Raw genomic sequence first — 135,177 nt, 5'->3', positions numbered from 1 at the left:
TCCCCGATCCAACCACGGTGGTAAGGACGTCATTCGGGGTCGTGTGAACCACGTGACGGCCGAGGACGTGCTGACAACTCTAGACGTCATCGTTGGTACGTTCCTCATTCATTCCATCCCTGCTACCATTTTGTTCGACTCTGGAGCTTCCCACTCATTTATATCTGTGCCATTCGTGGGGAGAAATCAGTTGGGGGTAGAAAGGCTTAGGAACCCTCTGCTCATCACCACCCCTGGAGGGGTTATGACAGCAAAGTATTATAGTCCTGCCGTCCCTATAGAAATTCAGGGGATTCCTTTTCCCTCGGATCTGATTCTGCTAGACACCAAGAACTTGGATGTGATCCTTGGGATGAATTATTTGGCTCAATTCCAAGGAGTAGTGGATTGCGCGAGACGCACTGTCACTCTGTACCGAGGGCCGGAACAACCGGTTGTTTTCTTTGCACCCCCAACCTCCGTCAGTAGTTCAGAACTTCATCAGATAGGACTGTCAGAAATCCCCATCGTCAGAGAGTTCGGAGACGTGTTTCCGGAAGAACTACCTGGTATGCCGCCCAAGCGAGAGATTGAGTTCCGGATAGACCTTGCTCCAGGAATGTCACGACCGGAAATCACCCAACAGGCGTTCCTGACGTGCGTGTATTATTCCTTGTCCCAGGAGGCAAGGTACACCAAAAGTTGATACAATTCAGAGTTTAACAAGCGGAAGCGTAAATATAATTATTACACGGGCAACAACGGCCCAGCACACAAAGACAACGAAAAACAGCGGAAGACTAGGGCGACGACCACAGGCACTTGACGGCAGGCACGAGCTAGACACCAAAGCCTTTATCTTCAAGGAGCTCCTCTTTTGGACTTGGGAAAAATTGAGCAAGACTGAGTACAACCACCGTACTCAACAAGACACACCCACAAATGCGGAATAAATGCAAGGGAGTACAAGGGAATAATAATATAGGGATTAAGTTTTGCAGTAAACAGCATTTAAAAGACATTTAGTTGCTCAGGGCTATTTTGTAAACACGATCTTAGAACTACACAATATTATTAATCAAGGCCGTGAACCCTCACGAACCTGCCTTAACCCAAGGCCTACGATGATTCGGACCGAACTGGCAACCCGACCTGGGTTCCAGCTCGTCCCAAGCCAACCCAGGCCAACCATTCCATATTTTAGTTGTTGAGCAAATTTTAAGAATTAAAACACTGACTTGGGTACATTGCTAGGCTTGCCCATATCCGAGGGCTCGGCTATTCGAATAGATTTACTCTGATCAGAGGTGTACATCTTTACCCACAAGACACATCTTCCTCACGTGTTACCACGCGCCACATACCACCACGGTATACAGACGGAAGACGTGACATAGTTTCCAACCCATCCTAGCCATAAACAAGAGTACCGACCCAATCCTGCCTACGGCCGGGATACCCGGGACAGGCAGGCAGAACTGAGCCCCTAGCATTGGGCACCAACCCTCCGCCGTATGACATCTCGACTACCGGGCCGCAGCTCGTGTAGCCTTCATTTGCCCTGGAGAATGTCCATCGACGCCCGACTTCATCCATCTCCAATCCGTGTACTTTTGTTTAAGACTAGACTGAGCCACAAACTAAGCCTTACCCATTAGACATGTGGAAGTACGGTAGTGCTTTGCAACAGAGGCCCGAGCTTAATCCTTATAGTGGCCGGGGTGCTACTTCCCACAACTGGCATGCACCCAAACCCCACCGAAAACAGGTTTTAGGGGTTTTGAAAGAGGAAGAGAGGTGTGTGTCCAATTCCACCATAAACCAACAATTCCAAAGTGTCCAAATGATATGAGAATTCCCAAAGTCTAAAGTTGTAAAACCTCCTAATGTTACCTAATTAAATTGCGAAGCATCTACCTAGAATTAAACTAGTGGTGTCATGAGTAGAGTGTCCACTAGTTGGGGTTTTGTTTGATCTAGGGTGAACAAGGTAATAATAATAACAATGACAATAATCATATGGTCATAACAAAGGTAAATAGGCATGGCTAAGTAAAACAGTGATAACGCGGGAATTTAAATAAAGCGATAATGCAATAATTTAAATCAACATAATTTTATAAAATGGGATTCAATATGATCAAGATGATGTGTCTTGCCTTGCTCGTTTTCCCAATCGACGGCTTCGACTTCCACGAAGAGCGGATCTTCCGAAGCTGCAGCGTCTACACGACCAACGGAAAAGAAAAAGGCTTTAACACTAAATAACTCCACATAACAGCAGAAACAAAGCACAAAAATGGGTTCTTTACATCTTAAGGAAAAATTAGAGACTTGAACGGTCCAATTCCGAGTTCAAATGGCCAAGATATGGCCATTTGAAGTTTTTATGCTCTTTAAATGGATATTTGCGAATTTCTTCATTTATTTTTCAATTAAAAAAAATCCTATTTATTGCGTCAGCCGAGGGGCGGGCGCGCGGACCGGGTCCACGGGAAGGGGGGGCCCACGCGTCAGCCGCTCGGTCCACGGTGGACCGGGCGCACGCGGCTGGCGGCGGTCGGCGCCGTGGGTCCCGCGCGTCAGCCGCACCCACGGGCGTGGGCGGCTGACGGCCGGGCCCACTTGGCAGCCGCGAGGGCGCGCCCGAGGGCGGCCTCGCCGGCACGGCCGACGGGAGCGGCGCGCACCCGCGCCCCGATGGTCACCGCCGGCGACCACCGGCGCGGCGGAGCGGCGCCCGAGAGAGAGGAGGGAAGGGGGAAGGCGAACGGCGGTCTTCGGCTCACCCCGGGACAACGACGACGACGAGAACGGCGGCCGGAGTGGAGGGAAGCGGCGGCGCGGTTCGGGATGACGATGACGAAGGTGCTCCGGCGGTCGGCGGGCGAAGCGGAGCGGCGGACGGGGTCGGCAACCACTCGGCGAAGCGGACGGAGGTGTCGCCGAGTAAGGAGGAAGTCCGGAGCGGCGGCGGCGGCGGAACGGAGCTCGGCGGCGACGGCGGAGAGAGAGGAGCACGGCGCGAGCACGATTCCGACGGCGAGAGCGAGCGGCGAGCGGCGGAAACGGAAGAGCGGAGCTCGGGGAGCAATTATATAGCAACGGGAGGGAGAGAGAGCGGCCGGAGAGAGAGGAAACGGGCGCGGAGATCTCGGCTCCATTGAATACGCCGGCGAGGTTTGCGGGATTGATTCCGAGCGAATCCGAGGGAGAGAGGGGAAAGAGGGGGAATCGGGAGAGGGGATTGCGGGGAATAATTCCCCCCTCTTGATTGCACGCGGGGCGGACGGGAGCGGCGGGATTCGCGGCGGCGGCGGCGCTAGGGCACGGGCGCGGCGGCGGCGGGAGGAGGGCAATGACAGGTGGGCCCCACCCGTCAGCGAGAGTGGCGGGCGGGCCCGCCTGTCAGCGGCGCGCGCGCGCGGGGAGGCCGATGGGCCGCGGGAGAGGAGAGAGAGAGGGAGAGGGAAGTGGGCCGAGCCGGCCCAAGAGGGAAGGGGGGGGGAAAAGAACTTCTTTTAGGATTTTCTTTTTATAAAACCTTTTTAACTTTGTTTATTTCTTTTCAATTATTATTTGTGCTCTGAAAATTCCACTAAAATTTATTTAAGCATTTTAGGCTTTTAGGAAATATACAAAAATCCTCCAAGCCTCATTTGACTTTTATCTTTGCACATTTTAATTGTTGAAGGCTTTCACATTGAATTTTACTTATTCTTTTGCACAATTTTGAGGATAGATTTTAGAGTCGATTTGGGACGCGACAAACCTACCCCCCTTAAACGGAATCTCGACCCCGAGATTCGGAAGAACTGGCGAAGAGATCGGGATGGGCTGCCTTCAGCTCGTCTTCGCGCTCCCAAGTAGCTTCTTCTTCGGCGTGGTTGCTCCACTGGACCTTGCAAAAACGGATTACTCGGTTCCTGGTCCTGCGCTCCATGGCGTCCAGGATTTTCACTGGCTTCTCCACATAGGTCAAGTCTTCGCGAACTTCAATTTGCTCTGAGTCGGCCTGCTCGGATGGCACTCGAAGACATTTCTTGAGTTGCGACACATGGAACACATCATGCACGTTGCCCAAGGAGGCGGGCAACTCCAGCTGGTAGGCGACTTCTCCGCGTCGAGCAGTGATACGGATGGGACCCACATACCGAGGTGCGAGCTTCCCTTTTGTCTGAAACCTGTGCACACCTCGCAATGGCGTGACCCGAAGATACACAAAGTCATACACTGCGAATTCCAGATCACGGCGACGGTTATCTGCATAACTTTTCTGCCGAGACTGTGCCACCTTTAGATTATCCCGAATGATTCTGACTTTAGCTTCAGCTTCTCTCAGGATATCAGTCCCGAACACTTGGCTTTCTCCGACTTGGTCCCACAATAGCGGTGTCCGGCATTTGCGCCCGTACAACGCTTCATAGGGTGCCCTTTGTATGCTGGCTTGGTAGCTGTTATTGTAGGAGAACTCGGCATAGGGGAGACTCTTATCCCAAGTCTTCCCGAAGTCCAGGACACATGCGCGGAGCATATCTTCTAGGATCTGATTTAGACGCTCGGTCTGTCCATCTGTCTGCGGGTGATATGCGGTGCTGAAATTCAATCGAGTACCCAGCTCTTCTTGGAGCTTCTTCCAAAAGTGAGAGGTGAATTGGCTTCCCCTATCAGATACGATTTTCTTGGGAACGCCATGGAGACTCACGATCCTAGCGAAGTAGAGCTCCGCTAGTTTATTCCCTCCATAGGTGGTCTTCACAGGAATAAATCGAGCTACCTTGGTTAATCGATCCACTATTACCCATATAGAATCATACCCACCTTGGGTTTTTGGAAGGCCGGTGATGAAATCCATCCCAATTTCATCCCATTTCCATTCTGGCACTTGGAGAGGTTGGAGAAGTCCGGCCGGTCGTTGGTGTTCTGCCTTGACACGCTGGCACACATCACATAGAGCCACAAACTCTGCAATTTCCCGCTTCATGCTGACCCACCAGTATTTCTCCTTCAAATCTAAGTACATCTTGGTACTGCCCGGGTGAATGGAATAAGGACTTTCGTGAGCTTCCTGAAGTATCAGCTGTTTAAGTTCTCTGCTATCTGGAACGCATACCCGCTTTCCGTTCCATAAGGTTCCGTGTTCATCCTCTGTGAAACCAGCGGCTTTACCCTGTTTCATATTCTTGAGGAGTCCATGCATGTCCGGATCATTCTTCTGAGCCTCGCGGATTTGATCGAGCAAGGTGGGCTGGGCTTCTAGCGCGGCCAAAAATCCACGACCAACTATGTTTAGGTTCAGGGCTTCCATCTGTTGATTAAGCTCGGGTGGAATGCCTCGGACGTTGAGAGTATTGCAATGGCTCTTCCGACTTAGAGCGTCGGCAACCACGTTAGCCTTACCAGGGTGATAGTGAATTCCCACATCATAATCCTTGATGAGTTCTAACCATCTCCTTTGCCGAAGATTCAGATCCGACTGGGTGAAGATGTATTTCAAACTCTTATGATCAGTATATATTTCACAGCGGTTCCCAATGAGATAGTGCCGCCAGATTTTTAAAGCATGAACCACCGCTGCTAACTCCAAGTCATGTGTAGGGTAGTTGCCTTCATGAGGTCGTAGCTGGCGTGAGGCATAGGCTACCACATGACCGTCCTGCATGAGCACGCACCCCAATCCTTGGCGCGAAGCATCACAGTACACCATGAAATCCTTGCGAGTATCCGGCAAGATTAACACTGGCGAGGAAACCAGCTTTTCTTTGAGAGTTTGGAACGCCTTCTCGCATTGCGGGCTCCACACAAACTTCTCTTCTTTCTTCAACAACTGTGTCATGGGTCGAGCGATTTTGGAGAAGTTCTCGATGAACCTCCGGTAGTATCCTGCCAAACCCAAGAAACTGCGAATCTGAGTGACTGTCTTGGGTTGCTTCCAATCGGTGACGGCGGTCACTGTTTCGGGGTCCACAGCAACTCCTTTAGCAGATATCACGTGTCCTAAGAATTTGACTTCGGACAACCAGAACTCACACTTGCTAAGCTTGGCATACAATTGATGTTCCCGCAACTTTCCCAACACCAGACGGAGATGGTGCTGATGGTCTTCCTCTGATTGTGAGTATATCAGAATGTCATCGATGAAAACCACAACAAACTTGTCCAAGTATTCCATGAACACTTTGTTCATTAAGTTCATGAAGAAGGCAGGAGCATTGGTCAAGCCGAACGACATCACCGTGAATTCATACAGCCCGTATCGCGTAGTGAATGCGGTCTTCGGAATATCTTCTTCACGAATACGTAATTGGTGATATCCGGAACGAAGATCAATCTTGGAGAATACAGTGGCACCTTTAAGCTGATCGAACAGATCATCGATCCGGGGAAGAGGGTACTTGTTTTTGATGGTGACTTCATTGAGAGCTCTGTAGTCAACGCACATCCTCTTCGTCTTGTCTTTCTTCTCTACAAAGATCACAGGAGCACCCCATGGGGAAGTACTCGGACGTATGTACCCCTCTTCTTTCAATTCTTCCAACTGTGTCTTTACTTCGGCTAGTTCATTTGCTGCCATACGGTAGGGTCGCTTGTGCAGAGGAGTGGTTCCTGGAGCAAGATCTATCCGGAACTCAATCTCTCGCTTGGGCGGCATACCAGGTAGTTCTTCCGGAAACACGTCTCCGAACTCTCTGACTATGGGGATTTCTGACAGACCTATCTGATGCAGTTCTGAACTTCTGACAGAGGTTGGAGGTGCAAAGAAAACAACCGGTTGCTCTGGTCCTCGGTACAGAGTGACAGTGCGTCTCGCGCAATCCACTACCCCTTGGAATTGGGCCAACCAATTCATCCCAAGAATCACATCCAAATTCTTGGTGTCTAGCAGAATCAGATCCGAGGGAAAAGGAATCCCCTGAATTTCTATAGGGACGGCAGGGCTATAGTACTTTGCTGTCATAACCCCTCCAGGGGTGGTGATGAGCAGAGGGTTTCTAAGCCTTTCTACCCCCAACTGACTTTTCCCCACGAATGGCACAGATATAAACGAGTGGGAAGCTCCAGAGTCGAACAAAATGGTAGCAGGGATGGAATGAACGAGGAACGTACCAACGATGACGTCTGGAGTTGTCAGCACGTCCTCGGCCGTCACGTGATTCACACGGCCCCGAAGGACATCCTTCCCGCCGTTGTTGGAGCGGGGAGGCGCTTGGCCTTGCTGACGCCTTGGCTTCGGGCATTTATCCGCAAAGTGCCCGGGCTCGAAGCAGTTGAAGCACAGACGCTGCTGACCTTGAGCGTCCCTGCGGCCTTGAACGGGCTGCACAGTTGGCGTAGGAGGACGGGGCGCACGAGTCCCCTGCTGATTCTGCTGCTGTTGCTGCTGTGGGACGCGCACCACGAATTGAGGTCGAGGCGCGGAGCGAGGTTGCTGCTGCTGCTGCTGCTGTGAGGAGGATCCCCCTGGGTAGGGATTGGTGTAGCGGACCCTCTGGTTAGCACCCTGCTGATTGCGGAAATTCGCCAAGCGGCGCTTGTGCGATTCCAGCTCCTTGTGCTTGGCTTCCAAGCGGATGCTCTTGTCCACCAGTCGTTGAAAATCAGGATAGTCCCAAGAGACTAGACGAACGGACAGCTCAGGGTCCATTCCTGCCAAGAACTTCTCTTGCTTCTCCTCATCTTCCCGCACATCCTCCGGGGCATAACGGGCTAGATTGTGGAACTCATGCAAATACTCCATCACGGAGCGGTTGCCTTGCTTCAACTCCCGAAATTCCCTTTTCTTAAGAGCCACGACTCCGGCGGGCACATGGGTTCTCCGGAAAGCGGCGGTGAAGCGAGTCCAAGTAATAGGTTGCCCTTCTGGCTGCGTGGCCTGGAAATGGTCCCACCATAGAGATGCGGGCCCCTGCAGCTGATGGGCGGCGAAGATGACTTTCTCTTCGTCACTGCACTGCACAGTGTCTAACTTCTTCCCCACGGCATGCAACCAATCCAACGCATCCACGGGGTTGTTGGAGCTAGAGAAGGTGGGTGGGCGGATACGGAGGAATTCGGCGAGTTTGGAGTGTTGGGGAGGGGGTGGTGGAGCATTGTGTTGTGGCGGGTTTTGGAGGTGGTGGAGGAAAGCATTCATCAGGTTAGCTTGCTGGGCGAGGATTTGGGTGAGAATGGCGTTGGTGTCTGGTGGTGGTGGTGGAGGCGGAGGTGGAGGTGGATTGCCTTGGTGGTTGGGGTTGCTGCCCTCGGGTTGGTTGCCTTCACCGGTGTTAACATTTCTCCTGGTCGTCACCATCTGAAAACCCCTCACAGAACCAGCAAACAGAGAAGGAGAGCTGACGATTAAAACTAACCACCCACGACTACTATTATTCTTAAATTTATCACTGCTATTAAATTGGTTCATTAAGGTTCAAGTTGCTTAGGCAAACAAATAAAGACAGGCTCCGACATAGTTATGCCACACACCGGCATAACCATGCCCCACACAACTCAAAAAGACAAACGAGGAAAAACACACGCGCAAGCCTACTAACTGCTCGTCTAACGCTGCGACGGGCCAGGACGGAAGGTGAGCAACAGCGCACCCTCCGAGCTACCAACGCCGGAGGCTTCCCCCTCCTGGGGAACCACGGGCGCAGGCTCGGCACGAGGGGTCTCGACGAAGCAGGTCCACGCCAGGGACTGACGAACAAGCTCGGGCCTGGAGGTGCTCTTGCGGGCGGTGATCTTCTGGCTGCGGCAGACGCGGCGACGCTTGGGACGGCTGTCCTCTCCCTGGGCGATCTTGAGCTGATGCAGCTGCGCCTCCAACGCGTCGAGGTCCTTCTTGAGCTGCAGATTCTCTTGGCGCAGCTCCAGGATCTTCATGTTGTTCTCCACCATGCCACGGCGCACCATCTGATGGAAGTCGATACGAGCCGCGTCGTACGCCTCCACCATGCGTGCCAGATGCACGACGGTAGCGTCATCCTCCGAGCTGGCGTCTCGGAAGGTGGCGTAGTCGCGGGCTCCTCCGCGACGAGGGTGGTAGCGGTAGGGCGAGTGCTGCAACTCGTCCGGGTAGCGCTGGTGAAGGGTGCCGATGGCGAGGAGAGCGGCGTTCTGGCAAGCGGCGGGGAAGGAATCCCCACCCGCGGTGACTGCCAGCGAAGTCCGCTCGGGAGAGCCGGAGAGAATCACTGCAGTGACCTCCCAACCAGCGTGAGGCTCTGCATCCTCACCCTCTTGCTCCGGGAGCGGCCTGGCCTGGTAATCCACTCCATGTGGATACCCCAAGACCACGCACATGCCCCGCAGCTCCAAGACGAAGCCAGTCATGTGCAAACCACGACGGGTAACGCTGCCGGCCATCTACAAACAAAAAGAAAAGCAACATTTTAAAGGCCAGATTTTGACGATAAATGAAGCAGCAAGACAAGAGAGAATAGCGGGTTTTCACAAATAATAAAGGATTTTTATTTTTTTGAAAATATAGCTAAGGCTTGGGATCTACGGCTCGTCCTAGGGTCAAGGGTGGCTCTGATACCAACTTGTCACGACCGGAAATCACCCAACAGGCGTTCCTGACGTGCGTGTATTATTCCTTGTCCCAGGAGGCAAGGTACACCAAAAGTTGATACAATTCAGAGTTTAACAAGCGGAAGCGTAAATATAATTATTACACGGGCAACAACGGCCCAGCACACAAAGACAACGAAAAACAGCGGAAGACTAGGGCGACGACCACAGGCACTTGACGGCAGGCACGAGCTAGACACCAAAGCCTTTATCTTCAAGGAGCTCCTCTTCTGGACTTGGGAAAAATTGAGCAAGACTGAGTACAACCACCGTACTCAACAAGACACACCCACAAATGCGGAATAAATGCAAGGGAGTACAAGGGAATAATAATATAGGGATTAAGTTTTGCAGTAAACAGCATTTAAAAGACATTTAGTTGCTCAGGGCTATTTTGTAAACACGATCTTAGAACTACACAATATTATTAATCAAGGCCGTGAACCCTCACGAACCTGCCTTAACCCAAGGCCTACGATGATTCGGACCGAACTGGCAACCCGACCTGGGTTCCAGCTCGTCCCAAGCCAACCCAGGCCAACCATTCCATATTTTAGTTGTTGAGCAAATTTTAAGAATTAAAACACTGACTTGGGTACATTGCTAGGCTTGCCCATATCCGAGGGCTCGGCTATTCGAATAGATTTACTCTGATCAGAGGTGTACATCTTTACCCACAAGACACATCTTCCTCACGTGTTACCACGCGCCACATACCACCACGGTATACAGACGGAAGACGTGACATAGTTTCCAACCCATCCTAGCCATAAACAAGAGTACCGACCCAATCCTGCCTACGGCCGGGATACCCGGGACAGGCAGGCAGAACTGAGCCCCTAGCATTGGGCACCAACCCTCCGCCGTATGACATCTCGACTACCGGGCCGCAGCTCGTGTAGCCTTCATTTGCCCTGGAGAATGTCCATCGACGCCCGACTTCATCCATCTCCAATCCGTGTACTTTTGTTTAAGACTAGACTGAGCCACAAACTAAGCCTTACCCATTAGACATGTGGAAGTACGGTAGTGCTTTGCAACAGAGGCCCGAGCTTAATCCTTATAGTGGCCGGGGTGCTACTTCCCACAACTGGCATGCACCCAAACCCCACCGAAAACAGGTTTTAGGGGTTTTGAAAGAGGAAGAGAGGTGTGTGTCCAATTCCACCATAAACCAACAATTCCAAAGTGTCCAAATGATATGAGAATTCCCAAAGTCTAAAGTTGTAAAACCTCCTAATGTTACCTAATTAAATTGCGAAGCATCTACCTAGAATTAAACTAGTGGTGTCATGAGTAGAGTGTCCACTAGTTGGGGTTTTGTTTGATCTAGGGTGAACAAGGTAATAATAATAACAATGACAATAATCATATGGTCATAACAAAGGTAAATAGGCATGGCTAAGTAAAACAGTGATAACGCGGGAATTTAAATAAAGCGATAATGCAATAATTTAAATCAACATAATTTTATAAAATGGGATTCAATATGATCAAGATGATGTGTCTTGCCTTGCTCGTTTTCCCAATCGACGGCTTCGACTTCCACGAAGAGCGGATCTTCCGAAGCTGCAGCGTCTACACGACCAACGGAAAAGAAAAAGGCTTTAACACTAAATAACTCCACATAACAGCAGAAACAAAGCACAAAAATGGGTTCTTTACATCTTAAGGAAAAATTAGAGACTTGAACGGTCCAATTCCGAGTTCAAATGGCCAAGATATGGCCATTTGAAGTTTTTATGCTCTTTAAATGGATATTTGCGAATTTCTTCATTTATTTTTCAATTAAAAAAAATCCTATTTATTGCGTCAGCCGAGGGGCGGGCGCGCGGACCGGGTCCACGGGAAGGGGGGGCCCACGCGTCAGCCGCTCGGTCCACGGTGGACCGGGCGCACGCGGCTGGCGGCGGTCGGCGCCGTGGGTCCCGCGCGTCAGCCGCACCCACGGGCGTGGGCGGCTGACGGCCGGGCCCACTTGGCAGCCGCGAGGGCGCGCCCGAGGGCGGCCTCGCCGGCACGGCCGACGGGAGCGGCGCGCACCCGCGCCCCGATGGTCACCGCCGGCGACCACCGGCGCGGCGGAGCGGCGCCCGAGAGAGAGGAGGGAAGGGGGAAGGCGAACGGCGGTCTTCGGCTCACCCCGGGACAACGACGACGACGAGAACGGCGGCCGGAGTGGAGGGAAGCGGCGGCGCGGTTCGGGATGACGATGACGAAGGTGCTCCGGCGGTCGGCGGGCGAAGCGGAGCGGCGGACGGGGTCGGCAACCACTCGGCGAAGCGGACGGAGGTGTCGCCGAGTAAGGAGGAAGTCCGGAGCGGCGGCGGCGGCGGAACGGAGCTCGGCGGCGACGGCGGAGAGAGAGGAGCACGGCGCGAGCACGATTCCGACGGCGAGAGCGAGCGGCGAGCGGCGGAAACGGAAGAGCGGAGCTCGGGGAGCAATTATATAGCAACGGGAGGGAGAGAGAGCGGCCGGAGAGAGAGGAAACGGGCGCGGAGATCTCGGCTCCATTGAATACGCCGGCGAGGTTTGCGGGATTGATTCCGAGCGAATCCGAGGGAGAGAGAGAGGGGAAAGAGGGGGAATCGGGAGAGGGGATTGCGGGGAATAATTCCCCCCTCTTGATTGCACGCGGGGCGGACGGGAGCGGCGGGATTCGCGGCGGCGGCGGCGCTAGGGCACGGGCGCGGCGGCGGCGGGAGGAGGGCGATGACAGGTGGGCCCCACCCGTCAGCGAGAGTGGCGGGCGGGCCCGCCTGTCAGCGGCGCGCGCGCGCGGGGAGGCCGATGGGCCGCGGGAGAGGAGAGAGAGAGGGAGAGGGAAGTGGGCCGAGCCGGCCCAAGAGGGAAGGGGGGGGGGGGAAAAGAACTTCTTTTAGGATTTTCTTTTTATAAAACCTTTTTAACTTTGTTTATTTCTTTTCAATTATTATTTGTGCTCTGAAAATTCCACTAAAATTTATTTAAGCATTTTAGGCTTTTAGGAAATATACAAAAATCCTCCAAGCCTCATTTGACTTTTATCTTTGCACATTTTAATTGTTGAAGGCTTTCACATTGAATTTTACTTATTCTTTTGCACAATTTTGAGGATAGATTTTAGAGTCGATTTGGGACGCGACAAGGAACCACTCCTCTGTACAAACGACCCTACTGTATGGCAGCAAATGAATTGACCGAAGTCAAGAAACAGTTGGAAGAGTTGAAAGAAAAGGGGTATATACGTCCGAGTACTTCCCCCTGGGGTGCTCCTGTGATTTTTGTGGAGAAGAAAGACAAGACGAAGAGGATGTGCGTTGACTACAGAGCTCTCAATGAAGTCACCATCAAAAACAAGTACCCTCTTCCCCGGATCGATGATCTGTTCGATCAGCTTAAAGGTGCCACTGTATTCTCCAAGATTGATCTTCGTTCCGGATATCACCAATTACGTATTCGTGAAGAAGATATTCCTAAGACCACATTCACCACGCGATACGGACTGTATGAATTCACGGTGATGTCGTTCGGTTTAACCAATGCACCTGCCTTCTTCATGAACTTAATGAACAAAGTGTTCATGGAATACTTGGATAAGTTTGTTATGGTGTTCATTGATGACATTCTGGTGTACTCACAATCAGAGGAAGACCATCAGCACCATCTCCGTCTGGTGTTGGGAAAGTTGCATGAACATCAATTGTATGCCAAACTTAGCAAGTGTGAGTTCTGGTTGTCCGAAGTCAAATTCTTAGGGCACGTGATATCTGCTAAAGGAGTCGCTGTGGACCCCGAAACAGTGACCGCCGTCACCGATTGGAAGCAACCCAAGACAGTCACTCAAATTCGCAGTTTCTTAGGTTTGGCAGGATACTACCGGAGGTTCATCGAGAACTTCTCCAAAATCGCTCGACCCATGACACAGTTGTTGAAGAAAGAAGAGAAATTTGTGTGGAGCCCGCAATGCGAGAAGGCGTTTCAAACTCTCAAAGAAAAGCTGGTTTCCTCGCCAGTGTTAATCTTGCCGGATACTCGCAAGGACTTCATGGTGTATTGTGATGCTTCGCGCCAAGGATTGGGGTGCGTGCTCATGCAGGATGGTCATGTGGTGGCCTATGCCTCACGCCAGCTACGGCCTCATGAAGGCAACTACCCTACCCATGATTTGGAGTTAGCCGCGGTGGTTCATGCTCTAAAAATCTGGCGGCACTATCTCATTGGGAATCGCTGTGAAATATATACTGATCATAAGAGTTTGAAATACATCTTCACTCAGTCGGACCTGAATCTTCAGCAGAGGAGATGGTTAGAACTCATCAAGGATTATGATGTGGGAATTCACTATCATCCTGGTAAGGCCAACGTGGTCGCCGACGCTCTAAGTCGAAAGAGCCATTGCAACACTCTTAACGTCCGTGGCATTCCACCCGAACTTAACCAACAGATGGAAGCCCTGAATCTAAGCATAGTGGGTCGTGGATTCTTGGCTGCGTTGGAAGCCAAGCCCACCTTGCTCGATCAAATCCGCGAGGCTCAGAAGAACGACCCGGACATGCATGGACTCCTCAAGAATATGAAACAGGGTAAAGCCGCTGGTTTCACAGAGGATGAACACGGAACCCTATGGAACGGAAATCGGGTATGCGTTCCAGATAACAGAGGACTTAAACAGCTGATACTTCAGGAAGCTCACGAAAGTCCTTATTCCATCCACCCTGGCAGTACGAAGATGTACTTAGACTTGAAGGAGAAATACTGGTGGGTTAGTATGAAGCGAGAAATTGCAGAGTTCGTGGCCCTTTGTGTTGTGTGCCAGCGTGTCAAGGCAGAGCACCAACGACCGGCCGGACTCCTCCAACCTCTCCAAGTACCAGAATGGAAATGGGATGAAATTGGGATGGATTTCATCACCGGACTTCCAAAAACCCAAGGTGGATATGATTCTATATGGGTAGTTGTGGATCGCTTAACCAAGGTAGCTCGATTTATTCCTGTGAAGACCACCTATGGAGGGAACAAACTAGCCGAGCTCTACTTCGCTAGGATCGTGAATCTCCATGGCGTTCCCAAGAAAATCGTATCTGATAGGGGAAGCCAATTCACCTCTCACTTTTGGAAGAAGCTCCAAGAAGAGCTGGGTACCCGATTAAATTTCAGCACCGCGTATCACCCGCAGACAGATGGACAGACCGAGCGTCTAAATCAGATCCTAGAAGATATGCTTCGCGCATGTGTCCTAGATTTCGGGAAGACCTGGGATAAGAGTCTCCCCTATGCCGAGTTCTCCTATAATAACAGCTATCAAGCCAGCATACAAATGGCACCTTATGAAGCGTTGTATGGGCGCAAATGCCGGACACCGCTCTTGTGGGACCAAGTTGGGGAAAGCCAAGTGTTCGGGACTGATATCCTGAGAGAAGCTGAAGCAAAGGTCAGAACCATTCGGGATAATCTAAAGGTGGCACAGTCCCGGCAGAAAAGTTATGTAGATAACCGTCGCCGTGACCTGGAATTCGCAGTGGATGACTTTGTGTATCTTCGGGTCACGCCATTGCGAGGTGTACACAGGTTTCAGACAAAAGGGAAGCTCGCACCTCGGTTTGTGGGTCCTTTCCGTATCATTGCTCGGCGCGGAGAAGTCGCTTACCAGTTGGAGCTGCCCGCCTCCTTGGGCAACGTGCATGATGTGTTCCATGTGTCGCAACTCAAGAAATGTCTTCGAGTGCCATCCGAGCAGGCCGACTCAGAGCAAATTGAAGTTCGCGAAGACTTGACCTACGTGGAAAGGCCAGTGAAAATCCTGGACACCATGGAGCGCAGGACCAGGAACTGGGTAATCCGTTTTTGCAAGGTCCAGTGGAGCAACCACGCCGAGGAAGAAGCTACTTGGGAGCGTGAAGACGAGCTGAAGGCAGCCCATCCTGATCTCTTCGCCAGTTCCTCCGAATCTCGGGGTCGAGATTCCGTTTAAGGGGGGTAGGTTTGTCGCGTCCCAAAACGACTCTAAAATACATCCTCGAAATTATGCCTAGAATAATTAAAATCCATGTGAAAGCCTCCAACAATTAAAATGTGCAAAGTTAAAAGTCAAATAAGGCTTGGAGTATTTTTGTATATTTCCTAAAAGCCTAAAATGCGTAAATAAATTTTAGTGGAATTTTCAGAGCACAAATAATAATTAAGAAGAAATAAACAAAGTTAAAATGGTTTTATAAAAAGAAAAACCCTAAAAAGTTCCCTTTCCCTCCCCCTCTCCCTCTTGGGCCGGCTCGGCCCATCCCTTTCCCTCTCTCCCCTCTTCCCCGCGGCCCATTCGGCCTCCTCCCCGCGCGCGTGCCGCTGACGGGCGGGCCCGCCCGCCACCCTCGCTGACGGGTGGGGCCCACCCGTCATCCCCTTCCTCCCGCCGCTCCCGCCGCCTCGCCCGTGCCCTAGCGCCGCCGCCGCCGCGAATCCCGCCGCTCCCGTCCGTCCCGCGTGCAATCAAGAGGGGGGAAATATTCCCCGTGATTCCCTCCCTCTTTCCCCCCATTTTTCCCTCCCTTTCTCCCTCGGATTCGTTCGGAAACTTTCCCCCTAACCTCGCCGGCGCATCAATGGCGGCCGGATCTTCCGCGCCCGTTTCCCCCTCATCCGGCCGCTCTCTCCCCCTCCCAACCCTATATAAACACTCCCCGTGCCTCCCTCCGCCGTTTCCGCCACTCGCCGCTCTCTCTCTCTCCGCCGGAATCGAGCTCGCGCCGTCGCTCTCTCTCTCCGCCGTCACCGCCGAGCTCCGGTCCGCCGCCGACGTCGCCCCGGACCATCTCCCGCTTCGGCGTCGCCTTCTTCGGGTTCGCCGCAACCTCGCCGACCTCGTCCACCTCTCCGTTTCGGTCGCCGATCGCCGGAACGCCGCCGTCCCCGTCGACCCGAGCCGCGCCGCCGCCTCTCTCCGCTCCGGTCGCCGTTCCCGTCGTCGCCGTCGACCCGGGGTGAGCCGTGGACCGCCGATTCGTTTCCCCCTTTCCTCCCCTCTCTCGGGCGCCGCTCCGCCGCGCCGGTGGTCGCCGGCGGCGACCATCGGGGCACGAGCGCGCCGCCTCCCGTTGGCTGTGCCGGCGTGGCCGCCTTCGGGCGCGTCCCGCGGCTGCCATGTGGGGCCCGGCTGTCAGCCGCCCGCGCCCTCAGGTGCGGCTGACGCATGGGACCCACGGCGCCGGCCGGTGTGAGCCGGGTGCACCCGGTCCACCGTGGACCGTGAGGCTGCCGCGTGGGCCCCACTCCCGTGGACCCGGTCCGCGCGCCCCTCCCCTCGGCTGACGCAGTAAATCCAATTTTAAATTAAAATTTAAATGAAGAAATTCGCAAATATTCATTTAAAGAGCATATAACCTTCAAATGGCCATAACTTGGCCATTTGAACTCGGAATTGGACCGCTCAAGTCTCTAATTTTTCCTTAAGAAGTCAAGAACCCATTTTTGTGCTTTGTTCCTGCTTGTTATATGGAGTTTATTAGAGTAAAAGCCTTTTCTTTTCCGTTGGTCGTGTAGACGCTGCAGCTTCGGAAGATCCGCTCTTCGTGGAAGTTGAAGCCGACGTTTGGGAAAGCGAGCAGGGCAAGTCACATCATCCTTGAACATATTGAATCCCAGTTTATAAAATTATGTCGCTTTAAATTATTGCATTATCGCTTTATTTAAATTCCCGCGTTATCACTGTTTTATCTAGCCATGCCTATTTACCTTTGTTATGACCTTATTATTATTGTTATTGTTATTATTTCCTTGTTCACCCTAGAGTAAACAAAACCCCAACTAGTGGACACTCTACTCATGGTACCACTAGTATGATTTTAGGTAGATGCTTTGCTATTTAATTAGGTAACATTAGGTGGTTTTTCAACTCTAGACTTTGGGAATATTCATATCACCTGGACACTATGGAATGGTTTGGTTATTGTGGAATTGGCTTCACACCGCTCCTTCTATTCAAAATCCCCAAAATGGTTTTAGGCTGGCTCGGGGTGCATGGTTTTGATAGTAGCACCTCGGCCATATAAGGACCGGTCTTCGGGCCTCTGTTGCAAAGCACTACCGTACTTCCACATGTCTAGTGGGTAAGGCTTAGTTTGTGGCTCAGTCTGGTTATAAACAAAAGTACACGGATGGAGATGGACGAAGTCGGGGGTCGATGGACATCTCCAGGGCAAATGAAGGCTACACGAGCTGCGGCCCGGTAGTCGAGATGTCATGGCACAGGGCCGGTGTCCTGTTGCTAGGGGCTCAGTCCTGCCTACCTGTCCCGGGGGTTCCGGCCGTAGGTGGGATTGGGTCGGTACTCTTGTCTATGGCTAGGATGGGTTGGAAACTATGTCACGTCTTCCGTCTGTATACCGTGGTGGTATGTGGCACGTGGTTGCACGTGAGGAAGATGTGTCTTGTGGGTAAAGATGTACACCTCTGATCAGAGTATAATCTATTCGAATAGCCGCGCCCTCGGTTATGGGCAAGCCGAGCAATGTACCCAAGTTAGTGTTTTAATTCTTAAAACCTGCTAAACAACTAAAAGGAGGAATGGTTGGCCTGGGTTGGCTTGGGACGAGCTGGGACCCAGGGTCGGGTTGCCAGTTCGGTCTGAATCATCGTAGGCCTTGGGTTAAGGCAGGTTCGTGTGGGTTCACGGCCTTGATAAATAATATTGTATAGTTCTAGAATCGTGTTTACAAAATAGTTTTGAGCAACTAAATATCTTTAAATGCTGTTTACTGCAACTCTAACCCTTTATATTATAACTCCTTTGTATTCCCTCGCATTTATTCTGCACTTGTGGGTGTGTCTTGTTGAGTACGGTGGTTGTACTCAGTCTTGCTCAATTTTTCCCAAACCCAGAAGAGGAGCCCCTAGAAGATGAAGGCTTTGGTGTCTAGCTCGTGCCTGCCGTCAAGTGCCTGTGGTCGTCGCCCTAGTCTTCCGCTGTTTCCCGTTTGTCTTTGTGTGTGCTGGGCCTTCGCTGCCCATGTAATAAATTAACTATTTACGCTTCCGCTTGTTAAACTCTGAATTGTATCAACTTTTGGTGTACCTTGCCTCCTGGGACAAGGAATAATACACGCACGTAAGGAACGCCCGTTGGGTTATTTCTGGTCGTGACAGTCTGACCGGTGTTGAATCTCCGGTCTGACCGCCGAAGTCGCCTGCCGTGCCTGTCGCCGCCGCCGGTCTGACCGCCGCTTGCCGCCGGTCTGACCGCCGGTAGATCGCCGGTTAGACCGCCGAAACCCGGTGAAACACAAATCAAAGAACTCTTAAAGTAGATGACGACTTTATTGATTCTCTCTGTGTTTACAAAGTGCACCAACAGCATTCCTTACAAAAATTTCGACTAAACTCGAAACCCTAACTCAAAACTCAACTCAATTGCTCTCAAAAGCGATACCGGGAAGCCTCACGCTCCCCCTTTATTTATACCCGAGGTAGGCAGCCTAAAGCCACGAACCAAACTCATACCAAGAGTCCTAAACACCTTAGGAAACCCTCTAGTACAAGAAAGAAACTTTACATAACCAATCATATCAAATTTGGACTCCTTCCAAATTCGACTGCGCATCCCATACGCACATAATACCTCCATCGTATGCCATATGGAATCTCCATCAACCACGTGCATCAACTCTAGCTTTAGTATCCCGTATGATCTCTGACCACCACGGACGTCGTCTTATCCCCAAGCCGACTCCTGGAATCACCGCAAATACTCTCCCAAGGCATCGAGTCACCTACACATGAAATAAACAAAGAAACCATATTCCGAGACCAAGCTATCTCCAACTTGACTCATTAGTAGCAAACAACAGTATTACATACATATAGTATCCATCTAGAAGTCATAATCATGAAATAATCACGGATATCCAAACAAACAACCCGAAACCGAAACCGACACAGCGTCGGCCGGTCAGACCGCGGGCTAGCCGGTCCGACCGCTCGATCACCGCTGGTCTGACCGGCACACACTGCCCGGTCTGACCGGTCACATGAAATAACAAATCCTGCGATCACTTGTGAAATCCAATCATCTTCAAAACCACTTTGTGAATAAATTCCAAATAACAAAACCAATAATCTCCAATGCCCGATTGTTCATCACAGAATAATAATCAAAAACACCTTTGATTTTACAATCTCCCCCTTGATGAACACATTGGCAAACCAATAAAAATGTTTTGGTGTTTGGAAAAATAAAAACAAAAGTGGAAAAAAGCACACTTCGCACAAACGTACACATCGTGCTCGAAAATCCAAAAGAAAACTTCTCCCCCTTTTTGAAAGAAAGAAATTCCCAATTGAACCAAAAACATGCTCTTCTCAACAACTCTCCAAAAAATCACCTTGCTTCTCCCAAAAATCCAAAAATTTTCACATTACTTCTCCCCCTTTTTACAATGATTTCTTCAAGCATATGAATTATGTGCAGTAATGTTCAAGAGCTTAGCATACATATAGCATATCAAGTCATGTGTTGCAATAAAAAGAAGATAAACCCATCTATAAGATAACAAGCATGCATTAAAGTATAACCATGAACCAAAGATTTTACAATTAACCTTGAATCAAGAATCAAAATTCATGATTTCATACGATTTATAATGCAATATCTTAACAAGCACATATGTTGAAGAATAAACACTAAATACATATACCTATTGCATTTATAACTCTTTCCCAAATAAACTTTAGCACAAAATAACTAAGAGAATTTTTTTGAACCTTTTCTTTTCTTGAGCCTTTTTTCTTATATTTTTCTCTTTTATTCCGGGTACGTCCCTGTCGTCAAGACTGTTTCCAGGGATTCCGCATCCATTATTTTGCTCACATCGAATACGTCCTTAACGTCAAGACTGTTTCCAAGGATTCGGTATTAATTTTTTTATATTTTTATTCTCTTTTTCACAATGAGCAATTAAAGCTATTTGAGGAATGTCACGCCCAGAAATTTCTGAATAGAATTCCAAGTAGAATGTCCATTAAAATCCCCGTCCAGGACCGGCCGGGGTACACAAACGACAAAGTTGACATACAGATCCACGTCTTACAAACATTATCAAAGCCTTACATAAATGCAGCGGAAAAATAAAAGATAACTGGAGCTAAGCCTTGACTTGATCTGCAGCGGAAACACCACTCCACAGGCATCCTCGACGGCACGGACGAAGCTTACTCCTCGGAGAAACCGCCATCTGACGCATACTCAAATTCTGGGGTTTTGAGAAAAATATAGCAAGACTGAGTACTACCCACTGTACTCAGCAAGTCATACCGGAATAGGGGTATGATGCAGGAAATTATCAAGGGGTAGCTATAATGGTTCATTTGCATAAAACGGGCATTTATAAACAGAAGTTGAGAGCAGTAAAATAGTTGTAACAATTAATCAATATTAATCATCCACTGTCCAACGCTATACCACGTTGCAACAGGCCCAACCATCCACCTATACTATCCAATTTCATTAGACTAAACTAGGGTGAGACTAATCACGGTGAATCTGGTTGACCGCCCATAACCGCGGGCACGGCTATTCGAATAGTTTTACTCTGATCAGAGATGTACAACTGTACCCACAAGACACAGCCCCACGACACGTTTCCGTGCGCCGGCATGCCACCACGACATACCGGAAAGAGGCCGTGACAGGACCCTTCGCATAACCCCCTCTAACCAAGCACACCACACCTCAGGTTTCACCCCCACTCCTCGCAAGGCAGCGGGCAGTCCCTTCTCGTGCCTAGGTGAATCCGGAAGCCGCATAGGCCATCGCAGGGCCCATCCAAACTCCATCACGCTCACCCTCGCCTGGATGCGTCAGCTAGAGGAAAGCTACACTACAAGCCCAGCCGTTGCCCACGCTGGCTTGTGGTAAGTACGATAAGTTCTTCCAGGGCATCCCGCGAACCGGTCCTTAACTGCCATGGGCGCGACCAACAAAACCATGCACCCACAGCCCACCATGTGATTTATTTTAATTAACCAACACCGAAGCGGTGGCACTAATCCAACATTACCATTAGAACCTACAGTCTATACATTAATAGGATTTTCCCCATTGTGTGCTAGTTGAACTAAGCATGGCTAAGCAATCCCCAGTCCAATGTCTAGTCATGTTATAACCCAAGCTAACAAAGGAGCATGGTACCAAAATAGCATGGCTGTAACAGTAGGTAAACATCCCATTGTATTATTGTAAAACAATGCAGTATTTGAAGGAAAACATTAGAACATTTGTAATATAGGATCAACATGTTCAAGTAACAGGCATGACTTGCCTTGCTCTGCTGCTGGAGGAACCTCGGCGACTATCTCGAAGTACACCGGAGCGTCGGAAGAACCGGAATCTAAGCGATATACAAAGCAAACAATACAAACAGGCTATAAGACTATTGAAACAGAGAACAAAACCATTTTTAATGGATTCTACACATTTTTCTTGATTTACTGAGACTTGAATGGGCTTAAACGGAGCTCGGATGAATTAGTTATGAATTTTAGAAGATTCACTGTGTTTTTACTATAAACAGAAAAAATCCTTAATTGAATTATTGCGCAATAAATGCCTAGGGCTGACGTCATCAAAGGGAGCGGGCGGCGCCGACATGCGGGGCCCGCATGTCAGTTGCGCAAGGGGAGAGGGAGGGGGCGCCGGCACGTGGGCCCCATGGGTCAGCGGCACAAAGCGGCCGGTCCACCGTGGACCGGGACCACGCGGGTGGTCCACCGCCGGTCCACAGGACCGACGGTCCGGATCGGCCTCGGGCCGATCGGACGGCGCAGGGAGTAGCCGCCGGGCTCGGCTCAGCTTCAAAGCCGGCCGGCCGGCCATGGCTAGAGGCGGCGGCGGACGGCACGAAGGCGGAGGCGCACAGACGGAGCAGCGGCGCGGCCAAAACCGACGGTGCACGCGGGATGGGGAAGGAAAGGAAGGGGGAGGGAGTCCTCACCGGAGGGGGCGGCGACGACCGGCGGCGGAAAACGAGGGAGGCGGCGAAGACTGGCGATGCCGAGGTGCGGACGCGCGACGGCGACACCTATGGAAGGAGAGGAGAGGAATTAGGGCGGAGGAAATACCCCACGGCGGCCATCCATGCCGGCCGGAGTCGGAGGGGAGAGGGAACTCACCGGCGACGCGAGGGAAAAGGGGTCTCGGTTGGATTCTGGCGACGCAAGGCGGCGGCCGGGAAAGATCTTGCGGCGGCGAAGCTAGTGGTGGCGGCGGCTTAGCGTGGCGGCGGCACGCGGCCGGAGTGCGGTGGCAAGCGGCGGCGCGGGCGGCGAGCGGCGCGAGCTCGGTAAGAAGCATGGGAGGGAGCGGCGAGAGCGGAAAACGAGAGAGAAGGGCACGGGGAACATTTTATAGGCGGAGGGGGAGGCGGATGTGGCCGGGAGGGCCTCCGATTCCGCCGGCGACGTGGGGAGGAGAGAGAGAGAAAATGGGGGGATTCAAAATGCGAATCCCGCCCCTTTCGAGCGCACGCGCGGGCCGGGAGACGCGGGGAGAGGGCGGCGATGTGGGGAGGACGCGTGGGCGACGCCGCGTGGGCGCGGGAGGAGCGGCGGAGGTGGGCGCGGCGGTTTCGGCGGCGGTTGCCGACGTGGGGCGGGCGGCCGGAGGAAGGGGACGACCTCAACAGGTGGGGCCCACCTATCGGCGTCCTGGGGGGAGAGGGAGGGGCGGCTTGGGCCGGCCCACAAGGAGGAGGGCGCGCGCGGCGGCGGGGTGGACTGGGCCGACGGCCCAAGAAGAGGAAAAGGAGGGAAAAGAAAAAGAAAAGGAGGAAAAGATTTTCCCTTTGATTTAAAATTGCATGTGCTCAATTTTAATTGGTTAAAATTATTTCGAGAGCTCTGAAAATTCCACTAAAAATCTTGTTAGCGAATTTCGACATGTAGAACTCAAGAAAAATTCCACATGCCAATTCTGATTATTATTTGCATTAATTTATTAAGGTTTAGTCTTGCTTTGCACTGGTATTTTCTTGAGACCATTTATAACTTCAATTTAGGCTTGGGAAAGAACTTCAGGGTGTGACAAACCTACCCCCCTTAAACGGAATCTCGACCCCGAGATTCGGAAGAGCTGGCGAAGAGGTGCGTATGGGCGGCCTTCAACTCATCTTCCCTTTCCCAGGTTGCTTCCTCCTCTGAATGGTGGCTCCACTGAACCCGGCAAAACCTGGTGACCTTGTTTCTAGTCCTCCTTTCGCTGGTCTCAAGGATGCGAACTGGCTTCTCCATGTAGGTCAGATCCTCCTGGATATCGATGTGCTCCGAATCGGCCTGTTCTTCGGGTACCCTCAAGCACTTCTTTAATTGGGACACGTGGAACACGTCTTGGATACCGATCATATTGGATGGAAGCTCTAGCTGATAAGCAACTTCTCCTCTTCGTTCCAAGATTTTTTATGGTCCCACGAAGCGTGGTGCCAACTTGCCTTTGGTTTGAAAACGGTGTACTCCCCGGAGCGGAGTAACACGAAGGTACACGTTATCCCCTGCTTCAAAAGTGAGCTCCCTTCGGCGGTTGTCCGCGTAGCTCTTCTGTCGAGACTGGGCAATTCTCAACCTTTCTCTGATGGTTCTGACTTTCTCTTCTGCTTCCGTTAACACCTCTGTTCCGAACAGTTGACGTTCGCCTGTCTGATCCCAGAAGAGAGGTGTGCGGCACTTCCAGCCGTATAATGCTTCGAACGGTGCCATTTGAAGACTAGCCTGGTAACTGTGGTTGTAAGAGAACTCCGCATACGGCAAGCTTTTGTCCCAAGCTCCACCAAAATCAAGTGCACAAGCCCTTAACATGTCCTCCAATATTTGATTGACTCGCTCGGTCTGACCATCGGTCTGCGGATGGTAGGCTGTACTGAAATTCAACCGGGTTCCCAATTCCTCTTGCAATTTCTGCCAGAACTTTGAAGTGAATTGGCTCCCTTGATCAGATACTATCTTTTTGGGTACTCCATGTAGACACATGATTCGCGAGAGGTAGAGCTCTGCCAACCTTTTGCCCGTATAAGTAGTGTGCACTGGGATGAAATGAGCGGCTTTGGTAAGCCGATCCACAACTACCCATATCGAATCGTGGCCAGATGATGTCCTGGGCAGACCTGTTATGAAATCCATTCCAATTTCTTCCCATTTCCATTCCAGGATTTGAAGAGGTTGGAGTAAATCTGCTGGCCTTTGGTGCTCTGCCTTCACTCGTTGGCAAACGTCGCAGAGTGTGACGAATTCAGCTATTTCCCTTCTCATGCTGACCCACCAAAACTTTTCTTTGAGGTCTTGATACATTTTGGTGCTGCCTGGATGAATGGAGTACTGAGTCTGATGAGCCTCGGTGAGTATCATATCCTTCAGTTCCTTGTCGTCAGGTACACACAATCTTTCTTCCAACCAGATTGTGCCATGTTCATCTTCGTGGAAATCCCGGGCTTTTCCGACCCTCATGTTCTTTTTCAGCTCTGTTATTTCAGGATCATTTACTTGAGCTGCTCTGACTTGATCCACGAGCGTAGGTCGTGCCTCTAGGGCAGCCATGTACCCATATTCCACAAGCCCCAAGTTGAGGTGTTCAAGCTTCTGCTGCAATTCCTTACACATGCCTTCGGTGCATAAAGCATTGCAGTAGCTTTTCCTGCTTAATGCATCTGCCACCACATTGGCTTTTCCTGGATGGTAATGAATGCTCATGTCATAATCTTTGATTAGCTCCAACCATCTTCGCTGTTGGAGATTTAGATCCGGTTGGGTAAAGATGTATTTCAGACTCTTGTGGTCCGTATACACTTCGCAGCGGTTGCCAATCAGATAGTGCCTCCAGATCTTCAAGGCATGAACCACTGCTGCCAATTCCAGGTCATGAGTTGGATAATTCCCTTCATGTGGACGCAACTGCCGCGAGGCATACGCGACCACTCTGCCCTCTTGCATTAGAACACATCCAAACCCGTGGCGGGATGCGTTGCAATAGACTTGGAAGTCTTTCATCTGGTCGGGCAGAATCAGAACTGGGGCGGATACTAATTTCTTCTTGAGCTCCTCAAAACTCTTGTCACACTCAGCTGTCCATTTAAACTTCTCATCTTTCTTAAGCAACTGAGTCATGGGTCGGGCGATCCTGGAGAAGTTTTCAATGAATCGGCGGTAATAACCTGCAAGTCCAAGAAAACTCCGAATTTGCGACACGGTGTTAGGTGGTGTCCACTTGGTAACTGATTCCACATTCGATGGATCAACTGCCACGTCTTGAGCTGTAATAACGTGACCCAGAAATTTGACTTCAGACAACCAGAAGTCACACTTGCTGAACTTGGCGTATAACTGGTGCTCCTTCAACTTCTTGAGTACCAGACGGAGATGTTGCTCATGTTCTTCTTCGGACTTTGAATAGATAGGTATGTCATCGATGAATACCACAACAAACTTGTCCAGAAATTCCATGAACACTTTGTTCATCAGATTCATGAAGAATGCGGGTGCGTTGGTAAGTCCGAAAGACATAACCGTGCACTCATACAACCCATACCGAGTGGTGAAGGCTGTCTTTGGAATATCCTCTTCCTGAATTCTCAACTGGTGGTAGCCTGATCGCAGGTCTATCTTAGAAAACACTTTAGCTCCTTTCAGCTGATCAAACAAATCATCGATCCGCGGTAAAGGATATTTGTTCTTGATTGTGACCTCATTGAGTGCGCGATAGTCGACACACATTCTCTTCGTCTTGTCCTTCTTCTCCACAAAAATGACCGGAGCACCCCAAGGTGAAGTACTTGGTCGAATGTACCCTTTCTGCAGCTGCTCATCAACCTGCTTCTTGACCTCTGCTAGCTCGTTGGCTGCCATCCTATACGGTGTCTTGTAAATTGGAGCGGTTCCCGGTGCCAAATCAATCCGGAATTCAATCTCTCTCTTGGGTGGCATGGTAGTGAGGTCTTCGGGAAACACTTTTGGGTACTCGCAGACTATGGGGATATCTTCCAATTTCCTCGAACTCTTCCCCTCGGTGACCACTGGGATTTCCACCTCAATCTGATTCAAGGAGACCCCTTGCTTTGGTGAGACTAGTGATTTGTACACTACCGTTTCTCCCTTCTTGTTGGTCAAGGTGACTGTGCAATTTGCAAATCAATGACTCCCTTGAACTTGGTTAGCCAATCCATCCCAAGAATGACATCTAGGTCTTTAGATTCAAGAAGGATGAGGTTGGCTAGAAATGGTGATCCTTGAATTCCTATTAGCACTGAAGGGCTATAACTGACCGAGGTTGAACTATTTCCCGGGGTATGAACCCTCATTGGTGTACTAAGCTCTTCTTTTCTTAACCCATATGTATTCCCACAAATTTCTTTGAAATGAAAGAATGCGTTGCACCAGAATCAAAAAGTACTATAGCAGGGACTGAGTTGACACAAAACGTACCCAGTACGACCTCTGGTGCTGCTTGCGCCTCCTCTGCGGACGCGTGGTTGACACGAGCCTGGATGAACCTTGGCCCGGCACGCCTAGGCTTCGGACATTTGTCAGCGAAGTGGCCAAGCTCGCCACAGTTGAAGCAGGACCCTGGCTTTGTTCCAGTCTCCTTCTTGGCTTGCGCGGACGGAGCTGACTGTACTGGTGCCATTGGTGGGCGCGGAGCTGCACTGTGGTTGGGCTGACCTCCATGGTGGTTCTGGCTGCCACTGGCGCCCTGGTGGAAGCTGCTTGAGTTGAAAGGGCGGTGCTGGCGGACGATCATGGTGGTAGGTCCACCCTGCTGTCCTGGAGTGAAGCGCGGTCGCTGGTGGCTTCCTTGGTTGGACCGGAACTGCGCCGCCTTTCTCTTCCTGTCCATTTTGGTGCGCTGATCCTCCTGACGGATTGCCTTGTCAACCAGCCTCTCAAAGTCGGCGTAGTCCCCAGAGATTAACTGGTTGGTTAGCTCGTCATCCAGGCCTGCTAGGAACTTCTCCTGCTTCTCCGCGTTAGTGTGGACATCCTCCGGTGCATATCGCGCTAAGCGATTGAACTCATGGAGATACTCAGTCACTGTCCTGTTGCCCTGGTGGAGTGCCCGGAATTCTCTCTTCTTTTGTGCCACGACCCCGTCTGGCACCTGCGCCTTCCTAAAACTGCGACAGAACTCTGCCCAAGTGACTTCAGTGCCTGGCGGGCGGGTGGCCATGAGATTGTCCCACCAAGCTGACGCGGGACCTTGGAGCTGGTGTGTGGCGAAGGCGACCTTCTCCTGATCATTGCACTGCAGGAGATTTAGCTTCTTCTCTATGGCATTTAGCCAGTCATTCGCCTCCATGGGGTTGGTGGTGCTGGAGAAGGTGGGTGGCCTAACGCGTAGAAACTCCGGCAGTTTGGACTGAGGGGGAGGGGGACCAAACTGCTGCTGATGCTGCTCGGCTTGCTGCTGCATCCTTTGGTGCATCTGCTGGTGCTGCTGCTGCATCATGGCTGCCATCATCTGAGTCTGATGAGCCATTACTTGGGCCAGAGTCGGATTCTCGGGGAGTGGTGGCGGACCATTGCCGGAATCGCTGTTGGGATGCACCCCGTCAGTGCGTTCTTCGCCATTGCTGCCCTCGCCTGTTGTGCGGCTACCATTCCTGGTGTAGACCATCTGGAGGAAAAGCAGACGGGGGGGAAAAGAAGAAAAACAGATGCTCAAGAACTAAGCTTTATTATATAGGAATTTAAACTGCAATTGTTCTGATCTAAATTAAAACACTTAAAACAGCAAGCAAAAATCTTTATTAAGACAGCCATATTATAGGCACATGATATCGACCGTCAACTGACCCACAAGCGAGCAGACCTAAACACACAAACTAACAGGCAAATGCTAAATAGTCGATAAACTAATGGAAAGCGAGCCTAATGCTCGGAACGGCTCCTGCGGTCGGTGGAGTCGAAGGCGTCCTCCTGCTCGTCACCAGGTCCCTCTGAGCGGCTCCTGGAATCTGGCAGATACGTCTCGCATCTGCCTGGCTCGGTGCCACTGGAACTGCTGCTGCTGTGGTCACGGCTGCCACTGGGAGTAGCAGGCAACCAACCTCCGTTGCCACTGGCTGGGCCCCTGACGGCTGATGCTGGAGTGAAGGAGAGAGCGGACGCGGGAGCTGACACTGGAACAGGAGCTGGAACTGGCGCTGGAGCTGCGGGAACTGCGGGCGGAGCTGGAGGAGCTGCGGGAGCTGCAGGCGGAGGTGGGTTCCTGGGCGCAAGTTGAATGCGCACGGGTGCCGTTGTTGACTTGCGGGGCGTGGTGCGGATCCGGACTCCTCCTGGCGCTAGGAGACCCTTCAACTGAGCATTCTTCTTCTTCAGGCGCGCTATCTCATCCTTCAGAGCTATGATCCTCACGAGATTCCCATCATTCAAGGCCTTGGATGCCTTGTGCAGATCCGAGTACATCCTGTCCATTCCCCTCATCATGGCGCACATGTGGCCGAAGGTGGTGTCGTTCTCGCCGGCTATCGGGCGGAAGGTGCTGATATCATAGCCACTTGCTCGACGAGGGTGGAAGCGGTACGCCGTGTTGCAGAAGGTGTAGCTGTGCCGATCACGAAGCCTGGCCATCATCAGATATGCTGCCTCCTGACAGGCGTGGTCTGCGGTGCCTCCGGATGCCTCAACCACCATGTTAGCGAGGCGTGGTCTGCGGTGCCTCCGGATGCCTCAACCACCATGTTAGCGAGGCAGGTACCCACATAGCCATGGACCTCTAAGCGAACACGGTGAGGAAACTCGCCACTGAGCGGTGGAACAGTCGAGTATTCTGGCGCGTTGGGGTAGCCCACCACCAGTGTCATGCGAGCCAATTCTGTCACAAAATCATCCATGCCTTCTCCGTGGTGGTTGGGGGGGTGCTCAGCCATCTAGAGAAGACAAAGGGGTAGGATCAATGCATGCTCAAATCCAAATTTAAATAAAGCAGAAAAGGACTCAAATAAGAGAAGCGAATAAAAACGGAATTTTATGCATAGATCATTTTGCATGAGAGCGAATAAATAAGACAGACTTACATAGCGGTAAAATAGTGAGAAAATTAGATACATACTAATAATAACAACAAAAGCATAAACACCTTGCAACCCATATTCCTGAGCTAGGACCTAATGCATTTCACCCATCAAATCCCATTGACTGTCGAATATATCTCAAATAATTTTACTAAAACCCTAGACCGACTTGTTTCGACAAATCTCACTTAAACGAGCGACCAAAATTTTTCCCTTGAACCACAAGAACGGATCCAAATTTTTCCCGGAACAAATCCAATGGCAAAGAACATATGCAATGAAAAGGATTCAGAGGGCTTTTAGGTTTTCCATTTGGCTTGTCCTACGGTCAAGGTCGGCTCTGATACCAACTTGTCACGCCCAGAAATTCCCGAATAGAATTCCAAGCAGAATGTGCATTAAAATCCTCGTCCAGGACCGGCCGGGATACACAAACGACAAAGTTGACATATAGATCCACGTCTTACAAACATTATCAAAGTCTTACATAAATGCAACAGAAAAACAAAAGATAACTGGAGCTAAGCCTTGACTTGATCTGCAGCGGAAACACCACTCCACAGGCATCCTCGACGGCACGGACGAAGCCTACTCCTCGGAGAAACCGCCATCTGACGCATACTCAAATTCTAGGGTTTTGGGGAAAACAGAGTAAGACTGAGTACTACCCACTGTACTCAGCAAGTCATACTGGAATAGGGGTATGATGCAGGGAATTATCAAGGGGTAGCTATAATGGTTTATTTGCATAAAACGGGCATTTATAAACAGAAGTTGAGAAGAGTAAAACAGTTGTAACAATTAATCAATATTAATCATCCACTGTCCAACGCTATACCACGTTGCAACAGGCCCAACCATCCACCTATACTATCCAATTTCATTAGACTAAACTAGGGTGAGACTAATCACGGTGAATCTGGTTGACCACCCATAACCGCGGGCACGGCTATTCGAATAGTTTTACTCTGATCAGAGATGTACAACTGTACCCACAAGACACAGCCCCACGACACGTTTCCGTGCGCCGGCATGCCACCACGACATACCGGAAAGAGGCCGTGACAGGACCCTTCGCATAACCCCCTCTAACCAAGCACACCACACCTCAGGTTTCCCCCCCACTCCTCGCAAGGCAGCGGGCAGTCCCTTCTCGTGCCTAGGTGAATCTGGAAGCCGCATAGGCCATCGCAGGGCCCATCCAAACTCCATCACGCTCACCCTCGCCTGGATGCGTCAGCTAGAGGAAAGCTACACTACAAGCCCAGCCGTTGCCCACGCTGGCTTGTGATAAGTACGATAAGTTCTTCCAGGGCATCCCGCGAACCGGTCCTTAACTACCATGGGCGCGACCAACAAAACCATGCACCCACAGCCCACCATGTGATTTATTTTAATTAACCAACACCGAAGCGGTGGCACTAATCCAACATTACCATTAGAACCTATAGTCTATACATTAATAGGATTTTCCCCATTGTGTGCTAGTTGAACTAAGCATGGCTAAGCAATCCCCAGTCCAATGTCTAGTCATGTTATAACCCAAGCTAACAAAGGAGCATGGTACCAAAATAGCATGGCTGTAACAGTAGGTAAACATCCCATAGTATTATTGTAAAACAATGCAGTATTTGAAGGAAAACATTAGAACATTTGCAATATAGGATCAACATGTTCAAGTAACAGGCATGACTTGCCTTGCTCTGCTGTTGGAGGAACCTCGGCGACTATCTCGAAGTACACCGGAGCGTCGGAAGAACCGGAATCTAAGCGACATACAAAGCAAACAATACAAACAGGCTATAAGACTACTGAAACAGAGAACAAAACTATTTTTAATGGATTCTACACATTTTTCTTGATTTACTGAGACTTTAATGGGCTTAAACGGAGCTCGGATGAATTAGTTATGAATTTTAGAAGATTCGCTGTGTTTTTACTATAAACAGAAAAAATCCTTAATTGAATTATTGCGCAATAAATGCCCAGGGCCGACGTCATCAAAGGGAGCGGGCGGCGCCGACATGCGGGGCCCGCATGTCAGTGGTGCAAGGGGAGAGGGAGGGGGTGCCGGCACGTGGGCCCCATGGGTCAGCGGCACAAAGCGGCCAGTCCACCATGGACCGGGACCACGCGGGTAGTCCACCGCCGGTCCACGGGACCGACGGTCCGAATCGGCCTCGGGCCGATCGGACGGCGCAGGGAGCAGCCGCCGGGCTCGGCTCGGCTTCAAAGCCGGCTGGCCGGCCATGGCTAGAGGCGGCAGCGTGCACGACCACCGGCGGCGACCGGCGGCGGCAGACGGCGCGAAGGCGGCGGCGCATAGCCGGAGCAGCGGCGTGACCAAAAGCGACGGCGCACGCGGGATGGGGAAGGAAAGGAAGGGGGAGGGAGTCCTTACCGGAGGGGGCAGCGACGACCAGCGGCGGAAAATGAGGGAGGCGGCGAAGACCGGCGATGCCAAGGTGCGGACGCGCGACGGCGACACCTAGGGAAGGAGAGGAGAGGAATTAGGGCGGAGGAAATACCCCACGGCGGCCATCCATGCCGGCCGGAGTCGGAGGGGAGAGGGAACTCACCGGCGACGCGAGGGAAAAGGGGTCTCGGTGGGATTCCGGCGATGCAAGGCGGCGGCCGGGAAAGATCTTGCGGCGGCGAAGCTAGTGGTGGTGGCGGCTTAGCGCGGCGGCGGCTCTAGCGGCGGCGGCATGCGGCCGGAGTGAGGTGGCAAGTGGCGGCGCGGGCGGCGAGCTGCGCGAGCTCGGTAGGAAGCACGGGAGGGAGCGGCGAGAGCGGAAAACGATAGAGAAGGGCACGAGGAACATTTTATAGGCGGAGGGGGAGGCGGACGTGGCCGGGAGGGCCTCCGATTCCGCCGGCGACGTGGGGAGGAGAGAGAGAGAAAATGGGGGGATTCAAAATGCGAATCCCGCCCCTTTCGAGCGCACGCGCGGGCCGGGAGACGCGGGGAGAGGGCGGTGATGTGGGGAGGACGCGTGGGCGACGCGGCGTGGGCGCAAGAGGAGCGGCGGAGGTGGGCGGGGCGGTTTCGGCGGCGGTTGCCGACGTGGGGCGGGCGGCCGAAGGATGGGGACGACCTCGACAGGTGGGGCCCACCTGTTGGCGTCTCGGGGGGAGAGGGAGGGGCGGCTTGGGCTGGCCCACAAGGAGGAGGGCGCGCCCGGCGGCGGGGTGGACTGGGCCGACGGCCCAAGAAGAGGAAAAGGAGGGAAAAGAAAAAGAAAAGGAGGAAAAGATTTTCCCTGGGATTTAAAATTGCATATGCTCAATTTTAATTGGTTAAAATTATTTCGAGAGCTCTGAAAATTCCACTAAAAATCTTGTTAGCGAATTTCGACATGTAGAACTCAAGAAAAATTCACATGCCAATTCCGATTATTATTTGCATTAATTTATTAAGGTTTACTCTTGCTTTACACTGGTATTTTCTTGAGACCATTTATAACTTCAATTTAGGCTTGGGAAAGAACTTCAGGGTGTGACAAGGAATAACAAGTCAATAAAGCATATATATAGAGCATTTATAAATCAAACCATATGCTAGCATCATCATTGCATATTTGCTTAATTCAAGTAGAATTTAAGTGTCATGCATAATCTCCCTTAAAAGCAAAATCTAAATCTCATGAAAAGACTAGAATACATACAAGCTATGCTAGAGACAAATAAACCTTCAAAGTATTGCTAGCATGCACAAGAAAATACCATATGCATAAACAAAGCTCTCTTTTCTCAATTTTTCTCATTATCATATTATTGCTTGATAAAACCATGAGGTACAAACTCCCCCTCAAACCATGCCAAAAGGATGAATTATGCCCAATTCACCACGAAGAAAAGCAAAGCGAATAGAATCCAAAGGTTTAGTGAAAATATCAGCAATTTGCAACTTGGTGTCCATGTGAAAACGAATATCAATGTGCTTTGTGCGTGAGTGTTGAACATGATTCTTAGCAATATTGATAGCACTAGTATTATCACAAAAGAGAGGTACTTTCTCAAAAGTAAGACCATAATCTTTCAAAGTAGATAAAAGCCAAAGAATCTGTGAACAACAACTAGCAGCAGCAACATATTCAGATTCAGCATTTGATTAAGCAACACTAGATTGTTTCCTAGAAGACCATGCAATCAATGATGTACCAAGAAAATAACATGTTCTACTAGTACTTTTCCTATTAATTCTACAACCACTAAAATCAGCATCGGAATATCCACTTAAACATATAGAAGATGAAGTAGAATACCAAATTCCAAACTCAAGTGTATGATTCAAATACCTCATTATTCGCTTGACCGCTTGACGATGTGAAGCACGAGGAGAAGCTTGAAAGCGTGCACACAAACACATAGCAAATTGTATGTCTGGCCTAGAAGCAGTTAGATACAACAAAGATCCAATCATACTTCTATACTCTTTTTGATCAACGGCTTCACCATCTTCATCAGGATCCAACACAGCTGTAGAATCAATTGGTGTTAAAATTGGCTTGCAATTCTCCATCTTGAACCTTCTCAAAATTAAAGATCCTTCGTATACTTCGTTTGATGCACAAAGGTACCTTGAGGTGTTTGCTTAATTTGCAATCCCAAAAAGTACGATAACTCACCCATCATGCTCATCTCAAATTCCCTGCGTATAGTCTCAGCAAAATCTACAACCAAAGCGTGAGTCGAACAACCAAAGATGATATCATCCACATAAATCTGAACAAAAAGTTGATTATCACCATGCTTAAGAACAAAAAGTGTTTTGTCAATCTTTCCCATTGTAAAACCTTTCGCAAGCAAAAAGTTCTTAAGCCTATATACCATGCTCTAGGAGCTTGTTTCAAGCCATACAAAGCTTTAGACAATTTAAAAACATGGTTGGGAAAATCAGGATTTTCAAAACCTGGTGGTTGTTTGACATAAACTTCCTCCTGTATAAAACCATTTAGAAAAGCACTTTTCACATCCATTTGATACAATTTAAAACCTTTTGAAGCAGCAAAAGCAAACAAAAGTCTAATTGCCTCAATTCTAGCAACAGGAGCAAAAGTTTCAACAAAATCCAAACCCTCAACTTGAGTAAAACCTTGAGCAACAAGTCTAGCTTTATTTCTCACAATCAAACCATCCTCATTTTGTTTATTTTTGAATACCCACTTGGTTCCAATAATATTATGTCCAGAAGGTGGTTCAACTAAAGTCCAAACTTTGTTTCTCTCAAAATTTTCAAGTTCTTCATGCATGGCGTTAATCCACGATTCATCAGTTAATGCATGTGACACATCTTTGGGTTCAAAAGAAGCAACAAATGCAGAATTTGCACAAACATCATGAGTCGTTACCTTAGACCTTGTAGTCCGCTCACCTATATTACCAATGATTTGTTCCGGCGGATGTCGTCGTTGAATGTGCAAAGGAGTAGCAACTTCTGAAGTTGACCCACGTTCTGTATCAGTACTGGTCAAAGTTGTAGTCTCCGGAGGACCATCTCGAACAGCATTAATAGAACCCTCAGCTGACGACCCTGGCCGGTCTAACCGCACCTCCTGTGCCGGTCTGACCGGAGGTGTACCGGCGGTCTGACCGGCTTGGCGCTCGGTCTGTCCGGCCGAGCTGACCTCGTCGTCGTCGTTGTCGTCGCTCTCGTCTTCAAAAATACGACCATCCTTCCCCTGAACCTGTGATAGTGTACCTGCAATATCGGGTCTACTACCTGGACTAGCCTCATCGAAAGAAACTTCGCAAGTCTCAACGATTTTGTTAGTCTCCAAAATAAGTACACGATAGCCACGAGTATGTGCGGGGTAACCAAGAAACAATCCATCGGTAGAACGTGCCTCAAACTTATCCAAATTTCCAGATTTCAAGACAAAGCACTTGCAACCAAAAACACGCAAATGTGAAACTTTGGGTTGATGTCCAAATCGAAGTTCATAAGAAGTTTTTCCAAGTTTAATCTCAAGAAAACTCGATTTGAAATATAACAAGCAGTGTTAATCGCCTCAGCCCAAAATTTTCTAGGAGTTTTATATTCATCCAACATCGTTCTAGCCATCTTAACCAAAACACGAATTTTCCTTTCAACAACACCGTTTTGTTGAGGAACACGAGGAGAAGAAAATTCATGTTCAAGACCTCTTTCATTGCAAAATTGTTCAAATGAAGCATTTTTAAATTCACCACCATTATCACTTCGAATTCTTTTCAAAGAACCGGGAAATTCAAGATCCAATCGAACAAACAAACCACGAAAGTGTTGAAAAGCTTCGTCCTTAGTTGCCATAAAGAAAACCCAAGAATATCGAGAAAAATCGTCAACAATAACCAACACATACCACTTTCCTCCAACGAATTGCACTCTAGCTGGACCAACAGTGTCCATATGTAATAGCTGTCCCGGTGCATCCGTCATCACAGAAACAACAGGAGCATGTGAAGTAGCAACCATCTTAGCATGACGACACGGTGTACAAACCAAATCAAGATCTTTCTTAAGTTTAGGCAAACCACGAACATGATCCAAACCACTTAACCTAGTGAGATGATCAAAACCAACATGTCCAAGTCTACGATGCCAAAACATCACATCTTTATCAAACTTAGCAACCAAACATGTTATCACAGGTGAAACAGGATTTTCAAAATCAGCTTTAAACACTCTTCCATAGCGAGAAATATTCAACACAGAATCACCATAAGAATCAAAAACTTTACTTCCAGTTTTCTTAAAGTGAACCTCAAAATTTTCATCAACAATTTGTGAAACTGAAAGCAAATTGTACTTTAAGTCCTCAACCAACGCTACATTCTTCAATTCAAAATTTTCATTTACCTTAACCAAACGTGTAGCGAAAACGACACTTGTAGAAGCATCACCAAAGATAATCGATTCAGTCTTGGATGCCTTCTTGAGGGAGGAGAACCAATTTTTATCACCGGTCATGTGCCGCGAACAACCGGAATCCACGATCCACACGTTCTCCTTCCTTGCCACAAAGCCTACACACAAGCAGAAGTCGACCAGAAGATGATAATAAAAATTTAGGAATCCAGTACTGAGACACACGACCAGAAGATCCAATAGGCATATATCCACGTGCATAATCAATTTTAGAATTTTCAGAAAAATTCCTCCGAGGCTGGTCTGACCGAGGTACAGTGGTCGGTCTGACCGGGGGCCGGTCTGTTCGCCTCTGTACCGCCGGTCTGACCGGTGCCCGGTCTGACCGACGCTCAGTAGCCGGTCTGACCGGTCACCGGTATGACCGCGGGCCCACTACGGTCTAACCGGTTTCCTCGATGGAAAACCCGATTTTTGCCACTTTGATTTTGCAAAAGCAATCTCTCTCCTTTTTCTGTTTATGAGCTAATCTGAAACAAAAACCAACAATATGTCCATCTTTGCCACAAAAAGAACAAGTATATTTTTCACGATGATTAGACACATTGGTAGAATTAGAAGATTTAGCAACACAAGCAACAACAGGAGATTTTGAATGCACAACATTGGATTTTGAAGAAGATGCACTCATATTAGACATGATACCAGCAGATTTAAACACAGTTTTATTAGTATCAGGTTTAACCAAAATCTCACCACTTCTAGCACCAACACCTAACACAACAGGAGGATGTCTAGAATTATGAGCATAAGGATTAAAACCTAAACCACGGTTATGTGTGCTAACCTTTTATTGATCCAAAATCATGTTGAGGTTCTTTTTACCATCAGAAAATCTTAGCAAAGAATTTTTCAAATAAGAAACCTCTTTTTCCAAATTAGCACAATTTTCACAATCTACCATGACACCATTGCTTTTACGACATTTAGCGCAAGAAAGCACTTCATTGTTTTTCACAACATCTTCCATGAACTCAACACGACCTAAAGCATCTTTCAATTTCAACTTATTCAAATTACATGTTAAGCAATCCAAAACATCATGAGGTTGTTTTAACTTTTTAGCAGAAATCATGTTAAACATCAAACTAGTATGAAAAGCAATTTGATATTTTTGCAACAACTTTTTCGTTAAAAACAACTCATCCAAAGTACGTGTGTGCAAAGCAAAACTACAAGCAAGAGAAGATTTATTTTTCAAATCATGTGCAGCATTAACATCTCTAATTTTTGAAATCTCATTCATTAAAACCTCACAATTTGAGCAATCATCATCATTAGGAATAAGAGATTTTAATCTAGCAATTTCAGATTTAAGAGATTCAATGATAAATTCCTGTTTTCTATACATCTTCTCACACTTCTTATTTTTTTCACTCAAAATATTAATAGCTTCCTCAAAAGCACTTACCTCATTATCTTCATACTCTGTGTCAGATTCACCACGCGCCATGAAGCAAACATCGGAGATGTTGTTTCCCTTATCATCATCTCCACTTTCGCCATCTACATCACTTAGTGGCTCGAAGGCAGCACAAACTTGTTGAAAAGCCTTCCTGAGATTGTCCAGCTTCCTCCCTTGGGATGAACCCTTCGGCTTGTTGTTGTTGGTCTTCTCACCATCTTTGTCTTCTCGTTAGCCTCTCCCAAGCTTAGGACAATGCGAACGAAGATGATCAATTGAACCACATTCAAAGCAACGATTTGGACCACCTCTTTTCTTGTTCCTGGCATTATTCATAGCTCGAGCAATTTTGTTAGCAACTAAAGCCAAATCCTCCTCCTCGATTTGTTCGAGTTGATCATCGGATGTGGCATTAAAAACAGCAAGAAAAGAAGACTTAGATAAAGAAACATCAACATCCAAAGAGGAAGAAGAAGAAACCAAAACACTCGACTTAGAATCAACTTTTCGAGAAAGAACATTCATCTCATGTGTTTTCAATTTTGTATAAAGTGAATCCAAAGTCAAACTAGACATGTCAACAGACTCCTGAATATATGTAACTTTCATCTCCCAAATAGACATATCAAGACCATTCAAAAAGTGACGAGAAATCTCAGATTGTGGATAATTAGCATCATAAGAAGAATCAACAGATCTAAGATCACTCAAAATTTTATTAAACCTAGAGAGATAGTCATCCAAAGCTTCTTCAGGTTTCATCTCAAATTTAATATACTCCTTTTTGAAAATATCACGATGAAGTTCTTTAATGTTATTTGTTCCTTGATGAAAGTTGTTGGCTGATGGCATGAGGCCCTTCGACCAAACCTGCCGAAACCCATGGCGAAGGCTATGGAGCAAGAGCGGCGCAAGGCGAAGAGTAGCGCCAGGCCAGAAGCGTCTCAGGCGAAGGGTGCAAGGCGAAGACTGTCTGCCGAAGGAGGATGACTTCGCCTTGACAAGTTCGCCCCCGCGAGGGCCGAGGAAGCCTTTCCAGCCCATCAGGCCGGCGATCGCCAGACGGCCCATCAGGGGCCCATGAGCCCCTATAATATTATGTACCCCTGTAAATGCCCCTTTTGTAAGGGTAATCATGTAAATTCCCCTGTACAACCTAAACCCTGGTAGTAAGGACATGTAATGGGGCTATAAATAGTCCCCTAGGGCCATGTAATGGGGAGAGCCCAAGTGAAATTCAAAATTTAATACACTTCATTTTTCCAACCACTATTGAGTAACCACGTCTTTCGACATATGCAGTTGTCGTTTCGACAACAGCTGGCGCCGACCGTGGGGACTCCGAGCGAAACCACTGGGAGCGAATGCCACCGAAGAGGGTCGTGAAGGAGAAGGTTGCCAGGCGGAAGGAGAGCGACGCCGGACCAAACATGGCCGCCGAGGAAGGAGCAGAGCCTTCGGCGCCCGTAGCCGAAGATGGAGGAGCACAAGCGCCATCTCAACCGTCTTCGGCCCCTGCAACCTCGGTGCAAGTGCCGAACGCGGCCGACATGGCGAAGGCGGTTGCGGCGGCAAGGGCACTCCAGACCAGGGCGGAGATCCTTTCGACGAGCCAACCGGTGGTGCCCCAAGCCGCTCCATCGCAGCCGGTGGTGACCACAACCGCGCTCACCGTTGTACAGGCCCAAATCAGCCTTGACCCCGAAGCACAAGCCGAAGCCGACATGGAAGCCATGCGGCAGAACATGACACGGCTCCAAGACATGCTTCGCCAAATGCAAGAACAACAACAAGCATACAAGGCAGCAAGGCGGACCAAGGCCACGACGGCTCCAATCCTTCAGTATTCGGTAGGCTATGTGCCGCCTCATGTCCATCCGCAAGTGATGACCCGGCCCTTTCCGCCACAAGCCGCGCAGGCGCCGGTGTACTTCGCCGGGCAGCATCAACCACCTGGCCAAGTGCCACAAACAGTGGCGGAAGGGGCTTCGGCTCTGTAGGCGCAACTCCAAGCTTTCCTTCAACAGCTCAACCAACCCCACTACATTTCAAGTACAACCCCATCGGCTCACCTAGTGGGGAATACAAGTCAAGGTGCGCCTACTTGGTTGCCACCGATTCAGTCAGGCTCGGGAGCTTCGCCGTGGGATCAGGGACCGCAGTTCGACTGCGCCAACGCTGTTCAGGCGCCAACCGTTCGGCAGCAAGCTCCGACCCCAGGCTAACAAACTTCATTCGCAGGAATAATGTAGGTTTCGGCAGGAGCATCGGTCGAAAGGGGGCACCGCATACCATACCACATGGTTTGCACGGTCTAGGCCGAAGCTCCAGTCTCACCCTTGCCCGTGAGGGGCTTGTTGGCGGATGGCATGAGGCCCTTCGACTAAACCTGCCGAAACCCATGGCGAAGGCTATGGAGCAAGAGCGGCGCAAGGCGAAGAGTAGCGCCAGGCCAGAAGCGTCTTAGGCGAAGGGTGCAAGGCGAAGACTGTCTGCCGAAGGAGGATGACTTCGCCTTGACAAGTTCGCCCCCGCGAGGGCCGAGGAAGCCTTTCCGGCCCATCAGGCCGGCGATCGCCAGACGGCCCATCAGGGGCCCATGAGCCCCTATAACATTATGTACCCCTGTAAATGCCCCTTTTGTAAGAGTAATCATGTAAATTCCCCTGTACAACCTAAACCCTAATAGTAAGGACCTGTAATGGGGCTATAAATAGTCCCCTAGGGCCATGTAATGGGGAGAGCCCAAGTGAAATTCAAAATTTAATACACTTCATTTTTTCAACCACTGTTGAGTAACCACGTCTTTCGACGTATGCAGTTGTCGTTTCGACAACAAAAGTTACTCAAAGCATTCCAAATTTCATGAGCAGTTCGAAAGTGCGCAACACGATCATAATCCGAACGAGAAATACCACTCAAAAGAATGTTGCGAGATTTGCAATTTTGTTCAAAAGCAGTTTTTTCAGCAGCAGTATTAATAGCTTCAGGAATCACATAAGGATGAGAAACTTTTCTCCAAATATCATAATCTTCAGCCATAATATAAGATTGCATCCTACTACACCAATGAGAAAAATCCGTTCCATCGAAAACATGAGGCTTAGTTGAAAACCTAGCGGAGTAACCATGGCAAAAACTCTAGATCGATAAAATCCAAAGAAGAAAACAAGGCTCTGATACCACTTGTAGGATCAAATCACAAGAACTAAGCCAACCAGAGGGGGGGTGAATGGTTGGTATACACAAAAACCAAAAACTTTTAGCGGAAATAAATGTTACCCTCGAAATCGATGGAAGTCGGTCTGACCAAGATTGATCTGCCGGTCTGACCGAGTGGATGCCGCCGGTCTGACCGGTGTTGAATCTCCGGTCTGATCGCCGAAGTCGCCTGCCGCGTCTATCGCCGCCGCCAGTCTGACCGCCGATAGATTGCCGGTTAGACTACCAAAACCCGGTGAAACACAAATCGAAGAACTCTTAAAGTAGATGACAATTTTATTGATTCTCTCTGTGTTTACAAAGTGCACCAACAGCACTCCTTACAAAAATTTTGACTAAACTCGAAACCCTAACTCAAAACTCAACTCAATTGCTCTCAAAAGCGATACCGGGAAGCCTCACGCTCCCCCTCTATTTATACCCGAGGTAGGCAGCCTAAAGCCACGAACCAAACTTATACTAAGAGTCCTAAACACCTTAGAAAACCCTCTAGTACAAGAAAGAAACTTTACATAACCAATCATATCAAATTTGGACTCCTTCCAAATTCGACTCCGCATCCCATACGCACACAATACCTCCATCGTATGCCATATGGAATCTCTATCAACCACGTGCATCAACTCTAGCCTTAGTATCCCGCATGATCTCTGACCACCACGGACGTCGTCTTATCCCCAAGCCGACTCCCGGTCCATCACCGCAAATACTCTCCCGAGGCATCGAGTCACCTACACATGAAATAAACAAAGAAACCATATTCCGAGACCAAGCTATCTCCAACTTGACTCATTAGTAGCAAACAACAGTATTACATACGTATAGTATCCATCTAGAAGTCATAATCATTAAATAATCACGGATATCCAAACAAACAACTCGAAACCGAAACCGACACAGCGTTGACCGATCAGACCGCGGGCTAGCCGGTCCGACTGCTCGATCACCGCCGGTCTGACCGGCACACACTGCCCGGTTTGACCGGTCACATGAAATAACAAATACTGCGATCAACTGTGAAATCCAATCATCTTCAAAATCACTTCGTGAATAAATTCCAAATAACAAAACTAATAATCTCCAATGCCCGATTGTTCATCACAGAATAATAATCAAAAACACCTTTGATTTTACATATACATACCGATCTCACCACCACAGCGTACCGCTATGGGCCCACACAGGAAAATGGGGATCTATGTGGGATTCAAATCTCCGTCGATCATAAAGTATTTAGAACCCTTAACAGGTGATCTATTTACTACCCGGTTCGCTGACTCTATCTTTGATGAGGAACATTTCTCGGCATTAGGGGGAGACTTCAAGTACCAGAAAGAATGCCAGGAATTTGATTGGGATGCCCAGGGTATTCCAGCCTCAGACCCACGTACTACTGAAACTGAACTTCAAGTTCAGAAAATTATACATTTGCAAAGACTTGCAAATAACCTGCCAGATGCATTTACCAATTATAAAGGTGTGACTAAATCTTTCATTCCCGCTCAGAATGCGCCAGAAAGAGTGGAGGTACCAAATAAAACCACTCAACTTCCACTCACTAAAAAGAGAGGAAGAAGTATGGCCACTCAGCGAGAAATAATTGCTAATAAGCAAAGAAAGATGGTAAATGCAAACCAATCTTTAGTTGGTACACACCAAATTGATACTATATATCAAGCATATCGTGATAGTCTGCAACCTAGCTCGGTGGTGCACAATGCTGAGACTAGGAATTCGGAAGACCACAGACACATTGTTTCGGGAGATCACGATGAGTCTATAAGGGTTGATGAAATTGCCATCAACTACTCTGAAACTAGAGAATCTTTTGATAGAAGAGCTACAATTGTCGACATTAATTTTTCTGAACAAATTGCTGATTGCCTCCAAGTTGATCCAGAACCTAGGTCTATAAAAGAGTGCCAAAAGCGCTCTGACTGGAACAAATGGAAGGACGCAATTGACGCAGAATTAGCCTCGCTTTACAAAAGAGATATATTCTCGGCTGTAATGCCTACTCCTCATGGTATCTTTCCTGTGGGATACAAATGTGTTTTCGTCCGGAAACGGAATGAATACAACGAGGTGGTGAGATATAAAGCAAGGCTTGTAGCACAAGGTTTTACGCAAAAACCTGGCGTTGATTTCAACGAAACTTACTCTCCAGTTATGAGTGGTATAACTTTCCGATATTTAATATCATTGGCAGTACAAAATCATCTATTTATGCAGTTGATGGACGTAGTGACAGCATATCTTTATGGGTCACTTGATTCTGATATTTACATGAAGGTTCCTGACGGAATCGACATCCTGAATCAGAAGGTAAATCGTAATATGTATTGTGTTAAGTTGCAGAAGTCACTTTATGGCTTAAAACAATCGGGCAGGACGTGGTACAACCGATTAAGTGAATTCCTTTCACTAAAGGGATACACTAAAAATGATGATTTCCTGTGCGTCTTTATCAAAAAGTCCCCCACAGGATTTTGTATTATCTCGGTATATGTCGATGATCTCAACATCATTGGCAATATACAAGATATTACTGAAGCACGTCATCATTTAAAGACAGAATTTGAGATGAAGGATTTGGGTCAAACCAAATTTTGCTTAGGTCTACAACTTTAGCATTTACCTTCTGGAATCCTTGTGCACCAAAGTGCATATACCTAGAAAATTTTGGAGAAATTTAATATGGACAAGTCATATCCTTCCAAAACCCCTATGGTGGTTCGATCTCTAGACGTGGGGAAAGATCCATTTAGACCAAAGGAAGATGGTGAGGATGTGCTTGGACCTGATTTTCCATATCTTATTGCTATTGGCGCACTTATGTACCTTGCAAATAGTACGAGACCAGATATTGCTTTCTCGGTAAATCTATTAGCAAGATACAGCGCTGCTCCTACCAAACGCCATTGGACTGGAGTTAAGAATGTCTTTCGATATCTTAATGGCACAAGAGATCTTGGACTTTTCTTTAAAAAGAACCAGGATTCGACTTTAATTGGGTATACTGATGCTGGCTATTTATCTGATCCCCACAACGCCAGATCACAAACAGGATTCATATTTTTACAAGGTTGAACTGCTATTTCATGGAAGTCTTCTAAACAGACTCTGGTAGCCACTTCCACAAATCATTCTGAAATAATTGCATTATATGAGGCATGACGTGAATGTGTATGGCTTCGTAGAATGGTTAACCACATATTAACATCTTGTGGTATTGGTTCATTGGAATCACCTACCATTATCTATGAAGATAATGCCGCTTGTGTTGTTCAGATGGAAACTGGTTATATTAAGAGCAACATCACTAAGCATATTGCTCCCAAATTATTTTATCCTCATGAGCTTCAACAACATGGAGAGATAAACATCTTGCAAACTAAGTCATGTGATAATCTTGCTGATTTATTCACAAAATCTCTACCATACTCCACATTCTTTAAATGTGTCGAAGGAATTGGTATGAGACGACTTAAAAATTTGCAAGATTTAGGGGGAGTATCTTCCTCAGGAAAGTAATCTATTTTCGTCATATTATACTCTTTTTCCTTTGTATGAGTTTTACCCTTTAGGTTTTCTCATCCAAAGTTTTTAACGAGGTAATATCAACATAAGCTTCTATGTCTTATCATTTGGCTTTTCCCAACTAGGGTTTTTACTAAATGATAACTGTAGACATTATACTATTTTGGATCATACTATGAGCTTTACTCATAGATCTAAAATAGTCAATAATACATCACAGTTTTCTCCTTATTTTTCCCACTGGGTTTTCGAGGAGTTTTACGTGATGTATTTAACTATAATTATTTCTAAGATTATCTTTACAGATATATGGAACAATAAAAGAGCAATGATCAAAGTTGGATTTGATCAAGGGGGAGTGTTATGAAACAACATGGTGATCTCATCCATATAAAAGGATGGATCGCAACCGAAGGCAATCGCACCTCTTCTCTAGGCGCTCCTTGGCAACGGATGCGATGGTTCCCAACTGTCACGCCCGGAAATTCACTAGTAATTTCCGAACTTATTTGTGCATAAAATCCTCGTCCAGGAATCAGCCGAGGTATACAAACTGACAATTTAATATACAAATCCATCATAATAATAACGTTACATACTTACAAAAGAAAAGAAAAACAGCAGCGGAATTAACGGTCTAGCGATGGCTTCAGCTCCACTCCCACAGGCAGCTCAACTGGGGTATAAGCCAAACGTCTTCTCCTTTGCAGCTTGTCTTCAACTGAGGTTGATTGATTATTGCAAGAATGAGCATATGACATACTCAATAAGCCACACAACAAATATGCAAATGCACAAGGATACCAAAGGATGGCACAATATAGTCTCATTTGCGAAAGCAGCATTTAGCAAAGAGTTAAGAGTAGTAAAACAGTAGAGTAATTAATCAGAAATTTTAATCAACACTGAACAGCACACCCATGCTGCACAGGCCCAACCATCCTGAACAACCATACCCGGCTATACAGATCTAACTCCAAACCAGGAGCTAAACAAATTATTACCAGTTATAGCATCAATAATTATTGTGAGAGGTGTGAGACTAATCACGAAAAACATTGCTCAACCCGCCCATAACCGCGGGCACGGCTATTCGAATAGTTTTACTCTGGCCAAAGGTGTACCACTGTACCAACAAGACATAGCCTCAACATCATGTCTACCATACGTCACGATACTGGAAAGTACCCGAATAGAGGCTGTGACAATACCCTCTACACAACACAACTCACCACAGTGCACCATTCCTGGATCGTAATCACCCCCTTATAAAACAAGGCATGGACTCCCCAGCGACCCCCGTGGGCTTATCTCCGCCACTTCTCCGTCTGGTGCTCTGCAATGAACCATGCTATACAAAAGGTAAAGCCATTGTCCACGCTGGCTTGTGGTTGGCACGGTTAATGTTTCACAACAGTAGCTCGCGAACCGGTCCTTAATTGCCATGAGCACGACCTTCAAAACTATGTGCTCACAACCCACCATTAATCATATTTTAATTACCAATTAATTATCATAACACGATTAACCATCATGAGCTATCATTAAATATAACCATAAATAATAATGTAGTATATATGATTCATTCCATTAGTGAGCTAATGTTTCTAAGCATGGCTAAGCAATTATATCTAACATCTAGTTGAACCAATATATATAAAGCTCAACTAGTCAAATTATAATATCCCAAGGTATCAAGGAATAGAGTAATCAATGCAAACAGGCCATAACAAAGGAATAGATTCACACCACCCAGTGACATTCGAAAATAAATGCACAGTTGAAATAAATAGAGAATTTAAATATAGGATCAACATGCTTAAAGGATTGTGTTTAGGATCTGTGTGACTTGCCTTGCAATAATCGGTCTTCAATTAATCTTCTGAATATTCCCGACGCACTCACGAACCTTCGCAACGACGGAAACGACAAGCTAACACGCAAAACGAAGAAAAAGACTAATAAAAACCAAATAAACAGTAAAAAACAAGCATAAACAGTACATATGGATATTTTTAACATGTAGATCATGATTTTAGATGAATTTAGCAACTTGAACCACTCAAAACCGAGTTACGATGATTTAGTTATGAATTTCCGAAGATTTAATCTATTAGAAAAACAGGAAAAAGAAAAACGATGATGACGTCGTGATGACCTCATCAATGGCCGGACCAAGATGGCGACCTCGCCGGAGATTGGATGGTTGGCTGCGACTTTGGAGGACAAGTACACGTAGAGGACGATGAGACGAACCCAACGGTACTCACCCTCGAACCAAACGACGAACGACGACGGCCGGCGACGAGGTCTAGCGGCGGCGCGGCTTCGGTCGACGGCGGCGACGGGGCTCCGGTGACCGGCGACAGCGGGGAGGGAGCGGCCGAGCTTTCCCACACCTCGGCGCACCTTACGGCGGTGACGGCGACCGACGGCAACGGCGGAGGCGACGGCGCGACACGGCCGAATTTCGGCCGGCGGCGGCGGCGAACTTGGCGGCGGCGGCGGAGAGGCTACGGGGCACGGGAGACCACGGGAGAGGGGCAAACGAAAGAGGAAGACTATGGGGTCCTATTTATAGCCTTGGATTGAAGAGATCGGACTCCTCCCGCAAGAAATCGTTCCGGGAAATCAAAAACTCGGTTTTGGAGATAAACTCGAAAACGAGTTCGATTCGGATAAAATACTCAACGATTAGCTCCGATTTTTGGGGGTAAAGATAGAGGAGGATAAGAGGAATATTTCCCCTCAACTAAATTGGAAAAAGGAGCAACGGGGAGGCGAGATTTGGAAGGAGGAGGCGGCGGCACTGTGCACGGCACGGCTGGCTCGGGCTCTGCCTGAGCTGGAAGATGAACAGTAGCGAAGGGAGGGAAAGTAGACTTTTCCGGCTGGGCTGAGAGGAGAGGAGGCGGCTCAGGTTGGGCCGGCGTGGGCTGCACAGCACGCGCGCGAGGAGGGAGAGAAGAGGAAGGAATGGAATGGGCCGATTCAGCCTAAGACAAGGGAGGAGAATTTTATTACTTTCCCAATTAAAATAATCACTTAAATGATCTTTGAATTGTTAAAAATACTTCCAATGCTCAAATAATTTCAAGAAAAATCCTGAAAATACTTGGACACTCAAAGTACTTAAAAAAATTATAATTAGACCATTTAATGATTAATTTAATATGTGGGTAATTACTGAAATGCTCTTTGTATGATTAAAATTAGGAATTGAGCTCCGAAAAATCCGAGAACATTGCAGAGAGTATAATTAACCATGGAGAATTTAATAAAAATAAATCCATCCATGCTTTATATTTAGGAAATTTTATTTCCCACATTTAACTTCACTTGTAAATTAATGAACATTTAATATAAATTCTAATAATAATTTATTAAATAATTTATAAATCCTGAAACAAAAATCAGGATGTGACACCAACCATCGTGTCTCCGGTTGCCACCCCTTCCCCATCTATAAATTGTACCACACTGATCAATAAAGAAATCCGCTCATTCATTCCCTACATTCTTGTGTTAAATTCTCTCTCTCGCTCAATCTCTCGCTCAATCAATTCTATCCACATTCAACAGTACCCTCCTGTGGGTGAGACTAGAGGAGAGGAGATTCTGGTCGAAATCGCTAATACGCGATCAATCGTGCGCCCCTTCTCCCACGCGTCTGGACACGTGTCGCGCGCGGAGAGGGGGGCGCAGGGGGCGTGCGTTTTTTTTTTGTTTTTTTGCTCGGTTTCCGGGCGGCACGCGTTTTTTTTCCTTTTAGCGTGATTTTCTTTCTCTCTTTTTTCTTTTCTTCCGTTTTTTTTCCTTTTAGCGTGATTTTCTTTCTCTTTTTTTTCTTTTCTTCTTTCTGTATCGTTAATTTTTTTAGCGCACTTTTTTTTCTTTCCGTATCTTTTTCTGTTTTTTTGGTTTTTAATACATAGGTATACAAACTTTGTATACACGTATGTAAATTTTGTATATGCATAACTTTTTATCTATAGATGTACAAACTTTGTATAATACGTACATAAAGTTGGTATATTTTGTATACATACATATACAAACTTTATATACGGCATATACAAACTTTGTATACTGTAACAACCCGCCTCTCCCAGGCCGGGCCCACTTACATCTGGCAGCTTTCATAGGTCATAGACTGCCCTCACAGACCAACACATGTCTTTTCTGCAACACTTTGTCCTCACTCGTGTGCACCGGGAAGAATTTTCCGGTCGGTCACCCATCCCAAATTGCTCCAGGCCAAGCACGCTTAACCCTGGAGTTCTTTGGAGATTGGCTTCCGGAAAAGAAGTTGCAACTTGTTGATATGAGTATTCTATTAATCTTATTAAGCTCTAGGCCGGGATGTTACACCAACTTGTCACGCCCGGAATTTCTATCCAAAATTCCAAACGCTTACATGTGTGTGAACCCTCGTCCAGGAATCAGCCGAGGCACACAATAACAAATTGATAATAGAGTACAATTATTACTCTAATTAATAAGCGAATAAAATGTCATTACAGAGGTAGATAGTTCCTCTCAATCAATAAAGATCTAAGCAGCAGAAAAAAAAAAGATAAACGGCGCAGACGGCTCCACTCCACAGGCAGCTTGACCAGGGCTACGCCTAATCCTCCACACCATCAGCATCACTGTAGAACTCTTCCTCTGATGAATGATTGCAAGGTGAGTATATGACATACTCAGCAAGCCACGCAGCAAATATGCAAGTGCACAGGATAATAAAGGATGGCATAGTAGGGTTTCATTTGCATAAACAGCATTTAATAAACATTTCAGAATTTAATAAAACAGTTAAGTAATAATTAAACAATATTCATCCAACGCTATACAATATACCCTGTTGCATAGGCCCAACCATTCTAAACAACCATCCCGGCTGCACAGTTCTATCTCCAAACCAGGAATATACCATTCCAAACCAGAAGCTAAACAAATTATTACCAGTTATAGCATCTTTTATTATGGTGAGGAGTGTGAAACTAATCACGAAAGACATTGTTAGACCCGCCCATAACCGCGGGCACGGCTATTCGACTAGTTTTACTCTGGCCAGAGGTGTACCACTGTACCCACAAGACACAGCCCCACAACATGTCACCATGTGCCTCAATACCACCACGGTACCTCGGAAAGGAGCTGTGACAGTACCCCTGCACAACACAATCCACCACAGCGCACCTTTCCTGGATCATAATCACCCCCTTATAAACAAGGCATGGACTCCCCAGCGACCCCCGTGGGCTTATCTCCGCCACTTCTCAGTCTGGTGCTCCGCAATGAACCATGCTATACAAAAGGTAAAGCCGTTGCCCACGCTGGCTTGTGGTTGGCACGGTTAATGTTTCACAACCGAAACTCGTGAACCGGTCCTTAATTGTTATGAGCACGACTCTCAAAACCATGTGCTCACAACCCACCATTATCAAGTTTTAGTTGGCAAATAATTAATTAACCAATCACGATTGACCATCGTGAACTATCATTAAGCCATCATTAAATAATAGTGAGTCATAAGTTATCCCAAGAGTGTGCTAATGTTTCTAAGCATGGCTAAGCAATCATATCTAATATCTAGCTGAACCAATATATAAAGCTCAACTAGTCAAGTTATAATAACCCAAGGTATCAAGGAATAAAGTAATCAAGAACAAAAGGGCTATAACAAACAATAGGTTAATTCCACCCAATGACATTCGAAAATAAATGCAATAGTTGAATAGAAACAATAGTTTTAAACGGGATCAACATGCTCAAAGGGATGTTTGGGATCTGTGTGACTTGCCTTGCTGGCCTTGGAACTCTTCAAATTCTTCTCCTGCAAAAACGGACTCTCCGGAAACGTCGGAATCTAAACAGAAAAGAGCAAAATCACCAAAACAGCACACAAACAAGCATGAACAATACATGTGGATATTTTTAACATGTAGATCTCAATTTTAGAAAAATTTAGAGACTTGAACCAACTAAATCCGAGCTAAGATGAATTAGTTATGAATTTTCAAAGATTATATGGGTTTTAATTGAATTATGGCGCAATAATGAATTATTTTTGAAAAGGAAAAAGGGGTTTATTGCGTCAGCGGCTAGGGTTTGCGGTGGACCGGGTGCACGGCGGCGGCTCACGGAAACGAACGGCCGAGATCTTTCCATCCAAAACGGACGGCCGAGATCGATCGGTCCACGGCCGGACCACGAGAGACGACGACGATGACGTCAGCGGTGACGTCACCACCGGCGGCGGCTCGGGCGCGCAAGCTCGTCGGTGAACGACGGCGCGACGGCACGAACGGAGGGCACGAGCACGTAGAGAGCGACGCGGCGAACTCACCGGTGACCAAAACGGCGGCGGAAGATCAACGGACGGCGACGGAGTCGAGGAAGAAGCGGCGGCGACCTTCGGCTTGACGACGACGGCAGTGTTCCGGCGGTCAACAGCGACGGCGGAGGGGCGGACGAGGACGGCGACGCGACGGCGACCACGATGACGACCTCCCCGAGCGACGGCGACGACTGGAGCGACGGCGGCGCACGGCTGGAGCGACGGTGACGACGGCGGCGCGAGGTCTCACGGGGCTAGGGCGCTACCGACGGCGAGAGACGAAGGCGAGGGTGGCGACGGGCTTGGGGGTCCTTATAAAGGGGCAAGGAGGCGGCGGCGAAGGCCCACGGCGACCGGCGACGCGAAGGAAAGTCTAGGGTTCGAAGGAGAGAGATCGATCCGAATCGAACTCGAATCCACGGATTTCCAAACGATTTTAGCCGATGATTCCAAAAGAGAAAAGGTAGAGGAGATCTCGGGAAACATTTCCCCCCAATTGATTTCACCGGAGAAGGAAAGGCGCGGCAGAATTTGGAAAGAGACGACGGCGGCGCGGCGCTAGGGTTCGGGCGGCGGGCGGCCGGAGGAAGACGAAGACTGACAGGTGGGCCCCACCTGTCAGCGAGCGGACGCGCGCGCGGGCGGCTGCTGCGGACTGGGCCGGCTTGGGCCGAGGAGAGAGAGAAAGAAAGAGAGAGGGTTTTGGGCCGACTTTCGGCCCAAAGCCAAAAGAAGACTTTTAAAAACCTTTTTCAATATAAATTATTCATTAAATGCAATTCCATTTATTAAAATACTTCCTTAGCTCAAATAAATCCCAGAAAAATCTAGGAATTATAGAATTAAGCAAAGTATTTAATGAAATTTTATCTGGCCCCATTTTATATTGGAATTTATTAATTAAAATTAGATCTTCTTTTCAAGGCTTTTAAAATAAATTCTAATAATTCCAATTAAACAACAATTTATATATTTAGGATTTTTAGGGTGTGACATATACGGCGTATAGCTGTATACAAAGTTTGTATACACCGTATACAAACTTTGTATGTGTATATAATTTTTATACATATATACATATTAGAAATATGTGTATGTATATACATACGTATAAACTTTATATGTGTATAAAGTTTAGAGAGGAGAGACTAAAGGGTAGAAACCGACCGCGCGCCGCACCAAGGGCATGACTGATCGACCGTTATGGGCCCCCTTGGGGGAGATGGTGGAGGATGGGGAGGCAGGAGACCAGAGGGTGGGCGCTGGCCTGGAGCACATAGAGAAGGACCTCGTCCTCCTCTTGGCCCGGTCCCGTGCTTGCACTGCTTGCGTTTCTTCATGACTTTTTCTATTTGTCAATTCTCCAGTTTCCAAATGGGTACCATTCTGTGATTTTGGTTTCTGTTTTTTTTTTCGTATTTCCAATCTGGATTATCAGGAAGAGTTTGGTTCACTGTACAGTTCTTCGATTTTTATTCAATTTGATTCATATTAATACTATATACGGTCCTCCACTTTTGATTAAAATCTGCTTCAAATACAATTCGTGTGCTTCGGTCGGATGAAAAAAAATTCGTGATGTGAAAAAAAAATCATATTATTAAGATAAGATGTAAAATCTTCATTAAAAAAAGATAAGATGTAAAATTGATATGGAATGTGGCATGGGCCTAAACTGATCTGGGACATGGCGTGATCTGTAGAGGGAAAGGAAAACGTGGAGCAATTTGGGAGGGGGCGATCTGGAGGAATTTGATGCGAAATCGTAAAAAACGCGTACGGGAGGGAATCGGACTGTAAAATAGCGTGGGAAAATCGCAAAAGAACGTGCACGGGGAGGGAATTGGACTCGAATGGCACAACGCAATATAGACGACGTACGAAATTGCTAGGCAAAAACATTTTAAACTTTTATAATAGATAAAGAAAGATACAAATTATTAGAAAATTAATTGTACCTTTGGTTGTCCCTGCATGATTACGAGCTGCACTCACTGATACCGTAAGTATAGATTTTTTTTTTTTTGAGAAGGCAAGAACTTTCCTTGTAAGTATAGATAATTCACCCTGCTGGTGTCCTTTTGATTTGCGTGGTGCTTGAATTCGAAAATGGTCGTGGTGCAGAAATTCGGAAATGGTTCTAAGTATGTAATTGCATTGCAAGACATGGGCTGTGTTCTTTTGGCGGGGTTGGGAACCCCTCCCCTCTACACGGGAGCGATAGATTAACGCATGATTAATTAAATATTGTCTATAAAAAACTTGAAAAATTGATTAATATGTTTTTTTTAAAAGCAACTTTCCTCTAGAAACTTTTTGCAAAACATGTACCGTTTGGCAGTTTGAAAAGCATATGCGCGGAAAACGAGGGAGATGAGTTGGGAACCCATGAGAAAGAACACAGCGTGTGTGCGGAAAACAAGGTAGATAAGTTGGGAACCCATGAGAAAGAACACAACCATGATCACATTACTAGTAGTACATCTACTCTGAAGGTCTAGACACATTATATGGTTCTCTATTCGAGAGCGAACCAGAAAGAGGGTAAAAAAAATGTCTTCCTAACCCCTCTTTCCCCTGGCTCCTGGCAGCTCACCGGTGGTGACGGCCCGAGGAGGGGTTAGATAACTTCCTCCTAAGTAATACTTCCCCCTTCCCAAAATATAAGAATCTAATACTGAATGAGACACGTCCTACTACTACGAATCTAAATAGGGATCTATCTAGATTTGTATTCTAATATATGCTATATCTAGTAGATTTTAGTATTATGATGCATTATATCCAGGGCCGGTCCTGAGTTTTCAGGGCCCCGATAGGGCCCCTTAACATACTACTATATAATAATCAATAAGTACATATACTTCATATATATGAGTTATTGCCATAAATGTTTAAATTGCATTTAGAAATAAATTTTACATAGAAAACATTGTAAATATTGCCCTACAAAACATATTTTCTTGATGTGCCCATGTTACCTCTTAAAAATTTATCTAGTAACCCCTTCCGAGATTCTATTAAATCCCATCGTTTTGTTTTTTCTCCATTTTCTCACAACCCGATGCATACTTTCTCGACGACATAGCCTGATAATTGCAAAAAAAATATTATAATGATTTAACTTCTATAAATTACACTACAAAATTACAAATCTGAATTTAAATCTTACCAATTAATTGATTGCAAGCGTCCAGGTGCTCACGTCAAATGAGTCGGAAACACACTAGTGCAGATAGGGCCTTTTCGGTTCATCCAACTCTGGGAACAACACCAACTAAATTAATTGACCTAACATCCAGTCCTATGGGAACAACAGCAGCAACTATGGCAACAACAGCAAATGGATCAATTTTTCACATGGGCTTGAGATGGCAATTGGGAAATTGACTCTTCTCCTTGTCCAGTACGGCAATACTCGATCTTGATGGCAGCACGCGCAAGCCGGCAAGCTGAAGCAAAGATTGCAAGAAACTGCGACGGATGGACTTGCGTCGACACAGGGATTGCGCGATCTCGCATCGCGTGAGGAGTGAGTGAGGACGTGGGCAGCGTCGCGGCGGCAATCTCGCTCGCTCCTGTTCGGCTTCTCCACTTGATCCTGCTGCGCCTGTTGGATTGGAGTGTTGGGCCACAGGGGGAGGGCGCGGGGAGGGGCCTCTACGATTTGAGGGCCTAGAGTGGCCGCACCTCTCGCGCCCCTCTAGGGCCGGCCCTGATTATATCTAGTATCAAGTTATTATATCTTGAAACGATGCGAGTACAGTGTAGTTCCGGTTTCTTGGGATTTGTAACACCCCGATTTTCGTTCGGGATTAGAAATCATTAATAATACATTTTCTAGAAATTAAATAAAAGTTAAAGCAATTTAATCAAGTGAATTATTGAGGGAATTTAAAATTTCCTTTAAAAAATCATTGGCCGAGAATATTTTGTAATATTCTTTGTGCCCTAAAATATTCTCTGAAATTTCCCGTGAATTTTCGGAGCTCAAGAAATAATTTTAAAGTCACACATCATTTATCCAATTATATAAAAAGAAAAACTCCCCTCCTCCCTCTTGGGCTCGGCCCAAAGCCTCCCCTTTCTTTTCCCGGCCCGGCCGACTCCTCCCCTCATCGCCGGCTTCCAGCCGAGTTTTCCCGCCACCTTGCGCCTCCTCCCTTTTCCCTAACCTTTCCTCCTTGTTCCCCGGGTCCTTCCAGCCGCCGTCCGCCAGTTCCCGCTCGTGAAACAATGCCGGACCACCTTTGCCGTGCCACCACGAGGAGCCGCCGCCGCCTTCTCGCCGTTGCGCGAGCACGGTGAGCACTCCCCTCCCTCTTCCTCTGTCTCCCCTTCGTTGCCCGCCTTGTGCCGCGCCACCGCCACCGGTGGCCGTCCGTCCAAGCCGCCGCCACTGTTCGCCGCTGCTCGGCCGGGCCGGTCTTGGCCGCACCCGTGCCCTGGCTACCCTGCCCGTGGCTGCCCGTGGACCACTCTCGTGGTCTCGGTCCACGGTGCCGCCCCGGCCGCGGTGGACCATGTCCACCGTGCGCCCATCCCCTTTGTGCCGCTGACGCGTGGGGCCCGCCTGTCGGCGCCGGCTCTTTGCTGACGTCAGTGCTTAGCTTTTCCTTTGTAAAAATTAATTAATAATTGCGCAATAATTCGGTTAATAATTATATAAATTCATTTAAATGGCTCAAAACTTCTAAAATTCATATCTAATTCATTCGAACTCCAAATTGGGCCATTCAACTTGCAAAATTCATCTAAAATTGAGCTCTACATGTTTGTTTACTTTTTATGTATTGTTTCCTTGGTTTTTATTAGAGTTTTTCCCTTGTTTTGTGTGCTAGCGTGTAGTTTCCGTCGTTTCGGAAGTCCGCGTCGTAAGGATAAGAGTTCAGAAGATCGAAGTGAAGAAGCAAGGAAAGTCACACATTCCCCCTTGAGCATGTTGATCCCAATTTACAAATATTTTACTATTTGCTAATAAATATGCATGTTTTGCTAATTACATGGGATCAGGGTTTACCTATCTGCTCGCTTGTGCCATATTTACTTGATATTTGTCCTTTGTCAACATTGGGTAATAAATCGACTAGCTCATGTTACTTATGTGACCTAGCTAGAACTATGTGCATAGCCATGCTTAATTACCACTAGCTCAGTTGATGGGATAATTGCAGTATTAGACCTTTTAGTATCAGAACAAGCTGCATGCTCGAGACACCCGACCATGTTTCATTGGTTGTAATTATCCAACTAAAATGCGACATATTGGTGGGTTGTGGGTGCATGGTTTTACTAGTTGCACCCATAGTAATTAAGGACCGGTTCACGGGAAACCCTGTAAGACATACAACGCTTGCCACAAGCGGGAATGGTTAACTGCCTGACTTGAAGTATAGCTTTTCTTTGGCTGACGTTCCCAGACAAGGGTGGACGTGATGGAGTGGGGTCGGCCGGGGTGTTCGGTTGATGTCACGCCCCGAAGTTCTCCTCCCAAGCCTAAAATTTAATTTTTAAACGACCCCAAGAAAATGCAGGTGCAAATCAAGAGAAGACCCTAAGAAAGTAATGCAAATAATAATCGGAATTGGCATGTGGAATTTTTCTTGAGTTCTACATGTCGAAATTCACTAACAGGATTTTTAGTGGAATTTTCAGAGCTCTAGAAATAATTTTAACCAATTAAAATTGAGCAAGCAATATTTTAATTCCAGGGAAAATCCTTTTTCCTTTTTCTTTTTCTTTTTCCTCCCTTTTTCCTCCTTTTTTTTCGAATGGGCCGCCGGCCCATTCTCTCCTTTCTTCCCCCTCCTCCCTGTTGGGCCGGCCGCAGGCCGAGGCTCATCCAGGCCGTCCCGCCTCCCTCCTCTCTCGGGGTCGCCGACAGGTGGGGCCCACCTGTCGGGCCCGTCTCCCTCCTCCAGCCGACGCCGCGCCCGCAACCGCTGCGCCCGCAACCGCCGCCGCGTCCACGCCTCCGCCTCCTTCGGGCCACGTCGACCACGCCCGCGCGTGCGCCGCGTTCCCCGCGCGCACTCCCCTCTCTCTCCCGCTCGCACCCGCGCCCGAGATGGCCAGGATTCGATTTTCGAATCCCGCCTCTCTCTCCTTCCCCACTTCCCCCACTTCGGCCGGCGGAATCCCGCCTCTCCCGGCCACGTCCGGCCCTGCCCTCCCCTATTTAAGCTTCCCCGTCACTCCCTCTCGCTTTTTCCTTTTCTCGCCGAACTCCCTCGTGCTCTCCATCGCTCCCGCGCCGTGCAACCACCCGCCGCCGCCATCTCCGCTACTCCGGCCGCCGCTAGCCGCCGCTAGGCTCGCCGCCGCACCGCGCCGTCGCCGCCATCGGGTTCGCGTGGCCGAGATCCACCCCGTCCACCCCTCTTTCGTCGAGGTCTGTCGCCGGAGAGCCGTTCCCGTCGTGCGACGGTGAGGGTTGCCATGTCCGCCGCCTTCGGCCGGCATTCCCGCCTCCTATGGCTCCTCTCTTCCTCTCTAATCTCTTTCGTTTCGTTCTTTAGGTCGTCCCGGTCGCCGTCCGCCGCGTGTCGACTTCCCTCCGTCGCTCCTCGTCGCCGGACGCCGCCGTCCCCTCCGGTGAGGACTCCTTCTCCTTTCCTTTACTTCCTCGATTCCCCGGGCGTCGCCGCCGCCCGCGCTCGCCGTCGCCTTTGGTCGTTGCCGCCGTCCACTGCCGCCGCTTTCGCGTCGCCTTTGCGCCGTCGCCTCCGCCGCCGGATGCCGTCGCCGGCAACGCGACGCGCGCGTGCCGCCGCCGTTAGCCCCGGGTCGGCCGGTCGGCTTTGATGCCGAGCCGAGCCCGGCGGCTGCCTCCACCGCCGCCCGTCCGATCGGCCCGAGGGCGATCTGGGCCGTCGGTCCCGTGGACCGGCGGTGGACCACCCGCGTGGTCCCGGTCCACGGTGAACCGCTCCCCCTGAGCCGCTGACCGGTGGGGCCCGCTTGCCGGCGCCGCGACCCCTCCGTGCTGACGTCAGCCCTGGGATTTATTGCGCAATAAATGATTTAAGGTTTTTCTTGTATAGTAATAAACACAGTGAATCTTCTAAAATTCATAACTAATTCATCCGAGCTCCGTTTAAGCCCATTCAAGTCTCAATAAATCAAGAAAAATGTGTAGAATCCATTAAAAATGGTCTTGTTCTCTGTTTCAGTAGTCTTATAGCCTGTTTGCAATGTTTGCCTTGTATGTCGCTAGATTCCGGTTCCTCCGACGCTCCGGTGTACTTCGAAATAGTCGCCGAGGTTCCTCCAGCAGCAGAGAAAGGCAAGTCATGCTTGTCACTTAAACATGTTGATCCTATATTGCAAATGCTCTATTGTTTTCTTTCAAATATTGCATTGTTTTATAATGTTAATATGGGATGTTTACCTATTGTCATAGCCACGCTATTGTTGTACCTTGTTTCTTTGTCAACTTGGGGTTCCAACATGATTAGAGTTAGGACTAGGGATTGCTTAGCCATGCTTAGTTCAACTAGTTCACATTGGGGAAAATCCTATTAATGTTTAGACTGTTGGTTCTAATAGTTTTGTTGGATTAGTGACACCGCTTTGGTGTTGGTTAATTAAAATAAATCACATGGTGGGCTGTGGGTGCATGGTTTTGCTGGTCGCACCCATGGCAGTTAAGAACCGGTTCGCGGGATGCCCTGGAAGAACTTATCGTACTTACCACAAGCCAGCGTGGGCAACGGCTGGGCTTGTAGTGTAGCTTTCCTCTAGCCGACGCATCCAGGCAAGGGTGGGCGTGATGGAGTTTGGATGGGCCCTGCGACGGCCTATGCGGCTTCCGGATTCACCTAGGCACGAGAGGGGACTGCCCGCTGCCTTGCGAGGAGTGGGGGTGAAACCTGAGGTGTGGTGTGCTTGGTTAGAGGGGGTTATGCGAATGGTCCTGTCACGGCCTCTTTCCGGTATGTCGTGGGGGCATGTCGGCGCACGGAAACGTGTCGTGGGGCTGTGTCTTGTGGGTACAGTTGTACACCTCTGATCAGAGTAAAACTATTCGAATAGCCGTGCCCGCGGTTATGGGCGGTCAACCAGATTCACCGTGATTAGTCTCACCCTAGTGTAATCTTTTGAATTTGGATAGTTTAGGTGGATGGTTGGGCCTGTCGCAACGTGGGTTAGCGTTGGACAGTGGATAGTTAATATTAATTAATTATTACAACTGTTTAATCTTTCAACTTCTGTTTATAAATGCTCGCTTTATGTAAATGAACCACTTTAGCTCTTCTTTGATGATTCCCTGCATCATGCCTCTATTCTGGTATGACTTGCTGAGTACAGTGGGTAGTACTCAGTCTTGCTCTACTTTTCCCAACCCCAGAGTTCGAGTATGTGTCAGATGGAGGTGTCTCTGAGGAGTAGGCTTCGTCCGTGCCGTCGAGGATGCCTGTGGAGTGGTGTTCCCGCTGCAGTTTTAGTCAAGGCTTAGCTCCTGTGTCTTTCTTTTCTTCCGCTGTATTTGTGTAAGACTTTTATGGTGTTTGTAAGACGTGGATCTGTATGTCAACATTGTCGTTTGTGTACCCCGGCTGGTCCTGGACGGGGATTTTAATGCACATTCTGCTTGAAATTCTATTCGGGAATTTCTGGGCGTGACAGTTGATCAGCTTCCGAATTCACCGTGGCACGAGAGGGGACTATCCGCTGCCTTGCGAGGAGTGGGGGTGAAACCTGAGGTGTGGTGCGATTGGTCAGAGGGGGTTATATGAAGGGTCTTGTCACAATCACTCGACATGGTGACGTGTTCATCATGGGCGCATGATGACGCGGTGACATGCCGGTGGATTGTGTCTTGTGGGTACAGTTGTGCACCTCTGGCCAGAATAAAACTATTCGAATAGCCGTGCCTGCAGTTATGAGCGATCGACCAGATTCACCGTGATTAGTCTCACCCTTAATAAATCGACCCAATGCACTTTAGTTCAGGTGGGTGGGTTGGTTAGGCCTGTTCAACGTGGTGTAGCGTTGATCAGTGGAGATTTAATGTTACCTTAATTACTCAACAGTTTTATGGTTTTGCTCAATAAAATGCTTTACAACTGCCTTTATGCAAATAGCTACAAACCTCCCTTTGTCTCCCGTTGCACGTCTGCATCATTGGTGTGGCTTGCTGAGTACGTTGGTTGTACTCAGCCTTGCTATTATTCCCCCTTTTCATAAGTGTAGTGCTTCTGAGCTGAAGACGAAGTTAGAGGACCAAGGCTCAGACCTCAGTTGAGTTTTGCCTGTGGAGTGGAGCTGAAGCCCCGCTAGGATCGCCTTTTTCCGCTGCTGCTGCTTTCGTTTCGGTGTGAGGACTAAGTGTCTCTTCTGTAAGTATTTTACGCTTTATTTACGTTTGGATCTGTTTATTACTTGTCGTTTTGTGTACCCTGGCTGGTCCTAGACAGGGATTTAATACACAAAATAGTCTGAAAATTTGGGATAAATTTCTAGGCGTAACAGGCTTGTCCTGCTTTATGGTCTACTTTGATGGTTTCGGCTTCATGGTAGTCGTGCTTGGAGGAGGTGGATCTAGTGCCAATGGTTGTCTGTAGCAGTGGCTCCGCGTCTCATGAGTGGTGAGGAAGAAGCAGCCTTTCCAAGGCATAAGTGAATTTGGAAACAATAGTCACCCGTTGCAGCGGTTCCAGCATGACCGCCTTGTGCTAGTATTACATCGCACCCACGTGTGGCAATATCGGCATTAATTGACAAAAGTTCACCGCGCGAGTCGCGAAGTGAGTTTTTGCCACGAACGCACCCAATACACTCCAATATGTCCAAAAATCATGTTTTGGTGCTTTTTGAACTTTTTGATTCCGGTATATAACATCGCACCCACGTATGGCAATATCGGCACAAATTGACCGCGCGAGTCGCGAAGTGAGTTTTTGCCACGAACGCACCCAATACACTCCAATATGTCCGAAAATCGTGTTTTGGTGCTTCTTCAACTTTTTGATTCTGGTATATAACATCGCATCCACGTGTGGCAATATCGGCATTAATTCACAAAAGTTCGCCGCGCGAGTCGCGAATTGAGTTTTTGCCATGAACGCACCCAATACACTCCTATATGTCCAAAAATCATGTTTTTGTGCTTTTTGAACTTTTTGATTCCGGTATATAACATCGCACCCACGTGTGGTAATATCGGCATTAATTGACAAAAGTTCGCCGCGCGAGTCGCAAAGTGAGTTTTTGCCACGAACGCACCCAATACACTCCAATATGTCCAAAAATCATGTATTATGTGCTTTTTGAACTTTTTGATTCCGGTATATAACATCGCTGCACGTGTGGCAATATCGGCATTAATTGACAAAAGTTCGCCGCGCGAGTCGCGAAGTGAGTTTTTGCCATGAATGCACCCAATACACTCCAATATGTCCAAAAATCATGTTTTGGTGCTTTTTGAACTTTTTCATTCCGGTTAAAAACAACGCACCCACGAGTGGCAATATAGGCATTAATTGACAAAAGTTCGCCACGCGAGTCGCGAAGTGAGTTTTTGCCACGAACGCACCCAATACACTCCAATATGTCCAAAAATCATGTTTTCGTGCTTTTTGAACTTTTTGATTCCGGAATATAACATCGCACCCATGTGTGGCAATATCGGCATTAATTGACAAAAGTTCGCTGCGCGAGTCGCGAAGTGAGTTTTTGCCACGAACACACCCAATACACTCCATTATATCCAAAAAAACATGTTTTCGTGCTTCTTGAACTTATTGATTCCGGAATATAACATCGCACCCATGTGTGGCAATATCGGTATTAATTGACAAAAGTTCGCCGCGCGAGTCGCGAAGTGAGTTTTTGCCACGAACGCACCCAATACACTCCAATATGTCCAAAAATCATGTTTTGGTGCTTTTTGAACTTTTTGATTCCGGTATATAACATCGCTCCATGTGTGGCAATATTGGCATTAATTGACAAAAGTTCGCCGCACGAGTCGCGAAGTGAGTTTTTTCCATGAACGCACCCAATACACTCCAATATGTCCAAAAATCATGTTTTGGTGCTTTTTGAACTTTTTGATTACGGTATATAACATCGCACCCACGTATGTCTGTAACAGCCCTACATTCATAACCAGGTATTTAGAAGTGCATTTATTGTCCTTTAGATTTCATATTTACTATATTGCAATTTGATCATAGGCAATAACAAAATTAACTCTAATCGGTAAAATTGAAACCACTTCTATTTGAACAATAACTTGAATAGAAGTGTACATGTGTAATAATTTATTCAAATACTAGTTTATTTATCACCAACAAATATAAATTTTGTGGAAGTTTTACTCTCTGTTTAGGCCTCCTAAGAATTCAAACCAACTTTCAGCCTAACCAATTTCATCTTTTCACCAGAATTAAAATATTTTGAATTTTTGAGTGAAACTTTGAAAAATGGAACCTAGAAACCAACACCTATCACCACACCAAATCCCTTAATTTTTGAACTAGTTTTACCTAGTCAAATTGAATTTACCAAGAGAGGGAAAGAAAATAAATCCTGGAAATTGCAAAAACGAATCTGTACTCAGTTTTTCACCCACCTCTCTCACCCTCATTAACAGCCACGACTTGGGCCCACTTGTCACTGACCTTAGGTGCCTCTTTAGCCCCACAACACACCCATGGGCGTGCTCCCACCTCAAGACTTAGGGGGGGGGGGGGCAGAGAAAACCCCTTCTTCTTCCTCCCCTTTCATCTTCACTGCTTGTTCTTTCTTTTCTTCCTCAAGCTGAGCTCTCATCTCACTTCTCCTCCCCAAATCCCATCCAATAGCCCAAGATCAATCCCTGCATGTTAGATCACAACAATCCCCATCATCCAAGCTTTCCATCCATCCCAACATCTTGCACATGCATGGAGAGTTGAGAGATATCGAAATAGGAGAAGAGAGTGGTGGTTTCAGCCTGCATGGTTGCAGCAGCAATATGACTTTGTTTCCCTCCATTTGGTGAGCTTCCTTGCCATCCATGGTGCCTTTTTTTAGTTCCCTTCATGTTGAACATCTACAGCAACATTCAACAGGTCATCCATCTCCATTATTGCAGCTAGGAGGTGGCTGCAGCTCATCCGGTGTTAATCTCTTTTGATTTCAGTTGAAGCAGCCCTAGGCAACGTCTCTTACCGTCAGCCCGAGGCCTTGCTCCGTCTCTTGCCATCAGCCCGAGGCCTTAGCCTCGCACGACCCTACGTCCAGGTTGCTGCCATGTGAGCGAAGTCTGGTGGAAGTTGGAGAAAAGGGGGAGTGAAAATAGAAATCGATTTCTGAGATAGCTTTTGAGCTGAAAGAGGTTTGCGTTTAAAAATTCATAACTAATTCATATAAACTCCGAATTCAGTGAACCAAATTTCTGTGGATTAAGAAAAACGTGATCTTAAAAATGACCAACTTTTGTAATGGTTTTCCCAGTAAAAATATAAATAGCTATATGTATCCCTTGTGTGGTCTAGCTGTTATGAAATTCGTAAGAAATTATTGGTAAAAGCTAAAATTGTGAAACCAATGTTGTTGAGCTTATATTTTAGTACTCTTTGCTGTTGTGGTGTTGTTTTTGGAAAAACTATCTCTTAAATCATGTTTAGGAGTTTATTTAGCATTCCTATGTTTCTAACTTGTAAGATCCATAAATAAATAATGACAACACATATAGCTGTGAAATAATTTTTCTTAGGAGCTGTGAGTGATGTACTTTACTCTAAAAATAATCATTATTATGAAATTTTGGTTTGAAATGCATTTTACTTGTAATGTACTAAAGGAAACGTTAATATTTATAGAACTGCCATTTTCAGCACCTGAGAGCTTGTCATTTTCATATCTCCCAAACCATAAGTGATAATCTGGTGATTATTTGAACTAAATTTAAGTTAAAATATTATCTACCCACTGTATTTATTTCATAATTTATCGTTCATTTTGCATATGCATGTTTATTTGGCTCTTATTCGCATATTGCTTCTTTTCGATAGATTCGGAGATTCCGGAGAGTAACGAGTCATATCCCGAGGAGGATAGTGACTACCCTCAGCAGCAAGGCAAGCACCTAAGCATATAGAACCTATACTTTCTCTAAAAATGATTTGGTTGCAATCTATACGTATATATATGCATGCATTGCCTAGATATTAATATTGTCGGTTTATGGTGTATGGGTAGAACCTATTTATGCATTTAGTTCTTGTGTTATTGATGTCCTTATATCCTATTACCACTAGTTGGGATTACTTGGGATTTCTTATTCATTAATGCTTAACCATGCTTAGTGCTAATAGAACTATAGGGATGGACAATGCTATTAATTGTGGTGTATAAACAACTTGCATTATTGGGCATAAAACTTGAGCACTTACACTAAATAATGGTTGATGAAATATGTTGGACTTGGACGGGTGATAGGGCGATGATGGGAGATTGGTTTCCCCTGATGCAAGTAGCCCCGTCTAGGTTGTTAAGGACCAAACATTTTGACATCTATTCAAGCACCCTTCTGTAGACCCCCGATTTTGGAAATCGGAAATCTTATGTGTTTATCCGTACCAATCCCTGGATCAGTAGTTGGTACACACATACATAGTTGGATCACAACATATCACGAATGAATTTAGGCTAAAAGAGTTAAATACTTACATTAGGGCCAGGTAGGCCAACAACTATCAGAGAACAACAGCAGAAGACAAAATAATATAAGGGCCCGGTTAACATGCCACAGGCAGTCGACTGGGGAACGAGACCTAGAACAAGACCGCACTCCGATCATCTTGTGGGATACGCAAGCGTACCGACAAGGGCTTCTCTTCAACACTCTCCTAAAAGATATATAAATAGCAAGGGTGAGTACCAACCGTACTCAGCAAGCCACCACAACAACAATGCATATGATAGAGGGTATTCAAGAAATGGTTTCAGGTTCTTTTGCATAAAGCTGCGTTTTGCAAATATTTTCACAAGCCTAAGACCTATCATAGACTGATCAAATTTTACTTCCAGTGTTCACATTAAACAACCACGGTTCTGTCCACCATCCATTGTGATCCCAAGGATAGCTTCCCGCCATTGAGTCGTCATGGTTTTCTGAGGACGTCCACCTTCCCTCCTCTCAGGAAGTGGCTCCATCAGCATAAAACTCACCATGCAATATCCCATCCCACACAAGTTAAGAATTTAGAGTCTAGCCAAGTGTAATACATGTTCCGGTGCTCATTAACCGCGAGCAAGGCTATTCGAATAGATTTGGTTTACTCACACTGCAGTGGATGCACACTTTACCCGCACTCCGCGACTGCCCAACACATGAGCCTTGTCCCAACACATGAGACACGTCACGGCAAAGCTTTTCGATAACCTCGCATTGGTAATACCCGCTCCATGAACTTAAATCCTCATGCACTCTAGGCGTCCATGTTTCTAGCAGTGAGAGGAGTTCTGGCGCTCCCGGGAAAGAGAAGTCTCACATACATATTAAATTATGGTTCAAGTTAAGTTCTCTCTCTCACACACTCATGGCAGTCCTACCAATGGCGACACCGATGTAGGGCACGCCTCTCGGCCCTACCTCAACGGCTGTCCCACCGTAGCGCACCTGCCTCACTCAGGGGTGAACCATCTATACAGGGATACTGCCTCCGCTCGGCTATCTAATCCGCTAGGTCTATACCCATACGAGAAGTGCGGTTGTACGGGGGTCGTTTCATGCTTAACTTCATGGCTCGGTCCTTAATTGACCGGGGACGGTACTAGCCTTTTCCAGATACCACCCAAATCCTCCGTCCGCCCCAGTCGAAAACAGTTGTTTAATTTTATTTCTCCTTTCACAAATCATGTCATCAACATCATGGCAATGTGGCGATCATGTCTCCACATGCCGCATCTCAATTACCTTCCCAAAGGTAATTGCCCAAGCATATAGCATTTGATAAATATGAGTATGCATGATTCTATAATAGCATTTCTAAGCAATTGTCATAGTTGACTAGGGACTCATACGTAAACATGGTTACAAAGATTTAAGGGTAAACAATAATCAAGGCATGGCATAATCACAAGTAGGATATTCATCATTGCATGCAATTTTATTTGTAAACAAAACAATTTCGCAATTGGGCTCAACATGTTCAAGGAATAGTGATGACTTGCCTTGCTCAGGATAGTCCTTATTCTTGATATAATTCTTGATCAACCTTCACCTCCTGGAAGTTGCTGACGTTGCCTCACGACTATCTGATACACAAAGTCTATAATACGCGAGAAAAACCAATATTCAAGCAACAATCAAATATGCACAAACAAAATATATTTGTTGAGGTTGAACCTAAGGTTGCTCATATTATTCACGCTTGCTAATGGGTTCCAACATGCTAAGGGCTAAAGTTTCTTAATCTTTCTGTTATCATGGTGGTCTATTTAGGAGCTAGCTAATGTAGTATAAATGAGATACGTATCTAGCTAATTTGTGGTTTAGTCTAGCTAATGGCTATGGAAGGATTATGGCTACACATGCATCTATCTAAATAAAATGGTCGTATACTAGAGGTTCTGTTGTCGGATGGATTTAGGATCAATCAAATAATTACAGTGAATCATTTGTATTATTTATTTTATTGATGGAAGCTTTACTTTAATTATGAACATATTTTACTTGTCACAATAAATTATAAAAGGTTAATAATTATCCATGCTTTGTATGTTAGAGTTGTTTAGGTTAATCATATTATGGTTACAGATTATCCCATCACATAATTTTACAATGAATAATCCTAATTTACAGTTGAACTATAATTATAATTATATGAGGTCAAGATTTATAACTAGTATTTATCTAATATACATGTTTGTCATACACTCCCTCTTAATTTCATATATGCAACACGCAAATTAATACTATACCGTACCACTATAGTGGGATGTATAGTATATGTGTAAGCAACAATATCTTATTATTGGATCATATATTTGAGTAGTTTCTTTTTACTGTAAGCTATACAATACATGTTGATTTTAAGATGGCTCTATTTGGTTAACTAATGGATATCAACCGACTATATATATATATTCTACTTCACATGACATTGTATCAACTAATTTTTTTAAGTGGTCCAAATACAACTAGCTCTGTGATTACTCTCCTAAACAAGTTAAAGATTCATCTATGTGTGTTTATAGTTTAGTTACAAAATATGAGGCTAAACTTTATGTAAATAATTTATAAGTCATGGAATTAGTTATATTTGGACATAGGCTAGTAAATGGCACTAATATTTTCCTTTACACCCATTAATTTAAAGGATTGATTATAACTAATTTATTTGGTTGCTAATTATGCTACTGTACAATATCCATTTTTTTATTTATTGGCACACTATTTAGGTTAACTATTATCTAATCATTTGATATTAATTAATTTATAATTATAAATATATTTTATTGAATAGTGAATTATATATCATTGGAAAGCTTATGAATTTAGATGAATTTAGGTTCTAGTTTCACTCAAATCCGAGTTAAAATGAATAAGTTATGCTAGTGTAAAGATTCAAATTTGAATTAATCCGAGAAATTGCGAAAAGCTACTGTTCATAAACGATTTATTTTTAATCCAAGACATATCCATTGACAAGTGGGACCCCGGGTTTATTCCTTTTTCCTACCGAATTATTTTCTAAAGGGAAATAGGAAGAGCTAATGACAAGTGGGGCCCACATGTCATAAACTCGAGACCAAAAAAACTTCTATAATTAGATTTTTAACCACCCGGACCCACATGTAATAGATTCAACTAATAAAGATTAAGAAGGGGATTACTATTCACTAAACACGTGGGGCCCACTCTAATCTCTCCTCTCCTTTCTCTCTCTCTTTTCTTTTCTTTTCCTTTCTCTCTCTTTTCTTTTCTTCTCCTTTCTCTCTCTCTTTTCTTTTCCTTTCTCTCTCTCTCCTTTCCAGTTTCTCTCCTCCTTCCCTCTTCTTTCTCTCCCTCGGCTTCTCCCTTCCTCTCTCTTTCTCGGCTCCCTCTCTACCAGGCGGCACGGCGACAAATAGCGGGGGGGGGGGGGGGGGGGGGCAGCGGCTCACCGACGGCGGCGGTGGCGACGACGGCAGCGGCGACGACGGCGCACGGCGCGGCACACTGAGGCGGCGGCGCAGCGGTCACGAATGCGGCGGCACGACAGCACGAGGGCGGCGGGGGGGCGGCTCGAAGGCGGCGACGCGGCGGCGCGTGGAGAGGGGTAAGAGGGAGAGGAGGGGGAAGATGGAGTGAGGAGAGGGGAGAACGGTGGCTCTTATAGGGGAGAGGGAATAAGGGGAAGAGGGAAGAGAAGGGAGGGGGTGACGCGACGGCGGCGCGGCGGCGCGGGGCTCGGGGCGGCGCGGGGCTCGGCACGCGGTTAGGGCGACGGGCGACGCGACGACGACGGCGGAGCGTCAACAGGACGGCGACGCGGCGACGGGACGGCGCGGCGCGGCACGGGGCTCGGCGCGTGGCGATGGCGACAGGGCGGCGCGGGGCTCGAGACGACGGCGACACGACGGACGCGACGCGCGGGCGCAGGACGGCGTGACAGCGGCGGCGCGCGGCGCGAGGCAGTGACGGCGACGGCGCGCGGCGCGGCAGCGGCGATGCGACGGGCAGGCGGCTCGGTGTTACACCCTAAAAATCCTAAATATATAAATTGTTGTTTAATTGGAATTATTAGAATTTATTTTTAAAAGGCTAGAAGAGAAGATCTAATTTTAATTAATAAATTCCAATATAAAATGGGGCCAGATAAAATTTCATTAAATACTTTGCTTAATTCTATAATTCCTAGATTTTTCTGGGATTTATTTGAGCTAAGGAAGTATTTTTAATAAATGGAATTGCATTTCATGAATAATTTAAATTGAAAAAGGTTTTTAAAAGTCTCTTTTGGCTTTGGGCCGAAAGTCGGCCCAGTCCGCAGCCGCAGCCGCCCGCGTGCGCGCGCTCGCTGTCGCTGACAGGTGGGTCCCACCTGTCGGAGTCGTCGTCTTCCTCGCGTCGGCCGCCGCCCGAAACCCTAGCGCCGCGCCGCCGTCGTCTCCTTCCAAATTCGGTTGCGTCTTTCCCGATCCGGTGAAATCAATTGAGGGGAAACAATCTTCGGGATCTCCTCTACCTTTTCTCTTTTGGAATCACCGGCTAGAATCGTTTGGAAATTCGTGGATTCGAGGTCGAATCGGATCGGTCTCTTTCCTCCAAACCCCGATGTTTCCTTCGCGTCGCCGGTCGCCATGGGCCTTCGCCGCCGCCTCCTTGCCCCTATAAAAGGACCCCCAGTGTCTCCTCTACCCGCCGCCACCCTCGCCTTCGTCTTTCGCCGTCGGAAGCGCCCTAGCGCCGTGAGACTTTGTGCCGTTGTCGTCGCCGCCACTCCAGCCGTGCTTCGCCGTCGTTCCAGCCGTCGCCGTCGCTCGGGGAGACCGCCATCGTGGTCGTCGTCGCGTCGCCATCCTCGTCCGCCCCTTCGCCATCGCTGTAGACCGCCGGAGCATCGTCGTCGTCGTCAAGCCGAAGGACTCCGCCGCCTTTTCCTCGACGCCGCCGCCGTCCGTTCATCTTCCGCCGTCGTTTTGGTCATCGGTGAGTTCGCCGCGTCGCCCTCTACGTCCTGGAGCCCTCCGTTCGTGCCGAAGCGCCGTCGTTCGCTGGCGAGCTTGCGCGCCCGAGCCGCCGAGCCGCCGCCGGAGGTGACGTCACCGCTGACGTCATCAGGGACCGTCTGCCGTGAGCCGCCGTAGACCCGATCGATCTCGGCCGTTCGTTTTGGTTAGGATCGATCTCGGCCGTTCGTTCCCGTGAACCGCTGCCGTGCGCCCGGTCCACCGCAAACCCTAGCCGCTGACGCAATAATTCCCTTTTTCCTTTTCAAAAATAATTCATTATTGCGTCATAATTCAATTAAAATCCATATAAGTGATTTAAATCGATTTAATCTTTGAAAATTAATAACTAATTTATCTTAGCTCGGATTTAGTTGGTTCAAGTCTGTAAATTTTTCTAAAATTGAGATCTACATGTTAAAAATATCCACATGTACTGTTCATGCTTGTTTATGTGCTGTTTGGTGATTTTGCTCTTTTCTGCTTAGATTCCGACGTTTCCGGAGAGTCCGTTTTCACAGGAGAAAAATTTGAAGAGTTCCAAGGCCAGCAAGGCAAGTCACACAGATCCCAAACAACCCTTTGAGCATGTTGATCCCGTTTAAAGCTATTGTTTTCATTCGACTATTGCATTTATTTTCGAATGTCATTGGGTGGAATTAACCTATTGTTTGTTATAGCCCCTTTGTTCTTGATTACTTTATTCCTTGATACCTTGGGTGATTATAACTTGACTAGTTGGGCTATATATATTGGTTCAGCTAGATATTAGATGTGATTGCTTAGCCATGCTTAGAAACATTAGCACACTATTGGGATAACTTATGATTCACTATTATTTAATGATGGCTTAATGATACTTCACGATGGTCAATCGTGATTGGTTAATTAATTACTTGCCAACTAAAACTTGATAATGGTGGGTTGTGAGCACATGGTTTTGAGAGTCGTGCTCATGACAATTAAGGACCGGTTCACGAGTTTCGGTTGTGAAACATTAACCGTGACAACCACAAGCCAGCGTGGGCAACGGCTTTACCTTTTGTATAGCGTGGTTCATTGCGGAGCACCAGACTGAGAAGTGGCGGAGATAAGCCCACGGGGGTCGCTGGGGAGTCCATGCCTTGTTTTTAAGGGGGTGATTATGATCCAGGAAAGGTGCGCTGTGGTGGATTGTGTTGTGCGAGGGGTATTGTCACAGCTCCTTTCCGAGATACCGTGGTGGTATTGAGGCACATGGTGACATGATGTGGGGCTGTGTCTTGTGGGTACAGTGGTACACCTCTGGCCAGAGTAAAACTATTCGAATAGCCGTGCCCGCGGTTATGGGCGGGTCTAACAATGTCTTTCGTGATTAGTCTCACACCTCTCATCATAATAATAGATGCTATAACTGGTAATAATTTGTTTAGCTCCTGGTTTGGAATGGTATATTCCTGGTTTGGAGATAGATTTGTACAGCCGGGTATGGTTGTTCGGAAAGGTTGGGCCTATACAACAGGGTATGTTGTATAGCGTTGGATTAATATTGTTTAATTATTACTCAACTGTTTAATTAAATTCTGAAATGTTTATTAAATGCTGTTTATGCAAATGAAACCCTATTATGCCATCCTTTGTTATCCTATGCACTTGCATATTTGCTGCGTGACTTGCTGAGTATGTCATATACTCACCTTGCAATCATTCATCAGAGGAAGAGTTCTACAGTGAAGCTGATGGTGTGGAGGATTAGGTGTAGCCCTGGTCAAGCTGCCTGTGGAGTGGAGTTGTCTGCGCCGTTTATCTTATCTTTCCGCTGCTTAGATCTTTAATGATTGAGAGGAACTATCTACCTCTGTAATGACATTTTATTCGCTATTTAATTAGAGTAATAATTGTACTCTATTATCAATTTGTTATTGTGTGCCTCGGTTGATTCCTGGATGAGGGTTCACACACATGTAAGCGTTTGGAATTTTGGATAGAAATTCCGGGCGTGACAAGTTGGTATCAGAGCCCCCTTGACCCTAGGTTATGCCAAATGGTTACCCATAGAAGCCCTCTAAAAATATTGGAAAAGTAGAACTGTTCTCCTCCCCTTCTCTTTTAATTAAACCAAACTAATGGCACATGCATTTCATAGTATTTTTTTAGTGGTTCTCATTCAAAATTTATTCCAGTGTCATTAGTACTGTACATCTATTACTGTGCTAATGGCTCATTTACCAGCAAAAGTTTTACAATATTGTTTTATTTAACCTTGCTGCAATTTAGCATGTCGATTTTATAACTTTCTTTTATTTCTTTTAGAACCTGTTGTTCAAAAGTACAAAATTTGTGACCTTATTTCCAACTGTTTCAACTTATCTTGCAAGCTTGGTTTACTTTATTTACTTACCTTTTACTTTGATTTTCTAACCTTATTCAAATTAATCCAAAAACTTGTGCTATTAAATGGATAAATGTCTTAACTCCCTCCTTTCACTTGTCTTTAGATGCCGCGCTACAAGCCTGAGTACTTGTTTGGTGTTGAGGGATTTGTCCAGGAGTTGCGTACGATGTCCTTTGCCATAGGATTTGGGACTGCCCCTTTTTATGCCCAGATTCCTCATGATCATCACGAAAAGAAGTGCCGAGTCAAAGTCACCTTGAACAGTAATAGTGAGGATATCCCCTCAGTGATGTTCGAAGCTGGAGGAAGAAACTGCATCCATGCATGTCAGGAGGTGGCAAGGATCGCCATAGGAGAGCTTCACGATCGCTACAGTGATCAGTTGGCCGACACTGAGTATCGCTACCATCCTCGTCAACCACAGGGAAGTGACCGTGGCAGCTACCTTGAGACTGAGGGAATTGAGAATGATGCTACCACAAGGCATTTGGTTGAGATGCTGTGGGCTATGGATGAAACCCGTGCGGAGACTGTGTTAGCAGCTCAAGATCGTGAAGACCGGAATCGTGGTAAGATTTGCAAGCTAGAGGACAAAGTGGATCGTTTGGAGAAGGAACTAGCCGCATTGAAGGGAGAAGCACCACCGCAGAAGTCCAGGATTCGTCTTACCGCAAGGAAGAGAGCTCTATTTGTCCCTCGCTACCAATTGGCGCCAAAGGTCCGTGTGGTAGAAAAAGAAGTTACCCCAGCCCTAGCAGATCCTCCGGTCGTCAACGTAAGTGAAGATGAAGAAGAAGAATCCAAGCACACCCATTCCAAGATTGAGTGGGGAGCCACTCAAGATGATGAAGACGAGCCGAACGAGCCTTCAACCAACTCCGATGCCTGGAAGAACTAGAATGCCTTGTCAAACCGTTGTCTTAGATCGTTGTGTTAGTTTGCTTGTTTTAAGTTTGGTTGTGTGTTTCTCGCATGTGATTTACATCAATGGTGGGATGTAAGTGCATGCGTTTGTTTGTTTTCGAGTGTTAGGTAGTTGGTGAGTTTAGTGGTGTGAGAGTCTTCAGTTTTGTAATAATAAAACTCACTTAAGATCAATAAAACTTAAATTAATTCTCTGTCCTAAGTAGTTTTCCCCCGGTTTCTCTTCTTGTGCTCTTGCCCATGCCAGATGGTGCTCACTCGCAGCAACGGGAATGGCCCCAACAACAACAATAACAACAACAACAACAATGGAGAAAATCCCACACTTGCCCAAGTCCTGTCTCAACAGGCACAGCTTATGAACATGATGATGCAGCAACTCCAGAACCAGTAGAACCAGGGAAATAACCATGCACCTCCCCAGAACAAGTTAGCAGAATTTCTTCGTGTGAGGCCGCCTACTTTCTCTAGCACCACTAATCCTGTTGAAGCTGGTGATTGGTTGCATGCCATAGAGAAGAAGTTGGATTTACTTCAGTGCACTGATCAGGAGAAGGTCTCATTTGCATCACACCAGTTGCATGGCCCTGCCTCTGAATAGTGGGATCACTTCCGCCTGAACAGGACTACTGCTGAACCTATCACTTGGCTTGAATTCACCACTGCTTTCCGGAAGACGCATATACCATCGGGAGTGGTGTCTCTCAAGAAGAAGGAATTCAGGTCGCTCACCCAGGGATCTCGCTCTGTTGCCGAGTATCTGCACGAGTTCAATCGTCTGGCTCATTATGCTCCGGAAGATGTGCGCACTGATGAAGAGCGCCAGGAGAGGTTCTTGGAAGGACTTAATGATGAGCTTTCTTATCCACTCATGACTGGGGATTATTCTGATTTCCAGAAGTTGGTGGATAAGGCTATTCGCCAGGAGGACAAGTACAACCGCATGGAGCAAAAGAAACGCCGGATTGCTAAATTCAAGGCACAACAGGGGAATAGTCAAAGGCCGCGTCTTACTTTAGGACCCCAGTCTATGCCACAGGGAGGTTCTTCGTCTGTTGCTCGTCCGCAGCGTCAATTCTTCAACAACAACGCGGTCAACAACATCCGCAATCAAGCTCCACGTCCTGTTGCAGCCTCGACACAGCAACAACCTGCCAAGAGGGAGCAAGGCAGCAAGCCCGTGGTGTGTTTCAACTGTGGAGACCCAGGACATTACGCTGACAAGTGTCCGAAGCCCCGACGCGTGAAGGTTGTCCCTGTCCAGAGCAACTCTACCGTACCAGCATCAAAGGCCCGTGTCAATCATGTTGCTGCTGCAGAAGCTCAAGATGCTCCAGATGTGATTTTGGGTACGTTTCTTGTTAACTTAGTTCCTACAACAGTGCTTTTCGATTCTGGTGCTACACATTCATTCTTATCTATGAGTTTTGCGGGAAATCATGGGATGGAAGTAGAAGATCTTAGACGTCCTATGATGGTTAGTACTCCAAGTAATCAGGCACTCTCTTTGCAACGTAGCCCCTCTGTCAAAATAGAAATTCAAGGCGTACCATTTCTGGCCAATCTTATCCTGTTAGAATCCAAAGACCTTGATGTCATCTTAGGGATGGACTGGTTAGCCAGATATAAAGGTGTGATAGACTGTGCCAACAGAAAAGTAACTATCACCAGTAATGATGGTCGAGTTGTAACTGTTCATGCATTGTCTTCTGAGTCTTTAAGGTCAAGACTGAACCAAATAACTTTGGAAGAGATTCCTATAGTCCGGGAGTATCCTGATGTGTTCCCAGATGATTTACCTGGTATGCCTCCTAAAAGGGATATAGAGTTCAGAATAGATTTGGTACCAGGAACAACTCCGATCCATAAGAGACCTTATAGAATGGCAGCCAATGAGTTGGCAGAAGTCAAGAGGCAAGTAGACGATTTGCTTCAGAAAGGATACATCAGACCGAGTTCATCTCCATGGGGAGCTCCGGTTATTTTTGTGGAAAAGAAAGATCATACCCAGAGGATGTGTGTAGACTATCGTGCACTAAATGATGTGACTATCAAGAATAAGTATCCGCTGCCCAGAATTGATGATTTGTTTGATCAGCTTAAAGGTGCCACCGTTTTCTCTAAGATAGATCTTCGATCAGGGTATCACCAGTTGAGAATCAAAGAGGAAGATATACCTAAGACAGCTTTAATGTACTGTTATGTCTTTTGGACTTACCAATGCCCCCGCTTTCTTCATGAACTTGATGAATAAGGTGTTTATGGAATACCTAGACAAGTTCGTGGTGGTCTTTATTGATGACATTCTTATCTACTCCCGAACCAGAGAAGAGCATGAAGAACATCTTCGCCTTGCACTAGAGAAGCTACGAGAACATCAACTGTATGCTAAGTTTAGCAAGTGTGAATTTTGGTTGTCTGAAGTGAAGTTCCTTGGTCACGTCATCTCAGCAGGAGGAGTTGCCGTCGATCCTAGTAATGTGGAATCCGTAACCAACTGGAAACAACCGAAGACCGTTTTAGAGATTCGCAGTTTCCTAGGCCTCGCAGGATATTATCGGAGGTTTATAGAAAATTTTTCCAAGATTGCTAAGCCCATGACACGTCTGCTTCAGAAACATGTGAAGTACAAGTGGTCAGAAGAATGTGAGCAGAGTTTTCAAGAGTTGAAGAATCGCTTAATAACAGCTCCTATTTTGATTTTGCCTGATCTAAAGAAGGGTTTCCAAGTGTATTGTGATGCATCCAAACTTGGGTTAGGTTGTGTTCTGATGCAAGATGGGAAGGTGGTTGCCTATGCATCTCGTCAGTTACGTCCGCATGAAAAGAACTACCCTACTCATGATCTTGAGTTAGCTGCAGTAGTTCATGCGTTGAAGATTTGGCGTCATTATCTTTTCGGTACTCGTACAGAGGTGTATACCGATCACAAGAGTTTAAAGTATATTTTTACTCAGCCGGATCTGAACATGAGACAACGGAGATGGTTGGAATTAATTAAGGATTACGACATGGGAATTCATTATCACCCGGGGAAGGCTAATGTTGTAGCAGACGCTCTTAGCAGAAAAGGCTATTGCAATGCTACGGAAGGACGACAGTTGCCATTGGAATTATGCAAGGAGTTTGAAAGATTAAATTTGGAAATTGTTAGTAGAGGTTTCGTTGCAGCCTTAGAAGCGAAGCCCACTCTAATTGATCAAGTTAGAGAAGCCCAAATTAATGATCTTGATATTCAAGAAATCAAGAAGAATATGAGAAGAGGAAAGGCTATCGGTTTCTTGGAAGATGAGCAAGGAACTGTATGGTTGGGCGAGAGAATCTGTGTCCCCAACAACAAAGATTTAAAAGATGCAATTCTGAAAGAAGCTCATGATACTTTATATTCCATTCACCCTGGTAGTACCAAGATGTACCAGGATCTCAAGGAAAGATTTTGGTGGGCAAGTATGAAGCGTGAAATCGCAGAATACGTAGCAGTATGTGATGTTTGTCAGCGAGTCAAGGCAGAACATCAGAAACCCGCCGGTTTGCTGCAGCCTTTGAAGATTCCTGAATGGAAATGGGAGGAAATCGGTATGGATTTCATCACTGGTCTACCCAGAACGTCATCAGGCCATGACTCTATTTGGGTGATAGTCGACAGACTTACCAAAGTGGCTCATTTCATTCCAGTAAAGACAACTTATTCTGGAAGTCGGTTGGCGGAATTGTATATGGCCAGGATTGTGTGTTTGCATGGCGTCCCTAAGAAAATAGTGTCTGATCGAGGTAGTCAGTTTACTTCAAATTTTTGGAAGAAGCTTCAGGAAGAGATGGGTTCTAAGCTGAACTTTAGTACTGCTTATCATCCGCAAACAGACGGACAAACCGAAAGGGTGAATCAGATTTTGGAAGACATGTTGAGAGCTTGTGCTTTAGATTTCGGTGGAAGTTGGGATAAGAATCTACCTTATGCAGAATTTTCGTACAACAACAGTTATCAAGCTAGTCTTCAGATGGCTCCTTACGAAGCACTGTATGGTCGGAAGTGTCGCACTCCGCTTTTATGGGATCAAACGGGAGAACGTCAGGTTTTCGGGACGGATATCCTGAGGGAAGCAGAAGAAAAGGTGAAAATCATTCAAGAAAGATTGCGTGTGGCCCAATCTCATCATAAGAGTTATGCCGACAATCGCCGCAGAGATTTGAGTTTTGACGAAGGAGATTATGTGTACCTTCGTGTCACGCCTCTTCGAGGAGTTCATCGTTTTCACACCAAAGGAAAATTGGCACCGCGTTTTGTGGGACCTTATAAGGTTGTCAGTAGAAGAGGAGAGGTTGCTTATCAGTTGGAGTTACCTCAATCTTTGGCAGGAGTCCATAATGTGTTCCATGTGTCGCAATTGAAAAAGTGTTTAAGGGTACCTACCGAAGAAGCTAATCTTGAACAGATAGAAGTCCAAGAGGATCTGACCTATGTTGAGAAACCAATCCGTATCTTGGAAACAAATGAGAGAAGAACCAGAAATCGAGTTATCCGTTTTTGCAAAGTCCAATGGAGTAATCACTCGGAAGAAGAATCAACTTGGGAACGAGAAGATGAATTGAAGTCAGCTCATCCGTATCTGTTCGCCAGTTCTTCTGAATCTCGAGGACGAGATTCTGTTTAAGGGGGGTAGGTTTGTCACACCGTAAAAATCCTAAATATATAAATTGTTGTTTAATTGGAATTATTAGAATTTATTTTTAAAAGGCTAGAAGAGAAGATCTAATTTTAATTAATAAATTCCAATATAAAATGGGGCCAAATAAAATTTCATTAAATACTTTGCTTAATTCTATAATTCCTAGATTTTTCTGGGATTTATTTGAGCTAAGGAAGTATTTTTAATAAATGGAATTGCATTTCATGAATAATTTAAATTGAAAAAGGTTTTTAAAAGTCTCTTTTGGCTTTGGGCCGAAAGTCGGCCCAAAACCTCCTCTCTCTCTCTCCGGCCCAAGTCGGCCCAGTCCGCAGCCGCAGCCGCCCGCGTGCGCGCGCTCGCTGTCGCTGACAGGTGGGTCCCACCTGTCGGAGTCGTCGTCTTCCTCGCGTCGGCCGCCGCCCGAAACCCTAGCGCCGCGCCGCCGTCGTCTCCTTCCAAATTCGGTTGCGTCTTTCCCGATCCGGTGAAATCAATTGAGGGAAAACAATCTTCGGGATCTCCTCTACCTTTTCTCTTTTGGAATCACCGGCTAGAATCGTTTGGAAATTCGTGGATTCGAGGTCGAATCGGATCGGTCTCTTTCCTCCAAACCCCGATGTTTCCTTCGCGTCGCCGGTCGCCATGGGCCTTCGCCGCCGCCTCCTTGCCCCTATAAAAGGACCCCCAGTGTCTCCTCTACCCGCCGCCACCCTCGCCTTCGTCTTTCGCCGTCGGAAGCGCCCTAGCGCCGTGAGACTTTGTGCCGTTGTCGTCGCCGCCACTCCAGCCGTGCTTCGCCGTCGTTCCAGCCGTCGCCGTCGCTCGGGGAGACCGCCATCGTGGTCGTCGTCGCGTCGCCATCCTCGTCCGCCCCTTCGCCATCGCTGTAGACCGCCGGAGCATCGTCGTCGTCGTCAAGCCGAAGGACTCCGCCGCCTTTTCCTCGACGCCGCCGCCGTCCGTTCATCTTCCGCCGTCGTTTTGGTCATCGGTGAGTTCGCCGCGTCGCCCTCTACGTCCTGGAGCCCTCCGTTCGTGCCGAAGCGCCGTCGTTCGCTGGCGAGCTTGCGCGCCCGAGCCGCCGAGCCGCCGCCGGAGGTGACGTCACCGCTGACGTCATCAGGGACCGTCTGCCGTGAGCCGCCGTAGACCCGATCGATCTCGGCCGTTCGTTTTGGTTAGGATCGATCTCGGCCGTTCGTTCCCGTGAACCGCTGCCGTGCGCCCGGTCCACCGCAAACCCTAGCCGCTGACGCAATAATTCCCTTTTTCCTTTTCAAAAATAATTCATTATTGCGTCATAATTCAATTAAAATCCATATAAGTGATTTAAATCGATTTAATCTTTGAAAATTAATAACTAATTTATCTTAGCTCGGATTTAGTTGGTTCAAGTCTGTAAATTTTTCTAAAATTGAGATCTACATGTTAAAAATATCCACATGTACTGTTCATGCTTGTTTATGTGCTGTTTGGTGATTTTGCTCTTTTCTGCTTAGATTCCGACGTTTCCGGAGAGTCCGTTTTCGCAGGAGAAAAATTTGAAGAGTTCCAAGGCCAGCAAGGCAAGTCACACAGATCCCAAACAACCCTTTGAGCATGTTGATCCCGTTTAAAGCAATTGTTTTCATTCGACTATTGCATTTATTTTCGAATGTCATTGGGTGGAATTAACCTATTGTTTGTTATAGCCCCTTTGTTCTTGATTACTTTATTCCTTGATACCTTGGGTGATTATAACTTGACTAATTGGGCTATATATATTGGTTCAGCTAGATATTAGATGTGATTGCTTAGCCATGCTTAGAAACATTAGCACACTAGTTGGGCTATATATATTGGTTCATTGCGGAGCACCAGACTGAGAAGTGGCGGAGATAAACCCACGGGGGTCGCTGGGGAGTCCATGCCTTGTTTTTAAGGGGGTGATTATGATCCAGGAAAGGTGCGCTGTGGTGGATTGTGTTGTGCGAGGGGTATTGTCACAGCTCCTTTCCGAGGTACCGTGGTGGTATTGAGGCACATGGTGACATGATGTGGGGCTGTGTCTTGTGGGTACAGTGGTACACCTCTGGCCAGAGTAAAACTATTCGAATAGCCGTGCCCGCGGTTATGGGCGGGTCTAACAATGTCTTTCGTGATTAGTCTCACACCTCTCATCATAATAATAGATGCTATAACTGGTAATAATTTGTTTAGCTCCTGGTTTGGAATGGTATATTCCTGGTTTGGAGATAGATTTGTACAGCCGGGTATGGTTGTTCGGAAAGGTTGGGCCTATACAACAGGGTATGTTGTATAGCGTTGGATTAATATTGTTTAATTATTACTCAACTGTTTAATGAAATTCTGAAATGTTTATTAAATGCTGTTTATGCAAATGAAACCCTATTATGCCATCCTTTGTTATCCTGTGCACTTGCATATTTGCTGCGTGACTTGCTGAGTATGTCATATACTCACCTTGCAATCATTCATCAGAGGAAGAGTTCTACAGTGAAGCTGATGGTGTGGAGGATTAGGTGTAGCCCTGGTCAAGCTGCCTGTGGAGTGGAGTTGTCTGCGCCGTTTATCTTATCTTTCCGCTGCTTAGATCTTTAATGATTGAGAGGAACTATCTACCTCTGTAATGACATTTTATTCGCTATTTAATTAGAGTAATAATTGTACTCTATTATCAATTTGTTATTGTGTGCCTCGGTTGATTCCTGGACGAGGGTTCACACACATGTAAGCGTTTGGAATTTTGGATAGAAATTCCGGGCTTGACACGCGGCGTGGGGCGCGGGCGCGGGGCGGCGTGGCAGCGGCAGCGCGCGGCGCGAGACAGTGACGGCGACGGCAGCGCGGGGCAGGGACAGCGATGGCGACGTCGGCGCGGTGGCAGGCGACAGAGAGAGGGGGAAAGAGGAGGGGCTGGGTTAGGGGACCACGTCGAACACCTGGCGGCCGATGAATAGTGTCTTTTCCTATTTAATCCCCATTTTAGCCTATTTCTTGTGTAAATTTGATTCTATAAATCCTAGATTTTGTATAAATGAAGTTTACCCAATATTTGTGTCATTCCAACCAATGGATTTATTCTAGATTAATATTACTCATATTTTATTTATATAATTTATTTGAATTTTTAATTAGGGTTAATTCTTATTATTATTATATATTTTTCAAAGTTTTCCTATTTTTCTTCTTTTAGGGTTTTGGTTGATTTATAAATTGAGAAAAGTTGCAAATTAAATTTGTATTTACTCCTAAGCATTTGGGTGACCGTATTAAGTGTTCAAATGTGAATTTGCCCAAAATTTAATATTGTCCAATATTTAAGGTTTATTAAAGATTCTATAATTTTCTAATGAGACCGTTATTAACACAATAGCACATTAGTTCAATTTATTTATATGTTAGTTTATATGGAGGGGTTTAATATATTAAATTTCAATCCCTAAATGCAATTAGGAACTTGGTGTAATATCGATCTACATATCGAATTAAATACTCCCATAATTATCATTTCATGTGTACTCATATTATGGCACCCACCTACATTATTCAAATATTTTAATATTTGATAAAATAGGTTAATAATAACATTTCTTTTATTTGATTTTAATATCTTGTGCATAATTATTTGTAGGATTAAATATATTCTCGTAAATCATATCTATTGCTTAAATGTAGATCTTTTCTTTACTTTCTTGGTGATCATTTATGGTTTGGCAAGCAATAGGAATCATAACAACCAGCATGATGCAAAAGTTTTAAAAAGTTCGAAATTTTAGTGATTTTTATTATCAGGAATTTTCAGGGTGTTACACCTTCGTACTTACTACATGCCTTATTTGGGACCGGCTTGTTCTTACTAGTTGTACTGTGATCATTTATACCACGTTGGAGAGTCATGAGGCAAGTAGCCTTTGGAGGGCCTCGGGTGCCTAGGTTTGGCCGGGGGTGCCTCCCGCATGGCGCGCCCGCCTTGGTCACATCACGCACGCACGTGACTGAGTCGTCGGGAACCCCAGCGTGGTATAGGTGGTTGGGGTGGGGCTAAGAAAGGGCATGTAATGAGCTTGAATCACTTGTGTACCGCACTCGATGGGGTATGTGGCATTTGATCTTTGTTCATTTCGTGTGGGTCCAGTTGTACACCTCTGATCAGAGTATAATCTATTCGAATAGCCGCGTCCTCGGTTATGGACAATGCTTGATGTGTTAGTTAGTTATGTTAGCATCAAATGTGGATTATTATGGATGGGATTATGTTTGACGGTGGTGTTGGCATGTTGTGCCATGTTGGTATGGACTTTGGTAGTCCATGGATGATGATGAGAGCGTCATTTGGGCTCATTTGCTTATACATTTCAGAATTATATACTTGATGTCCATAAATTAAAATGATGCTAGATTTACTTGTCCTTGCTTATTTTACTCATTAATTGCTCAATAAAATTAGCTTTATGCAAATGTTCAACCTAGAGACCCACTATAGGCTAGAAAGCTTGCATACTTCTCTCTCCCTTATGTGTATATAATTTTGGGTAAGACTTGCGAGTACAATCTTGTATTTAACCCGGTGTCTGCAATTTCAGGAGAGGATTCCGGTTATGAGTTATGCTTCTTGTGTGGTCATTGCTCTGCCGAGGGCGGCGAGGGCAATGAGTGATCTCTTGCAGCTTGGCTCTTGCCCGGTTGGTTTGCCCTAGTGGGGTTGTGGCACCACCGGTTTTATCTTTTACTTATGAACTCTATTTGAGACTTCCGCTGCTATATTTATGTGTTGTATGTTGGGACCTCGGACCCTATTATGTGTCATGTACCTCGCTGCACTTTAACCCTATTATGGTACTTGCTATGTTTATTAATGGCTTGCGATGAAAGTGTGAGGCTAGTCGCATTCCTGGGGACTAGCTAAGCATGAGTAACGGGTTTTGATCGCTTGAGATAATTGGGGATAGCGCTTTGGATCGAGTCACTGGGTATGCTTTTGGTCGCCACCTTCGAGTGGTTGACAGGCATATGACGTGGTGGACTGGCAAGCTATCTTACGGTTATGTCTTGCGCTCACTACTCGACATTTGGTTTATTATAACAGAAGGTTGTCAACCGCGATCATGGACACATTGAGGATGAGTGGCTATTTATGCGTGTATGGATCCCACTTCTCCAATAGTATGTGGTGGTCGCGTTGGACACTGGATGGTATAATACTCGGGGTGTCCACATGTCAATATCGGCATTATTTGACAAAAGTTCGCGAAGTGAATTTTTGCCACGAACGCACCCAATACACTCCAATATGTCAAAAAATAGTGTTTTGGTGCTTCTTCAACTTTTTGATTCCGGTATATAACATCGCACCCACGTGTGGCAATATCGGCATTAATTGACAAAAGTTCGTCGCGCGAGTAGCGAAGTGAGTTTTTGCCACGAATGCACCCAATACACTCCAATATGTCCAAAAATCATGTTTTGGCGCTTTTTGAACTTTTTGATTCCGGTATATAACATCGCACCCACGTGTGGCAATTTCTCTGGAATCAAAAACTTCAAAGAGCACCAAAACAAGATTTTTGGACATATTGTAGTGTATTGGGTGAGTTCGTGGCAAAAACCTCACTTCGTGACTCGCGCGGCGAACTATTGTCAATTAATGTCATTATTGGCATATGTGGGTGCCATGTTTTTCACCGGAATCAAAAAGTTCAAAAAGCACCAAAACATGATTTTTGGACATATTGGAGTGTATTGGGGGCGTTCGTGGAAAAAACTCACTTCGTGACTCGCGCAGCGAACTTTTGTCAATTAATGCCATTATTGTCACACGTCGGTGCGATGTTATATACTGGAAACAAAAAGTTCAAAAAGCACCAAAACATGAATTTTGGACATATTGGAGTGTATTCTGTGAGTTCGTGGTAAAAAATCACTTCGTGGCTCGCGTGGCAAACTTTTGTCAATTAATGCCAATATTGGCACACGTGGGTGCGATGTTATAGACTGGAATCAAAAAGTTCAAAAAGCCCAAAACATGATTTTGGACATATTGGAGTGTATTGGGTGCGTTTGTGGAAAAAAATCACTTCGTGACTCGCGCACGCGCGCTTTTTTCAATTAATGCCGATATTGTCACACGTGGGTGCCATGTTTTTCACCGGAATCAAAAAGTTCAAAAAAACACCAAAACATGACTTTTGGACATTTCGTAGTGTATTGGGTGAGTTCGTGGCAAAAACTCACTTCGTGACTCGCGTGGCGAATTTTTGTCAATTAATGCCGATATTTGGCACAAATGGGTGCCATATTTTTCACCGGAATCAAAAAGTTCAAAAGGCACCAAAATATGATTTTTGCACATATTGGAGTATATTGGGTGCATTCGTGGCAAAAATGCACTTCATGACTCGCGGGGCGAACTTTTGTCAATTAATGCCAATATAGGCACACGTTGGAGCGTTGCTTTTAACCGGAATGAAAAAAATTCAAAAAGCACCAAAACATGATTTTTGGGTATATTGGAGTGTATTGGGTGAGTTCGTGGCAAAAACTCACTTCGTGACTCGCATGGCGAACTTTTGTCAATTAATGGTGATATTGGCACACGTGGAGTGGCAAGATTTCATAAAGATGTACGTACTGTTGCTGGCCAACAGTATCCAACATTTCGTGCTGCCTTTGAGGCATTGGGCTTACTCGGTGATGATTGTGAGTGGACCCAAGCTATGGGCGATGCAGCCCAATGGGCACTTCGATATCAGCTTTGATACCAAATTGCTTTTATTTTGCGAAGTTACAAACCTAGCCAAACATTTTGATGAGTATGCACTGTTGATGGGAGATGATGTACGGTATCACACTACACGGATCACACCAGATATTTCCGCAACATTGCTTGAGAAATATATTAGGTCCTATGTCTTGCTTGAGTTGGACAAATTGCTTAAACATGCTGGGTATACATTGGCTCACTTTCACTTGCCACCACCAGATCATCATTCTACTCCCAATTTTGACAATAGGTAAATATTGGAGGAACTTGATTACAATATGGACAATCCATCAATATTTCTGTAGGAGCAACTTAGCCAGCTCAATCCAACTTAGAGGTTAGTATATGATGCTATAGAGCATTCAGTTCTCAACAATTATGGTCGTATCTTCTTTATCTATGGTTATGGTGGAACCGGTAAAACATTCCTATGGAATTCTTTGTTGAATGGCATTAGAAGTCAAGGCAAGATAGCCTTAGCAGTTGCATCTTCTGGAATAGCTACTCTTTTGCTACCAGGAGGCCGCACACCACATTCACGCTTTAGGATCCCTATAGATACTCAAGAGCATTTTATGTGTGCAATTAAAAAGAGTACAAACTTGGCTGAACTAATTCAACAAGCAGCTCTTATTATATGGGATGAAGCGCCAGTGAATCACAAACATTGCTTCGAAGCACTTGATCATACGCTTCGAGATATCATGTCATCAAATGACCAAGTTTTGGCAAACAACAAGTTTGGTGGTATAACAATTGTATTAGGTGGAGATTTCAGGCAAACTCTTCCGGTCATTCCAAATGCAAAGAAACAACAGATCCTAGCTGCTTCCATCATCTGATCCTATTTGTGGCGCTGTTGTATGGTTCTTGAATTGACTAAAAACATGAGGCTCAATTCTCCAACAATCTCTTGCTCTCACAAGATTGAACTTGAACAATTTGATACATGGCTTCTCTCCATAGGTGATGGTACAATTGAATCCACACCTACAGATAAACATGATACCTCTTGGACAGATAAACATGATACCTCTTGGGTCCAGATTCCTGAATACCTCCTATTACCGTCTGAGCAGAGAAACCTTGAAGGTTTAATTTCATTTGTTTATGGATCTATGCAGCATATCTCCGAATGAGCAAGCTATCTATGCGAGAGAGCAATTTTATCACCAATAAATGAAGTGGCTGCTACCATCAATGCACAAATAATTGCTCAAATTGCTACTGAAGAAATGTCATACTATAGTTATGATAGCATTGATGATGCCACGTCCAACTATTGTGATGTTCAGTTTCTTTACCCTACAGAGTTTCTAAATACATTACACACTAGTAATATGCCCGTGCTAACGCTACGATAATATTTGATATAATTCATCCTTCAACCAAAAGACGGCAGCAGTATGTATAGTAGTATTGTTCTCTGAATCACAGACTTTCGTTGCTAGGAAAAACAATAATGACATTATCTTATAGTTCTGTTTTTTTTTCAAATACACTATAATCGGGGCACATTTTATTCCTTGCAAGTAGAATCATAGGCAATACCACAATATGCTATGCTTCATAAGTCAAATTTACTACAGATGAAACAAAGGCAGGAATGACAAAAATGGTTGTTCTGTAGTAGTTTCTGCAGATAAACAAAAAGCTTCCGCTAGACAAATGAAGACAGACAGATCCCGTGAGTGGGAAGAAATAGCACCAGCCTCATCTCTCCTGTTGCACACCCACCTCGAGATAACCTCGTTAAGACCGTGCAGAATAAGCTGCTTGTCCTTCCTCATTAGTTTCTTATAGTTGCCAAAGCCAAAGAATATAGGCACTAAAGATATCGATAGCCTATGTGCACATGCTAAATATTCCTATCAAGTGGTATAGTAGGTGAGAAACAACTCTGATAAATAAAAAACTAGTACAGGTCTGATAATATTGAGAGAATTCAAATACAGGGGCATACATGCACACACCGTGATCAATTACCAGATCTCCATTCGCTTGACACGGTGTTGTCCAAAAAAAAAGACAGCTGGTGTTTATGTTGTGTCAAGGGTTGTATAACATCACATTGAGGTGCTTGGGAAATTAATCCATCCTCAAAACATGGACACAAAATAGTCTGAACAAATATAAGGAAAACCAGAGCCTTTTGCAGGATTTTTTTAAAAAATCATATGTCAATGCAATGTAAGAACTCTGTACCTGTTGTGATCTCTTCTTTGTACTCACAATTCCTTTTCAAAAGTTCTCCCTTGCAATGCCTCTTGCAATCCCAGATTTTTCAACTCTAAGGTGATAAGCCTAATCATAAAAAAGATTGCAATTCCCCTCTAAACTAAAATATCATTTGTGGTGCTGCAACAAGCTTACAAATTAACTACAACAAACTTTGCTGTTGCATCCTATATATCCTTACCTTGCCAAATTATTTTCGTGAAGAGCCTTTTCTTGATCGTATCCACTTCATACTTTTGGTTACAGGGAATTTTTGCACTACCTGCAGCGAGAACTCAGGTCCATATTAAGGCTAAAAGATAACTGTAGAAAGTAGGTTAACTGTGGTCAACTTTTTTATTAAACAGTTAACTAAAAATTTCAGATAGAATATAGATTGTTCTACCTTGCTAATTCAATAAGCTTTGCCTCACTTTGCCAATTTGTTTTTGTGGAGAAGAACCTATTCTTGAACTGTACTATGTCCACTTCATACTTTTGGTTACATGGAATTGTTGCACTCCCTGGAGCAAGAATTCAGGTGTATATTGAGGCTAAAAGATAAGCGTAGAAAGTAGGTTAACTGTGCCCAGATTTTTTACTTAAAAGTTAACTAAAATATTCAGACAATAGAGAATGTTGAACCTGCGTAATCCATCATGTAGCCCGATTTTAGTTTCCCATTGGCAAGTTTATTAAATAATTGAACGGGTGGCAGTATAATGGGACCTCAGTGTTATTGTTACTAATTAAGAAACACACTGAAGAACATCACGAAAAAATATAATTTAAGAAAACATTAATTTGATCGCAGATGCAGCCGCAGCAAAAACAACCTTAGCCGAAGCCTTCGCATTAACATCACAAAAATGAACTAATTCGTGTTTCCTCCTCCACATTTTTTCTTGATTCAATGCTGAAATCTTCGGCTCTGATATCACTTGTTATAAAACATGTCCCGATAGCATATCGGAAACCAAACACAGAAGAAACACTTAGACTGTGTTCGGATGCGTGAGTTCCCAACTCTAATAGGGCGCACGGAAAACGGAGCAGTCCATTAGCACATGATTAATTAAGTATTAGTCCATTTATTTTTCAAAAATGGATCAATAAGATTTTTTTAAGCAACTTGCGTATATAAACTTTTTTTTTAAAAAACGCACTGTTTAACAGTTTGAAGAGCGTGCGCGCGGAAAACGAGAGGAGAGTGTTGGGAACTTGGAGTTCCAAACACAACCTTAACTTAATGTCTTGCTCCAAACATGTGGTCACTGGTCAGAGGTCCCACCATCCCCATAGGTTGCCTCCTCTTGCAAAGATGGGAAAAAAAAACTATTGCCAGATCATTGCAGAGCTTCAATAATCCAGGGCAATACCAATATAGTACTAACTGCGCCATCCATCAGAACTTCAAGAAAGATCTGAGAACTTGCTGTCTTCTCAAAACCAGTAACTAAAAATAGAATCCTCCCAGCAGCAAACTTTTATCTGTGAAAGCAACAATACTTCATGTAAACTTTTGTTTGCTGAGAAAACCAGTAACTAAAAATAGTCATCCTATCAGTAAATATAACCCGTTAAAACATGAGACACATGGTTCAGTGAATTTACAGCCTACTCTGCAATACAAATTGCATCTGGCTATTCAGACATGGTTCAGTGTTTCATTATATAGCATACTAAATGGAATCTCACATCAATGAGGAAAACAAGAAGAGGAACCTACCAACCTTGTGGACAACAATGTCACTGAGGAAGAACTTCTGGGTGAATCAAATCTCCCGATGCTTACAGCTGTTGCAGATCCTGCAGAGTCATGAAATCCCTATCACCTAACACAAGATTAAAACACAGAAACCGAAATCCTATAAAAAATCACTCTAACATATCATCTACAACCAGATTCCCCACGATTATAGACCCGAAATCATCGAGAAACAAAACCTCCCCAAGTTCAGTGACCGACAAACAAGCAGACAAGGGGCAGATCATCCAAGAAACAAACAGATATGTACTAAGAACCGTATGATCAAATCAGCGGCGACTAATAGGGAGAGAGGAGACATAGCAGCGATTGGGAATATAGAAAATAGGAGAGGGGTGGGGGCGGAGGATTTGTGTACCTTTTGGCAGAGCATACCAAGGTGGGGCATGCCATGTCGGTGACGCTTGAGGCAGGGGGAACAGCATAGCATCAATGGAGGAGGCAGCGTGTAATGTCCCCTTCTCCAAACAAACTTACACCTGTCAGAAGAAACAAAAAATGTTATCATACTTTTTGAAATTTCAGTCGGTGTGTACATTCAAACTTGTACGATACTGTTCAGTTATAAAATCATGTCAAGAGATTTTTTTGTTTAAATGACCATCATACAAGAGCAAGCTTATATGTTTGATCCGATTTTTATAACTTTCAAGAACAATAAGATTTTTACCACCCCTGCCATATGACAAAGTTAGTGTGCAAATAAATCATGATTAAAATAAAAAATGAGTATATTGAAAATTCACTCAGAACAGCCCATAAATGATATCGCCAAATTCAGAAATATTCAGAGGAACAAGTATGCCTTATCTGGTCAAATGTATGGTGCAATTAATATAGAAAACATCATTATATTCATCAGAACTTGGACACAAATAATAATACCAAAATGATTGTTTTGGTTGTTTTATTTTGGTTGATTCTGGAATATATTAAGAACCATATGATGAAACGAGAGGAGGCATAGTAACGATGGGGAGAAAGAGAAGGGGAAAAGGATTTATGTACCTTTGTGCAAATCAGAGATCCATGGTTGTGTGGAGGTAGGCGACAGTGTCTGATGGTGGAGATCAGGCGGGCAACGGCGTCTGGGTGGTGGAGATTGGGGACGGCGTGGATATAACCATGACTACCTTATGTATTAATCAACCAAAAGTGCATATTTCTACATTAGATTTACTTGTTATATATTTGAACAAACGTTGCTACACAATGAGTTTTGTGTGTTTTCGTTTGCAGAGGTACTTGCTTGGGCGAAACAAAAGAGACTGAGCGTAAGAAATGCATGGATGATTGAAGAAGTTGATTGGGGATCAAATCAAGACCTTTTCCAAGTCTTCTTTCATATCACCACATAACTTTTGGTCCATAGAAGACAAGATATAAAGTTCCACATGTTTTGGATTCGGATTCGGGCCTCCTGACAGTATCAACTTCAAACGGACCTAGCCGCTGATCTAGAAGGAATTTCGGGGCCCATGAGTACTTGTTGGAATGCTTATGGAGTCTACTTTCAGATGGTTTTGGTCCCACGTCAAAATTTCTACCGAGCTGCCGGGAATCTGCAAAACAAGCCACGTATCTCATCCAGTCCGAATCTGATTTGGGTTTTGGGCCTTGTAATTGTGTCGTGGGCTTAGCCCAAGGGGGTGTGCACCCTAGATAACCTTTCCAATGGTTTGTATATGTCTCTTCCTATACCTTCTATTCCTAGGGCAGATATTTCTATGGACTTTGTTTTGGGGTCGCCTAGAACTAAGAGGGGGAGGGATAGCATTTTTGTTGTGGTGGATCGTTTTTCTAAGATGGCACATTTCATACCATGTCATAAAAGTGAGGATGTTGTTCATATTGCTGATATGTTTTTCCATGAGATTGTTAGCTTGCATGGTATGCCTTCTACTATTGTTTCAGATCGTGATGCAAAATTCTTAAGTCATTTTTGGAGCACACTATGGAACAAGTTGGGTACAAAGCTATTATTTTCTACAACATGTCATCCACAAACAGATGGCCAAACGGAGGTAGTCAACCGTACTTTGGGTACCATGTTGAGGGCTATTTTGAAGAAAAATTTGAAGATGTAGGAAGAATGTTTGCCTCATGTGGAGTTTGCATACAATCGGGCAACACATTCTACTACCAAGGTAAGTCCTTTTCAGGTAGTGTATGGTTTCAACTCTCGTGCTCCTATTGATATCTTGCCTTTATCTACTAGTGAGAGGGTTCATAACGATGCTAAGGCACGTGCTGAATTTATTTTGAAAATGCATGAGACAACCAAGCACAACATTGAAAAGATGACTGAAAAGTATAGAATTGCCGGTAGTAAAGGTAGGCACGAAGTTAAGCTTGAACCGGGTGATTTAGTTTGGTTGCACTTGAGAAAGGATAGATTTCCAGAATTGAGAAAGTCTAAGTTGATGCCTCGTACTGATGGTCCTTTTAAAATTGTTGAGAAGATCAATGATAATACATATAAACTTGAGTTGCCTCCCGAGTTTGGGGTTAGTCCCACGTTTAACATTTCAGATTTGAAGCCATACTTGGGAGAAGATGATGAGCTTGAGTTGAGGACGACTTCAATTCAAGAGGGGGAGGATGATGCGGACATCACTACCTCGGATACACACAACAATCCTCCAACGGTCATTCAAGGACCGATAACAAGAGCTCGTGCGCGACAATTGAATTTAGAGGTGAGCTCGTTCCTATGTTCTTCTTTGTATGAATTCAAGAATAGATTACTACCTAATGATTATATTGTGATTAGGAACAATGGAGGGGATAAGGAGACACTTGGAGAAGGACTTAAAGCCATGGAGGATCATCGAGGACGTCCAAGTCAAGGTGGAGACACAAACCAAGTCGACCTCGGGTGCAATTCGGAGTCCAGGACCAGTCTGCACTAAAATGGGAGCCCAGATCGCATACGTGCTCGGATTGGAGCGTTCTTTATATGGATGGAAAGCTAAGAAGGTAACCTTTCCAATGGTTTTGGTTCCATGTCCAAATTATTTCCGAGTCAATGGGAATCAACCGAACAAGTTGATGTCCAGAATCTGTCCCGGTGCTGCGTCACCGTATTTGGGCCTTTGGGCCATGTATCATGTTGGAACCCATTAGGGTTGCGTCGAGAGGGGGTTGCACGACCCTAAACTCTATATATCAGTACCGCTACCATCTTTAGGTTTTTGGGGTTTTGCTTAGATTATTCTGTCAAGAACAGTTTCGCCGCTAGAACGGTTTGTAGAACCCCAAACTCGTGAGCTTAATCATTCATCTACAATTTTGGTTGTTTTCTATCTCGTTCTTGTTTGTGTTCTTCGATTGGCAAACAGGGATTAGCCTTCTCGGCGAGGTCATCCGCGTTTCGAAACGGGTGATAACCAGAGGAGACGTGGTGCTACGATTGCGGGGCTCAAGAGCGTGCGCGTTCAAGAAGTCGGATCGATTTGTGTCGCGACTCCTCCCAAATCGTTGTTTATCAGAACCTTTCAGAAGATCGGGAACCCTAGTGCACATCAAGTGGTATCTCATCCAGTCCGAATCCAAAACGCGTGGAACTTTATATCTTGTCTTCTATGGACCAAAAGTGACGTGGTGAGATGAAAGAAAACTTGGAAAAGGTCTTGATTTGGTCCCCAATCAACTTCTTCAATCATCCATGCATTTCTTACGCTCGGTCTCTTTTGTTTCGCCCAAGCAAGTACCCCTGCAAATGAAAACACACAAAACTCATTGTGTAGCAACATTTGTTCAAATATATAACAAGTAAATCTAATGTAGAACATATGCACCTTTGGTTGATTAATACATAAGGTAGTCATGGTTATATCCGAGCTAGTTGTGCCCTCATTAGCAGAAGGGAGCGCATGGGGGGAGGAGTGCGGAGGGAATGGGGAGTCATCTGGGCCATTGGATTATACGTAGATGAGTATGAGTCGACGGATTTGATGAATAAATCAGTTGGTGAATTATAGGGTAGATGAGTGGCCTACCGGACCATCATCTGCAGCTTAATATTTGTCACACCCTGAAAATTCAAAATATTTAAATTGTTGTTTAATTGGAATTTTTAGAAATGATTTTAAAAGCCTAGAAGAGAAGATCTAATTTTAATTAATAAATTCCAATATAAAATAGGGCCAGATAAAATTTCATTAAATACTTTGCTTAATTCTATAATTCCTAAATTTTTCTGGGATTTATTTGAGCTAAGGAAGTATTTTTAATAAATGGAATTGCATTTAAGAAATAATTTAAATTGAAAAAGGTTTTAAAAAGTCTTCTTTTGGCTTTGGGCCGAAAGTCGGCCCAAAACCTCTCTTCTCTCTCTCCTCGGCCCAGTCCGGCCCAGTCCGCAGCCGCGCGCGCGCCCTCGCTGTCGCTGACAGGTGGGGCCCGCTTGTCAGTCGTCGTCTTCCTCGCGTCGGCCGCCGCCCGAAACCCTAGCCGAGCGCCGCCGCCGTCTCCTTCCAAAATCCGGCCGCTCCCTTCCTTCTCCGGCCGAATTGATAGAGGGGAAATGATCCTCGGGATCTCCTCTACCTTTTCTCCTTTGGAAACATCGGCTAATTCGTTTTGGAAGTTCGTGGATTCGAGTTTGTTTCGGATTCGATTTTTCCCGAACTTTCCTTCTCGTCGCCGGCCGCCGTGGGCCTTCGCCGCCGCCTCCTAGCCCCTTTATAAGCTTCCCCGGTGTCTCCTCTACCCGCCGCCACCTTCGCCTTCGCCTCTCGTCGCCCGTAGCGCCCTAGCGCCGTGTGCCCTAGCGCCGCCGTCGCCGCCGTCGCTCCAGCCGTGCGCCGCCGCCGTCTAGGTCGTCGTCGTCGCTCGGGAAGACCGCCGTCGTGGTCGCCAAGTCGTCGCCGTCCTCGTCCGCCACTTCGCCACCGTCGGAGACCGCCGGAGCATCGTCGCCGTCGTCAAGCCGAAGAGCGCCGCCGTTTCAACCTCGTCGCCGTCGCCGTCCGTTGGTCTTCCGCCGTCGCTTTGGTCGCCGGTGAGTTCGCCGTGCCGTCCGCTACCCGTTGGTGCCTTCCGTTCGCGCCGCCGCGCCGCCGTTCGCCGGTGAGCGTGTGCCGTTCGAGCCGTCCGAGCCGCCGAGCCGCCGCCGCCGGTGGTGACGTCATCGCCGACGTCATCGTCGCCCTCTCCCGTGAGCCGGTCGTGGACCGATCGATCTCGGCCGTCCGTTTTGGATCAAGTCGATCTCGGCCGTCCGTTCGCGTGAACCGCCGCCGTGCGCCCGGTCCACCGAAACCCTAGCCCGCTGACGCAATAAATCCCTTTTTCCTTTTCAAAAATAATTCATTATTGCGTCATAATTCAATTAAAATCAATTTAAGTGTTTTAATCCGATTTAATCTTCAAAAATTCATAACTAATTCATCTTAGCTCCGATTTAGTTGGTTCAAGTCTCTAAATTTTTCTAAAATTGAGATCTACATGTTAAAAATATCCACATGTACTGTTCATGCTTGTTTATGTGCTGTTTTGGTGATTTTGCTCTTTTCTGCTTAGATTCCGTCGTTTCCGGAGAGTCCGTTTTCGCCGGAGAAGAGTTTGAAGAGTTACAAGGCCAGCAAGGCAAGTCACACAGATCCCAAACAACCCTTTGAGCATGTTGATCCCGTTTAAAGCTATTGTTTCTATTCAACTATTGCATTTATTTTCGAATGTCATTGGGTGGAATTAACCTATTGTTTGTTATAGCCCTTTTGTTCTTGTTTACTTTATTCCTTGATACCTTGGGTTATTATAACTTGACTAGTTGGGCTTTATATATTGGTTCAGCTAGATATTAGGTATAATTGCTTAGCCTTGTTTAGAAACATTAGCTCACTATTGGGATAACTTATGACTCACTATTATTTAATGATGGCTTAATGATAGTTCACGATGGTCAATCGTGATTGGTTAATTAATTAATGTGCCAACTAAAACCTGGTAATGGTGGGTTGTGAGCACATGGTTTTGATGGTCGTGCTCATGGCAATTAAGGACCGGTTCACGAGTTTCGGTTGTGAAACATTAACCGTGCCAACCACAAGCCAGCATGGGCAACGGCTTTATCTTTTGTATAGCATGGTTCATTGCGGAGCACCAGACTGAGAAGTGGCGGAGATAAGCCCACGGGGGTCGCTGGGGAGTCCATGCCTTGTTTATAAGGGGGTGATTATGATCCAGGAAGGTGCGCTGCGGTGGATTGTGTTATGCAAGGGGTATTGTCACAACTCCTTTCCGAGGTACCGTGGTGGTATTGAGGCACATGGTGACATGATGTGGGGTTGTGTCTTGTGGGTACAGTGGTACACCTCTGATCAGAGTAAAACTATTCGAATAGCCGTGCCCGCGGTTATGGGCGGGTCTAACAATGTCTTTCGTGATTAGTCTCACCCTTCTCATCATAATAAAAGGTGCTTTAATTGGTAATAATTTGATTAGCTCCTGGTTTGGAATGGTATATTCCTGGTTTGGAGATAGAACTGTGCAGCCGGGATGGTTGTTCAGATTGGTTGGGCCTATACAACAGGGTATGTTGTATAGCGTTGGATTAATATTGTTTAATTACTTAACTGTTTTATGAAATTCTCAAATGTTTGCTAAATGCTGCTTTTGCAAATGAAACCCTACTATGCCATTCTTTGGTATCCTTGTGCACTTGCATATTTGCTGCGTGACTTGCTGAGTATGTCATATACTCACCTTGCAATCATTCATCAGAGGAAGAGATCTACAATGAGGCTGATGGTGTGGAGGATTAGGTGTAGCCTTGGTCAAGCTGCCTGTGGAGTGGAGCCGTCTGCGCCGTTTATCTTATTTTTCCGCTGCTTAGATCTTTATTGATTGAGAGGAACTATCTACCTCTGTAATGACATTTTATTCGCTTATTAATTAGAGTAATAATTGTACTCTATTATCAATTTGTTATTGTGTGCCTCGGCTGATTCCTGGACGAGGGTTCACACACATGTAAGCGTTTGGAATTTTGGATAGAAATTCCGGGCGTGACAAGTTGGTATCAGAGCCAGGTTGACCCTAGGTTATGCCAAATGGTTACCCTTAGAAGCCCTCTAAAAATATTGGAAAAGTAGAACTGTTCTCCTCCCTTTCTCTTTTAATTAAACCAAACTAATGGCACATGCACTTCATAATCTCTTTTAATGGTTCTCATTCAAAATTTATTCCAGTGTTATTAGTACTGTACATCTATTACTGTACTAATGGCTCATTTTCCAGCAAAAGTTTTACAATGTTGTTTTATTTAATCTTGCTGCAATAAAATAAATTTAGCATGTTGATTTTATAACTTTCTTTCATTTCTTTTGGAGCCGATGTTCAAAAGTACAAAATTCGTTTCCAACTGTTTCAACTTATCTTGCAAGCTTGGTTTATTTTATTTACTTACCTTTTACTTTGATTTTCTAACTTTATTCAAATTAATCCAAAAACTTGTGCTATTAAATGGATAAATGTCTTAACTCCCTCCTTTCACTTGTCTTTAGATGCCGCGCTACAAGCCTGAGTACTTGTTTGGTGTTGAGGGATTTGTCCAGGAGTTGCGTACGATGTCCTTTGCCATAGGATTTGGGACTGCCCCTTTTTATGCCCAGATTCCTCATGATCATCACGAAAAGAAGTGCCGAGTCAAAGTCACCTTGAACAGTAATAGTGAGGATATCCCCTCAGTGATGTTCGAAGCTGGAGGAAGAAACTGCATCCATGCATGTCAGGAGGCGGCAAGGATCGCCATAGGAGAGCTTCGCGATCGCTACAGTGATCAGTTGGCCGACACTGAGTATCGCTACCATCCTCGTCAACCCCAGGGAAGTGACCGTGGCAGCTACCTTGAGACTGAAGGAATTGAGAATGATGCTACCACAAGGCATTTGGTTGAGATGCTGTGGGCTATGGATGAAAGTCGTGCGGAGACTGTGTTAGCGGCTCAAGATCGTGAAGATCGGAATCGTGGTAAGATTTGCAAGCTAGAAGACAAGGTGGATCGTTTGGAGAAGGAGCTAGCTATATTGAAGGGAGAAGCACCGCCGCAGAAGGCCAGGATTCGTCTTACCGCAAGGAAGAGAGCTCTATTTGTCCCTCGCTACCAATTGGCGCCAAAGGTTCGTGTGGTGGAGAAAGAAGTTGCCCCAGCCTTAGCGGATCCTCCGGTCATCATCATAAGTGATGATGAGGAAGAAGAATCCAAGCACAACCATTCCAAGATTGAGTGGGTAGCAACTCAAGATGATGAAGACGAGCCGAACGAGCCTTCAATCGACCTCCGATGCTCGGAAGAACTAGAGTGACTTGTTAAGTCGTTGTCTTAGATCGTTGTGTTAGTTTGCTTGTTTTAAGTTTGCTTGTGTGTGTCTCGCATGTGATTTACATCTGTAGTGGGATGTAAGTGCATGCGTTTGTTTGCTTTTGAGTGTTAGGTAGTTGGTGAGTTTAGTGGTGTGAGAGTCTTCAGTTTTGTAATAATGAAACTCAGTTAAGATCAATAAAAGTTAAAGTAATTCCCTGTCCTAAGTAGTTTCCCCCTGTTTCTCTTCTTGTGCCCTGTCCATGCCAGATGGTGAACACTCGCAGTAACGGGAATGGCCCCAACAATCCCAATAGCAACAACAATGGAGAGAATCCCACTCTTGCCCAAGTCCTGGCTCAACAGGCACAGCTTATGAACATGATGATGCAGCAACTTCAGAACCAGCAGAACCAAGGAAATAACCATGCACCTCCCTAGAACAAGTTAGCAGAATTTCTTCGTGTGAGGCCGCCTATTTTCTCTAGTACCACTAATCCTGTTGAAGCTGGTGATTGGCTGCATGCCATAGAGAAGAAGTTGGATTTGCTTCAATGCACTGATCAGGAAAAGGTCTCATTTGCATCCCATCAGTTGCATGGCCCTGCCTCTGAATGGTGGGATCACTTCCGCCTTAACAGGACTACTGCTGAACCTATCACTTGGCTTGAATTCACCGCTGCTTTCCGGAAGACGCATATACCATCGGGAGTGGTGTCTCTCAAGAAGAAGGAATTCAGGTCGCTCACCCAGGGATCTCGCTCTGTTACGGAGTATCTGCACGAGTTCAATCGTCTGGCTCGTTATGCTCCGGAAGATGTGCGCAATGATGAAGAGCGCCAGGAGAAGTTCTTGGAAGGACTTAATGATGAGCTTTCTTACCCACTCATGACTGGAGATTATCATGATTTCCAGAAGTTAGTGGATAAGGCTATTCGTCAGGAGGACAAATACAATCGCATGGAGCAGAAGAAGCGCCGGATTGCTCAATTCAAGACACAACAGGGGAATAATCAGAAGTCGCGTCTTACTTTAGGACCCCAGTCCATGCCACAGGGAGGTTCTTCGTCTGTTGTTCGTCCGCAGCGTCAGTTCTTCAACAACAATGCTGGCAACAACATCCGTAATCAAGCTCCACGTCCTGTTACAGCTCCAACACAGCAACAACCTGCCAAGAGGGAGCAAGGCAGCAAGCCCGTGGTGTGTTTCAACTGTGGAGACCCAGGACATTATGCTGACAAGTGTCCGAAGCCCCGACGCATGAAGGTTGTCCCTGCCCAGAACAACTCTACCGTACCAGCATCAAAGGCCCGTGTCAATCATGTTGCTGCTGCAGAAGCTCAAGATGCTCCAGATGTGATTTTGGGTACGTTCCTTGTTAACTTAGTTCCTGCAACAGTGCTTTTCGATTCTGGTGCTACACATTCATTCTTATCTATGAGTTTTGCGGGAAATCATGGGATGGAAGTAGAAGATCTTAGACGTCCTTTGATGGTTAGTACCCCAAGTAATCAAGCACTCTCTTTGTAACGTAGCCCCTCTGTCAGAATAGAAATTCAAGGAGTACCATTTCTGGCCAATCTTATCCTGTTAGAATCCAAAGACCTTGATGTCATCCTAGGGATGGACTGGTTAGCCAGACATAAAGGTGTGATAGACTGTGCCAACAGAAAAGTAACTCTCACCAGCAATGATGGTCGAGTTGTAACTGTTCATGCATTGTCTTCTGAGTCTTTAAGGTCAAGACTGAACCAAATAACTTTGGAAGAGATTCCTATAGTCCGGTAGTATCCCGATGTGTTCCCAGATGATTTACCTGGTATGCCGCCTAAAAGGGATATAGAGTTCAGAATAGATTGGGTACCAGGAACAACTCCGATCCATAAGAGACCTTATAGAATGGCAGCCAATGAGTTGGCAGAAGTCAAGAGGCAAGTAGATGATTTGCTTCAGAAAGGATACATCAGACCAAGTTCATCTCCATGGGGAGCTCCGGTTATTTTTGTGGAAAAGAAAGATCATACCCAGAGGATGTGTGTGGACTATCGTGCCCTAAATGATGTGACTATCAAGAATAAGTATCCGCTACCCAGAATTGATGATTTGTTTGATCAGCTTAAAGGTGCTACTGTTTTCTCCAAGATAGATCTTCGATCAGGGTATCACCAGTTGAGAATCAAAGAGGAAGATATACCTAAGACAGCTTTTACCACTAGGTATGGGTTGTTCGAATGTACTGTTATGTCTTTTGGACTTACCAATGCCCCTACTTTCTTCATGAACTTGATGAATAAGGTATTTATGGAATACCTAGACAAGTTCGTAGTGGTCTTTATAGATGATATTCTTATCTATTCTCGAACCAGAGAAGAGCATGAAGAACATCTTCGCCTTGCATTGGAGAAGCTACGAGAACATCAACTATATACTAAGTTTAGCAAGTGTGAATTTTGGTTGTCTGAAGTGAAGTTCCTTGGTCACGTCATCTCAGCAGGAGGAGTTGCCGTCGATCCTAGTAATGTGGAATCCGTAACCAACTGGAAGCAACCGAAGACAGTTTCAGAGATTCACAGTTTCTTAGGCCTCGCAGGATATTACCGGAGGTTTATAGAGAATTTTTCCAAGATTGCTAAGCCCATGACACGATTGCTTCAGAAAGATGTGAAGTACAAGTGGTCGGAAGAATGTGAGCAGAGTTTTCAAGAATTGAAGAATCGCTTAATATCAGCTCCTATTTTGATTTTGCCTGATCCAAAGAAGGGTTTCCAGGTGTATTGCGATGCATCCAAACTTGGGTTAGGTTGTGTACTGATGCAAGATGGGAAGGTGGTTGCCTATGCATCTCGTCAGTTACGTCCGCATGAGAAGAACTACCCTACTCATGATCTTGAATTAGCTGCAGTAGTTCATGCGTTGAAGATTTGGCGTCATTATCTTTTCGGTACTCGTACAGAGGTATATACCGATCACAAGAGTTTAAAGTATATCTTTACTCAGCCGGATCTGAACATGAGACAACGGAGATGGTCGGAATTAATTAAGGACTATGACATGGGAATTCATTATCACCCGGGAAAGGCTAATGTTGTAGCAGATGCTCTTAGCAGGAAAGGCTATTGCAATGCTACGGAAGGACGACAGTTGCCATTGGAATTATGCAAGGAATTTGAAAGATTAAATTTGGGAATTGTCAGTAGAGGTTTCGTTGCAGCCTTAGAAGCGAAGCCCACTCTAATTGATCAAGTTAGAGAAGCCCAAATTAATGATCCTGATATTCAAGAAATCAAGAAGAATATGAGAAGAGGAAAAGCTATTGGTTTCTTGGAAGATGAGCACGGAACTGTATGGTTGGGTGAGAGAATCTGCGTCCCCGACAACAAAGATTTAAAAGATGCAATTCTGAAAGAAGCTCATGATACTTTATACTCTATTCACCCTGGTAGTACTAAGATGTACCAGGATCTCAAGGAAAGATTTTGGTGGGCAAGTATGAAGCGTGAAATCGCAGAATACGTAGCAGTATGTGATATTTGTCAGCGAGTCAAGGCAGAACATCAGAAACCCGCCGGTTTGCTGCAGCCTTTGAAGATTCCTGAATGGAAATGGGAAGAAATCGGTATGGATTTTATCACTGGTTTACCCAGAACGTCATCGGGCCATGACTCTATTTGGGTGATTGTCGACAGACTTACAAAAGTAGCTCATTTCATTCCGGTAAAGACAACCTATTCCGGAAGTCGGTTAGCGGAATTGTATATGGCAAGAATTGTGTGTTTGCATGGCGTTCCTAAGAAGATAGTGTCTGATCGAGGCAGTCAATTTACTTCAAATTTTTGGAAGAAGCTTCAGGAAGAGATGGGTTCTAAGCTGAACTTTAGTACTGCTTATCATCCGCAGACAGACGGACAGACCGAAAGGGTGAATCAGATTTTGGAAGACATGTTGAGAGCTTGTGCTTTAGACTTCGGTGGAAGTTGGGATAAGAATCTACCTTATGCAGAATTTTCGTACAACAACAGTTATCAAGCTAGTCTTCAGATGGCTCCTTACGAAGCACTGTATGGTCGGAAGTGCCGCACTCCGCTTTTGTGGGATCAAACGGGAGAACGTCAGGTTTTCGGGACGGATATCCTTAGGGAAGCAGAAGAAAAGGTAAAGATCATTCAAGAAAGATTGCGAGTGGCTCAGTCTCGACATAAGAGTTATGCCGACAATCGCCGCAGAGATCTAAGTTTTGAAGAAGGAGATTATGCGTATCTTCGTGTCACGCCTCTTCGAGGAGTTCATCGTTTCCACACCAAAGGAAAATTGGCACCGCGTTTTGTGGGACCTTATAAGATTGTCAGTAGAAGAGGAGAGGTTGCTTATCAGTTGGAGTTACCTCAATCTTTGGCAGGAGTCCATAATGTGTTCCATGTGTCGCAACTGAAAAAGTGTTTAAGGGTACCTACCGAAGAAGCTAATCTTGAACAGATCGAAGTCCAAGAGGATCTGACCTATGTTGAGAAACCAATCCGTATCTTGGAAATAGATGAGAGAAGAACCAGGAATCGAGTTATCCGTTTTTGCAAAGTCCAATGGAGTAATCACTCGGAAGAAGAGTCAACTTGGGAACGAGAAGATGAATTGAAGTCAGCTCATCCGTATCTGTTCGCCAGTTCTTCCGAATCTCGAGGACGAGATTCTGTTTAAGGGGGGTAGGTTTGTCACACCCTGAAAATTCAAAATATTTAAATTGTTGTTTAATTGGAATTTTTAGAAATGATTTTAAAAGCCTAGAAGAGAAGATCTAATTTTAATTAATAAATTCCAATATAAAATGGGGCCAGATAAAATTTCATTAAATACTTTGCTTAATTCTATAATTCCTAGATTTTTCTGGGATTTATTTGAGCTAAGGAAGTATTTTTAATAAATGGAATTGCATTTAAGAAATAATTTAAATTGAAAAAGGTTTTAAAAAGTCTTCTTTTGGCTTTGGGCCGAAAGTCGGCCCAAAACCTCTCTTCTCTCTCTCCTCGGCCCAGTCCGGCCCAGTCCGCAGCCGCGCGCGCGCCCTCGCTGTCGCTGACAGGTGGGGCCCGCTTGTCAGTCGTCGTCTTCCTCGCGTCGGCCGCCGCCCGAAACCCTAGCCGAGCGCCGCCGCCGTCTCCTTCCAAAATCCGGCCGCTCCCTTCCGTCTTCGGCCGAATTGATAGAGGGGAAATGATCCTCGGGATCTCCTCTACCTTTTCTCCTTTGGAAACATCGGCTAATTCGTTTTGGAAGTTCGTGGATTCGAGTTTGTTTCGGATTCGATTTTTCCCGAACTTTCCTTCTCGTCGCCGGCCGCCGTGGGCCTTCGCCGCCGCCTCCTAGCCCCTTTATAAGCTTCCCCGGTGTCTCCTCTACCCGCCGCCACCTTCGCCTTCGCCTCTCGTCGCCCGTAGCGCCCTAGCGCCGTGTGCCCTAGCGCCGCCGTCGCCGCCGTCGCTCCAGCCGTGCGCCGCTGCCGTCTCGGTCGTCGTCGTCGCTCGGGAAGACCGCCGTCGTGGTCGCCAAGTCGTCGCCGTCCTCGTCCGCCGCTTCACCACCGTCGGAGACCGCCGGAGCATCGTCGCCGTCGTCAAGCCGAAGAGCGCCGCCGTTTCAACCTCGTCGCCGTCGCCGTCCGTTGGTCTTCCGCCGTCGCTTTGGTCACCGGTGAGTTCGCCGTGCCGTCCGCTACCCGTTGGTGCCTTCCGTTCGCGCCGCCGCGCCGCCGTTCGCCAGTGAGCGTGCGCCGTTCGAGCCGTCCGAGCCGCCGAGCCGCCGCCGCCGGTGGTGACGTCATCGCTGACGTCATCGTCGCCCTCTCCCGTGAGCCGGTCGTGGACCGATCGATCTCGGCCGTCCGTTTTGGATCAAGTCGATCTCGGCCGTCCGTTCGCGTGAACCGCCGCTGTGCGCCCGGTCCACCGAAACCCTAGCCCGCTGACGCAATAAATCCCTTTTTCCTTTTCAAAAATAATTCATTATTGCGTCATAATTCAATTAAAATCAATTTAAGTGTTTTAATCCGATTTAATCTTCAAAAATTCATAACTAATTCATCTTAGCTCCGATTTAGTTGGTTCAAGTCTCTAAATTTTTCTAAAATTGAGATCTACATGTTAAAAATATCCACATGTACTGTTCATGCTTGTTTATGTGCTGTTTTGGTGATTTTGCTCTTTTCTGCTTAGATTCCGTCGTTTCCGGAGAGTCCGTTTTCGCCGGAGAAGAGTTTGAAGAGTTCCAAGGCCAGCAAGGCAAGTCACACAGATCCCAAACAACCCTTTGAGCATGTTGATCCCGTTTAAAGCTATTGTTTCTATTCAACTATTGCATTTATTTTCGAATGTCATTGGGTGGAATTAACCTATTGTTTGTTATAGCCCTTTTGTTCTTGTTTACTTTATTCCTTGATACCTTGGGTTATTATAACTTGACTAGTTGGGCTTTATATATTGGTTCAGCTAGATATTAGGTATAATTGCTTAGCCTTGTTTAGAAACATTAGCTCACTATTGGGATAACTTATGACTCACTATTATTTAATGATGGCTTAATGATAGTTCACGATGGTCAATCGTGATTGGTTAATTAATTAATGTGCCAACTAAAACCTGGTAATGGTGGGTTGTGAGCACATGGTTTTGATGGTCGTGCTCATGGCAATTAAGGACCGGTTCACGAGTTTCGGTTGTGAAACATTAACCGTGCCAACCACAAGCCAGCATGGGCAACGGCTTTATCTTTTGTATAGCATGGTTCATTGCGGAGCACCAGACTGAGAAGTGGTGGAGATAAGCCCACGGGGGTCGCTGGGGAGTCCATGCCTTGTTTATAAGGGGGTGATTATGATCCAGGAAGGTGCGCTGCGGTGGATTGTGTTATGCAAGGGGTATTGTCACAACTCCTTTCCGAGGTACCGTGGTGGTATTGAGGCACATGGTGACATGATGTGGGGTTGTGTCTTGTGGGTACAGTGGTACACCTCTGATCAGAGTAAAACTATTCGAATAGCCGTGCCCGCGGTTATGGGCGGGTCTAACAATGTCTTTCGTGATTAGTCTCACCCTTCTCATCATAATAAAAGGTGCTTTAATTGGTAATAATTTGATTAGCTCCTGGTTTGGAATGGTATATTCCTGGTTTGGAGATAGAACTGTGCAGCCGGGATGGTTGTTCAGATTGGTTGGGCCTATACAACAGGGTATGTTGTATAGCGTTGGATTAATATTGTTTAATTACTTAACTGTTTTATGAAATTCTCAAATGTTTGCTAAATGCTGCTTTTGCAAATGAAACCCTACTATGCCATTCTTTGGTATCTGTCGCGACCGAGAAAATTGCCTTTTCCCGAACGCTAGTGTATTAATCCCCGTCCCAGGAAAAGCCGGGGTACACCAAACAAACATGATACAAAAGGCACATCTTTATTATATCGATAATATTTACATTATTACAAAGGCGCTTCAGGCCTGACAAGCAAAAATAAACAGCAGCGGACTAGCGGCCTACGGCTCCATCTTCACAGGCGCTCAACTGGGGTATAAGCCAGGACTCCACCTAAGACATCTTCTCCAAAGCTTCTCTTACTGAAGGGGGAAAAGATTGAGCAAGAATGAGTACAACCACAGTACTCAGCAAGCCACACCGGAGGTGCATGATTAATGCAAGGGAAGTACAAGGGAATAATAATATAGGGGTTAGGTTTTGCAGTAAACCGCATTTAAAAGTCACTTAGTTGCCCAAAGCCATTTTGTAAAGACGATCCTAGAGCTACACAGTATTATTAAACAAGGCCGTGAACCTTCACGAACCTGCCTTAACCCAAGGCCTACGATGATTTGGACCGAACTGGCAACCCGACCTGGGTTCCAGCTCGTCCCAAGCCAACCCAGGCCAACCATTCCATATTTTAGTTGTTGAGCAAATTTTAAGGATTAAAACACTGACTTGGGTACATTGCTCGGCTTGCCCATATCCGAGGGCTCGGCTATTCGAATAGATTTACTCTGATCAGAGGTGTACATCTTTACCCACAAGACACATCTTTACTCCGCATTCCATGGCCTTGGAACCCGTCGTAAAGATGTGACATAGTTTCCAACCCATCCTAGCCTTAGACAAGAGTACCGACCCAATCCTACCTACGGCCGGGATACCCGGGACAGGCAGGCAGAACTGAGCCCCTAGCATTGGGCACCAACCCTCCGCCGTATGACATCTCGACTACCGGGCCGCAGCTCGTGTAGCCTTCATTTGCCCTGGAGAATGTCCATCGACGCCCGACTTCATCCATCTCCAATCCGTGTACTTTTGTTTATGACTAGACTGAGCCACAAACTAAGCCTTACCCATTAGACATGTGGAAGTACGGTAGTGCTTTGCAACAGAGGCCCGAGCTTTAGTCCTTATAGTGGCCGGGGTGCTACTTCCCATAACTGGCATGCACCCAAACCCCACCGAAAACAGGTTTTAGGGGTTTTGAAAGAGGAAGAGAGGTGTGTCCAATTCCACCATAATCCAACAATTCCATAGTGTCCAAATGATATGAGAATTCCCAAAGTCTAAAGTTATAAAACCACCTAATGTTGCCTAATTAATCAGCGAAGCATCTACCTAAATTCATACTAGTGGAACCAGGATTAGAGTACCCACTAGTTGGGGTTTTGTTTATTCTAGGGTGAACAAGGTACTAATAACAATAGCAATAATAATGTCATAACAAAGGTAAATAGGCATGGCTAAATAAAACAGTGATAACGCGGGAATTTAAACAAAGCGATAATGCAATAATTTAAATCAAAATAATTTTATAAACTGGGATTCAATATGCTCAAGGGTGATGTGACTTGCCTTGCTCAGAGAGAACGGCTTTCCGAACCTTCGGCGACGACCACGAACCACGCTTCGGGAACCTCCGGAACGACGAAAGCTACGCGAAGCACACAAGCAAAGCTACAAGCCTATAAAGAAGCAATAACAACACATAAAAAGAAAGCACAGGGTTCTTTAGGTTATAACAAACATTAGGAGACTTGAACGGGTCGATTCAGAGTTCGTATGACCAAGATATGATCATCCGAAGTTTAATGCTGTTATATGGAGATTTGCGGATTATTGTAATTAGGTTTTGCAACTATAAAACATGTGTAAGCGCTAGCCTGGAAAAGACAGGAAGGCTGCGCCGTTGACATGCGGACCCCACATGTCAACCTAAAGGACCGCGGTAGACCGAGTGCACAGAGACGGTCCACGGGTCGACGGAAGCGGATCCCGTGTGTCAACCGAGGCGAGTGGCCAACAAACGGACTCCACTAGACACCACACGGCCTGCACACGTGGAAACCACGCGGCTACCGAGCGGGCACACTAACACGGACACTACACGGTCACCACCCGCACACGTGAACGACTACCGACACCGGTACACGGGTACCGGGGCCGACAACCGCACAACGGGCACGGGCGACACCGAAAGGACGAGGACGGGGCAGCGAGGGAGAGGGAACCTTACCACCACGCGACGAGGCGTGGGAACGACAACGACGAACGGGCGCGGCGGAGACAGACGGGCACAACGGAGACGAACGGCGAGGGGACGGCTTCGGCGGCGATCCTTGGGCGAAGGCGAGCTGCGGCCGGCACGAGGCTTGACGACGCGGAGCCGAGGACGAACACGAGGACGGGGCTGCAGCGGCTCGCTTGACGAACGCGGACGACGGACGAGAACGGCTCGACGGAGGGACGAACGCCACGACGACCGGGAACGACGAGAGGACGACGACGACGACGACGACCGGGACCGGCGAGGAGGCGACGAGGACAGCCGGCAGCGGCTGCACGGGGACGAGGACGACGAGGACCACGCCGCTACGATGCCGACGACGGAGGCGGCGCCGCGAGACGACGAGCCGGGCGAGAGGGAACGGGATGATGACGACGAACACCGGCGGGGTTCGGTCGAAGGGGAGGCGAGGCCGAGGACGACGTCGCGACTGCGATGCCGAAGATGGTGGTGGAGGTGGCCGACCGGTACACGGCGAGGAGGGACGGGCGGCCGAACAACTCCGGCGAGGCGGACGGAGAGGTTCGCGGCGACGTTCCGGCGAAACCGAGGGCAGGCCGGGGTGGAGGGCGATGCGGCGTCGCCGAGGGAGGAGACGGCGACGTCGGCCGACGCTCTGGCGCGGCGACCGGGGCAGCCGGAGGAGATGTCGACGAGGAGGAAGGTGAGGCCGGCGCGGGCGACGGCGTTCCGGCGAAATTCGGGCGAGGAGGAGGTGATGCCGGGGAAGAAGGCGATGCCGCGGTGTCGAAGGAGGAGACGGCGGCGTCGATCGGCGCACCGGCGATGAACAGCAGCCGGCTGGAGGGAGTACAGTGGCACCAATGCCACTGGTTGCCGGCGGGGGCACCGTTCCGGCGAGTTTCCGGCGAGGAGACGGTAAGGCCGGTGAAGGGGACGGTGTTGCAGAGCCGAGGGAGGCGACGGCACGGCCGGACGATGCTCCGGTGAGGAGGGAGAGGTGGCTGGAGGCCGGCCGGCGTCGGAGAGGGAGAAGGAGAAGGCGGGGAGAGGTGATACGACCACGGGGAGGCTCGGGAAGGGGCTAAAACGATAGAACGAAGGATGAGGATCCCATTTTATAGGATGGGGGAGAGAGCCGGCCACGGGAGGAGCGGGAACGTCGACGGGAATGGCGGCCGGCGGCAATGGTTGGTGGCCGGACTTGGCGCGTCCGTTCCCGAGGATTGAAGACACCATTCAAGGGGAAATTAAGGGGGAATTGAAGAGGATTCAATGGGGTTTAATTTCCCCTATTTAATTTTGGAATCCCATGAGCGAATCACACGGATTTGAGGGAGGAAAGGAGTAGGGTTTCACGGGAAGAGAGAGAGAGGTGGCCGGGCGGAGGAAGAAGACGACGGCGGCCTGGCGCGTGGGCCCCGCGCGGCCAGGCGCGCTCTCAGTGCACGCGCGGCGCACGTGCGCGGGAGGGAGGGGCGGCTCGGGTTGGGCCGGGCGGTCGGCCCAGGAGGGGGGGGAGGGGGAGGCGGCTTAGGCCGGCCGGCTGGGCCGAGGCAGGCCGGGAGGAAGGAGGGGGGGGGAAACAGCCCGGGAGAGAGAGGGGGGGAGAAAGGAGCTGGGCCGAGAGGGGAGGAGGCCCAAGAGGAGGGAGAGAAGGAGAGGGAGAGAAAGAGAGGGAGGAGAGGGAGACTTCGGGCTAGACTTGGCCCAAAGGAGGAAGGAGGGTTATTTTTAGATTTTCTTTTTATTGAACTTTGATAATTGTTGTTGTTGTTTAATAAATATTTCCGGTGCTCTGAAAATTCAAGTAAAATTTGAGGGCTCATTTTAGACCAAGGAGAATTTAACAAAAATTCTCCGGGCCACATTTGAATTTTTCTTGCACGTATTTTAGTGTTTGCCAATTTCTTTTCGAATTTTAATCAATTCTATTATTCCTTTTAGAAAATGAATTTTAATTCGGGATGAATTTATCAGGACGTGACAAATCCACCCCCCTTACAGGAATCTCGTCCCCGAGATTCGAGGAGGCTAGCAAGAAGATAGGTTGGGCGGTCTTCTCTTCTTGTCTGACTTCTTCCGCCGCATCTTTTATAACAAACTTGCCTAGCAAAACTTCTCCACTCTGGACTGCTTGGCTCAATCTCCTGTTGCAGATGGAATCTTCTCTTCACCTGACTTTTCCCTGGTTGCACCTCTTGCTGACTTCGACTGGATTGTGGCACTTGAAGATGGGACTTCAGTTCCAGAACTTCTCATAATTCATATCTTTGGCGTCAACCTCATACAAGTTACCCACTTCACGTTATGCGTCGATATCAGCTTGTCATTACTAGGATACCATGCTGGTTATCATGAGAATATCAGGCTTGTCTAACTTACCACTATTCTCTTCATGTTGTCCTCAGTTTAGCATTCAACGTATTCCTTTACACCTTTGACCTTGATGTGTTCTTTCCCGATTTCTCTTATCAATCACCTTTCGACCTACTTCTTTGCCTGGTAATAAACATCTTTTTCGATATCTTCTATCAGTCATCTTTTGACCTTTGTCACTAAGTACTCTTCACTCCGAGAGTTGTGGATGCTTCTGGTGGCGATGAGGTCCTTTGGTCTGCTACCTTTCAGTGAAACCTTGAAGTGTTTCGCCAAAAGCTATACTGACTGTCATTGCCTTTGATCCGAAAAAGACACATCTGAAACTCTTAGTCCAAACAAATGTCTCTTTGGTTAATCACTTGATTTTCTTTTCCATCCTCAGGTTGGTTATTAGCTCGAGGTTAGAATATAATTCCTCTGAAATGAGACCCTAGGTCTCCTTTGACAGTAAACAATTATACACATAATTCCATATCAGCATCTTCCAAAATGACCCTCCTAGAACTTGCTTTTATTACACATGTCTCCCTTATTACATGAATACAAGGCCCTGCCTTAAACAAAAAGGGAAGGTGCTTAACATCGGTACATTGCATCCTCAACATGAATCATCCATAAACATAGCAAGCTCACTGTTTACAGACATAAATATATTTATTTATTACATGATTGCTGCAAACTCCCGGTTACAGTGATAAGTAGCGAACTGAAAATCACAAACATGGATACTCATTCTGATTCTGGAGAGATTCTTTGCTGAGGCTGTCGGTGCAGAGAATGGTTGGTGCTGAAGGTATTATCGCTATGATTTACTGCAGAATCAGGTGCAGCAAGAGGAGCATTGGTGCTGTGGATTATATCGTCGATGTTGCTGTTGGAGCTGACTAGCTGACGAGACAATCGTAGGGTTGTTCGTTGGATTTCTGCGGTCTTGGTCAACAACACACTGAGTTGGCAATCCTTGGGCACATGGTTTGTACCTTCGCACAGAAAACATGTGACCTTGCGGGTGGGACATTCACCTGGCGGATGGTCTTCTTCACAATGAGGGCAAAGTGTGAGACACCTGCTAGCAATGTGTCCAATTTCTCCACAACGGGGGCATGCTTTTGATTCCATCTCTTCCTCGCCGAGACGTCGGAGAGACTCATCTTCATAATCCGAGGAGACTTGATCTGACCCTTCACTATCAGATACTCTGCCACCATGGCTTAGGAGGTGCTGGGTCAACTGTCGTGCACCTCGGAAGGTATTTCCTCTTTGACGTCTAGGAATAGTTATCCCTGCTGGAGGCCATTCGGTGCTGGTAATAGTCATCTTACGTACTTCTTCTTCAGTTCGCATCGGCGCTTTTCTCTTCTGATTCTTACTCTTCTTGCCTTTGGCGTGCTTAGTACGTGACCCCACGTGGTACGAAAGGCTAGGAGGAAAGCAATTCCCGGGATTCAACGGATTCTCTCCATTGGGCTCTCTACTTTGCACACTAGGCTGCAAGCTTGACTTGGTGCGAGGAGGCTGGTTTAGCGATGTCTGCACTGTTAAACCAAAGGAAGGGGCTTCTTTGGCATATACCCATGGACAATTCAGGGCATAGTGTCCTTGTTCTCTACAATCGTGACAAAAGGGGACATCCTCTTCTGGCATTGGAAGCTCATTGACCTGGGTGGCAAATGCTCGATCAAACACATACTGATTTTGGTCTTGACTTCCAACCAATGGTAGCTGTGAACTAAGCGGCATGCTTGGAATGGACCAAGGGTGTGCCCTGGTTAACTCTCTTGAGACCAGTGGTGGATTGAGTTGAAAACTTGAGTTACTGGAGGCATACCCTCTGACATTCTTTCCTTTTTCTCTGTTAAACATCTGTTACAGGGATCGAGGTGAGAGAGGAAACAAGCTAGGAAAGAATAGACCAGAACTAGGGACAGGACCTTAAAGGAACTAACTCTTCTTGTTGATGTGTTGTTTGTTTCACTTATTCTGCAAGTTGATTAAGCAATCAACCTAGCATGGTTACATCACACCCCACTGATGAAAACCATGCGCTACACACACAAGCAAGGAAACACACGACTAACGACTCTACCCTAGAGGGTGGCTTAGGTTCTGCGACGGGTTCTCCAAGATCTTCACTCCTGCTTCTTCTCAGCTGGCTTCACTGCTTCCTCCACTTCGCTAGCGGATCCTGCAGCCTTCTGGAGCTTCGGCAGACAATTGACGACATCTTCTTCTTTGCAAAACTAACCATCTAGTACTAGTTGAAATTTGAAGAAGGAAGAAAAGGGTAAACCTTTCGCACATAGCATTAGGGGAAGAAGAAAAGAGGAACTTTCGCAAATAATTTTTATTTATAAAATATGTCCTTGGGTTTTATCCACTTGGCTTATCCTACAGTCGAGATGGCTCTGATACCAGCTTGTCGCGACCGAGAAAATTGCCTTTTCCCGAACGCTAGTGTATTAATCCCCGTCCCAGGAAAAGCCGGGGTACACCAAACAAACATGATACAAAAGGCACATCTTTATTATATCGATAATATTTACATTATTACAAAGGCGCTTCAGGCCTGACAAGCAAAAATAAACAGCAGCGGACTAGCGGCCTACGGCTCCATCTTCACAGGCGCTCAACTGGGGTATAAGCCAGGACTCCACCTAAGACATCTTCTCCAAAGCTTCTCTTACTGAAGGGGGAAAAGATTGAGCAAGAATGAGTACAACCACAGTACTCAGCAAGCCACACCGGAGGTGCATGATTAATGCAAGGGAAGTACAAGGGAATAATAATATAGGGGTTAGGTTTTGCAGTAAACCGCATTTAAAAGTCACTTAGTTGCCCAAAGCCATTTTGTAAAGACGATCCTAGAGCTACACAGTATTATTAAACAAGGCCGTGAACCTTCACGAACCTGCCTTAACCCAAGGCCTACGATGATTTGGACCGAACTGGCAACCCGACCTGGGTTCCAGCTCGTCCCAAGCCAACCCAGGCCAACCATTCCATATTTTAGTTGTTGAGCAAATTTTAAGGATTAAAACACTGACTTGGGTACATTGCTCGGCTTGCCCATATCCGAGGGCTCGGCTATTCGAATAGATTTACTCTGATCAGAGGTGTACATCTTTACCCACAAGACACATCTTTACTCCGCATTCCATGGCCTTGGAACCCGTCGTAAAGATGTGACATAGTTTCCAACCCATCCTAGCCTTAGACAAGAGTACCGACCCAATCCTACCTACGGCCGGGATACCCGGGACAGGCAGGCAGAACTGAGCCCCTAGCATTGGGCACCAACCCTCCGCCGTATGACATCTCGACTACCGGGCCGCAGCTCGTGTAGCCTTCATTTGCCCTGGAGAATGTCCATCGACGCCCGACTTCATCCATCTCCAATCCGTGTACTTTTGTTTATGACTAGACTGAGCCACAAACTAAGCCTTACCCATTAGACATGTGGAAGTACGGTAGTGCTTTGCAACAGAGGCCCGAGCTTTAGTCCTTATAGTGGCCGGGGTGCTACTTCCCATAACTGGCATGCACCCAAACCCCACCGAAAACAGGTTTTAGGGGTTTTGAAAGAGGAAGAGAGGTGTGTCCAATTCCACCATAATCCAACAATTCCATAGTGTCCAAATGATATGAGAATTCCCAAAGTCTAAAGTTATAAAACCACCTAATGTTGCCTAATTAATCAGCGAAGCATCTACCTAAATTCATACTAGTGGAACCAGGATTAGAGTACCCACTAGTTGGGGTTTTGTTTATTCTAGGGTGAACAAGGTACTAATAACAATAGCAATAATAATGTCATAACAAAGGTAAATAGGCATGGCTAAATAAAACAGTGATAACGCGGGAATTTAAACAAAGCGATAATGCAATAATTTAAATCAAAATAATTTTATAAACTGGGATTCAATATGCTCAAGGGTGATGTGACTTGCCTTGCTCAGAGAGAACGGCTTTCCGAACCTTCGGCGACGACCACGAACCACGCTTCGGGAACCTCCGGAACGACGAAAGCTACGCGAAGCACACAAGCAAAGCTACAAGCCTATAAAGAAGCAATAACAACACATAAAAAGAAAGCACAGGGTTCTTTAGGTTATAACAAACATTAGGAGACTTGAACGGGTCGATTCAGAGTTCGTATGACCAAGATATGATCATCCGAAGTTTAATGCTGTTATATGGAGATTTGCGGATTATTGTAATTAGGTTTTGCAACTATAAAACATGTGTAAGCGCTAGCCTGGAAAAGACAGGAAGGCTGCGCCGTTGACATGCGGACCCCACATGTCAACCTAAAGGACCGCGGTAGACCGAGTGCACAGAGACGGTCCACGGGTCGACGGAAGCGGATCCCGTGTGTCAACCGAGGCGAGTGGCCAACAAACGGACTCCACTAGACACCACACGGCCTGCACACGTGGAAACCACGCGGCTACCGAGCGGGCACACTAACACGGACACTACACGGTCACCACCCGCACACGTGAACGACTACCGACACCGGTACACGGGTACCGGGGCCGACAACCGCACAACGGGCACGGGCGACACCGAAAGGACGAGGACGGGGCAGCGAGGGAGAGGGAACCTTACCACCACGCGACGAGGCGTGGGAACGACAACGACGAACGGGCGCGGCGGAGACAGACGGGCACAACGGAGACGAACGGCGAGGGGACGGCTTCGGCGGCGATCCTTGGGCGAAGGCGAGCTGCGGCCGGCACGAGGCTTGACGACGCGGAGCCGAGGACGAACACGAGGACGGGGCTGCAGCGGCTCGCTTGACGAACGCGGACGACGGACGAGAACGGCTCGACGGAGGGACGAACGCCACGACGACCGGGAACGACGAGAGGACGACGACGACGACGACGACCGGGACCGGCGAGGAGGCGACGAGGACAGCCGGCAGCGGCTGCACGGGGACGAGGACGACGAGGACCACGCCGCTACGATGCCGACGACGGAGGCGGCGCCGCGAGACGACGAGCCGGGCGAGAGGGAACGGGATGATGACGACGAACACCGGCGGGGTTCGGTCGAAGGGGAGGCGAGGCCGAGGACGACGTCGCGACTGCGATGCCGAAGATGGTGGTGGAGGTGGCCGACCGGTACACGGCGAGGAGGGACGGGCGGCCGAACAACTCCGGCGAGGCGGACGGAGAGGTTCGCGGCGACGTTCCGGCGAAACCGAGGGCAGGCCGGGGTGGAGGGCGATGCGGCGTCGCCGAGGGAGGAGACGGCGACGTCGGCCGACGCTCTGGCGCGGCGACCGGGGCAGCCGGAGGAGATGTCGACGAGGAGGAAGGTGAGGCCGGCGCGGGCGACGGCGTTCCGGCGAAATTCGGGCGAGGAGGAGGTGATGCCGGGGAAGAAGGCGATGCCGCGGTGTCGAAGGAGGAGACGGCGGCGTCGATCGGCGCACCGGCGATGAACAGCAGCCGGCTGGAGGGAGTACAGTGGCACCAATGCCACTGGTTGCCGGCGGGGGCACCGTTCCGGCGAGTTTCCGGCGAGGAGACGGTAAGGCCGGTGAAGGGGACGGTGTTGCAGAGCCGAGGGAGGCGACGGCACGGCCGGACGATGCTCCGGTGAGGAGGGAGAGGTGGCTGGAGGCCGGCCGGCGTCGGAGAGGGAGAAGGAGAAGGCGGGGAGAGGTGATACGACCACGGGGAGGCTCGGGAAGGGGCTAAAACGATAGAACGAAGGATGAGGATCCCATTTTATAGGATGGGGGAGAGAGCCGGCCACGGGAGGAGCGGGAACGTCGACGGGAATGGCGGCCGGCGGCAATGGTTGGTGGCCGGACTTGGCGCGTCCGTTCCCGAGGATTGAAGACACCATTCAAGGGGAAATTAAGGGGGAATTGAAGAGGATTCAATGGGGTTTAATTTCCCCTATTTAATTTTGGAATCCCATGAGCGAATCACACGGATTTGAGGGAGGAAAGGAGTAGGGTTTCACGGGAAGAGAGAGAGAGGTGGCCGGGCGGAGGAAGAAGACGACGGCGGCCTGGCGCGTGGGCCCCGCGCGGCCAGGCGCGCTCTCAGTGCACGCGCGGCGCACGTGCGCGGGAGGGAGGGGCGGCTCGGGTTGGGCCGGGCGGTCGGCCCAGGAGGGGGGGGAGGGGGAGGCGGCTTAGGCCGGCCGGCTGGGCCGAGGCAGGCCGGGAGGAAGGAGGGGGGGGGAAACAGCCCGGGAGAGAGAGGGGGGGAGAAAGGAGCTGGGCCGAGAGGGGAGGAGGCCCAAGAGGAGGGAGAGAAGGAGAGGGAGAGAAAGAGAGGGAGGAGAGGGAGACTTCGGGCTAGACTTGGCCCAAAGGAGGAAGGAGGGTTATTTTTAGATTTTCTTTTTATTGAACTTTGATAATTGTTGTTGTTGTTTAATAAATATTTCCGGTGCTCTGAAAATTCAAGTAAAATTTGAGGGCTCATTTTAGACCAAGGAGAATTTAACAAAAATTCTCCGGGCCACATTTGAATTTTTCTTGCACGTATTTTAGTGTTTGCCAATTTCTTTTCGAATTTTAATCAATTCTATTATTCCTTTTAGAAAATGAATTTTAATTCGGGATGAATTTATCAGGACGTGACAGTATCCTTGTGCACTTGCATATTTGCTGCGTGACTTGCTGAGTATGTCATATACTCACCTTGCAATCATTCATCAGAGGAAGAGATCTACAATGAGGCTGATGGTGTGGAGGATTAGGTGTAGCCTTGGTCAAGCTGCCTGTGGAGTGGAGCCGTCTGCGCCGTTTATCTTATTTTTCCGCTGCTTAGATCTTTATTGATTGAGAGGAACTATCTACCTCTGTAATGACATTTTATTCGCTTATTAATTAGAGTAATAATTGTACTCTATTATCAATTTGTTATTGTGTGCCTCGGCTGATTCCTGGACGAGGGTTCACACACATGTAAGCGTTTGGAATTTTGGATAGAAATTCCGGGCGTGACAATATTGGTGTCCCCATTATGCTACTTAAGAATCTCGACCCATCCTAGGGATTGTGCAATGGAACAAGACTCATAGTCACACAGCTAACTCATCGCATTATTGAAGCAAAAGTAATAACAGGGAAAGCAACATGATCCACTTCATATATTCCAAGGATAATTTCTATCTCAACTGACCCCAAGTGGCCATTTAAAATAAAACATCGTCAGTTTCCAATTCAAGTTTCGTATGCCATGACCATAAACAAAAGTCAAGGACAAACACTTAACCGAGTTGGAGTTTATCTACCAAGCCCTGTTTTCTTCCATGGACAGCTTTATATTGCCCTCTCATGTGTTACGTCACCTAAAGGACTCCGTGTCCTGATCGAGAACAACCCACCTGGATATTAAATGAAGACTTACAATGTTTCTACCGTGAAATTTTCCATGAAATAGCAAGCTAACATTAGCTCTTATTTTCCCTCTACATGTTAACCAGTGTGCTCAGGTACTCAACTACATGAAGTTAGAGTTGTACTCTCTTTTGTCTAAACAATTTGGACATGTTATGTAGAATATTCCTTGCTTATGTTATGATTTCTAATCTTATGTTATTGTCCTAGAAATTTATTCCCTTCAATTTAGTTTCCGTATCCAAGTCCATTGCTTACAATCATCAATTATACACAAGTATTTTGCTAGAAGGATTGAATTGAACATTCCTGCAGCAAAAATAAAGGGCACATCCAACATCTTTTTATTGTTCCTAGGATGGTGAAGAAAACAATTCCTTTAAGTCCCATTTAGAGGTAAGCTCTTTCCTTTCTAATGGTCCTGTATCGCACTATTAACATAACAATTTGTATGCTTATTTGTTCTACCTCATTAATTTTTGCTTTAACTTCAGTTTTCATTTTCTAGGTGAACTCCTTATGCCTAAATAGATCATCATATGTTGTCACACAGCTGTGTTTTTTCCCGCTCATTGTGAGGAGTAACAAAGAAAAGTTTGCTATAGGGCAAGGGATCGCTTTCCTGAATATTTTGTGCAACTTTCGAATAGGCTCATCTTGGTTGTGTGTGGATTTTGTATGAAACTTTCCTGCACTTTGCTAGTAGACTTGATTAAATTATATGGCACATGATGCCCTTTGGGTCATTATTATACAATGTAAGTTGTTTGTTGCAGTTGAAAATTGCAAGATATTTTTTTACGGTGTTGCAATCTGGGTTTCATATATATTGTTTGATTTGGTTTTTCATGTTCTACACCATTTATTTCCTCCGTCAGTTTGCAGTTTTCCAAGCTACATTCTACTAACGTTGAGGATATGTTTTTCTTTTCTGCTTTAACCATGGATGTCACATTGGGTTTCTCCACTGGCTATGAAACCTGAACCATGCAACCTCATGTGCCACCCCAATTTCGTTGTGTATTTTGTAGTATTATAAAACACCATGGTGACCATAGATATGCATCTATATGCCATGGTTTGCAGTTGGGAATAAATGTTTTCTCGCTGATCCATGGGTCTATGTTGAACAGCAAAAGGCCATAATACGATATGCCATGACCTTGGTAGACAAATACAATTAAGATGAGAGTGTACTTTCATTTCAAATTTCAATATTACTTTCATATCTAAAGAGGTTTAAGATTAAAAATAGTTTCAATGCCCTCTTGCACCCGTGGCAACGCGTGGGATAATAACTAGTTAAATCCTTAGTTTTCGTAACCACTCTGCCGATGAACCTAAGCGCACCTAGCGTTGCTATAGGGCAACAAATCTTGCCTACTTCTGCGCCACTCGATCTGTTCCTCTCGGTTCGATCCATCCGTCCGTCATCTCCATGCGCACCTTATGGCATATGTTGGTATTTCTTAACGACATTACTAGAAATATAATTCCCAGCAATGACGCAGAAATACTTCTGGTATATTATGGTTACAGAGTTCATCCGCAAACGCACGGATATACCATTGTAGCATTTCACCCGAGAGTATTCCAAGGGTATCGTATTTATTTTATCCCGTGGGAAGATCATTTAGAGAGAACTTGACTAATAATTTATATATTACTTGTGATAATCATATTCTAAGCAGGGGTTAAAATAATCCAAGGGTAGAGTGACACACAAGCATTAACTACTCATTCTCATAATATATTATCTAAGCTAAGTATTCTAATAAAAGTACAAGGCTTACAAAAGAGAAGAGAAAAGCTACTAGAGCCATACCCGAACTCTTCCGAAGGCTTCCGGACTCCTGATTTCTGCTCTATTCCTATTCCACCAGCTAGATACTACTAAACTAAACTTGAGAGAAATGAGAGAGCTATTGCTTGAGGTGTGTGTGTGAAGTGAGAAGAGGAACTCCTTTTATAGCTTAACTATGACAGTTGTGACGGTTGGAATGGTCGGTAATACCCTCAAACCATCATTGGGGCTTCATCTCAACCGTCCAGCCAAGACCTGGATCCAACGAAGGCAGGGGAGGTTCGGCCGAACCCCCTGGTTTGGCCGAACCTAGGGCTAGCCCAACCAGCCCATGGTTTGGCTGGCGGCCTCCTCTGTTGTTCTTCTCTGCAGACTTGTGAATTTTGGCCCAGTTTGTCGTGTCAATTCTGAGTTCTTGACCCATTCATACATAAGTCTGGTTTTCAACATCGTCCAATTGATTTATCGTCTGAGTTGATGTCGATTCTCCTCCACTTTATTGTTATTCTCTGCAAAAGGTTAGTAGACATAATACTAGTGGAATATTATTATTCTAACATATTTATGCATTGAAAGCATCACTAGTTCTCCTCCATTTTGGTAATATTGACGGTCGAAACTGATCGATAACAACCGTCAACAAAACCCCCCAAGCTTGAACCTTTGCTCATCCCGAGTGAAGGACGAAAGGAAACAAAGACTTGGTTGTTGATCAGGAGTTGCTAGTATGCTGCATATCTCAAAGATACAGGTGCAAGGTATATGTACTCTCTCTCAGATTAAATAATCTTTGGCACGGTGGCTTACCCTTACCCCTGATTCCCACGAGACACTGCTTTTCCTTGCCTTGAGCGGTTGAAAGACAGAACAGTAATTAGAGCACCAATCACCCAATCTTTATTCAACTCTTATTCCGGAAGTTTTCAAATGATTTTGCAAAAGAAAGCCAAGTTCCTCAAATGATTCACTCACTCTCTCCAAGTGTATCAAAATGAATTCCTCACCAATTGTTGCCTTTTTGATTCCTACTCTAAGGTTTTAATATGTAGAGCTCGGTAGGGATCAAACATGGCATACTTGCATTCACATTTATTACTAAGTCAAAAACTTAGATTAAAGCAGATAACTAAACATACTCAAAATCAAGATTGTGCAAAAAATGTGTGTGGTATATGGTGGAAATGATATATGAAGAATAAAGAAAATGCTTCTCCTTTGTGCTTACTTTCTTATCCCAAAAATCCATTTTTTATTAATTAGGAGAGGGCATGACTACATTTTTTTTCAACATCATGCTCATGCTTGATGGAGCATAACTTTTTTTTTCATAACCATGCCTTTCCCTCCCTTTTTTTTCAAAAGGATATTTTTTTTCTTTAGAAGAAGAAAGCACATGAAAGCATGGAGAATTTATTTTGGTGGTAATATGGGAATGGAATGGAATATTGCCTAGCTCCCCATGTAGGAGTTTGGCATGTGCATATATGTGGGTGTATGATCTTGATCATAGAGCATGAGAAGTATCTACAGAAATCACAAGAGTTTGAAAAAGTTCAATGGAATGGCAAGTAACCAAAGTGTATATGGTTTAATCATGATAGCACATTTTTGGCTCTGGTAGGAATTATATAAATGAGGAACTCTCAATTTATCATTTTGAAAAACAAAACATCTGGAATTCAAGTCAAATTAGTATCAGAATCATAGCAACTCATATTTACTATCTCATATCTCGCAACAACTTAGACTTAGATCAGCAAGTGCAGCTCATTTACCTCATGTTCCCGGATAATTGTTGGCTACTTATATTTGACCTTTGAGAGAGCACTTACCAAGAACCCATATATCAGAGATATAAAATAGAGCAACTATTCATCATTTCAACAAAGAGAACTAGCTTGTCTTACCTAGCATGACTCAAACCTATCCTATCTTTTTGGTATTTTCTATTTTGCAAATTTTTATGTTGTTTTCATTTTTATAAGATGCAATTGGAAAGCAAATATGCAATTGAAAAGGGAAATATGCAATGTGATACAAGTTACCTCAGTGGGGGGAGAGATATCTCCCCCAAGCTTGGCTTTCGCTCAGGGTCCTTGATAAGGATTGAACCCCTAAAAACGGAAGTACGCTTGAAGGTCATCGTGCTGTTGCTGCATCATGTTGTTGAAGTTGGTGAACTGCGCATCAACAGATTGTTGCCATTCTTGCGTTTGAGCTATGTGTTCCGTGAGGTTGTACTGGGTCTCTCCCGTCTGCATATCAAGGATGTCCATTCTCCTAGTGATTTTACCCAAGTCCCAACGAGAGAAACTTGAGCGCCATTCACTTGGAGATGGAGACACACCACTTGATCTGGAAGGTTGGTTGTCCCCCCATTGGATGTCATGAGGCGCACACCACCGGTCATCACTGGCACTCGCCCAGGTTGAGACTCCAATGTTGTGGCGTGGAGCTTGGGTCCATCCGGGTGCGTCCCCAGTTGGCTCCCAACCCACCTCATACATCTTCACGGGTGTTGAGGATGATGAACTTTCTCGTTCATTTCTTGCCATGTTGCGCGTCTCCCTATATGCTCCACCTGCACGAGATTCTTCTATGGTCTGCAAGGGAATGGTTAGTTCACGGCAGTTGTACAAATGATACCTTGTATTTGGCAACGGGATTTCATTTGTACAACCGGCGAAAAAGTAAATAAAAAATCCATCTACTCCATGTTTCAAAATATGCCATTGCACTAGATAAGCCTCATCAGTTCACGAACGAGCGGCTGAGATAAAAGCAATTTGGTCGCTAACGACCCCTAGCCCTTTTGCTATCCGAGTAATCAGAGAAGTGCACTCAACAGGAGCAGATGACTTTATACTTTCTAACCATTACCTTATCATACATTTCACAGGAGCAATTTTGATCTTTCTAACCATGGCAAACATGATAATCAATTCATCTCCCCTAATGGGCCCCAGATCACCTCTAGGAAACAAAGTCATAGCAATCCATTTGTGCATGAGCCTAAGTATAGGATTATGGATATCATTCGTTCTAGGTTTCTTGCAAATTGGAGCACCAGAAATGTCTTCCCAAAACCTATTTTTCTCGAACCCAGAAATTCCTTTCTGGAGATTGATTTTATAGGAATCGTGAAAACCAAGAAGTGTACTTAAGCCTTTCCATGTTAGTGTAAACTCCTCACGGAAAAAGCGAAAGGAAATACCATCTTCTATTTCTTTCAAAGTGCACAGAAATTGCGAGGTAAGCAAACGAGAACCAGGCTCATCTACCACAGCAAATCTCTGCCAACCAACAGCTTTCCAAATAGAACAAAATTCAATATCCATACCTATCTTTTTCAGCAGCTCCTGAGAGTATTCTCGCGTGTGAGCATACTCCCGGTCGCTCAGCATGTAGTAGGCTTGTCTCTCCCGATCACTGACAATGTCGAGGTCGGTGTCGTTAAGGAGTCGTTGCGGAGCTTCGGCGTCTTCCATCAAGGCATCTGCTGATGAACGAGTACTAGACTCGTCATGATGACTTGATGAAGAGCCGGACCCCTTGAACAGACGAGACAGTCGCCTCCTCATTCTGCACAATCGAGCAAGAACGGACTAACTCGGCGGGGGTTAGGAATGACAAGAATTTCACCCGCCGGTTAGTTTCATCAAAGCAACTTGTATATATGCAACTAAGTGTTTGAATTTGAGGGAAACTATCAAAGCTTGAATGAACTTCAGAGCAAACTTTGGAGAGGGAATGAAAATGTCTTGAAATGGGGTGGAATTCCCTCTCTCGGCCGGCTGGCTTTTATAGGGTACCCACAACGGTCAGAAATGACATGTGCGACCCACTAGCCGTTACCCTGCCAAAAGTGGAAGGGAACCGTTGCCTGGCCGGTTCGGCCGAACCCACGGTGGGCCCAACCGGCCCCACTTTCGGCCGTTGGGTTCCAACGGTCAATGTGGTCATGGCACAACAAATTTTCGTTGAAAATTTTATTTTGGTTTGCTCTGAAAAATTCGTTTGAAGAATTTCCTCAAAATTCAAAAATCCTAAATGCAACTTTGAAATTCAAACATGTGATGATGCAAAAATTCAAATTGTTGAAAGCAAATATGCGGATACATACCAATTTTCCTGTTGGCGAAGGTCGCGTCATTTAAAGTCCGACGTGCAAGACTGTACCTCCATCCAGTTCAGTTTGCGGATTTTCTACCCGTCTCCAGAGGTGATGGAGCGGGCATCTTTGGCTTCTCCCTCCACCTTCTTTAGTTTTGGTGCGGACGGCGGCTTCTTCTTAGCCGGCTGCTCTAGTTTCTTGGCCGGTATGGGTGGTTTTACCGGCGTCTTCCAATAACGGTTCCTAAGCATCGTTGTTTCCTTCTCTAGGAAATTTTGCATGAATTTCACCAGGCTGTCCGTCTTGGGTGGCTCCACATCGACCTCTAGAATATTCTATGGGTTCAGCCCGTACTTTATTCTAACTATGGAGCATTATTCCGTCCTCGGTTGAAACTCAAACTTCTCTTCCTTGCCGTTGATGTGGAAACGGATACTCCCCGTTCTGACGTCAATGTTGGCTCCCGCGGTGCTAAGGAACGGGCGTCCCAGGATGAGCGGCGTCTCTTTTCCCGTGTCCATGTCCAGCACCACGAAGTCAACCGGGATGAAGAAATCCCGTATCTTGACTGGCACATCATCCGCTATCCCTGCCGGGTAACGGACAGACGAATCAGCCAGTTGAAGGCGCATTGGTGTTGGTGCCAACACCGTGAAGTTGAGCTTGTCGAAGACGTCTTTTGGCATGATGTTGACACTAGCTCCAAGGTCGCACAAGGCCTGGTCGAACTGTTGTGCCCCGATCGAGCAGGTGATCGTAGGACACCCCGGATCTTTCTTCTTCTCCAGGAGCTTGTGGAGTATCACAGGTTGCTGCATTGTTCCGTCAGCTTGATCACCTCCGTTGTTGGGAGCGATCTCTTGTTGTTGAGTATGTCCTTGAGATAACTAGCGTATGTTGGCACTTGCATGGCGTCCAACAACGGCACGTTGATGTGGATCTTCTGGATTACTTCAACAAAACGAGCGAATTGCTCGTCCACTGACGGTTTCCTACTCCGTTGAGGGAACGGCAGCAACCGTGTGTCGCAGCACTCTTGCGGCACTGTCTTTTCTGGCTGAACTTCCTTGTCAGCCGAGTCATTAGATGGCGCTTCTTTTGATATCCCATTAGTTCCTGCAGGGTTAGGATACGACGGATCACGAGTGGACTTACCTCCCCTCGTCGTGATCGCCTTGACATTTTCAAGGGAGGAGTCGGGTTGCCCCAGAATCCTCCTAGTTTCATTTGCAAGGACTAAGGATGCCAACTGAACTAGCTGGGTTTCTATCATTTTGTTAAAGCTCAGCTGATTTTGAAAAGCAAAAGCAAAGCCATCTAACTTGACATTTATGTTTTCTAGGACCTTGTCATTGGCTGCAAGCTTTTTGCTTAACGCATCAGTGGTTTTAGCTTGCGCAAAAACGAGATCCTTCAAGGAGGGCTGGTTAGAAAAGTTACCGTTGTTGTTACCTCCTTGATAATATGGGCGTGGTTGGTTCCACCCCTGACCTCCTTGTGGACGCTACCCGTTGTTGTTGTTGTCCATGTACATCGCCTCCTCACGGGTTTCCGGGCAGTCATTCCCAGAATGACCCATGTTGCCGCAGACCTCACATGTGACGTGAGAGTCCAAGGCCTTGACAGTGCCTTGTGGCCGTTTCTCGTGGTCACCCAGTCGCTTCATGAGGAGGTCCAGCTTGGCAACAAGTAACTCCGTCTCCTTGACGGTGTGCATGCCTCGCTGACGGGTCTGGAGTCGTTCCTCGCTCCAATCCATATTGGAGACCATCTTCTCTATTAGATCAATGGCTCCTTGAACCGTTTTAGAGAAGAAAGCCCCTCCAGCTGCCGCGTCCAGGTGATCGCGGGACATCAGGGTGAGTTCATTATAAAAGTTCTGCAGGATCAGCCAGTAGTCCATCCCATGATGAGGACAGGCGGCCACGTACTCCTGCAGACGCTCCCATCTTTCTGGAATAGACTCATCTCTTGTCTGCTGGAAACTGGAAATCCTTCCACGAAGGGCATTGGTTTTGCCCACCGGGAAGAATTTCGAGAGGAATGCCATAGAGCATTTATCCCAGGTGTTGACAGCAGCACGGTTGGCATAGAACCACTGCTTCACTCTCCCGAGAAGGGAGAACGGAAACAATTGTAGCCTGACGGCATCGGGACTGACGTCCTTGATGGTGTACATGCTACAGATCTCCAAGAATTGTTGTAGATGAGCATAGGCATCCTCATTAGGCTTGCCACAGAACGGGCTAGCCTGCGCCATCGTGATGAGGCTAGACTTCAAGTCGAAATCTACGTCCCCTATGTTAACCTGCGGCCCAATGGCCACATTGTCAGCAAAGAGAGCAGCGAACTCGCGGAGAGTCTTGTTAGCCATAGTCTTGAAGGTCGGTGGCGCTGGTACGACTGGTTTCTCTGTCGACAGGGTTTTTTACGGAGCAGCGACTAACGGCCAGACGCTCCGGAAGACGCTCCGGAATTGCTCAACGCCGATCACCTCGCCAGCAGACTGGTCAGGCGAGTGGAGGACCAAAAATTCGGTCTGATAATCAACCAAACACCTCGAAATCAGCCAGCCAGTCGGACTCCTGCAAGAGGAAATTGGTTCTGAGTGATGATGAGGGCGATGATGCTGGAAAATCTGGTAATAAAGAGGTGACTGGAAAACAACCAAGGCAAACCAATCCGAAGAAGAAAACGTCCAGTCGTCCCATGCCAAAAATCAGGAAATCTTCCAGGTACGAATCATTTGGCCATCTTCCTCGTATTGCTGCTCACCCACTGTTGAAATAACACTAATGGCATAACTCAAATTCGTAGGAAACCATCTGATATAGATCCTTCCGGAAAAGACTCAGAGCCGACTGACATGGAGACAGGCCCTTCAAAAGAAACCAGGCCAACTGCAGAGGATTGTTCGAGTGACAAACAACCGGCAACCGACAATGTAGAAGCTAGCAATGAGCCCCCGACTGGGAACCAGTCGGCCGAAGCTGGAGCCGATGCTAATCAGGAGCCCCCGACTGGAAGTCGGGTACAGAACCAAATAGAGATATTCCCGAAGTAGAAGCTCAAACGAATAGCCCTCCTAGAAAGGATGCCAGTGCTGATCCAGGGCCCAGCTCTCCTGTCAAAGTACAAGAGCCTGCTCGTCCTCGACCGGAAATTATTGCAGGTAAACACATCCTCCGAACCTGTTTTGATCTGACAGACTTTCTTTTATTGTTTCACCTTTATTCATGAATGCCCAAGGCCCAATGATCAGCGACGAAGAAGAGATCCTTCAGATACGGTCAGCTGAAGATTCTCGCCCACCCATTTTAGTCAAGTGGTGGGATGACGACATGCAACCTCAGGGAATTGTAATAAACAAGCAAAAAGGAAGACGAGGAAGTATGCCTGCTGAAAAAGGCACTCAGCCAAGCCACTCGCATCATAAATGTAAGTCTCCTCATGCATAGCTTCAACCATCCTGTTTGCTACTTTGCTCAAATACCAACGAATTCGTATTGCAGAGAATCCATCTCAGGAACGAAGCGAAGACTGCGACTCTTGAGAGGTTAGTTCCCCATCTTGGAACCCTTGAGGCCACCAGAAATCAGCTGCACGAAGCTAAAGAGCTTGCCAGAAAAACTGAGCATGATCTACGGGACCGAATCGCCGAGCTTCAAGATTCCAACTTTGAGCTGAGCGGTTCGTCAAAAGGTAAATACAATCTCTATCCAACTTACTTATGCTGCCACTCTTGCAATATCAATTAACAAGAAGCAATACAGTGCAAGTTGCTAAGATATCTGAATTGGAAAAACGAATCCAAGTTCTGGAGAATGACAAGGCCGAATTGGCGAGACAAAGGGACTCGGCTCTGAAAGACGTCGAAGGTACTGGTGACTAATACTCCAGAAACTATTCCTTTCCTTGTGCCCACTCATTGATATAAATCTATTTATGCAGATCGCAAAATCAAGTCTCAGGCTCAATTCGATGTCTTGGTCAACAAAATCAAGAGGCTTGAAGGGGCTAGGGATGAAGTCGCCAATGCTGCTACCCCACTCGTCCAAGCCATGTTCTTCAATAACAATGGTCCGAGTACATTTGATGCTTCCGAAATCTTCAACAAGCTGAGAATTACTCCGGATACATACTTTAAGAATATCAAAAAGGCTGGAAGTATGAGAGCAAGCCTGGCGTTGGCAATGACCAAGTCTTTATACCCGAATATCGACATTGACGCCATTGATGGCTTTGCAGATGGGACGAGCGAAGAGGCCGCCCTTGACCTCATCAACGATGCGCAGAAAGCCGCCGATAAGATTGCCGTTGATGTAGTTGAGAGATTCCAGGACAACGACCTTCGGCCGACTAGATCTGATAACTCCGATGATGAAAAAACTGATACTGATTGATGTCATATCATAACAATGATTCTGATGATGATGATGATGGAGGCACAATTTGTACAATACTGATGAATTTATGTTGTGCTTGATATTTCAAACTTAGCTCCTGATTTCTTAAAAGCTTTTGTCAAACCTTATTGAGCCTAAAACCCGTAAAAGTTATTAAAAAACTTTCAGTCCTCATTGACTAAGCCAAAAAATCAAGTAGGGCAATGATAAATCAAGTAAGCAAATTGAATTGATAAAAATCACACTCCATTATTATTATAGTAGCCCCCGACTGATAACTCAAGGAGAAACTTGATGTTAGCAGTCAAAGAGGGAAATACAAAAATAATGCCTAAGTATAAAAACGACGAAGATGTTCAATATTCCAAGAGTTGTCAATAGGAGTACCATCTTCACGCTTGAGTCGGTAAGAACCTGGCCGAGTGACTTCGGAGATTATGAATGGTCCTTCCCACAAGGAAGATAACTTGTGCCGATCCCGTGTAGTTTGAATTTTTCTCAGAACCAGGTCGCCGACTAAACAAGCTCGTGATCGAACGTTGCGATTATGATAACGGTGCAACCCTTGCAAGTACCGAGCCGACTGAATTAAGGCTGCTTCGCGGGATTCTTCCAGTCGGTTCAGATCATCTACTCGGTCTTCTCCGTAGCGCTCCTCGCTGAAGTTGTGAAAACGTAAAGATTCAAATTCCACCTCACTGGGCAACATTGCTTCCGCTCCATAGACTAGGAAAAACGACGACTGGCCCGTGGCCCGACTGGGAGTGGTGCGCAAGGACCAAAGTACAGATGGCAGCTGTTCTACCCACTTGCCGGCATAGGGATTCAGTCGGTCGAAAACTCGTGCCTTTATTCCTTGGAGCACCATGCCATTGGCGCGTTCGACCTGTCCATTGCTCATAGGGTGCGCTACGGAGGCATAACAAATTTTCATGCCGAAGTCTTCACAAAAGTCTTTAAATACTCCGCCAATGAATTGAGTGCCATTATCAGTGATGATTCGATTAGGTACCCCAAACCGGTGCACAATGTTGATGAAAAAATCTCTAGCTTTGCCTGCCGTGATTGTGATGACCAGTTTAGCTTCAATCCACTTGGAAAATTTGTCAACAGCCACAAAGAGGTGAGTATAACCACCGACTACCTTTTTAAACGGGCAGACCATGTCAAGCCCCCAAACCGCAAACGGCCAAGACAACAGGATGGTCTGCAACTCTTGAGCTGGTAGATGAATTTGTCTGGCGAAAAATTGACAACCTTCACATGTCCGCATAATCTTGTCAGCGTTGGACACAGCTGTGGGCCAGAAAAAACCTTGCCGGTAAGCCTTGCCAACAATGGTTCGTGCGGCAGCGTGGTTACCACAGATGCCTGAATGTATATCCTTTAACAATTGTCCCCACTGTTTTCTTCAACAGCTTGAAAAAGGGCATCCCCCGCTCGCCGAGTCGCGAAACAAACCGGCTGAGCGCCGCCATGCAACCAATCAGTTTTTGAACATCTTTCTGGGAACTTGGCAGCTTCATGTTGAGGATGGCATTGATTTTCTCCGAGTTGGCTTGGATGCCTCTATGAGACACCATAAATCCAAGCAGCTTCCCTGACGGTACTCTGAAGATGCACTTTTCAGGGTTTAGTTTCATCCTGAAAGCGCGGATGCTCGCAAAGGTTTCTTCTAGATCTGTGATCAAATCATCCTTCTACTTGGTCTTGACGACTACATCATCCACATAAGCTTCAATGTTGCGGCCGATCTGAGGTGAAAAGCATCTCTGGATCATGCGTTGATAAGTTGCTCCTGCGTTCTTTAATCCGAAAGGCATGGTGATGTAGCAGTAGGCCCCGAAGGGCGTGATGAATGAAGTCTTTAAGCAGTCAGATTCCTTTAGTCGGATCTGATGATATCCTGAATAGCAATCCAAAAAGCTGAGTAGCTCGCAGCCGGCGGTTCAGTCAACTACCTGGTCAATGCGAGGCAACCCGAAGGGATCTTTGGGACAAGACTTGTTGAGATCGGTGTAATCAATACATGTACGCCATTGTCCCGTCTTCTTCCGAACAAGGACTGGGTTGGCCAGCCAATCGGGATGGACTTCCTTAATGAAGCCTGCTGCGAAGCGGCGAGAGTCGTTGCTTGATTGGTTTAGCGTCTTCCTTAACATGTAAAGAGTGCTCAATCACCTCTCTAGGAATACCAGGCATATCAGATGGTTTCCACGCAAAGATATCTTTATTATTTTGAAGAAAGGTGATGAGCGCGCTTTCCTATTTACAATCTAACTCAGCGCCAATTACAGCAGTCTTAGTAGGATCAGAAGGATCTAGAGGAATTTTCTTGGTCTTGGCGTCGCTTTCTCCGCTCTTTGGCATCTTGGTCACAGGCACTTCTCCTTCGCTTGCTGTGGATGCAGCTAGTCGGATTTCTTCTTGGGCGAGCGTGATCTCGCGGGTCTGGGCCATCTCGCAGCTTTCCTTGTCGCATGTGATGGCTTGCTTGATGTCGCTCCGCAGGGATATGACTCCTCGAGGACCAGGCATCTTCATCATCATGTAGGTATAGTGCGGGACAGCCATAAACTTGGCTAACGCCGGGCGTCCGAGTATGGCATGACACGCTGTCTCGAAATCAGCAACTTCGAAGCAAACGTTTTCTGTGCGGAAGTTCTCCCGGGTGCCGAAGGTAACCGGAAGAGTGATTTGGCCGAGTGGTGTAGCGGATAGCCCTAGAATGACTCCGTGAAAGGGCGCATTACTCAGCTTTAATTCCGTGCGAGGGATCTGCATGTCATCCAGAGTTTTAGCGAAAAGGATGTTGAGTGCACTGCCACCATCGATGAGGGATCTGCGAAGCTTGACGTTGCGAACCATTGGGTCTAGTACCAGGGGGTACCGCCCCGGGTGGACCACTCGGTCAGGATGATCCGAGCGATCAAACTTGATTGTTGTTTCCGACCACCGAAGATATTGGGGCGTGTCGGGCTGAAGAGCGTTAATCTCCCATTCGGTTAGCTTTTGCTTTCTCTTAGATTCATAAGCCAGAGGTCCGCCAAAGATGTCATTGATTTCCTTGCGATGGTCTTGAAAACCTGTCGGGACATCATCGTCATCGTCCTTCTTCTTTGACGTGCTTTGATCTCCGTCAGAGGCCTTTCGTGCGTTCTTGGCGTATTGTTCTGCAAATTGTTTGTAGATGAAGCAATCTTTGGCCGCGTGATTGGAGTTGGGATGATGCGGACATTGGGAGTTCATAATCTTGTCAAAAGTGTTCACGCGCGAACGTTGTCGGGAGGAAGGTGTAGTAGTTGCAACAAGTTCCTCGGGCTTACGCTTACGGTCCTTGTGATTGGTACTTCCACTCCCTCCTGTAGTCGCCGTATCTTTCTTCGGCTTTCCAAGTGGTGCCCGACTGCTTGGATGCGATAATGGCATCTTCGGCTTTGGCATACTCGTTGGTTTTTTCGAAAATCTGCTTGACCATCTTGGGGGGTTTGCGCCCGAACTTGCCGACTAGATCTTCGTGACGAATTCCCTTGGTGAAAGCAGCAATGATGATGTCATCGGTAATGTCGGAGATCTTGTTGCGTTGCTCAGAAAAGCGTCGGATGTAATCTCGAAGGGATTCTCCAGACTTCTGAATGACGTTGTAGAGATCAAACTGTGTACCAGGGCATTCAAAGGTGCCCTGGAAGTTGGCGATGAAGTGGTCGCGAAGTTCCGCCCATGATCCGATTGTGCCACAGGGTAACCCATGAAGCCAGGACCGGGCAGAATCCGCTAAAGCCACTAGCAAGTAGTTTGCCATGGCTTTGCTGTCTCCTCCTGCTGCGTGAATTGCGAGACCGTAAACGGTGAGCCAAGACTCCGGGTTAGTGGTGCTGTCATACTTCTCGATTCCAGTTGGCTTGAAGCCGGCTGGCCAATCCACTCGACGCAGGTCGCTTGTAAAGGCAGCGACTCCATTCACATCGTCGTCGTAGTGATCCGGTGAATGGTGGGGGGCGTAGCCTCGTGCCACACGGCGCTGGTTGATTGTATCACGAAGATCGACGGGGCGCCTGCGAGGTGGGGAGCGTGGCCGTTCAACTCGACGCTCTCTGTGTCATTCGGGAGGCGAGTGAACAGATCGCTCGTCGTGACCCCTGCTCCTGCGATTGGATCCCGCGCCAGCGATGCTGAGGCTCGGCTGGTGATAATCTTGAGATCGAAGATGGGGAACTCGGCTGCCAGTCGGCGTGCGGATGCTTGCGGAGTTAACCGGGACCGAGGCGGCGATCATGGTCTTGGTCTGGTTCAAGATGTTGACGACGTGATTAGCTTGGTTGAGTATGTCTTCCTTGAGGAGGGTGTCGAGGAGGGTGATCGCTGCAACTGTGTTCTGTTGAGGGGTGCGAAAGACCGCAGTTCCCTCGACGTCTTGCTGCCCGATAAGTTCTCGTGCTCGTCGCCCGGCGTCCAAGGCCCGTTGTCGTCGGTCCTTAGCCTCCTTTGCAGCCCGCTCGCGTTCCTATTGCTCACGCTGCAGCCATTCTCGCTCTTGCGCTTGGCGCTCCTCTTCTAGTCGGCGTCGTTCGGCTTCCTGTTGTACGCATAGCTCTTCTGCTTCTCGGGCTTTGTGTTGTTCCTCCGTCTCATTGTCAGCCATGAAGACGCCGAAGTAGAGAGGGGTGTAGTTATCTTCAAAGCCCTCGTCGAAGTCGTCGAGGTTGCGGTTGTTGTAGCGATAGCCGAAGTCGTCATACTCCACGATCTCTGTTGGTCGTGAGTCGACGCCGGGGGAGCTGAGGTAGCCGTCCAGTTGGTCCGTCGAAACCGTGCCGAGTGGCTGGAGTATGTCGCCGACTTCCCTGGAGCTAGGCCGGACCGGGGCTGAAGCCGGATCCCGCCTAGGCCTACGGGGAGAAGACGCCCTTGTAGTGAAAACAGCAGCCAAATCGTCGGGGAGTTTCATCAGGATTGGCGGATAGGCCCCATCGTCTTGATCGGGTCGTGTTGGAGTAAATTGGATCTCGTTCGAGTGGTTTGAAGCCAATTCGGCGGAGATGACCTTGGGGTAGACCTCGGCCGAGTTCGGGATACCGAACGGAGCGAAGATCTGGCCTCTTCCCGACTGGTTCGAATCCGAGTCGAGGAGAGAAATCTTGCCGAAGTCGTTGGTGCTGAAGTTGAGGCTGCCGAACCGGAATGCCTGCAGGAGGGAAGACGAAGTCGTCGATGCCGGAGACGGAACCCATCGCTCTAGTCGGCGAAGAACTTGATGCTACCTCTACCTGGCGCGCCAACTGTCGAAACAAGATTTCGGCAATACTAAAAGGGGGTGGCTATCAAGTTGGAAAAGTGGATGGGTTTAGAGACAAGGAATTTTATACAGGTTTAGGCCTTCTTAATCAAGAAGTAATACCCTACTCCTGTCCGGGGATTGATCCGCCGAGTGTATTATTGATCGTATGATCTGGGAGAAAATCGTGCCCCTAGAGGCACTCGGACCCCTCCTTATATAGGGGAAGGGGTCCGTATTACAAAATACAGTCCATATCCTTAACGGAATATATAGTTACAGATAAAATACAATCGTAACCGACTAAGATCTCGGATATTTCCTTGACATACAAGTTTAAAACTTAACCCGAGTCTTCTCGAAGATATTCTATCTATGCATGGCACCCCATACCCAGTCGGACTATACATGCTATGTAGGTATGGGGTATCCATAATCTCCACAATTATACAGAGGCAAATATAAAATATTAGTTCAAGTAGTCTCTATTATGAATCTTCCTCGGCAGCAGCGCCAGAAATGCTTGTTGGTATTCTTAACGACATTACTAGAAATATAATTCCCAGCAATGACACAGAAATACTTCTGGTATATTATGGTTACAGAGTTCATCCGCAAGCGCACGGATATACCATTGTAGCATTTCACCCGAGAGTATTCCAAGGGTATCGTATTTATTTTATCCCGTGGGAAAATCATTTAAAGAGAACTTGACTAATAATTTATATATTACTTGTGATAATCATATTCTAAGCAGGGGTTAAGATAATCCAAGGGTAGAGTGACACACAAGCATTAACTACTCATTCTCATAATATATTATCTAAGCTAAGTGGATAGAAAAGAGAAAGATAATCTATTCCTATACTTCTAATATACATAGTATACATACATTCTAGTTAACCGATATACTAGCTAATACCCTCTATCCGATGCCCTCCTGGTACTTCGAGAAGCCACCCCTGACTGCCGAGTTCCTTACAACAGCCCGTCATGACCATACAACCGGGGCTAAATACGGAGGAATACCCTCCCCAGGGAATTAACTTAGGATTATATACCGCGCGGAGGAATACCCGTGCTGAGCTGTCACCATCAGCGGCCCACCTCTCATCCGCAATATATAACCCCAAATAATGATATCCCGTAATCTAGACACCACGTCTAAACTACCAGATACTACTCTAATATCATCGTCATGACATAGAGTAATTGCATAAGCAAACACTATACCCACACTAAAGCATCTCCCGGATAAGCTAGCCGTATATTCAGTATAACATGAACATAATGTAAAGTAGGCACTCATATACTCGGAAAGTATTTCAATATCATAAATGTATTTAGAAGAGTATTCTAATAAAAGTACAAGTCTTACAAAAGAGAAGAGAAAAGCTACTAGAGTCATACCCGAACTCTTCCGAAGGCTTCCAGACTCCTAATTTCTACTCTATTCCTGTTCCACCAGCTAGATACTACTAAACTAAACTTGAGAGAAATGAAAGAGCTATTGCTTGAGGTGTGTGTGAAGTGAGAAGAGGAACTCCTTTTATAGCTGAACTATGACGGTTGTGACGGTTGGAATGGTCGGTAATACCCTCCAACTGTCATTGGGGCTTCATCTCAACCGTCCAGCCAATACCTGGATCCAATGGAGGCGAGGGAGGTTCGGCGAACCCCCTGGTTTGGCCGAACCTGGGGCCGGCCCAACCAGCCCATGGTTTGGCTGGCGGCCTCCTCTGTTGTTCTTCTCCACAGACTTGTGAATTTTTTGCCCAGTTTGTCGTGTCAATTATGAGTTATTGGCCCATTCATACATAAGTCTGGTTCTCGACATCGTCCGATTGATTTATCGTCTGAGTTGATGTCGATTCTCCTCCACTTTACTGTTATTCTCTGCAAAAGGTTAGTAGACCTAATACTAGTAGAATATTATTATTCTAACATATTTATGCATTGCAAGCATCACTAGTTCTCTTATATTTTGGTAATATTGACGGTCGAAACTGATCGATAATGACCATCAACAGCAGGCGAAGCCTCCCCCCTCATTCGTCCGGGTCGCTTCGCTGGTTCCACATCCCATCGAACAGATCGATGGATCCTCCCCCAAAATCCTCGCCACCATCCTCCTCGCCTCCTCTTGCGGAGCCAGCCGGCGTCGCTCTCTTCTCATGGAGCTAGAGGCCAGCGCCGCCGCTATCACTGCCTTCAGGTGGAGCCAGTGGCTCACGCCACCTCCTCGCCGAGCTGGCCGCCGCCGCTGCTTCTCGCGGAACCACCGGCCAGCGCCGCCGCCATCTTCTCGTCGCACCAACAACCGGCGCCGCCGCCGCACCCCCAGTGTCTCCCTCATCGTTCAGTGCCCTGCTCCTCTTTATGATACAAGCTGGAACTTGCGTGCCTGCGTGCTTGACCTATTAACAGATCTGGCCAGTGCAGTATGTGCCAATTTAGGGGTTTCTTCGATGAGGGATTATAGATTGGGGTCCCTTATAGATTCTTTGTTACAGAATTGGCCTGATTTGTTTGACAGGTCTTCATGCAGGTCCCATTGTCTCCTCGGTTGCTCCTACTGGAGGCTTCTTTCCTACAATTTTCTTGATGATCTCTTTCTTAGGTGCTTCCCCTCCTTTCTTAGTATTTGTTTCAATCTTAGGAGGATTTGGATCTCATGTTCACCATTTCATCTAGGGATGTCCAAGTTGATTCGCCTATGTTCTTTTGTTGGCAATGTCGTGAAATGAACCAATGTAGGATATTGAAAATATCATTCGTTGAAACTTGGCTGCCATCGATACATTTCCAACCACCATTCTTTGAGTACAGAAAGTAAAACATGGATGCCTATCATGACCTTCCGTGCACAGGTTATTTTTTCTTCTATAGAACATTTTCGGGAGCTATGTTTCAATGCTTTTGTGGGCCATGAAAAGTGGACATGAACAGATTGCTGTTATTAAATTTCTATGTAATCTTCTCTTTGCATTATGTTTTTAGTTGTTCATCTTCTACAGAGGTACAATATTGTCCAACACTACCTGTTGCAATGGGGTTCCTATATTTTGTTTCCTTCCTTCATGCCGAATGTCCAATAGTTGGTATGTGTTTTGAAAGGTATTGTTGGGTAGTAATAGGCTTCATCTTACTACACCTTGGAGGAAATTTTACTGAGAGTAAACATTGTCAGTGATAAAATACTAATAGGACATGCCAAACATAAAGTTATGCCACCACAAGGTTAGCTCTAACTTTTCCAGTGACATGCATTATACATTATGATTTTTCATTATAACTTTTCTTTTCTGAATACCTATTGTAATTGGACCTACTTGAAAAACTCTTAACCATAGAATTGTTCCGCGGAATCCTATATACAGTGATAACCTTCTTTTCTATGGTCCTCTTCTTTTCTCCAACAAGAATAGGATGAAGATTAAGATTTCTGTGGCACACTTTTCAAACTGCTAAATGGTGCGTTTCGTGCGAAAACTTTCTATATGAAAGTTGCTCTAAAATATCATATTAATATATTTTTCAAGTTTGTAATAAATAAAACTCAATCAATCATACGATAATACCATCTCGTTTTACGTAAAAAACTTAATCTTCATCTTCAGGAGAAAAGAA

The 135,177-nt window shown here is 46.6% G+C and overlaps 5 protein-coding genes, 3 long non-coding RNA genes and 1 other non-coding gene across 12 annotated transcripts; 3 read left to right on the top strand and 6 right to left on the bottom strand.

The window, feature by feature from the left end:
* Positions 1-26,651: 26,651 nt before the first annotated feature.
* LOC136351555 (uncharacterized) lies at positions 26,652-28,159 on the bottom strand. The gene is made up of 3 exons (XM_066303732.1): positions 27,878-28,159; positions 27,208-27,787; positions 26,652-26,731 (listed from the first exon to the last, which is right to left on the bottom strand). Exons 1-3 carry the CDS (start codon positions 28,157-28,159, stop codon positions 26,652-26,654), a joined length of 942 nt encoding a protein of 313 aa, XP_066159829.1.
* Positions 28,160-38,761: 10,602 nt separating this feature from the next.
* Positions 38,762-39,879, top strand: LOC136351554 (uncharacterized). Its single transcript, XM_066303731.1, has 2 exons — positions 38,762-38,834; positions 39,182-39,879. Exons 1-2 carry the CDS (start codon positions 38,762-38,764, stop codon positions 39,877-39,879), a joined length of 771 nt encoding a protein of 256 aa, XP_066159828.1.
* Positions 39,880-44,959: 5,080 nt separating this feature from the next.
* Positions 44,960-47,520, bottom strand: LOC136351317 (uncharacterized). Of its 3 annotated transcripts, XR_010734325.1 has the most exons (4): positions 46,912-47,478; positions 46,495-46,574; positions 45,874-45,977; positions 44,960-45,362 (listed from the first exon to the last, which is right to left on the bottom strand). It is a non-coding gene; the product is annotated as an uncharacterized lncRNA (long non-coding RNA). The 3 variants fall into 3 exon arrangements; XR_010734323.1 differs by lacking the exon at positions 45,874-45,977 and having other exon boundaries at positions 46,912-47,520; XR_010734324.1 differs by lacking the exon at positions 44,960-45,362 and having other exon boundaries at positions 45,505-45,977.
* Positions 47,521-62,705: 15,185 nt separating this feature from the next.
* Positions 62,706-82,458, top strand: LOC9266104 (uncharacterized). 2 transcript variants are annotated; one of them, XR_010734334.1, is made up of 4 exons: positions 62,706-62,969; positions 63,067-63,309; positions 63,989-64,054; positions 82,190-82,458. It is a non-coding gene; the product is annotated as an uncharacterized lncRNA (long non-coding RNA). The 2 variants fall into 2 exon arrangements; XR_003243798.2 differs by having other exon boundaries at positions 63,044-63,309.
* A 5,338-nt stretch (positions 82,459-87,796) lies between these two features.
* Positions 87,797-88,455, bottom strand: LOC107281985 (uncharacterized). The gene is made up of 2 exons (XR_003238325.2): positions 88,317-88,455; positions 87,797-88,074 (listed from the first exon to the last, which is right to left on the bottom strand). It is a non-coding gene; the product is annotated as an uncharacterized lncRNA (long non-coding RNA).
* Positions 88,456-105,505: 17,050 nt separating this feature from the next.
* On the bottom strand, positions 105,506-107,591 carry LOC136351303 (uncharacterized). The gene is made up of 2 exons (XM_066303305.1): positions 106,186-107,591; positions 105,506-105,634 (listed from the first exon to the last, which is right to left on the bottom strand). Exons 1-2 carry the CDS (start codon positions 107,434-107,436, stop codon positions 105,530-105,532), a joined length of 1,356 nt encoding a protein of 451 aa, XP_066159402.1. The 5' UTR covers positions 107,437-107,591; the 3' UTR covers positions 105,506-105,529.
* A 4,921-nt stretch (positions 107,592-112,512) lies between these two features.
* LOC136351323 (uncharacterized) lies at positions 112,513-114,574 on the bottom strand. The gene is made up of 2 exons (XM_066303317.1): positions 113,188-114,574; positions 112,513-112,636 (listed from the first exon to the last, which is right to left on the bottom strand). Exons 1-2 carry the CDS (start codon positions 114,436-114,438, stop codon positions 112,532-112,534), a joined length of 1,356 nt encoding a protein of 451 aa, XP_066159414.1. The 5' UTR covers positions 114,439-114,574; the 3' UTR covers positions 112,513-112,531.
* Positions 114,575-122,240: 7,666 nt separating this feature from the next.
* LOC136351553 (uncharacterized) lies at positions 122,241-122,684 on the bottom strand. The gene has a single exon (XM_066303730.1). The coding sequence runs from the start codon at positions 122,682-122,684 to the stop codon at positions 122,241-122,243; it is 444 nt and encodes a 147-aa protein (XP_066159827.1).
* A 1,083-nt stretch (positions 122,685-123,767) lies between these two features.
* Positions 123,768-123,874, top strand: LOC112936247 (small nucleolar RNA R71). The gene has a single exon (XR_003238374.1). It is a non-coding gene; the product is annotated as a small nucleolar RNA R71 (small nucleolar RNA).
* Positions 123,875-135,177: the final 11,303 nt, after the last annotated feature.

The sequence above is a fragment of the Oryza sativa genome, chromosome 8 (assembly GCF_034140825.1).
Source record: "Oryza sativa Japonica Group chromosome 8, ASM3414082v1".
Classification (NCBI taxonomy): domain Eukaryota; kingdom Viridiplantae; phylum Streptophyta; class Magnoliopsida; order Poales; family Poaceae; genus Oryza; species Oryza sativa.
This window is presented reverse-complemented; position numbering and strand designations above follow the sequence as displayed.

Coding starts and splice junctions, on each gene's coding strand:
- LOC136351555 (XM_066303732.1), bottom strand. CDS start 28,159: ATGGTCTACACCAGGAATGGTAGCCGCACAACAGGCGAGGGCAGCAAT. Junction 27,788..27,877: donor AACTGCCGGAGTTTCTACGC/GTTAGGCCACCC, acceptor AATCTCCTGCAG/TGCAATGATCAGGAGAAGGT. Junction 26,732..27,207: donor CAGCCAGAACCACCATGGAG/GTCAGCCCAACC, acceptor TTGAATCTAAAG/ACCTAGATGTCATTCTTGGG.
- LOC136351554 (XM_066303731.1), top strand. CDS start 38,762: ATGGCGAAGGCTATGGAGCAAGAGCGGCGCAAGGCGAAGAGTAGCGCC. Junction 38,835..39,181: donor AGAAGCGTCTCAGGCGAAGG/GTGCAAGGCGAA, acceptor CGACATATGCAG/TTGTCGTTTCGACAACAGCT.
- LOC136351303 (XM_066303305.1), bottom strand. CDS start 107,436: ATGGTGTCTTCAATCCTCGGGAACGGACGCGCCAAGTCCGGCCACCAA. Junction 105,635..106,185: donor CCACGCCTCGTCGCGTGGTG/GTAAGGTTCCCT, acceptor GCTTCTTTATAG/GCTTGTAGCTTTGCTTGTGT.
- LOC136351323 (XM_066303317.1), bottom strand. CDS start 114,438: ATGGTGTCTTCAATCCTCGGGAACGGACGCGCCAAGTCCGGCCACCAA. Junction 112,637..113,187: donor CCACGCCTCGTCGCGTGGTG/GTAAGGTTCCCT, acceptor GCTTCTTTATAG/GCTTGTAGCTTTGCTTGTGT.
- LOC136351553 (XM_066303730.1), bottom strand. CDS start 122,684: ATGCAGCAACCTGTGATACTCCACAAGCTCCTGGAGAAGAAGAAAGAT.